The sequence below is a fragment of the Ixodes scapularis genome, unplaced genomic scaffold (assembly GCF_016920785.2).
Source record: "Ixodes scapularis isolate PalLabHiFi unplaced genomic scaffold, ASM1692078v2 PGA_scaffold4__175_contigs__length_147842914, whole genome shotgun sequence".
NCBI classification, from domain to species: Eukaryota; Metazoa; Arthropoda; class Arachnida; order Ixodida; family Ixodidae; genus Ixodes; species Ixodes scapularis.
In genome coordinates, this window is record NW_024609879.1 from 139,698,783 (window position 1) to 139,841,534 (window position 142,752).

A 142,752-nucleotide genomic window follows, 5' to 3' on the forward strand; every position below is an offset into this window, starting at 1 on the left:
ACCAACAAACACATCCACACTGCAGGGTGATGTTAACGCACACCCCATACGCAGAAATTGGAAAACCTTTTTTCTTGTTTTTTGAACCTTCAACAGAAGTTCGATGGCCGGTAAACACATGGCCCAATAAACTTGAGATGAACGGTATTCAGATACCGTTCGCTCTATATCTTCTTCACTCTTGTGTAGACGAAGATAGGTGCAATTCGGCGCTTGTTCGGCATGTAGTTTCCAGGGATTCGTTTCAGCGTCGGTGACGTACACAGACACTCCGCAGTAGAAACACGTGCAATCAGTGGTTGCGTCTACCCGAATGCTTGAGGAGTTGAAAAATCCAGCTCTGGCATAGAGGATCCATTTGTCGTCGTCATCGTCGTCGTTGTTGTTGTTGTCGTTGGAGAAAGTTGAAAGTCTGTTGGCTTCCAATTCATATTGGGCGTAAAGGGGTTCTCCAAGTCTCGGCTGTGCAAATCCTTCAAAGATGCGAGGGTCCTTGTAGGTTTGGATGAACTTGCAGGTTGGCATAGCAGTAGCGTGAAGCTTGTGGGGGTGAATGCCTTCTCGATCTTTGAAGTAATAATCAGGTAGCACAAAATTGCAGTGTCGCTGGCTTCTCTCTCGTACGTCCATCCAAAGAGCATATTCGTAGGACTCAATTGTCATAGAGATCAGTGGTAGGTCCAGAGGGTAGGTCTACCCAGCCGACTCCGACCAAACTGCTGTCTCAGTCCTCCACGGCAGGCTCAACACCACAGCAACAAGACTCTGAGCTTCCCCCATACGATCCAAGGGAGGAACTCAGGTTAGCCCAGAAGACACGAAAACATCTTCTGGCAAGATCATGGACCCCAGAACAACATCCTCTCCCTAGGGAAGAATTCAAGAGAAAAGAATCGGTGATCCTCCGCCGCATACGCACAGGAGGAGCAGTCACACCCAGGTTCAGATACCAAATGGACCTGGCAAGACTTAAGAAACAACAACCCTACGCTGTCCCTCCCGACCCCAGATGCCAGCGGTGTCAAGCCGAGGAATCCATTCCCAGACTTAAACACATACTCTGGGAATGTGTGGCCCTCTCCACCCTCAGAACACTCATCTTCAGTAAGATGGCGAATGACGAAAGACCTTCAAAACTGCAGGACTGGACGCACCCAGCGGGCGACACCTCACGCAAGACCAGGATCCTCAGATCTCTCTTAGAATATATTTCTGAGGGAGACCTGGGAAACTCCATCTAACACCTTTAACCGAGGAGACGATGCCAAGCCTTGAGGCCACCGCGTCATGAAAACTTCGAGTCTCCAGAGATATATATTTTTTTTTTTTTTTCTCTTTAAATAAACGTATTCACCACCACCACCACGACCAAACTGTTATGCTCATATTCGCCGCTATGATTTTCAGCGCAGGCGACGTGTATATGACCTTCGCTACCGAAAGCGAAGCACTCTGGGCTCTTCCGACCAATCAGTAAGAGCGAAGGGAAACGACCGTTTTTGTCTTTTTTGTTTTGTTTGCGCTCGCTCGTCACTCCAAGCTTTCAAACCGTTCCGCGCGTGCTAAAATCGAAAGTGCGGATTTTACGGCAAGTACGGTGCGACGCTGCTGCGCGCTTATAATAATTAGAGATGTACGTCTCTAATTTGACGGAGATTCTGCCGAGTGTTTTGCGTGCCTCATGACGGCGTTTTACGGAGTCTACAGCGCGGCGAAGTAACCTCGGAGTGCTCATTCTTCTGCTTTCCAACAGATGACAGGTGAACCTCTATATCAATTTTTTTTTTTTTTTTTTTTTGTCAGCGTTCGAAACTCGATTTTTCCATCAGAGCATCGAAATGGATTGCGTATGCAAATCGCCGGGACTTTGGAAGCCTGCCCGGCTTGCCGACGAGCAAGCTGCGCCAGCGTTTGTGCAGCGAGCGCTTCGGCGCTACCGTGTTTGCAAGATTTGGTTGTAGGAAGATTCGTTTGTGGAAAAACGCGTGCCCCACCGTTCTTGTTACGAATCCGTTGCTGCAAGGACTTGCTCCTCTGGGTGAGTTGCTGTCAGAGCAATCTTCAGTTAATTTGACAGCTTCGTGTTTATATGTTAGGATAGAGTACCGATAAAGCACCTACAGTCAGATGTAGTCACTCCAAAACAGTAGTTGTTCTCTTTCTTTCTTAATTGCATTGCCTATTAGCGAGTTTGTTTATGATTTATTTATCGTTTATTCTTATGCAGCTCACCTGCAAGCCTTTTCCTTTATTTCGGGGTTGATTTGTTTGTTTGGGTATTCAGAAGTTTAGTTTGTGGGAGTTGTTTTAGAGCCATTTAGATATATAATTCGATGATAAGTGTTTTTCTCTTAGTTTGTACGTTGAAGTAATTAATTTCGTTTTACATATTTGACAACCTTACTGTGTTTAGTGCCTACTACAGTTCTTGATTCCCCTTTGAGGGCGGTGGACTGCCAACGGAGTTTGTAGATACGGGTTTGAAATACCGCAACTCATTTGAATGGGGTTCAATAAAAAAATGCATTTCAATGAACGTGCTGTTTCTGTTTGATTGCACTGGTATTATCACGTGAAGCGCAGTTGTTGTGAAGTGTATCGCGAGCGGCTCGTCTGCTAGACCGATGCCGTGCTGGCCGCCCACAGCGGCCGGCGCGGCACCAGGGCACCAGTCTAGCAAACAAACCAGAAAAAAAAAAAAAGAAAGAAACCGGGGGAGGGGGGGGGGGGGGGGGGGGGCAGGAGGAGGAGGGCGCACGGCGCACGCCAACGGCAGTGGTGGCGCCATCTGGCAGTCTTTCGAGTCCAATTTTAATCTCCGACCAGACGTATGTTCGCCTTCCTGCCACTAGCGCCTCGTGGCGCTAGTTTTTCCTTACCATGGTGGAGGCTACAGCTGCACTCGGCTGGCGTTAGTGCGTCTGCCGCGGCTATGACGTCACTCCTCTGGAATGTGCAGACCGGCAAGGCGCGCGTGGCGGCGGCTCCGGCGCGCCAGTTGTGTACCATGTGACGTCACTGCTCCACGCGCATGCGCATCACGGCTCTTCAGGAGCCACGCGAAACTGCTCAACCTCGGCCAGTGTAGCTCACGCTACGAAAAAAGCTGGGAAAAGGCTGGAAATATGAGCGAAATGATTCTTCGCAAAGTTTCTGGTAGAACAAGCCGCGAAGTTCCGAATTCGAATCCTCTTGGGAACTAAAAATGGGGGGCGGGGAGTTTCAATTTGCAGGGGGGTCGGAGGGGGTAGGCACAAGGAGTTAATTATCACGGTGGTAATTACTTTTTTCTCTCTGCAATTTACGCAAAACCCCGAGACGGAGGGGAAGGAAGGACGGCACAATACGAAGTCTCAAACACAGCTTCATGTTGTGTCGCCCTTCCTTCCCCCATCTCGGGGTTTTGTCTAAAATGTTAAACGTTCACCAACTTGTTTGCGTCGTAACTTTTTGTTCTTTTCTCTATTTACTTCACTCCTTTTCCACCATTCTTTTTTGTTCTGCGTGTGGACAGAGATGCATTTGTGGTGCCCGACAGAGGTTTAATGAAGAATGCGTAATTCCCTGAAGAAAGCACAGAGATAAAAGGAACGTCAGAAAATATCAGCCACGGTATGAGTACTATGATACCACAAGTAATATCAATACCTTCACGCCAATGGGAGGAAGAGGAAAGGAGCTAAGCAGCCTGGAGAGGCGACAAAACGGCTTGTGCTCTCATGCCACTGTGCCACGGTGGAAGAAACACATTTAGGTGATGACCGCAGTGGGGAGCGAGCGACCAGATCGTGTTCGGAGCTAGCCTCGAACCGGGAATGGTTAGTTCCGCACCGCCGCATAGGGCGCTGAGGTATGAGGTCCCTCCTCGGCGGCCACGGGGCCAGAGTGTTGGAGACGTAGCGTGCTTGCCCTTTCCGTGGCGTGGTGGTGGTGTGCGGCCAGTCGCTGGCCTCGTGTTTTGCTCTGGTGCTGCGTCGATCACAGGTGCCACCATCGTGCACGAAGGTGAGCCTTAACTCAAAGAAGGAGGAGGAGAACACAGATTTAGGGACTCTGGCCACTTGGTGGTGGTGGTGCGGTACAACAAGAGGCGGTGAGTGAGGGAATGTAGGACCACCGCTGGGAGAAGCAACCGGAGTGGTCGGTTTGGGAGGGATCCCATATATACTTGGAAACCTTCTATCCCCATGCGAGTGAAGCGCGCTCGGTGCGTCAAACATAATGTGGCCGCAGCGTCGGACAGAAAGTTATCACCTAATTGTGTTTCTTCCACTGGGTACAACAAGAAGTGGTGAGCAAGGGGATGCGGAACCACCGCTGGGAGAAACAATTGAAGTGGTCGGTTTGGGAAGTACCCCATACTCAGGCGCCATCTAATTCCGTGCGAGTGAAGTGCTCGGTGCACTGAACATAATGTGGTCGCCGCGTCGGACAGAGAGTCGTCACCTAAATGTGTTCCTTCCACTGTGCTTTTAAGCCGGTGCGCTCGAGAAAACAACGGTTTCACGCAAAATTTTGCGTTTTTTTTATGCGAGAGCATCAATTGTTTTATGGAGCGCAACTGGCGTTAGCTGTGACTGCAAAAAACGGGCATCTAAATAAACAGCAGTTAAAATGGTTGCGACGCGTCATATCAAATGCCTCGTCATGGAAGTCAGTGGGGCGCTTGTTGTATCGGCAAGAGCAGGGGTCCTGGGTTCAATCCCCACCCCTGCCAGTTTCGATCTGGATGAGCATCGCATCGGCCTGCGGTTGTGTATCACTACTGCGTGATGCACATTAAAGACCCTAGGCTAGCGGTTGTACTGCACTGGCTAAATTGCTCGTCTACAGCTGGGGGACTCGTCGCCCGTTGAGGTGGACCAAGTTCTAGGCTGTATAAACATACACACGACCCAATTTTTGTTTTTAGCAGGGGTCCGTGTCACACGAGTGAATGACGTTTTAGCGAACAGCGACATTTGAACAAATCAACGTTTTAGCGACACCCCGCGCTGCGCGAAGTGGCGGCTCATTACAAAAATGTGAACCCACTTGGCTCACCCGTAAATGCCTCACGATGATGATTATGAATCTATCATTCGAATAGTGGCAACAAAACATTTTCCCCCCTTGTGAAAATATATAGTTCCTATTCACACAGCAATTAATACTCTAAGTACTCTTCTAAACTTCGTAGTCTCTAAACCAGGCAGGAGGCACTTTCTTACATCCACACCTCCGAGGTTTCACCAATGGTGTTTCTGGTGGTGGCATCGTCGAAACATCCTGTTCAGGAATGTCTTCAGTTTCAGTGGCCTGTTCTAACTCTGAAAGAGTCTCTTGCTCCTCACTGGGCTGCCACAGTATTTTGGGTAGAACATCATCCGGTATGCTGAAGCCAGTGCCACGTGGTGTAGTAGGCCCCCAAAATGCAGCAATTAACTCTTCGTTCAATATTTTCCCGTCGTCGAGCAAGTATGTGACCTTTCTTTATATTGCACCGCATCACCTGGTTGAAATTCCCGAGCCTTTGCACTTCGCCTAGCATCGGCATATTTCTTCACCTTCTCTTCGAGTTCCTGCTTGGTTTCTGAAGATGCTCCGGCCACTGGAAGATGAACCAAGCCCGCGAGATACAGCTTTGTCCTAAGATTTCGGCCATGCTGCAAGTAGGCTGGTGTTGAATTGGGTGAGGAGTTGCTCTGTAAACTCTAAGGTATTCAGTGGCCGCCCCTTGCAAAGGGTGGTATACACACAAATGAAGCTGGCGGATTCCTCCTTCTCAGAGGAAGTCCTTGAACGGTAATGAAATAAACTGACTGCCGTAGTCCGTCATCACTTCTGATGGGTAGCCTTCTCTGCTGCAAATTGAATGCAGGAATCTGATCACTGTAGTTGTTGTCGCATTGTTTGTGAATGCCACCTCTGGACAGCAACTGTAGTAAGTTCACAACGGTAATCATGAATCAGCAGTGTTGTGGGCATGTTTGAATGGTCCGACCACATCTATTTCCGATTACTCCCATGGTCTTGAAGGTAGGGGAACGGGCTGAAGTAGTGGCAGAGATGCTGGTTTCCACGCACCATTCCTGGATGAGCACCATGAGCCAAGACAATGACTGTTGCTGTCAGAGTAGACGGCAGATTGATCCTATCTCCTTGGAGACCTTCCATCTTGGACAGCTCTGAACAGATCTTGAAGTATGGCCGCAGTTGGTCGTCCTGAGTGCTCTTTGATGGCCAGCGACTTTGAATTGCACTCGGAAAACTTCTGTATGTAGAAATCTTTGGATGTCTCCTGTTGTAGTTCATGTGTATAGACGAACAGTTGGTCACCTGACATACCTCTTCTTCCTCTTCAAGCTGTTTGAAAATCCGGGCGACATTACATTGTAGATCCTTCAATTCGAAGCAATAATGCCGACAGTGCATCAAGTCCTAGAAGAGTGGTTCCTTTCAATACGACGTACAGAAAGGTTGGTGTGCTCCATTCCCTATAAACCAACACGCGTCCCTGACGTCACGCAGCTGCGGTGGCGCTGTCGACGGCACTGAGCATGCACAGACACTTCACTTCACGTCTATAGGATAATGTAGCAGTAATGCAACCTTACAATGGAATTGGTTTCCTGGAATAGTCAGGTACTAGCTTTCACTTCTGCAGCTCGCAGAGGCTTGCTCGTCGGTAAGATTGTCTTGTATACATCTCATGACATGATGAAAACCGATGTCCACCAAGCATGTAACATCCTTTCCTTCAACATTCACGGTGACATACACCGCAGGAGACTCGATTGGTGTTTTTACTTGTAGTAGATGAACATCTTGCTCAACACCTGCGTGGTTAATCGCCACCTTGCACGTGCTGCTTGGCGCACTTCTTTCTCCTCAACAGACTGATCCGAAGTGTCCGTGTTTACGACATTCGTGACGCTCACTCTTTCTTGCGATGCATTTTGATTAATTGGACCAATGCAGCATTGAGCTGCCCCCCCCCCCCCTCCCCCCCCATCTGTAGCACGTTGCATTCTTCGGTGGAGCTTGGTTGGAAACGCTTGGGCCAGCCCGACTGGCTCTTCCGGCCAACTTTGGCTCTTTATCGTGTACCACCTGAACTGGCGCAGAACTTGCCGAGATGTTATTCACTTGCTGGTTTTCCCTTCTGCTTTGCTCCACCTGACGAGCCAGTAGGATGGCCCTGTCTAAAGTGAGCGCAGCGCCCTCGAGCAGAAGACATTCTTGTACCTTTTCAACCAGTTGGTCGCGTAGAGCCTCATCCAGACTCTTGGAACAGTCTTGGTGGGCACGTAGAAAACAAAATCTTTGTTTCACCACAACATGTCTTCTCCAATGTAGACACTGCAGAGATGTAAGCATTTGTAGTATTCGATGCCGTGCCTTGATTTCCATCTCTGTCCCATGTCCCTGTAGTAGTACCCGATGGCAATGTGTAGAAGATGCGCTGCCACACCGTGCCCGTGTGGATCAACATACCGTAAAATACCGGGCAAGCGCCCACCCAAACTTTGGAGATAATCACAAAAAAATAGGCATTAGTTTTACACATCAATTTACTGTGCACATTTTCTCAGATCTTACAAATCTGGTAATTGGCGTTTAATGTGGAATGGGCAGATGCGCGGTATTCTAAAGTAGCTTTTTTGTTTGGGGCTGAAATCACCGGCGTCCACGACTATCGGGCAATTTCCGAACCTGCACAGGTGCAGGTATATCTACTGGCACGAGCGCTTGTCTTTCTTCATGGTTTTGTTTGTGCAAGAACACATGCAGATGATCCGAGATCAAACCCCATGTTTCACCAGCAGCCTTGACAGCGCTGTACCCAAAGTATGAAGCAGAGTACACAGCCAATCACACAAACAGGCAAGCCCCAAAACAAGACATAGCAGATGCCTTGATTCTGTACTGCCAAGTGACCATTCGACACGACACCCAACCAATGCCGAGAAATGTTTATTAAGGTGCAGTGAAGCATGCCAAGGAGGTCTACGCATTGCAGGCTCAATGCATAGAGCCTACAAAACTGAACCACAGTTAGGACCTCCATCAATGCAGACCCAAAGAGCTGGACCATGTCTTCAGACCTCAAGAGGCACTCCCACCTGCACAAAGAAACAAAACCCTTCAGGACCCAGCTCCAGATATCCACTCTTCAGCACCACCAGCAACATGCAAATCAGAAGTACATATAGTGATTCGGTGTGTAGGGTTTATCCCCAGTGGAATGCGTAAGAGTGGTACATGATTCATCACAATGCCACTAAGCACGTGCAACTTAAAGCAAAAAAAAAAAAAAAAAAAAAAAAAAAAACTCACCAAAAACAGGCAGGGCTTTCTCAGCACTTGAACAGCCTCCCACATCTGTACAGCACACTGCAACATCAAGATGCAAACAAGAATAGCTCAGTTCAAAGAAAAGTGCCTGTGCACCATAGCTTTGTCTGTCTGCAACGTGCAAATCAGAAGTACATATAGTGATTCGGTGTGTAGGGTTTATCCCCAGTGGAATGCATAAGAGTGGTACATGATTCATCACAATGCAAGCACATCCAACATAAAGCAAAAAAAAGAAAACTCACCAAAAACAGGAAGGCACCCCTCTCAGCATTTGAACAGCCTCCCATATCTGTACAGCACACTGCAACATCAAGATGCAAACCAACATAGCTCAGTTAAGAGAAAAGCGCGCATGCACCCATAGGTTTGTCTGTCTTCTACCTGTGTAGCTACAAGACACTCAAAGGGGTACCAAACTGGATTTCGAGATACTGTCTGACAATGCTAACTCAACCTACATGCCCCAAGCATCCTAGAAAACCAAAGATTACCATCATGCACAACTCTTCCCTCTCAAAAATGCAACCCATAGCAGATTAATCTTAGATCAATTGCATAAAAAAGGGTCGTGTTCAAATGTTTTGTTTCATTCTGAAAAGGGAAAAAAGCCACACAATCATAAATTGTTACTGGCATATTTAGGGCAGTTGGGTCAAGATTAATACTATCTTAAAATCAACCTCAGTGCCCCCTCAAAACTGCCATGGGAACAAAATAGAAAGATGCACCTTACCCAAGCAGTCTTGTCACTAGATGCCACTGTATAAAACAATGGGCAACAGTTAAATAACTGCAACAATGCAGTTATTTAAAAAAGGCCTGTCATCGGCCCAAGGCACGACGCAGAGACAACGGGACATTGTTTTCTCCCCGGTTTATTTTGACCAGCGGACGCGCCATCACTTCTCGTCGGGCTTGTTGTACACGTAGGTGAGGCAGCACTTTCCGCAGTACTGCCGGTCGAAGTGGGCGGCCATGAACACACCGGCTCCGCAGTCGTCGCTGGGGCACTCCCGCCTTAGGCGAGTGATCTTGCCATTTTCGTCCACCTGAACAAAGGTGTAAACATCCACGTTTTAAAATGCCATAAAGGCCCTGAAAGTGTGCTCGTTTCATTTGGAGCAGGAAACCGCATTTATGAGTAAGCGGACGACTCCAAACAAAGGTACTGCTGTATAGACATTTTTCGTTTCGTTCCCAGACATGTGGGTTCCATATCTGGTATGCGGGATGAAAAAATAAAACATTTCAACTTGGAGTATGCGAGAGAATATAGATGAGAAAAGACAAAAATGTGACAATTGCACATTTATTGTGAACACCTTCCAGCGATGTAGAGATCAAAATTATGTTCCAACGCATACAAGTGATGACTTTCAAGATGGCTGTGTCCTTCTGAAAAAGGTGTATAGCTGAGCTAGAGTGAACCAAGCAGACCTAGTTTGATAGAAAATGCTAGCACATTTCATGAAGAAGAAATTGACTACCATCTTTTCATGACAAGTCCCAAACTAGAAGACCCAGAGAAGCCCACCTTCATCTGCCAACTCACAATGTGGCAACAATTGCACATCTTGTTACATCAAATCTGCTGCTGAATCTGGAGCAAGAAACACCACTACATAAGATGGATGTTGCTATCGAGACAAATTTTCTTCAGAAAAGCGAGCACTATTTGTCAACTTTCAAAACTTGATGCAATTACGCGGCTAAACTTGGACACACGACTGGGCCAAAAGCGTGGAGCTTCCGTTGCACTTGTCAGCGTAGTGGTGAACCAAGTAGTGCCTGCAAATGAATGATGGGACACGAGTGGCCCAGCTCAGAACTGCTGTTGTGGCACTTCTTGGAGTTCACAGATCGCCCTCCGGACTTTGCAGCGGAACCCGGCCCACCCAAACCTTGTTGCACGGCCACCCCCTCACCTTGTAGAACTTGAGCACGGCCAGCTTGACCTTCTTCTTCTTGTGCTTGTTCTTCTTGGGAGTGGTGTAGTTCTTCTTCTTGCGCTTCTTTGCGCCGCCACGCAAGCGCAGCACCAGGTGTAGGGTCGACTCCTTCTGGATGTTGTAGTCCGACAGGGTGCGCCCATCCTCCAGCTGCTTGCCCGCAAAGATCAGACGCTGCTGGTCAGGGGGGATGCCTGCAAAGACGCGCAACACGGGCATGGGAAAAGCGGCAAAGTCGCGTACAGTTTGTTTGAAGGGGCGGTGCAATGATTTTCAGACTATGAACTGCGGACATTAATCTGTAGCACCCAAAGAACGAAGTACAGAAAACCGTATTTTCTTGAGAGCGCTAGTTTTAATGTAAAAAAATGAAACAAATCGAAGGTCAAAGTGCTTTTCAACACTCCATGTCGCCTTTCGAGTGAGTACTCTGGGGGATCACGTGGTTTCCCCTTGGGTTTTTCCCTTCAGAAACCCCAGCCGCTTCTTCCACGATTATTGACTTCTAAAAAGATTAGCATTGTCGAAGGTTGCAGTGAGCGATCGACACAAAGGATTGTTCGCCACGGGGGTGACAGCGAGGAGCAGCGGAAGGGTGGACAGGTTTTGTTCACTTCGGCGTATCCCACAGGGTATGTCGCACATCAGTTTCGTTAACCACAAGCGGCAGCAGATCGGCAAATATATCGCTTTCTTTGCGATTATGCACAGGAATAGCAGTTTTTCGAAGCTGATGAAAAAATACAAACTGCTAATTCTTTCAACACTAAAATCGTTACACTAGCCCTTTAACTTCATGCGCGAGCGAAGCTACTAGTGTGCTGCCAAGAACAATGCTTGCACTGCACGAGCGCTCAAAGCTTAGCAGGATTGCGGGAACTTGCTCTTGAAGCTTATAGTGAGCCTGCAATCGAGGTGAAATCAAGGATGGCCTTAGTCACATAAGCTGCTTTGGCACTGCAGAGCCAATCGAGGACAAACAAACTGCTATATGACACACTATGTGTCGTAGCACATATATATATATAAAAAAAGGGAAAATGACAATTTGATAGCTTGTTTGTCAAAGGAAAGTCAAAACAAGAGCTACAATATTTATGGCAATACCTCGTAGTATTTTAGGTGGTCATCTCGAAAAGGTTTTGAGTCAACACCAAAAAAAAAAAGGATATAACAGCCTACTTTAAAGGCAGGAGTCACTAATTGTAGAACTTTACAGACTCGGGGAAGCCACAATAACCTCCCATTACATCCATGACACCAGTACTGGAGGTAAATCTCCCAGCATAAACTACAAGCCCCAACATCATTAACAAAGTCAAGCGGCCAACTCACCCTCCTTGTCTTGGATCTTAGCCTTGACATTTTCGATGGTATCACTGGGCTCGACCTGCAAAGCACCAAGTCGAACTTGAAGATTCTGCTCTGCAGGTAGCACTAGAGACGTCCTTTAGAAGGACAGCCATCAGAAGTACATTTAGTGATTCGGTGTATGCAGTCTATCACCAGTGAGATTCGTAAGAGTGGTACATGATTCATCCCAGCAAAAGACTACCTTCAGGGAGCACGACAGGCAAACACTCACCTCAAGAGTGATGGTCTTGCCCGTGAGAGTTTTCACAAAGATCTGCATGACCCACTGCAAGACAAGGTACACTGTGAGAACAGAAAGCTTCTCACAAACGGCGAGCAGACTGCTTCCTTCACAACTGGACGGCTGTCCAGTCAACCAAGCAGGATCAACAAGTAGGTTCATGGCAAAGATTCAAGCACATGAAAGAATTAAAAACGGGGCAGATACTGACAAATCTTTGATCTAGTTTTTTCAGCTGCTGAAAGATTAGCCTTCTGCAAGATAACGAGGACACAGTGGTCCAACTGCCACAGACCGGCCCACCCCATCCAGAAGGAATGCAGCCACACACCACATCCAATCGCAACTCTCTTTATTCCGCTCAGACGAGGAGGACGGCGTTGATGCAGCCGTCGTTCTCCGGATTGTTGGTCACCTGCGCATACTTTCCCCAGACCACCTTGCCGCCCTGCGTCACCAGTCCCAGCTCGCTCACGTTCACCTCGAGCACCGTGCCCCGAGTCACTACCCCCAGCTGCGAGTAGAGCGGCGAGCTCGGGTTCTTCTTCACCCCATTGATCGGCAGGTAGAAGGTGGCCTTCAGTTCGGGGTGGGTCACGTGCGCCTTCTTGAAGCGCAGCGCCATCGGGCGGATGAAGCGCTCGAACTTGGGTGGCTTCCGCGTGAAGCCTTCGCCGACAAACGTCACTTTCGTCACCATGCGCTTCCAGGCTTTCTTCTTCCGCTTGCCAGTCTTGAGGACCCGGAAGGCCTCCGCATCCCCGACGCCGCGGACCTTCGGCACCGGCACGTCCCACTTGCCCGCCTTCTCTTTCCGCTTCTGCTTGATCATGTTCGAGAGGACCTTGGCACGCGACTGGTTCTCCCTGTCCAGCAGGTAGACGGGCACGGCTCCCTGGGCGGCGGCTTCGGGCCCCCGCTGCTTCGTCTGCTTCTCCTCATGCATCTTGAGGGTCTTCTTCATCTGCACCTTCTCCGAGTAGCGCTTCTTGGTCAGCATCTTGGCCTTGAGGCCACGGACAGTCTTGGCTTTCTGCGCATCTTCGTGGACCTGGCGGCCCTTGCGCTTCCGCAGTCGCTCGTGGTGATCCAACCGGTAGCCATAGCGGCGCCGGTGGAGCTCGATGTGCTCGTTCTGCGGCATGCTGTCGGGTCGGTCGCCGCTAAGCAGACGACTCTGAGCACCTCGTGGAGAGGGCTGTCGGTGACACTACGGTGGCCGACTCTGCTATGCCCTCCTTTTCGTTGCAAAGTGCTGTCAAGTTTCGAGGCGATCGCCCTGCAAAGATGCAGTGAGGCACTTTTTCAAGAGCTTGCTCTCTCTACACGAACTACTGTTCCAAAGGCAAAACTAGATCCTAACACGAGTTTCAAAAACTGTCAGGTCTGGTTTAGTAAAGGGTGCCACAATTAAATACACCTGAAGAAAAAAAAAAGAAAAAAATCTTATAAACGGAAAATTAAGCCTTTACAATAGGCACGCCAATCCGTGCAGATACGACTGTGCCAACCTCCACCACGATCTCCTTGTGGGCCATATGCGCTGGCTAACTTTACAAGCACAAAAAAAATAAATAATAAACGCAAGCCAAGAAATAGTTCGAAACTTGACAGCACTACGCACCAGCTATTTTTACTGCTACAGTCTAGCCGACTTATAACAAAGTGTTGAGTAGGGACATCCAAACGAGATGGGGAACTCACCGTCGAATTCTTGTACAGAAAAGAACGCCGAAGTGTCGAAGGAAATAGTCTGCCCTTCAGCTCCGTTATAAGAGGGCTTGACCGTAGCTTGAAAGAGGCGGTCGCCAACCAAAAAAGGCCCGCTAAATGATTAACAAAGACCCAACTCGAAAGAAATCTCTGGCAGCAGATTCCGGTGATTGGTACCCGGCGATTCACCACGTTGTAGCGATGCCGTGAGGCATCTGCGCTTCGACACCGGTAACAATTATTTCCGACTTAAAATCACGTAGAGATTTAAGACATAACCTTCCGAGTAAGCCAATTAAATCGGAAGCTACCGAGATAAACATTTTGCGACAAGCAGGAGGCATGACGTTATGCTAGGACAAAACAGGATGCACGAGGCGGTTAGCCCTAGCGCCGATGTTCGATTTGATCGCAAATAATTTAATAAAAAAAACCCAGTGATTGTTACGTGAAACGAAGGTCATTCGATGTCGTAGTTACTATATGCTTTATAACCACCCGAAATTTAAGGAATGTCCAGCTAAAGCGCACGAAAATCGCAAATAAAGAGAGATACTCACAAATTTTGAACCGACGTCACACCGCCATTGAATAGAAAAGGACTGATTCGGTGGACGGGGATCACCCCTGTGAAAGCAGGGGAGGAAGTCGATCAAAAACGGACATGACGTAACTTAACGCCAAGTTCCTCATAATCATTTATAAATACAAATGCACTTCACTTAAGATATAAAACAAATATTATAAATTGTGTCCAGATCAAGCTAGTATCAAAGATCAAAATCCACAGTCTAGGACTAGAAACTTGTTGGGTTTGAGGGTATGTGCGGCGGTGGTGCTCAAAAATGGCCGGAAAAGTTGCCAAAGGAACGAATCGAATCGAAAATGATATCTTCAAATGCCGCGATGAGGCCAACTGGCGGAAAATACAGGATCTCGCCGAACAACTTCAGCAGCGCGGTGGGGGGCCAGCTTCAGGTTGGTTGCTTTCCTCTCCGATCACCTACAGACTCGAACCGTATTCGAGCTCGGTATTCAGTTTCGCTTTCGCACATAGTGTTTATTCAGTTGTCGGCGCTTGTTTATCTCGCTGTATGCATGGTATGTAGGGTCCATAGTTTCTCGGATGACGGAGGTGAAGAAAGACAAACCTCCTGTCTGTGCATTCCAAGGGACACCGCCGAACAGTGACATAACCACGTAACTCCTTTCAGTCGCTCTAAAACCACTTGCGCCATCTACTGCTCTCGTGCTCAGTTACAGGCTCCTCGCATTAACCCTTCACTCTTTCCACTTTAGCAAAGCTGGGGAGGAAGTGGGTGGAGTGAGTGAAACCACCAGCCATGGCAAGCAGAGAGCGTTGAGGGAGGAGTTTGGGTAGCTTATCTTAACCTGCAACATATGGCTGTACCTTTTTTCATTGCTGATATCCAACACTTGGCACAATAATAACTTGTTCCAAAATAAGATCAATTCGGTTAGCACGCAAAGGTTTCATTTTATTTATTAGCAGAGCCTAATCTCCGTTCCAGCCCAACTTATTAAAGACCAAAGGAGCTGCGACCCACACACGTGTGATCAATTGAAGCAATGGAGCGAATCATTTGACAGCTCTCCGCGAAAAATGTGCCGTCCGACGGTAGGTTGTTACGTGCCTCACTGCAACGCTATAATTGGCTTGCCGGGGACATGGTTTTTGCCCGTGGCCAAATTGTGTGAAACAGGGTATCCCTGTGCCAAGACAAGTCTTCACGCATGTCACAAGATTTTAGTGCAGAACGAAAAACCATGTAACAATCTGTTCAAAATACAAGCGTGCTATTATCATTCCAGATTATCATTGATTGTTTACCTTAAAGGGATGGTGAACCGAAATTTGGATTTCAGAAAACAATGCAGGAGCTGTAGACGGGACACCTACAACCCCTACAACACTACTCGTACGGCGATGTCTCGAATCGACGGCCGTATTTTTGGAAAAAGAGGTCGAGATTGAACAAGGCTGACGAGGCGCGTGACGTCAAAATATCTCGTTTCTCCTCTGTTTGCTTCACCCCCGCAAGGCGGTGAGGCGGAGAAGACGCGAGGCTGTTCCCTCTCCTTCTCGGAGAAACAAGACGTAAACGTATCTGTCAAATGTGCCCCCTTTTTTTTTTTTTAAATACGGTCATCCGTTTGAGATATCGCTGTATGAGTGATGTTTTGGTGTTTGTAGCATCCCGTTGCATGCTTTTGCCGCCTTGTTTTGTGGAATCCAGATTTCGGTTCTGCATCCCTTTAAAAGGGCCCTGCAACAATCTTTTGACTGGTTTTTAATTTGCACCGAACCTGAGCGCACCAAACGTAGTAACTTAATATAACTTTTTGTTTCTCGAATTTCGCTTTATTTTAGAAGTTATTCGCAACTCCAGCGCGCCGCTCGCCCTCCCGCGGACGAACGGAGAACCAGAGGACCGGGGACGGCAGCGGCGGCGGTGGCGCGGAAACGGTGGCGGGGACTGTCGGCCTTGATGCGCGAAGCCGTTTTAGCGAACAAAAGTGAGCGCGTTAAAGAAGGAATTCTTGTGCTCCGCCTTGCAACAGTCTTGCACGAAGGACCGGGATGTCTAATTTCATTAGGGACTTTTCGTGTATCGCATACGCTGCGGATTTTCGTTCTTGTGCATGGCCGCCAGCTCAACCTGTGCTCAACGTGACGGACGACGCTCCCGCTAATGATGAAGAACTCTATAGTACGGTCTACGAAAAGTCTATTCTTTGCCATAAGTAGGAGAAAACTCGTCGCGCAACGGTATGTCGAGCAACACAAATCGGGAATGGGTTCGTGTTTTAAGGCCGTTACAAGGAACATGACCATTTATTCTAAGCACTTTAAAAAGACAGAATCACCCGTACTTGCTTTCAGGTAATTACAAAGCAAATAAAGAAATGCTCGAAGCATTTTAAGTGCGTTTGTGTTAGCCAGCCGTTCGTGACGAGAGCTTAGAACGCGCAGTTTTGGCCAGAGGGATCGACCGCAATGTTGCAAATAACACGGTACAAAAAATGTAAGGTAAATTAAAATATTTATTTGTGATAGAGCAATAAATAAAACCCCTAAACACGCCGATTATGTTAATAGGCAGTTTTCGCATAGCGTACGACACCCCTAAACTTCAGTTGGACGCACAGCGCACTGACGTTCAACCGACGCTACCAACTTTCACGAGCGGCTTGATAGCCGAGTTGTGCAACTTATTAAAATAGCTTAAGTAAGTGTAAATGACCGCAAAGAAAAAAAGTAATCGTTTTTTTTTTTTTGCCCTACTGCAGAGCCTCGGTGTTTCTTTTTGTTGTTTTTTTTCGGTACTTTTTGATGCATACTTTAGCTGTTTAATATCTTATATTGCGCCGTCGTCAAGCCTCTCGTAAAAGTTGGGGCCGTCAGTTTGACGTCAGTAGGCTTCACGGCGACCTGAAGTTTTGAGGTGTCGAATATGTGACAAGGAGTGTAAAAACTACAACATCTTTTTTTTTTTTTTAAGAGTGATGAGCACGGTATACCGTGCGATGTACCATTTTGTTACCGCAGGCTATAGCCTGCGGTAACAAACTTTCTATCAATAACCATAGAGCAGTTTGATTACGTGTTGCAATACACTAAAACCGAGACGGTGAGCAGCGATTTGAGAGGCTGTGACGCGAAGACACCAATACAGTGAACGCCGTTCGCGGCTCTCCTTTTAGAGCACTAATGGCCAGGCAAAGCGCAAACATATCTTCATCACCCTCAAAAATATTCTGCCACAGACAGTAACGTGGCCGGTGCCTAAAACACGCTCGCTCACCACAAAGCTTCGCAATTTGACGTTTCTGCAACTTTTAAATAATAATATGCTAGTTTTCCCAACGTGCATCAGCATCTCCGTCACCTGTAATATGATCCCTCCCTAACCGCTTCGCATTTGTGGACAAATAAAGCATTTTAAGCGCGCTGAACAGCGTCAGCGCGAGCAGGCGCTCGGGATATCCTGGAGAATCTATCCCCGTCTCTTCCGCCATCTTGGAACTACCGCCCCGCCACCTATAGGGCGTTGGAGTTGCGAATAGGCAAATTAAAATTACAAAAACAAGCAAAAAATAACCTCCTTCATGACGCCCCTGGTCCTGGCTTGGGTGGCCGTGAACTAGAGGAGGGGTAGCGAGCTCAGCGAGCGCTCGTGGCTGCCGCACTCAGTGTCGACGGCTCGAGAGGGCTCCACTAAAGCATGTGCTGGATAGGCTAGATCAGGGGTGGCCAAACTGCGGCTCTTTGCTGGTCCAACTGCGGCTCGCGGATTCCTCGTAGGGGTCCCCCCCCCCTTCGCTCCTTTCCGCGTTGCCCTAGGAAAAAAAGAAAGGATTTCAGAATAAAGCACAGCTTGCGGTTTGACAGACTTGTACCCCCATACGTACAGTCGTACCGCCTTGTGCCCCCATACGTACAGTCAGGCACTATACAAAATTTAAGTTTGCCCCACCCCATCCCCCCCGCCACCCGCGGCTCTTAGAAGTTTCGTGGGTTTGTTTGCGGCTCTTCGGCCGAGTCAGCCTGGCCACCCCTGGGCTAGATGAAGCAGGCGGCCAGGGCGGCTCGCATTACATTAACTGCGCGACTAAACATTAATTCGGCATGACACTGCATTGGCCACAAACGACAGCAAACGCGGGGTAAAGATCAGGTCAGAATTGGAGCCACTTCGCGCTGCCATACCACGAAACGGCCAAACCAAACCTGTCGCCAAAGGCCTTCCTAAAGCTCCGAACCAGTCGGATCCTGCAGCCCGTACGACTGCAGCGCTGCCGCGTACATCAGGGACCTTTCTACACTCACTGCTCGTCGGCGCCCAATCCCACTACCCCTTTCTAGTATGCGCCGCCTTTTCCACCGCTTGGTGGTGGGTATGTCGACAAGTCATTTGTTGTTTCCATACTTTATAAACCGCATTTGTTTCTTTTCTGATCTAAAATACTGAACAAAAACTACTTTCATAAATAATTGAAACGGTTTGTGCCACTTATATTTTGTATTTCAACTAAAAAAAAGCTCTTAGCGGCTCTGACCACTTGTAAGGCAGGAGCTGGCCAGGGCCGATGTCACAATGTCATCACATGCCGCGTGCGTTTGGTACCACGAAGCGCCCCCGTAGGTGGAAGAAGCTTCCGCATCGTCCGGTTAAAATGTGACGCACTGATATTTAGTTGCTCTCTCTATGTTCGTTGGGTTGCCCGAACCACAAGAGATGTAGAAACTGCAAAAAAAATAGATGCTTAAATAGGATTGCAGGGCCCCTTTAAGTTTGAGCATGCTGTGTAGTATTTCACTCTCTGTCGGTATTCCTGTAAAGCTGAGCTGTATGCGGGTCGACACTGTTCGAAGCATTCAAATTTGCTGGTATGTGATGAATTCCAGATTTGCTGAACGTTTTCAGACCTTTTCAATTTCCTGCCGGCATTGAGAGTGCAAAGTTAACATGACCGGTTGTCAAGTGTTGCAACTCTGGGGTTTTACAGCGGAGCTGTTAAGCGCTAGTTTCCCCAGTATCGTGTCCGCCAGCAAACAAATGATGACACAAAACTCTGGACAGCTACCGCCATCTATAAGCGACGGCGGCAACCAGACAACTGGCTTACCGGTTGTCTGGTTGCCGCCATCGCTCATAGACGGCGGCAACCTTTCCAGCCTTTCCACCTTGGCTTGCCGACTTGCGGCCGGCCATTACTTCATTCTCACCATAGTACACCAGAGTGGAAAGGCTGAAAGTTTTTTTTTCTTCCCAGCTCTGGGGATACTTGCTTAAGAATGAGCGCTTTCTATTTTGATGCATGAAACAGAGGTTATGGCAAGCTTCTTCATCGGCGAGAGCAAGCTCGAACAGTTCCTCGAAGAGCATCCCCCCACAGAAGTCAACATCCCGAAGGCCAAGACGGGACTGACAGAAGCCAAGCGTTACCTTCAGCACTGCTTCACGGAGCATGGAGCAAAGGCATGCAGGCTATGCCCTTCATTCACTATATATCCAGATTACTTTGTGGTGCAAGTACTTAAAGTTCACTTTGTATTCAAATTAGTATTTAAGATATGTTTTTAATACCTGTAGTGTTTGCTCTCAATGCACTTCAAGAGCTTGTGGAGCGCATTTTTCTGCTACTTTCAAGTTATTGATCTACAAGTATATAGTTGACTTTCGGGAGAGTACATTACTCATATTGGGTCTGTGCTATAAGCTGAAATTGGTAGTGCAAGGTGCAACTCACACTCGGCAGTGTGGTATTGATTTCAAGATGCCTACTAACATGGAATTTGTATTCAATTTAAGCTAGCCTTTAAGCAAGGACTTTTCAGTGGCAAGGGAGGTACGTAAGCAATATTTCTTAGAATATTGCCTAACTGCAGGCTTTCCTCTGCGCACAATTGTTCAGAAAACGCAAACTCAAGCGTTTCGTCTGCTGGCAGCTCGACCAATAAACTAAGGTACCCGGAAAAACCAAAAAATGAGGAAACATAACTATGACGGGCACAGTTGGCAGCCTGTCTCTCGTTCCATAGAACGACCCACGAGACGGCTCATGGGCTGGCTAGCCTTACAGCTTGGAGGGGGTTACGGCCAAAACACCTCCTCCTTTGCAGGCTGGCATTACGACGGACGGGCATTTTCTGCTAGCCAAGCTGCTGTACGCCCAGGGGTTCTACGAGGAGGCCCTGACGCATCTGGACAGCGGTGGCATCGACCGCCTGGACGAGAAGTCCCTGTCAAACCGCATTCTTAAGATTCTCGCCGAGTCCTTCGCCATCAAGGGTAAACGGCACCCGTCTGATGTGTCCGACCACTCTGGATAGAATGTGTGTTTACTCTCGCCGGCTAACCAATCGCGCAGGAAAAAGTGTGGGATGCCGGCGCATTGGCTGTGCGCAATTGGTTAAGCCCCTGGTAACAAACATGCAAAGACGTAGAGTGCCCTGATTATACAGTTTTGGCGCTGTTTGATTGACTCCGTCTAATCCCAGCGTTTGCTGCAATCGGGCTTGATGTGAAACAAAGTATAGCAGGCACATCTTGCTTGGGCAGACTCAAAGTCAAATGTGCAAACCTGCCTTTGTGCTCTATACGTCTAGAGCAGATAATGACTCGAGAAACGGAGCATCATACTCTCGTCCTCGATTCTCGGTACGTTGTGGCTGTGCATGATGATGCAACTGATGCGAAAGTGCGAGCGAGCTGGACGAGAGATAACTATCGTTATGGCCACGTTGTTTGCGTGGGCTTATAGCAAAGTGAAGGTATGTCGGTGATTGACGAACAGTGTGCCGGGGGAAGGCGACCCACGAAGCTCTCAAACGCATGTGGTCTTGCAGGGCTGTGCTTGGAGAAGGTGCCCCTGAAGTCTACGAGCAGGACTCGGGCAGCCAACCGGGATGACCAGATCGCCGGATATTTTGTGCAGGCCAGTGACCTGGCACTCAAGTACCTTCAGGTGGGTGCAAGCTCGGAAAACGAAGAACGGCGACTCGACGGTTCGTGACTGCGGCATCATCGTAGTGTGGCGTTCCCTTTCTGTCGCCTTCTGACAGTACTTTGAGAGTACCGTATTTTCTGAACTATAGTTAACACCCGGTGTATTGTCTGTAGCCGGTGCATAGTTTTGCTCGTAAAAAAAATCTCATATGCAGCATACCTTAAAAAATGCCCACTTTATTTGCCCACACAAAAAAAAAAGAAAAAAGAAGCTTGTATTGTGCAGAAATTGTCTACATAATCCTGTCGTTTACAAAATCCGTTGGGTCTCGTCCCAATGAACGATCTGGATCTTGAACAAATAAATTATTGTGTAGTCTGCATGTGCAGATAGTGCTCACCACATTAAATTTCAGTTACTAAACACATACCTTAAAATACCGAGCAAGCTCCCACTCAAAATTTGAAGATAATTGCGTAAAATTAGGGGTGGGCGCATGTGAGGTGATCAATTTTACATATATATCTACTTTGCATATTTTTTCAGACGTTTCCAATTTCGTGGGTGGGTGTTTTGTGCGGAATGGACGGATGCACAGTATTCTACGGTAATCCACCGAGTATAGTCTGGACAATATGGCCGAATATAGGTACCATAAATGTTTTATGTGCAACAACCGCTTTAACTATAGGGGATTCTGACATACAGCCATTGTTTTCGTCTGAATTTCGTGCAATAAATCGGTGCCTTTTGTATACATCAAGTTTGCATTTACTGCTGCCTACTGGAAGTTTGCATTTACTGCTGCCTACTGAGTAACCCAACATGTAAAAATAACCACAAAAAAAAAAAAAAAGTTTTGCGAAGGAGTAAGTGTTGGAGAGCAAACCTAAAAATGCGTTGCTCAAAGCAGCAACATACATGCAGTTAACAAAAAAATAAAAAAATGTGATGTTTTTTTTTGTTTTGCTAATTTATTTTGCAAATAGAAGCATTATGAGTCTATTCTATTTTGTAGACTTTGTCGTCCAAATCCATTTACGACATTAGTTTTGTGGCACATTTTTGATTCGATGGCTCCCGAAACGTTGCCTCGTTCTCCCAGGAGGTCGAAAAAGCCCAGGGGACAATTGGCGGGGTCCTCCCAATGGCGACCACCGCGGGGGCGCAGGCTGCCGTGGCCTCCTCCTCCTCTCCCCTGCCCCCCAACACCGAGTACCGCATTGGCGCCGTGCTTGAGACGGTGCTTCAGAGGGCGCCCCTCCTCATGATCAAGAGCGGGTGAGCTCCGGCCCGCACTTTTCCGAGATGTCATATTCATGTTCTTTGGAGGCTCTTTCCGAGACATGCACTGACCACCGTTATGTGCTACAGAGGGTGCATCAAATTGTCCTGTTGCAAAGTGTTTACATTTTTTTTTTGTATTTAGAAAGTCTACCAGTTTGATTCTTCATTTCGGTACGGTAGTTACAGGGTTTATTCTTGTTACGTTGCGTGCATTCAGTTCACAGCTCAACGTCACGACGTCAAATAAAACATACAAAATCGCAATACATAAGAAAAGAAAAAGCATACGTCATGATCAAATTACAGAGTTCTGAAATTGCTATAGTATATGATGCATGTCAGGAGCAAGAAAAGGCACGCAAATCACATAAGGACTCTACGAATCTGTAATGAACAGCTGTTGTCGGGTAGATTATCTCTTGTGGAAAGAATGACCACGTGAAAAAGTTGTGGTAACACCAACATTCCGCACCGGTGATCGGTACTAAAGGCTTGCTTTGCTACAGGCGACTAGCAGCAAGGCGCAGTGGGTGTGGCCTTGTGGTGTGGCAACTGTTACGAGATGCACATTGCAGAACATTGTCCAACATAGACTTAAAGGTGCCAAGTTTGCTTGGCCGTGTCTCTAGTCGCCTCTGACCCAGGCTTCCTCGCAGGAAGCTGCGGCAAGCCATCGACCAGTACCGCAACGTCCTGCGTGCCGAAGAGACGAGCTCCACCCAGTCCCTGCGTCAGGTCAGAGCGTACCCTCTGTCACCACCGGTTGTGCGATAGGCGCCGACACGTTGCAGAAATAAAATGAACGAAAATTAAAGGAAGAAATAGGCAAAGATTACATGCATAGAATTATAAGGGGTCTTTGGTAAATGTGTTCTTTAGTTTTCTCACGCATGAATAAGAGTCGTGGTGTTTCCACACCTGTCATATCAATTTGAACACGTTTTTATGGAAATCTACTTTCCCGCAAATGTTTTGCACGGTTTTAGCTTCTCTCCCTCGGCAATTTACAGAGGGGGTAACTGTTTTGCACGGGCACGTGAAAGCTGCCTCAGTGGCCGCGGGGAGGCAAAGAGTTCCTACAGATTCCCGCAATCTCGCGAAGAAGGCGACGTGCAACCGATATTTTGGTTGCACGTCGGAAAAACTCCAATTGGTCGTAATTAATCCTCAGTCCTTTGCTGGGGTGCACCGAATGCCCTCCGTCGGTATGGCACCTAGTCCCCCCCGAATTTGCCTTCTTTTTTGTCGAACGTGCGACCGATCCACGTGGAGTTCGAACGAGGTCCCCGTTGCAGACGATGTCGCGGCAATTGGCCGAGGTGCTCCTGCGAGGTCTCTCGGAGAGCGTCTACAACGACTACGAGCCGCGCATTGAGACCAAGAAACAAGGGAAGCACTGGAGGCCTAACAAGTACACCGGGCAGTCGTAAGCACGGCTCAGAAATATATTTTTCTCTCCATCTGTTTTGTCGTTACTGTATGCATATTTATAGAACTCGGATTAGAGACATATTGCAAAAGCTCTGAACGGAAACCTGGACGACGCATATTTTTTTGCAGCCTGTTCATGCCCAAGACCGAGTACGAAGAAGTCCTGCTGCTGCTCTTCATCAGCGAGTCCATGGTGAGGCCTTCGTATAATTGATTACTCCCCAGCGCCATTAGCCATTGTAGTCGGACGGCTTTTGCGTTTTGCGTCTTCCACAGAGAACAGAGGACTCCAGTGGGAGCTTGCATGTTCTTAATATTGGAAGTAAACAATTTGTGGCAGTACTTAATTTGGTTCCACCTGACAGAATCGTTACGCATACAATGTTTCCGGGTTGGTAAATCTTGGTGCAATCGTGTACATGCCGAGACTCGTCCTGAAACTTCTGACAAGAATGCTGTTGGTTGACGAGAACGTTATTGGCTGACAAGAACGCCACTGGGATGATGGTGAGGTGCCACCCACGAGGGCGCTCTGCTGGGGTGGCAACGCTACATTATTTCTCGGTCCCGTCGCTTTTCCGTCTCGCTCTCGCATCATTTTCCTGTCTCGTGAAATTTTCACCGAGTTGTCCTCGCCATAAATGTGTGCGACGAGAACCTTTTCCACGGTCACCTCGTGTGTTTGCAGGCCGTGCGGAATGCGGTGCTTGACCGCTCTCCGGAGTTCCTGGACGCGCGTATCCACTCGTACAACAACGTGACGGCCGTCTACGACCTCCTGGCCATCATCCTGTCTCGGCTCGGCCAGTTCCAGATCCTGTGCGAGGTACTCCGTGCCGTTGACTCGCGTGTCGCAAACTTGTCTGTTGTAAGATCTATTTCTCGGGAAAATTGTCTTTGCTACGTCAATATGTTTGCTACATCGTTACCTCAAATGAATTCACCGGCGTTATGTGTATCTCTTGACTTCGCTTCGCTTTTTCTGTATCTCGGCTATATCAATCTTAGTTATGACGAGGTTCTGCTGTACCTCGAGTTGTTAAAAACAAGAAAGGTTGAGAATAGTTTTTGTCTACATTTTTGGGGCATTATGTGTTAACTATTAAAAGAGACCTGTCTAAATGCATGCTCTACTGGAAGTTTTTTTTTTTTTTTTTTTTTTTTATAATATTGATTTTAGAGTAGCATTAGTGATTCTGCCATACGTCTCATTTGAGAGTGTGTTTGGAAAAGTAGTACGGCTGAAGAAAAAGACACCTCAGTTTTCATGTGTTATCTTTTAATTATTCCATTCGGTATCCTCGAAGGGTTTGCATAGCCGGTTTAATCTTCCAAAAATGCTATGTTCGCACATGTCTATTACAAGTTAAGTTGTATATTTGATTCTACACATATTTTCACCAAATATGGCGACTCGTAACCGCAAGCTGAAAGTATCACTGGCATTGATTCGCAGCGTAGCTTATTCTTTGTCTTTGTCACCTTTTTGGATCTTGTGCCACACCAGTCGTTTGAGCGAGCCATGAAGTTTGCGTTCGAGGAGTACCACGTGTGGATGCAGTTCTCATTGGCACTCTTGTCTTCCGGCAAGGTGAGTTCATTGTCTCTCATAGACGTTAAGATTTGGACGAGCTGACAGCTTAATCACCACTGGATCAGGAGTGGTCTCGTGTGGGAGCAGTTTTGTACGCCAGCCTTCCAAGGAACTGTGAAACGAAAACTGGAAGTTGGCAATAGGCCCCTTTTCCTACACGACACTATCTTGTCAGAAAGACTGTGCAGGGTTTCAGGGTCCCAAAGCCTTGCAGCCTACTAGTACCCTTGTTTGTTGTGTTAAGAGAAGAGACTGTCTGGTTGGGAGAGAAATGTCTAGCTGAGGACGAGAAAAGAGTGCGAGGGATTTCTCCTAAGAGAAACACGAACTTCTATTTTTAATATACATTAATGATCTCTACCTCAACATATCCTCTTCAATACGTCTCTTCGCCGACGACTGTGTAATTTATAGACCTATTAATTCATACCACGATAATCAAATTTTGCAGAATGACCTCGCACTTATAACTCAGTGGTGCCACAAATGGCAAATGACTTTAAACTTTAATAAATGTAAATCTCTATCATTCACCCGCAGTTCACATGTTTCATCCTTTTCTTGTCACCTTTCCACTATCCCAGTAGCTATCTGTTCCTCATATAAATACCTAGGCGTTCACCTGACCTCTGATCTGTCATGGACTACTCACATAAATGCTGTCACTGCCGATGCTAACCGTGCTCTCGGATTTCTTCGCCGTAACCTCAGACTAGCTACACCTTCAGTAAAACTACTAGCTTATACGACCTTGGTCAGATCTAAACTTGAATTTGCTTCATCCATATGGTCACCATGGCAATCATATCTAACTAACAACCTTGAATCCGTTCAAAACAGAGGTCTTCGCTTTATTTACTCTGACTACTCCCCATACACTAGCATATCAGGATTACGCAAATCAGCTAACCTTGACTTACTTTCTTTACGTCGAAGGGTGTCACGTCTCACTCTTCTTCACAAAATCTTTTACCACAACAACCATCTAAAAGATTCTCTACTATCACCTCCCTACCGTATTTTTCCTCGTTTTGACCACTCATGTAAACTGCGCTCAATTACTTCGTCATCTGTCTCCTATAAAATGTCGACTTTACCATCTGCTATTGACGATTGGAACTCATTACCTGACCTCATTGTAAACATGACTGATACTAACAAGTTTGCTGCAGCCGTTAACCTCTTTCTTTCTGAAATACAAGTATAGATTACAGCGTGTTTTTTATTAACTATTTTTGTTGATGTTTTTAGTGTGTTCACTCCCTTGTATAATGCCCCCTGGGGCCCTCAAGGAAAATAAATGATGATAAATGATGATACTGTGTGCGCCACTTAGCCAGAGCAGAAAAGGTTGTTTTGTGGTCCTTTGAAGGTGGTGGAATACATCACCCCGCATTGAACCTGCACCTTCTCCTGTAGCTTGTTTTAGCAGATTGAATCGACTGGCTTGCTTTAGTCAAGAATGTGCGGTTGTGGTCACTGTGCTTTTGTCCTTGCAGTTCTCCAGGGCCTGCCTGATGCTGAAGGAGTGTGCACGTCTTCAGCCACACAACAGCTTCCCCTGCCTGCTGGCTGCCAAGGTGGGGGATCATTCCTCGCCCCTTTGCTCACTTCCACGGAACGCCCCGGATCTCTGGGCAGTGCGCATTCGGAAAAACGGGTTGGACGAACGTTCAAGGGACCTTGCTGCTGTCTACCGTAAAATCCAGAATAGATGCTCGCCTATAGTGAATAGATAAAGTGTGAAAAATATTGGGTGGGTGATCTTTGTGGGGATGCAACAGCAAAATTTTATAAAAAATGGGTGATAAAGACATAAGGGGTGGGGGGGAGGGGGGGCTCTCGCCATGAACTCGATGACACAGGAGCCGATACTGCAAATCAAAGGCATGGCAAGCTCGGGTTTTGTGGTGCGATAAGCACGCGGGAACTCACTACGAACTCCTGCGTTGCGGGAACTGACACTGCAGCCTGCAGACGCAGCAGATTCACGTTTCACACTGCGATAAATACGCAGAAACCTGCCACAAACTTGCCTATCGTGGGTTTGTACCGGTAACAGATGGCATGCTTGACGCAATACGTTGGCCATTGCGTGATGTCTAAAGACAATCGAGGTGCGGACAATGTTTTGGAATTTATGACCTACGAATATTTAGGGAGAAGAATTTCCCAGTTCCTTGCCGTGCTCCGCAAAAGCACCGCAGTGACGGCCAAGAGACGCTGCACACTGCTGTACACAGTTACACTGCCCGTGTTTAAATTTAGTGAACTTACGGTATCATCCCGAAAAATGCCCCACCCCCGATTTTTAGCACGATTTGCTATTCTTTCGAAAACGCAGAAAAATAGCCCACTTCTAGTATAATTGCAGGGCCCTGGCCAATGGTGACCTCCGCATAAATGGTGTTACTTAACCGCGACGGGAGATGAGCGAACATTGCTGACTAGAAAGGACAGTCGTCTCTGGTTCATCGCCCCTCCCTGCAATTGCAAGTTTCGCAGGTCACAAAATCTAAAACTCGCATTTGTTTCGACATTTTTTTTTGATCGCACACCGAAAGTTCGTTTACCCCTTATTTGCACTTGATTTGCTTTTGAATTTAGGTGGGCTATGTCTCGGGATATCACGGCAGTCCTGCGGAAGTTTGCGGAGAAATTTTCCCGCCAAATTTAGCAGGCCACGGCATACACGAAATGAACTCGGGATCCGCTGCAAAACCTCGCCAGCAATGGCCATCGCCGTACAATGGGATGGACGATCTTTCGGGGTAGGGAGTTTGTACGGGCTTTTACGGCAGGCATGCACGCTGTGCAGTTTGAGCGGGCGTCGTCCTCTGTGTGCAGGTGTGCCTGGAGCACTTGGGTAGCGTGGAGGAAGGGGTGGAGTTTGCGGAAGAGGCCCTGAGCAGGGAAAAGCAGCACTCCCAGAGCCTGCTGGCACAGTGCCACCTGGTGCTGGGCGTGGGACACGCCCTGATGGCCGACCAGCGCCGGCCGCAGAGCAGGCGGGCAGAGCACAAGGCCACCGCCTTCCAGTGCTTCCTCAGGTGGGCCCACACACAGGGAGGAGGCTTGGAGTGTACAGCGGCATTGCAAAGACACCGGTGTTGTTTTCACTTTCTGTCTTGATGGTGTCGCGTCGAAACACGTGTCTTGGTTGTTCTAGAGGCACTGAATGAGCTATGCTTTAGAGTGCCAACGCCTGGACCATAGATGGATGGATGGTAATTGACCCCGTAAGTGATGACGTCACAACATGGCGTCTGGGTCCAAACAAACCGTTGCTAGGGGCGTTGCTATGGACTAATGCATGGAGACTCCACATGAGGCTAGACTTTTGCTTACAAGTAAGTAAATAATTTTTTGTAAGCAACGAAACTTCTTGATATCTAATTACGAAGATGTTCTTGTCGTCTCAGTATCGTATTGCAACGATGAAAGCCATTTCTGAAGTATTACACTCCGTTTTGCTTTGGTAGCAGACAACACGATAGGTTCGCTGGCCTCTGTTGCAGCGGGTGTCTTCATTGAATTGCATCGGTAAACGGGCGACAAAAACAGTGCATCGCCATGGCCGTAGAGGCCTCCGCAATGTGCGTTTTTTTTTCCTACCCAGCTTAGTTCAGAGGGATGAAAATGCCGTCAAATCAAACCACGCCATGCAGATCAGTTATGACGCCGACCTGAAGTGCATTGCCGGCATGAGAAACAAATCGTACGCCGTCGAGGTAAATCGTTTGTTATTATTATAATTGAGGTTGTCAGGTTATTAAAGAATTGCATGTCTATCGCCATTTCGCAGTATTTTTTTTCCTTGGTGTACATCAAATTTTGTGGATGCGCTCTTTTGGTGAGGATCTCTATCGAACCCGCGATGCGAGTACAATCCGTAATAAAATCACCTTATGCTTTTTTTTTTATCCAGTTCTTTTGTGCTTTGGGGTCTTGCGGAAATCTTAAGAAACTGCAGGAATCTTTCTCCACGCGATGGTTACAACCAGGTACGAAGCACCCTCCCATAGCGCGAGTCCGCAAACAAAATTTGGGATCTCAACCGATCGCCTGAAGTGCTTTTCTCACGTGTGCAATGCAATTTTTTGGCAGACGATCATCTCGAATCACACCATCGCATCATCGCATCGCATCCCACTATGAATTCTTATAAGTGTCTGAAACTCATTATATTTCAAACAAATGCAATTTCAGAACATCGCCTTTATTCACATAATTCATACGCCGGCGCCGGCTTGGCCGGTGGGCATGTGGCAGACGGCATACTTCTTGCATTCGTCGTCTGCTGCAGGCATCTTAAGGACCGGAAGTTGCAGTCGTAAATATTTCAGAAACAAGCGATTAGCGGCACACTTCTGTCGAAACATATATGACATTCAAGCTTTCTATATCTGTGATTTTCAGAAGTTTGAATCCTACTCCTGATTTTTGAACGGTCGGGTTTTCATAGCGGAACCTAGCCACATGTATTTGTCCATAACAACGACCCTAGCAATGGTTTGTTTGGACCCATGAAGTCACACTTATGGAGTCAATGGCTATACCCTTCGTAACTAGGGATGTCGCGAACCACCCCAAGTTCGATTTCGAAAGGTTTCGAGTTTTGCGAAGCGAACTGAGGTTCGATTTCGAAAAATTTCGATATTTTCGTACCGACCAAGGTTCGAATTCGAAAAATTCGCAGCTTTCGATCCCAGTGCAGTTTCGAATTCGAAAAGTTCGAAGCTTTCACGGTTTCTAAAATTTCGGATTCGAATATTTCGAATATTTTTTTTTTCTTCAGGTTCGATAAATTCGAAGATTTCGAAATTCTTTGGGAACAAAATTTGACAACTTCGAACGCTTCGAATTTTTATAGACATGAAGTTCGAACAATTCGAGAATTTCGAATTTCTTTCTGCATAAAATTCGAAAAGTTCGAAGGTTTCGATTCTCTTTTAACGCTAAATTCGAAAAACAAAAAAACTTTGAAGATTTTGAATTTTTTTCTAGTCCAAGTTTTTAAAGTTCGAAGTCCGGTTTTCAAGTTCCTCCACAGTTTGTTTCAAATAACGTTTTTACGACTCACTGGTTTTCACAAAATTAAGTTTAGAAAAGTTAGAGTGTGATATCTAGATTCTGCGAAGTTGGTCAGGCAATTAAATGAGACAAAGAGTGTCCCGGATGTGCTGGAATATTTGCCAGTGCAGAGTGACGTGTGACCATAGATCAGTAATTGTGACCGCCAGCCTGGGGTGGGGTTGGGGGTGGGGGGCGTCTTTAACCTCCATCACGCAGTAGTGATCGCACGAACACACTGTTTTACGAGACTCATCCAGTTCGAAACGGCCAGGGGCGAGCAGGAGGTTGAGGCTCAGAAAAACCTTAAAGCGACCTGGTAAACTACCTCGCCACCCCTTCCACGCTGATAGTAATCCGATCGAACGCCGCCCGAGTGACGCTGGGATACAGTAAGTTAAGTTTGTAATTGTCCTGGAGGTTTATTTTCTGGGACGGGAGAATCGCCTCGCAAAAAGCCGACACAACTCGAGGTCGAGGAGCGTTCTACCATACAAGTGGCGTCGGAAGAGGAAAAAGGGGGGTAAGAGGGTAGCGGGGGGGAGGGGAGGGGGGGGGCACTACTCGTCACATGCTTAGTGGTTCGGAAGTTCAAAGCTATGTCTTTTCGACCTAAATACCTGTGCCAATAGTAAAAAAATAAATAAATAAATAAATGCAAGGATAAAAAGGTGGAGAAAAAAAAACTATCAAGAATTCGCCGGAAGTGTTGTATTCTTGCGTATTCAGAGGTTCAGAACTTCAAAACAAGTTTCTTTTAGCAAAATGTGTACAGGCTAAAAGAAACACGTCCCAGGATCGTGAAGCGAAAAAAAAAAAAAAAAGTTTTCTTTTAATGACGTGCTGAACTTGAACACTATTAGTAATCTTCTCCCATGAGTTAATTTATTCCTTAACGTGAAAAAACAATAAATACATTATTTTGTATTCTGCAGATGACAATGATATGTACTGTCTGTGGTGTTAATTTAAATGCGATACCTCAAACAACTGAGATGAAAATAAATATCAAGTTTAGGGCATAATTGCATGTAGATACATGTTTGGACATTTCTTCGAAACTCACGTTGAATAACAATAATCACATCTTAAGACGGCACTTACCTAGGCTATACATAGATCATTCTTAAAAAAGTATAACATCTTTACCACAAATAGCTTCGGCTACAGCGCGCTTCAAATCTGGCACAAACGATAATCGTCAAAAACCCGTCGTCCTTCCTCGCCCCTTTGGGAATTTATTTCTTTAAAACTAAGCATGCCAGAACATTGAAACAAACGCCATTGTCTTTCGTAAGGAACGCAGCACCGCATGCAAAAGTTCGAGAAAAAAAACTACGAATGTACCTCATACTTGAATTCAAATGAAACCGTCCGCTGGCCTTTCGAAGTTCGACGAGCGTCGAACTTGTACCCTAAAAGTTCAAAGTTCGTCGAAATTCTGACTTTTCAGGATTCGAAAGTTCGAAACTTTTCAAATTTTCTTGATAAATAAGTTCGAAATTCATCGAATTTTTTGGTCAGTCAAGTTCGGAAGTCCGACAAGCATCGAACTTTGCAGCGCAATAAGTTCGAAACTTCGAAAAAGATCGAATTTCTTAGCGTAATAAGTTCGACGGTTCGAAAAGCGTCAAACTTCTTAGCTCAACAAGTTCGAAAATTCGACTTCCGTCGAATTTTACGATGTAGAAAATTTGAAAAATCGAAATCTTTCGAACCTTTCGACCGCTTGATTCGATCATCGAAACTTCGATTCGAAAAAAGTTCGCGGCATCCCTATTCGTAACGGGTGGCAGCTTGTGCCACCTAGCCTAGCATTTCGTCATCCCTTCTTTTTTTTTTTTTAATTTGTATAAATTTTGTTATAACAGACCCCCCCCTTTTTTTTTCAAAGTGATTTTATTGCTTATTGTTATTTGTATTTCTTTTTTTTTATCCTTCCCTAGGTCTTTTTCACCAATCTTCTAATCTCCTCTTAGTTACCGCAATTCTTCCCCTATGCATCCGTCCATCTATGTCCGGAAAACCCAGTGCCCCCTTCAAATCCGTAATCATCCTCCCCAAGAGGGTGGGACGAAGCCCTGTGCACCTTAAAATTACATGTTCTATAGTTTCCCTTTCGCGGTTGCATACGTCGCACAGAGTGTCTATTTTCTAGAATTTAGCCCTATACGTTTTCGTTCTTAGCACCCCCGTTTTAGCTTCAAACAGCAAAGAGCTCCGCACTGAATTATCATACAGCTGTTCCTTCTTTATTTCTTGTTTTTTGTGCCCTGCATATTGTTAAAGCTGATTTCCCCTGCATTCTCTCTTCTCACAATTTCCTCTCAGTTTCCTTTACTCTCTTTTCTACTGATATGCTCTGATCGGCTCCATCTCTTTGAACATATTTAAATCTCAACTTGCGGGTTAGTTTTGTCCACTTAGTATTTACACTTTTCATATATAGATACTTGGTGCACTAAGTCGTGGTTGCCAGTCATCTGAATCCTTACCTGCAATTGCAGGAAGTATTTTTCCGTCCTCCAGCTGCAACACAGCAGAAGTGTCCTTACTTTAAGGCAGTGGTTCTCAACCACTGATGTTTTGCGGACCTTTTGTGGATCGGCGGAGGTGATGGAGAATCCCATTCGTAATGAGGGGAAGGCAAATGTATAGGTCAATTATGATAATTATTTAATAAATGGATATAAGTAAGGGCTAGTGTGAAGTAGACTTCTCTAGTTCACGTACACACGACAAAGCTCACCCGAAAATTGGAACGTTTCTTCTCAGTAACTTTCATTGCTGGGCTTGACTGATGAGGCAAGGGTTCGCGGCCTCCTAGAATGCCTTCGCGGACCCCTATTTGAGAACCACTGCTTTAAGGCATGGCTTGCTTAGTGGCATGGTTTCGTTAAAAGCCTCCACACATTGTGTTGTCATCAACGAGAGGGATGTGTGATTGCATTTCGTGCAGGGCACAGAGCGCAGACCCCTACTACCACCTGCCCGAGTTCCACCTAGCTCTGCATTATGCCGAGGTCCGACAGGTAAGGAATTACCTACCGAGACTCAGTGACCCGTTGGCAGCAGCGAAATTTAGCTCGTTTACTGTTGCATCCTATATCGGCTTCTCAAGAAAAGCACCAAGGTGTCAACAGTGATCCTACTACACGAGCTCGTATGCAAAGGCAGCAGAATCATATCTCACAATGGTTCATTATTGTTGTTATCAACTATCATCATCATCACGGTTAATGGATGGAATGTTTGCCTTGAAAAGGCAATTAAAAAGGAGGTTCACAGGTTATTTGCCTGCAATGTTTTATTAAAAATCGTGGTTAGTATTGCGTCACATTGAGGCAACACTAACCAAGTGCATTAGGCTGTAAAGTTGCTGCTGTGCGCCGAATTGTAGACGCTTCGACGTAACGCGACTTGCGAATGTTTCGGAGCATGTTGCTCGAGACCAACAAGTGGAGTGTGTGCTATCAGTTCTTGCGTTTGCTTTCTGCTACATCACCACGCACAATTCATACCGAGTCCTGCACCGCCTTGCTTTGGGTGTCAGTCTTAAAAGGAGAGCCATTTTCATCTTATCCAGTACTTTATAAAGTGGAAGCAAGGGCTTCGTCAATTAACTGCCCTTACGTCGGTGACAGAGAGAAATAAAATTAATCGATTGATTGACTGACTATGTATCTTTCAAAGAGCTTAATGTGAACCCTGCTTGGCCATTTGTGTGCAATGCAGCTGAGCAACGCAGTGCTGCACGCCAAGCGTGCCCTGGAGCTGAACCCCGAGCACCTGCCGTCCCTGCACCTGCTGGTGCTGCTGTTGTCGGCGCAGAAGCAGCACTCCGAGGCGCTGCAGCTCGTCACGGCTACCCTGGAGGAATACCCAGACTGCCTCAAGTAAGGAATTCACATTGCAGCACCCCGGGGTTAGCGTAGACCCACCGAACGGGCCTGTGGGAAATTAGGAACGGGAGCTAGGAGACAGTTCTGAATTTTTAGTGCACGGGATTTTGTGGTAGTGCAGAGCGTGGGCAATTGGCAATCGTCGCGGTCTGCTCTAAAATTTCCGGGGGGCGGAAAAGCGTTTTTTGCGGTTTCAGATAAAGCTTCGGATAACCAGCGACAGTGATTGCAAGCACTGAGATGCCCAAAGCACTGTTACTCTGACGCATACGTTAGTGACTGTAGTGTGTAGCCCACTCCGTCCGTTGAAGGCGTGGGCGTAAAACATTTTGTGATGTGCGTTTCTTCCTCACATGGCTTGCAGCCTGATGTACACCAAAGCCCACCTCGAAGACTATTGCCTCGGGCCCGAGGAAGCGCTCTTGACCAGCAAGCAGATGCTACTCCAGTGGAAGGCCTACTACGAAGCTGAGCTGAAGAGGTAGGTTTGTGGGTTCTGTCGCCAGTTTTGTAACCTCTACAATGCTGTGTCGCAAAGAAGAGGGCATAGCGAGTGACTGCTCCCTCGCGTGTCGTGCCAAGGACTTTGCTCTTGTGTATCTGACCACCGGCCCTGGATAGCTCAGTCGGCAAAGCACTTTACTGACATCTTGAGGTGGTAAATTGAAACCCTGTGAAATCTTTATGTCCCCTATGGGTGTAATGCTTTTTAGTGTTTTTCTTTTTTTTTTTTCGCAACCGCCTGGTATAACTTTTTTTTTTTAAATCTAAGTTACAAACAACATAAATTGTAAGTACAGGGGGTTCCCATGAAACAAGAACCGTGTTTTTCGGCTCGCGTAAACTATAAGCATTGCAGAAAGCTCAAACTTCGTGAGAATGCGACGCTAGCGGTTGGGATAGAACGCAAAAGTTTGAGAACGTGACTTCACCTGGATCATAAAATAATTGAGAAAAACAAAATTTCTTTACGAGTCGACGTCCAGCTGAAGGCTTATTCACACGATGCATCTTTTCAACGCGCCACAGTTTAGCAAAACCAAGATTTCGCGAAATCGGCCTGTTCACACGTGGAGTTTGACGCGCGAAACCTGTGACGTATTGACTCACGAGAATTTTGCCAAACCTTGTCATCTGCACCGGGAATACCAAGCATTTCTCATCAAAATGATATGAAGTACGCACAGTGTGAAGAGGCAGTCTGTTTTATTAATACCGCTCAAAGAACTTCGTCAGATTCGGCTCACTGGGTTTACTAGTCCTGCCAAACCCGGGAAAGAATGCAAACGTCAAAGAACAGGCAGATGATCTCGAAGCATTTCGGACATTTTTGCACCGCTAATAAAGAAAGTTATTCCCAGTCACCAGGTTTATATCCGGTGCTTGCACTCGTCGCAACTATTGATGAATCTGTACCGCGCCACCAACCCGTCCTGTGGGCGCCGTTCACACACCTAACGCCGAGTAGGACGTCGCCCGTACGCACCGCTCCTCCGCTTGTCGCTCGCCATGTTTGTTTATTTTCTCTCGGCTTTGGCTCGGATACCGAATCGGCCGAAAATCGGACTCCTCCAAAAGCTCGCTCCTCCTCGAAGGTCAGACGTCATAGCAAAGTCGAGCGGCCATTGGCAGCGCCCGCGTTTCTTCTTCGGGTGATTGACAGTCCCCGGTGAGGTTTCAGCGAAAAATTGCTCCAGAAGCGAGGAAGACGCGCCACTTTTTTCGGAGGCGCGCCACTCTTTCGGTCGCGTTCAGACGGGGAATCTGTTTCCCGAAACCTAGTTTTGCGACACAAGATTCGCCAACAAGATGCATCGTGTGAATAGACCTTAAGCCTAATGTTGTCAAAACAAGAGATGACACTTTGAGCACCTGTATTGAGCCATGATTAAAAGCGCCTGCAGTATCTATTTCAGTGAAAAAAAACTTGATAGCGAGAAAGAAAACAATATCCTCTTTTTTGCAGAGAAATTTTTTTCACTGAAATAGATGCTACATGCTCCCACAGTGTCATTTCTTGTTTTAACGATATCAGGTTTGAATGGACATCGGTTCATATGTAATTTTTTTTTTTTCTCATTTATTTTTTGATCAAGGCAATGTCCTCTCCTCAAACTTTTGCATTCCATCCCAACCGCCAGCGTCACATCCTCACCGAGTTTGAACTTTCTGCGATGCACAGTCTATTTACCTGGGCCAAAAGCGCGGTTCTGATTTTTCGAAAGCTTCCTGTACTACACTCAGGATGTGGACACTTATATACAGGGTGATACAAGGAAACACCAGGCTCTTTAAATCGACCGGAAAATTCGGTTTCTTAACCTATCACGCTACGACTTTGTGCAGCGTTGCCCACAGATGGTGCATTTTTCTTTGTAAAATTTGCAAAGAGCAAACTTACCTGAGGATAAAGAAAGAAAAAGGCTTAGCTCCTATGGAAACGCAACGACGCCACCGGTCGTCAAACAACACGGCGCCGTTTCGCATGGGACACGAGATGGCGCAACAAACGCCGCCAACGAACGAGCATACGGCGCCGAGAGCCAACGTCTTTAGCGGACAATCTTTTCGACTCAAAAGCGGCGTGCGTTCCGCAGGCGGCGACAGTCGCAGAAACAAAAACAGGCGCGGTAACAACAAGGAACTGCAGTTTCTTGTCTGCTAAATACGCTGGTTCTCGGCATCGTCTGCGCGTTCGTTGGCGGTAGTTGGCGTCGTAACCGCTTGCGCCATATCTTGTCTCCCGTGCGAAACGGCGCCGTGTTGTTTGAAGACCGGTGGCGTCGCTGCGTTTCCATAGGAGCTAAGCCTTTTTCTTTCTTTATCCTCAGGTAAGTTTGCTCTTTGCAAATTTTACAAACAAAAATGCACCATCTGTGGGCAACGCTGCACAAAGTCGTGGCGCGATAGGTTAAGAAACCGAATTTTCCGGTCGATTTAAAGAGCCTGCCGTCTCCTTGAATCACCCTGCAGCTATATTGATTCAGAGTTTCATATCCAGGATGTTTAAAAGCACGTTGTGAAAAGATTTTTCCTTTTTTCTCATTATTAATTTGCACTTTCTAATTTAAAAATTTAGAAAGTGCAACAAAACTGCTATTTCTAAAAAATGTTACCTACAAAATTTTCTAATTGGCAAAGATTATAATGACTCATTTCTAATTATAACTAGAAAAGTTTTTAACTTGTGATTACTTTTTTGAGAGTGATGCTAAAACTATAACTTGTAACTATTGTTATATAAGGTTTTTGCTGTATTGTAAAAAAAAGCTGGGTAAAAACATTTGTGATAAAGTTTAGGTTTTTTTGAAGACTATAGTAACAGGAAAAATTGAGCTTATGTTTGTGCTGAGCACAAGAACTTATAATAGATGTGAAAATGTAATAAAAATTAGATCAGAAATGACAGAAAAACGTTCCAAGAACAGTGTCTTCCCCTAAAACACATTTTGTGTTCAAAAATGCAAGCTTTAAAGTGTATCTTAATTCAGGGTTTCTGCGCTCTGGCGTCTCCACGCACTCTCGTCTCCTCCTCCTCCATTAATTGCTACCTGTAAAGGCTCAGTTGCTTTTTTTAGAAATGTCTGCAACAAATAAAAATTAAATGGCATAGTCTTCTGCGGGCCTCTAACCTTTGCATTTTGGTGCAGCGATTTTGCTCACACAGGGCTGCAGAGGGTGACGAGCTGCAACCGCGGTTCCTTCCACGTTCGGTCGGCAGACTTCTCCGATCGGGAATCCGGTACGACCTCTTGTCCCTTACAGGACGGGTTGGTTTGATATGCCGTCGCTCTTGGACCCTTCCTGAAATTCACTGCCATCTAGTGGTTGAAACAGAAGTCACAACTTTTGCCGTACTAATGGCAATAATGAAAATGTAGCACTTCATTGGGTATCGTCACTTCCATACAATATGTGACAGATGAGAATGTATTCTTTTCCATACAGCTGTTTCTCGATTCATTTCAGTTTCGATGGTAAAAAAAACAAGCGGTCTGTACCGAGCTCTGACCAGAGTAATTCACTAGTCGGTGGACTGTAACTTGGTGTGTGCCAAAAGACTGATTGGACGCGAGTCCAAAAGGTTTTTTGCTGCAGCGCTTGTATCCATTTCATGCGTCGCATTGTGCTAATGTGGGCCAATGCAAATGCACAGGGTTTGTGTCATTCACTGAGGTGTATGTTTTGAACTTCATCAGCCACCAGAAGGCCGCCATTAGCACGACAGATTCCGTGCACCTAGTAGCAATCGAAGTTGCGATACTGAATTTCGAAAAGGGTGAATTGTTCACTCGAAGCAGTGCCTTTATCGTGTGTACTGTGATATTTATTCAGGTGTATAGTCGGGCGACGGTTGCATTTGTGAACATTTGACATTCTGTATAACTATGTCGAGCTAAAAATTAACAAGGAGGTATGTTCCATCCGTGAAGTTATATTTGTTTCTGGTACTACATATGTTTGTTCTTTTCCATCTATCCATGACATGGCATGCTTGCAAACGTTGTGTCACTATACTCCGTGTCACTAGTTTCGTGCAGTACAGGCGAAGGCAACGTCTGGCGAGGGGATAAAGGGCAAGTACTAGGAAAGCTGCGGAGGAAGAGAGAAACCTCCTCTCCTCTAATGTTCCTAGTGCTCTCCCTTTTTCCCCTCGCCCTCCATTGCCCCCCTCCTCTTCCATCCCGCCTTCCTGGTGCTCGCCCCTTTCTCTCTTTACCTGGCGTTGCCTTTGCCTGCACTGCACACTAGCGACACGCAGTATAGAAGTTCACCCAACCAGCCAAAGAAAAATGATTTAATTTTCTTATGCAATTCTTGGTGATTTTTGTACTTCTGGGTGATTTGTACCAATTCTTGTGATTCTTGGTGAATTCGGCAGATTCCTACCAGTTCTTGTTTCTTGCTAATTGTTTGATTCTTGGTGATTCTTACTCATTCTTGGGGATTTTTGTGCGATTCTGGGCGAAATTCCTACCAATTCTTGTGCTATTCTTTGTAAGTTTTGTGTAATTCTTGATGAATCTAGCAGATGTTTGGTGATTATTGTGAGATTCTCGATTCTTGTGCTCCGCCGCACCTGTAGGGCGATTCCCGTGCGATGCTTGACGATCCTCGTGCCCCACCGCGCTCGCAGGCCACTCGATAGCGGCGGCAGCCCGCGTGGAACAGGCGCTGTCCGAGGCCCTGTCCCCGGGGGGCACGGGGGCCGTCGTGGGGGCGGGCCACCATGGCGGGGGAGGCACGGAGGCCGGGCGGAACAGGCGGGGCCCCCAGGCCCTGTGGCTGCTTCAGCTGCAGGTGTGGCTTCTCATAGCTGAGCTGTACCTCAAGATGGAGCAGCTTTCCGAAGCCGAGGCCTGCATCCTGGAGGCCTCCAACATCTACCCGCTCTCGCACCAGCTCATGGTCCTGGTAAGTCAACTCAAACTCTTTATTTCTCTCCGTTTGGAGAGGGGAGACAGAGAAGTCACAAATAAAGTTTCCTGTTTTTCGAGGGGTTTTTTTTTCTTATTTTTTTTTTTTTTTCATGGATTTGAGTGTTTTTTGGTGTCAATTCTTGGCTTCGGGCAAAAGATTGGTGCTTGTCGGGGCTCGTGTTAAGAAGAACAGGAGACTGGCATGGGTTTCCAAACCTCCTGGATCAGATGAGTGACCCGAATACTTGGAAAACGAACCCCGTACTAATAAGCAAAAGAAACAAGGTGTGTGGTTTTAAAGAAATTCGAGCAGCCTCTCACAGTCTGCTGGGAGCTGCATTTCAAATCAGCACAAAATTAAGCTGTAGATAAAAACTTTCTTCTAGCGAAGCTTGGGTATTTCTTTTCCGAAAACATCTCTAAACTTGCGGTTCCTCGATTTTTCCCAATTTTAGCAAAACCAGCATATTTCTGACAATATGGGTTACCTTTCAGGATCTATCGAGATTTACCGAAAATGCAGAACCCTAGTCAAAAGTTCCTCAGGGAGAAGGCATCGTGCCATAGTTGTAATTGCAAATCTTTGCAATTTTGGCTATGGCAAGGGAGAGCTAGCTGCCTCTGTCGGAGCAATAAAAATGTGTTTGCCGAATAGAAGTGTCTACTGCTCCGACACTGATTTCGACGAGACGGGTAGATTTATTGGGCGAGTGGCAACTTCTCTTGGCTTTATCAAAATTTCTACTTTTGGTATAGCTGCTACTTGTATCGGGATATACCAGCATGAGATATACGCAGACTAATAGTAGAGGAGGATAAAGTGATATTCCACTGCTCGCCATGATGGTCTTGCGTTGTCCATGATACACGGTGTCAGAAGTGGGTCTTCCTTCGTCTGGCCGTGGAAGGACTTTGTCCACCTGATGATTTGCTGCTCTCTGGAAACATAGCCGACAACTGGCACAAGTTTAAGTAACGCCTGGAGCTCTACCTGGCCGCTAGCAAACCGGCCAAGGCACACAATGATAAACAGAAGGCAGCGATTTTCCTCCACGTCGCAGGTGCTGAAGCCATCGAACTCTTCAACACCTTTAGGCTGACGGAAGAAGAAAGGGCAAGCTATGTCGTCCTTGTGACAAAGTTCGAGGAATATTGCACTCCTAGATGCAGCGAGATCTACGAGCGCTATAAATTCAGGTGGTGAGCCATTTGAAACGTTTCATTGAGACGTAAAGCTAAAGGCCCAATCATGCAACTGTGAGCAGCTGATTCCATGATTCGAGACCAGATTGTGCACGGCGTCACCGAGAAGCGATTACGAGAAAAGAGAAGACAATCTAAATAAAAAAAAGGCAGTCACATTCTGCAAAGTGTCAGAAGTAGCCAAAGAAAAGCAGAAGACCTGGGACAAATCAGAAAAGAGCGTGGTTCCTGTTTGAAACGCAAGCTCGCTCCAATACCAAAAGATGTCGAAAATGCAGCATGCATCACGGAAATGTCCAGCATACGACAAAACATGCCACGTATGTAATAAAAAGAATCACTTTTCAGCTTGTTGCAATTCAAGAAGACAGTTGACGGAGTGTATACCGTATCTACTCGAGTAATAGCCGCACTGTTTATGAAGAAACCTGAGGGCTTGCTTTTCCACGGAGCACACGGATTGCCAATCACCGCGATGGACAGCATGATTCCAGCTGTTTACTGGACAAAGATAGCGTGTTCGTGTGAAGATACCATCTGCGAAGATTGCATTTGTATGGAGAATCGTGTTCTCGATCTGGTTATTCGCTATGTTATTTATGCGCAACGCATTGATTGGCTGTATGTGTGTTCTGTGAGCAAGTAGATGCAAGGGCCTTGCTCGTAAATAGTGCGGCCATTACTCGAGTAAACACAGTAATGAAGACAATTTCTCAGTTCTGGAGATCGGAAATGGCAGTGCTGACTGGATTATGCATTTGACCGTTTTTGGCAGACAAGTCAAATGTTTAACCACCACCAGCTCTTTTACGCCCTAACCTTTTGTTCGCAAGTTCACCTGAATTTCGACACGGGTTCCCAAGCCAACCTGCTACCGTTATCGACTTTCAAGAGACTAAGGGTAACAAGTCCGGCAAAACCGTTGAAGACTGTACTGAGGAACTACAGCGGAGGAGTCATCGGACAGATTGGAATCGTGTGGGTTAACCTCATAGGAAACACTTCTCGGCCTCGGAGCATGCCAGTCATCTGGTGTTATCAACAATGTCAACGCTGTGACAGGCGGGAATGACTACGGAAAGAAGATTGCAGAAACCTTACCAAGACTGTTCGAGGGACTTGGATGTACCTCCAAAGATTACAAATTTGTTCTAAAAGACTGAGCTAAACTAGTCGTCCAAGCAGCCTCAAGAGCACTGACCGACACTCGGACAAGGTACTCACAGATTGAGAAACAACCGCTTGGAAACATCTACGGCTGCGAAAAATGCCATCATTTCATCTGTTGAAGAAAAAGTAGGGGTGTGTGAATATTGCTACGAGGAAGAAGACGACGGGCTGTCTCGGTGCCACGGGCACGAGCCATCGGCTTCGCGCCGGTCACTTTCGAATTAAAAGCCGAACCGCAAAAGGACGTCTCCTTGCTTAGTCCCAGAACAACGTAAAAATATTAATATTTTTGGATATGGATTGAATATGAATAGTTTGCTTGGAATATTGAGTAGCAGAAGGCAGTTGCGTTTATTCACACCATTTTTATCTGCACATGTCGGAATGCCTCACTGGTGTTAACGAGAACAAAAACACAAAAACAAAAATCCTAGTTGTAGGGAAAAAGATTACAAGTTGTCATGCAGAAAAATCAAGTGCTGCTCATGGTCAGGTAAGGGGCGCTTTCTTCGGGTGAAAACTAATCCTCCAGCCACAAACAAAAAACTCTCACTCGGCACTGAAGTGGCAGGTACTATTGCCAGGCATTTAATGCAAAGCTTTGCCAGACTGGAATATCTTAAGCACCCGACGGTTCGCCACCACTCACATCTATTTGCCATTTATGTACTGTATCAATTGAAATGCTCATATTAGGCTAATTAGGCACGCATGTTCTGAGCAGACCAAAAGAATTGCAGAGGGTCACTTCTCTCGTGTTCCTCTTTTAGAGGGAACGGAAATTTGTCCGTGAAGTGATACCATGTTTGGGTAGCACCTATACTCACCAATGGTGCAGTATGGCCTGTTCTCACAAAGCTTCTTTCCTGGCCAGCTGTACCCTAGCCACGCTGTTGTACAGTTCTCTCGGTATTGCTTGCGGCCGACAACGCTTTGCCCCGTCTCGCAGAAGGGGCTTCTTCACGAGAAGCGCAAGGAGTACCTGGACGCCAAGCAGTGCTTCCAGAACGCAGTCTCCATCAACCCGTTGCATGTAACGGCACTCCAGCACCTTGTGAGTTGCACTCGTACATTGTGAAGAGTTCCTCGGGACTCCGTTTCTATTGGTTATGACGCTACTAGCCGGCTCTGGTTGTTCAGTCATTATCAACTCGTTGAGTGCATTTGGCACAAACAAGCAATAAATTTTACTTTACAGCCAGAAAACTGATTGCAGCAAGTGGTGATATAAAATGCACCCACAGAAAATTTGATGTTCAACAACACACCTTTGCCTGCAAAGTGTGGAAAAATGCCGGTGTCACGTTTTTGCTAACTGCTTTAACGCGATAGCGTTAAGGAGCTCATGTCGCAGAAGAGCCTGCGTCAGTGGCGTTGCGACGGGAAAATACCGATTGGTCGATAGGGTCATGACGTCACAGCCAGATGACCTCGTGCAGAAATTTAAAACAACTCGCGTGACACACGAAAGAAACCCACAACGCTCACGGGAAACGCGACGTCTTACGTGGAATGAAAGTGATTAAAACATGACATGTAATAGAAATTAAAGGTCGCGGCATGTCTCAAATGATTTCCCCTTTATAAAATAATTAATTTGCCTTGAAGAAAAAATTTGAAATATTTTAGGCGGGATTCGAAGCCACGAGGCAAGCTTGCATGGCGAATGAGAAGGCAGTGCGAATGGGGCCCGATAACACTATCACGTTTCACTCTTAAGCATCGTTCACACACTTGCAACAGAGTATGACCGAGAGACAAGGCCGGTCATTAAGCCTCTTGTGACAGCAAAAGTCCGGATGCGCAACAGCACATCCGGTCCTAAGACCGGATGCGCTGTTGCGCATCCGGTCTTAGGAAAAAGGCTTAAAAACCAGCCTTCTATCTCTAGGTCGTACTCCATTGTAAGTGTGTGAACGGCGCTTTAAATGCGAAGCTTGTGTCCCCCAAGTTTTGCATGCTGTATGTACCTAACTGCAAGCGACTGCTGCCTTTGAACCTCATAACTTCAAAAATGAAGGTCACTTTAGGAAATGGGATAAAGAAAGCATAAAAAAATATTGGCTGTCTCTTTGGTATTTTGCGTAGCATTTAGAATGCCGCTGCTGACGCTTGCCCGAAACCACCGCCTGTGGCGCGCATTACGTACCGCACCAAACAGATTGTCCGTCCACTGGCGGCGAACAACCGATCGGCCGCTGCGTAATGGCATCCAAACTTGCCGTCGCAGCTGGGCTGGCACTCTCGTTTTGCAGTTCTCTCCCCTCCTTCTTCACCTTGCTGTGCCCGCCGCTTTAGTGGTGCCAGCAAGGGTTTTCGTAGTACTATGTGTAGTCTGCTTCACTGCCGCCAAGCGCGCACTAAGGAAAGTCCTCGTGCTACAAGAGCAGTCGGCGATTGCACAGCACGCTGTCGAGGCTACATTTGTTGCTCGGCAAAGTGCTCGGAGCTATTCCGTCAAATGTTGTGCGTTTTAAAAGGTTCTTATGCCGTAAAGCTACAGACATGGTTGTCTTGAGGAGAATACGAGGGGCCCATCTTTCGCAAAACAAGGTTGCTCGTCTTTCTGCCACAGGGCTTGGTGTACCACTACCTGGGCAGCAGCCAGCTGGCCGAGAAAACCCTGAGGGATGCCGTTGCCATCGATCCCATGTGTCACCAGTCCTGGTGAGGAGCCACGCGCGTCTTACAAACGTCTCAAAAAGCGCAATGCAAGAGGAAAAAAAAAAAAAGGTGGAGCACGAAGGCAGTTAACCAATTAACTGGAATTGGGCTTGAACCAAAAATTGGCAGAGGTAACGTCCTTTCGCACTATTGTAGCCCTTTGGTTGTTCAGGAACACTGACATCAAGAACTGCATAATCTGTTGCTAATCTAGAAACGCAGGACAGGCTGGAGTGGACGAAACCAGGAATTGTGGCGAGAAGATTGCTTTATGGGAGTTACCATCCCGTGTTTTTTGCTACTTGTGTTGAGGGTTGTGGCTCGTCGAGATAATTTTGAAATATGTAGTTAGCATCCTAGTGAGCAACGTCTTGGCACACCCCGCACACGTCGTCCTTCCCGCATCCAGGTTCAACATGGGCAAGGTGCTTCAGGAAACGGGCGACTTTGACTCCGCCACGGACTGTCTCAACACTGCCATCCAGCTGGAAATGACCACGCCTATACTACCTTTCTCCGTGGTCCCTCACTCCCTGGAGTAAACTTTCCTTTTCCTGTAGGCACTCCTGGGGAGCGACCAGTTGCTAACAGCGACTCGTTAGAATAAATACATATTTCTAGGGGGAAACTATTCCCCTGGGTAGCGTGGAGGAAACTCCCTTAGGGCGAGTGACTCTCTCAGCAGAGCAGAAATATTTCCGAGGGAAAATTACTCCCTTTGACAGCTGCAAGGATATTATAGGGAGAAACCTACTCCTTCATGAGGTATGGAGCAAATTAACTCCATTACGGAGTTGATTCCCTCAGCAGAGTGGGAATATATTCGGAGGCAAACTACTCCCTTTGACAGCCGTGAAGAGGCAGCAAGTGGACTACACATTGGGGAGTAGAACTCTGCCTCAGAGTATACTAGCTCCCACGGGGAGCAACTACTTCGGTCGGAATTTCTCGCCACACTGCTAGACTGGACAGCCATGCAAGAACTTCGAGGAGTTACTCCTGCCTTGGGTTAAGGTACTGCCAAAACAGTGCAATCCGTTAGATTACACTCCTACTCCCTTGGGGGAGTATTAGATTGTGCTGTTTCCCTCGGGGAAGTAATAGTTTGTGCTGATGTGGGAATGGCTTAGTTTGTGGAATCTGGGGAGCAGTTGGCTGAATTTCCTTGGGAAGAAACCACTTGATGAAGCACTCTACCTGGAGTGTAGTCTAGGTGCTGCCCCAGCAGACCACTCCTCATTGGAAATATTTCTTTCAACTTGTTACTGTTGCCGGGTGCAGTCACTCTTAGGGAAAGGGTCCTAGAACTGGAGGCAATGTCGGTTGCAACTCCCTGAATTTCATCGCCTTTTAGGAGTGCTCCACCCCCTGGGGCTAGTACCATGTACAGTATGTGCCTCTGTTAATTACAATACTGCAACAGAGCTTTGTGTATATGTGATATGCATGTGGCATTATCGTTAAGGTTATGAAGCTGTAAAAAAAAAAAAGATTGTAAAAGAACTATATATTGTAATAGAAAGGCCACTTGTTCCAACATCAAGAGCAGCGAACTAGTGCTAAACCGCTTTCGATGAAATGTAAGTCTCACACATCACGACACAGCGAAGGGTCTCTCGCAAAATAAAGAACTATATTTGTTTTCAATAAGCTGGAGTTTGGTTATTCACTAGTGCTCGAACACTCTGCCTCGTGTCTCCTGCAAATGGTCTATAAACTATGCATTTTTGCATTCAGGATAGGTTGTGCAGCATTATTGTTGGAAGACAGTATCCAATGATCGTTCGGACCGTTAACTTGGAAACCATGCTGGAAGATCTATTTTGGGCACTGTAGAGGAATAACACGATTCCTAACTTGCCTGCAATTGGACCTGCCAGACTAACCTTTGCAGTAGTCCATCCAGTGGCGTCGCTAGGGTCAGTGGCACCCAAGGCAGTGGTATGCTGCGACCCCTCCCTTTCACTGCCCAGCTGCACCCAAGGTGTGACAAAGCCAGTGGGAATTTAAGGCTGTTTTGCTGCTACAAACAACACCGGCTTCGCTCCATGAGACAGTTAGTGCTTTCACGTTAAAAACCTTTTCTCTTTCCAATCTTTTTACAAACTTTGAAGCCACCTATGTACACACTTGTGACACACCATGATCTTGCGTGTGTCAGGTGGCTGCAAAGTTTGTAGAAAAGCTAAGAAAAAGAAAAGGTTTTTTTGTTTTTGTTTGTTGTGTTGGTTGGTGCCGACCTTGGTTTCAAAGGTCTGTATATAACAAATTTATTGAATAAACTTATTAGGGGAGTTTGAGACGTCGTCTGGCTGACTTTTGTTCCCCGTCTCTTCTACATTTGGTTGTTTCAAGGTTTTTTCACACCCAGTCTCGGGTGTTTTAACATAATGGTAAACTTGCACCAGCTTGCCTGCACCCCATGTTTTAGTTAGCAATGGCGGGATATAAGCGAACGCTTCCGACTGGGGAGTACAGTCACCTTTGCTTCACTGTCCCTCGCCGCAATAACAAGTTTGGCAGGGACACAACCTAAAAATAGCATTTTTTAAAACTTTTTCTTGATTGAACACCGAAAGTTGGCCTCAATTTGCTCTCGAGTTTAGGTGGGCTATCTCTCTGGACACTACGGTAGGTTAAAACAGACGGTTAAAAATGGGCCGCCTCTGGCATTTCCCAGACATTAAAAAGTAATGCATAGCATTAATGGGGCTTCATTGCACTCATCCTTTTGCAGGCACGGTAAGGAGGCCACTGAAGAGCACACTGAGGGTTTAGTGAATACATGCAGCCGGCGGCATCGCACACGTCGCACGTCGCCTAACATCACGTGGCAAGTCACTGCCGCCAGACATTGCCACGCAACGTGACGGTGGGTCGCGTTGCACAATGTCGCGCAGGAACTATAGACGCGTGGTCACGCCCCTGGCCAGTAAAATTGGATATATTTAGATTGTTTTCTCACGGTGCGTTGCATCCTTTCAAACGCTGTTGGTGCCTGTGGACAGGCGTGGAGCGACGCTAGTTTACGCCCGAAGACTGTTCACGGTGGGAAGCTAAACACTGCTTCACGACAGCATTAAAGATGCAAGTCTCGGGACAATACAGCACCCCCCAGTCAAAAGAAACGGGCCCTTAAATGCTACGCAATTTGAGTGCCCTCGGAACGCGACAGTGCAACGTGGCACCATGACGCCATCGAGGCTACGTTCCAGTGTGAATACGAAAGCTCCGAGAGCCGACCCTATAAATGTTACGCATTATAAAACTGGCAATCGTTTGTTCAAGCCAACTACAGTGGGCAAAGGGTTAAAAACCAAACAAGTTCTCTGTCTCAAGCGCATGCTTTCTGCCAAGGCCCGACATAAAGGAACGAGTACTTGCTGGAGGCCCAGCTTCTAGCATTCTTTGGGTGTCCCTGACTATAGGAAGAGCTCTATACACTTCAGTAGTGTTGGATGTTTCGAACGATTGAAATTAAATATACTTTCTTCGCAACTCGATAGCTTGTTATTGGACGTCGTCTCGACGGACCCATGTTTCTCGTGGTTCGTCGAGACGATCGTGAATCGCTTACTCGTACAAATCGGAATGGCAGCAGACGCTATTAAGGTCTCGAAAACGAACCTCCTGGAAAAAAAGCCTCCGGATGGGAGCGGAAGTTTCGCCGAAATATTCGACAGAGCGTCGGTTGCCGCCCGGTAGGTTCCTTTTCAAACCTAGGCTGCAAGTCGACGAGGGAACAGTCCACGAAGCAAGACGTTGTCTAAAAGCAGTAAAATATATTTGCGAGAACAGGAGGCAACAGAAAAGACAAGATTTCCAAGACCTCGCCGAACACCGGTGCGCGGTCTGCCGCCGCCGCCGGGAGGATTCGCTTCAACCAAAATAGAGTTATTGTCTCCACACACATGTCCAGGCACATGGCAGTACTATTGCAAGTTTCGACAAGGGGCGCGGCAACAAGCTCGTCCCTTCACCTCGCCTCCCTTTCTGCCATTGTTGCAACCAAATGGCAAGCAAAAGCTCCGGCGCACACACCTTGCAACCGCCAGACCAAAAAAAAAAAAAGATCCTTTTGTTTGTTGCGAGCAAAATCCAACTTTTCTCGCGTTTCTGTCCAAAATGCGACCGCAAGACGCGAGTGCCGCTTCTGAAGGCGGTGAAAACTTAAGAAAACCAGCAATTTGAATGCGAGAACTTTCCAAACCGTTCTCACAGCTACAAGTTATCGGCGACAAGACGCTGCGAAGACTCGAATGTCGCACTCTATTTCGCGGCCGCTTGTCTACAATCCTTATGAAAATTTTGGCTGTGCACGCTGCGGAAACGTGACCGTGAAATTCGCGGCGTTTGTAGCAAGAATCTGCGGAAGCAGACTAGACGAAACTTGGGCAGTGCTCGTCAATGCCTCCTTACATCCAAGGTATAGAGAATTAGCAGGTGCACGGGTGGAAACTTTTGAGCAATGATAGCAGGCCCTCAAGACGCACACTTTTCACTGCCTTTTGGAGCGCCGTGTAATCACGCTTCGTTCGGACGTGTCAAAAGGAACAAAGGTTTCACGGCCTTCTGAACTCGACGTTCGAACGCAAAAATGTTGGATGTTGCTTGCAAAGTGCAGGGCAATGATGAGGCAATTGTGCTCAACAATGCGATTTCGAGGAACGGGGCAGCGCAAAAACAACTGGAAAGCGACGGCGGATAAGTACAATTTTGCCCTTATGGCAAAAACTGGTTCCAACTGACTTTGCCAGGTGGCCGATCGAGGAAGCATACCAAGCGGTAGTTGCAAAAAAATAAAAATAAAAGCAGTTTGCAACGACGCTTAGAACAGCAACAAACAGTTTTGTTTAAAACAGAAGAGAGCCCTTTCCCGTCCCTCAAAACGAAAGGTGCATCCAATGTATTTGGCAACGTTTCGAGTGGAAGCGTCTCCCAAAAAAAAAAAAAAAGAAGATAAAGCATAGCCTGGATTTTTTTTTTTTCGTCGTCACACAGAAATCTAGCACACATTACACATTTCGTAACTGGCATGTTTTCTAGAGATATCCTGCACACTCGCACACAATGCAGGAGAAAAGAAAGGGAAGTTTCAAAATAAACTTTGTTAACGCGCAGTTTCTACTACCATTAAAACGCTCGCACGGTTCACCACACACGTGAATCTATTTACAAAGGTTGTTGTCGAAAAAAAAAAAAAAAAGTCGCTGCATGCTTGTTTTGTTTTGCATTTTGCTTACGTTGAGCCGCCTCCCTCCCTCCGTCCCAAGGAGTTGTCGCGAGCACGTGCACATTTGCGACGCAGAAATGTTTGGTCATTTCCGGCGTTCCTCGCAATCCAACGTTCGAGACCTCGTGCCAACCACGCAAAGCCAAAAATGGTTCGACCAAACGGATACAACACTGTGAAATGGAACATCGACGGCGGAATCTCGTTGCCAAATAGTTGCCGACTTGTCTCCGGCGGTCAGTTACCGGCGCAATGCCAGTTTTCGTTTTTGCATATGTTCCAAGATACTAGCTCACTTCCAGCCTCGGAAGCATCTAAAGCGCCGACAGTTTTAACGCTCGTGCACAATACTGGATTCATATCCACACTGCAATGCTAGAACAGTGAACAGTTAATGGTACTGGGAAGAAGAGGGGTAACCATGATATCGGAACACCGTGGAGGCGTAATAATAAGCGAGTCACCTTGATGAGACAATGCCGAAGCATTAAAAGCCAACATTTGTGAAAAAAGGAAGTGCCCATGGACTATTTTCGGATTTTAGCGAAACAAACGAGGTTCCTTTTTTTTTTTTTTTTTTTGCAAAATATCAAGGTTTAACGCAGACTTTCTAGCTGCGAAACGGGAATAACTAGTGCAACCCAGCACACAAGAATGAAGGAATTTAATGCCTATACAAAGCGGTTTATTCGGCCGACGTCAATTAGTCACGCGTGCCCCAGCGTCGGTCATAAAGAAATTCGCCCTTCCAAATAATTACCGTAATAATAGCGATAATGATAATATAATCTGATCGCCTCGATGCAAACGCCTCGTTCGCTTCATTTTGCAAACAACAATGAGTTTCCTTTTTAGATCCGAATTCAAATCAACCCCACGCTCGAAACGCCGCATCGAGGGCGTCCGAACCAAAACGCAATTTTCCTCTCTTATCCGTTGCGTCCGAAACGGTCCAATTCGTCTGCCCAAACCGGGTTTCTCACGGTCCGGCGGATTGGGCTTACTCCGTCGCTTCCCGATCCCGGCTTTGTCCCGCGTGCCGAGACAACTCCAGAGACGAGCTCTCCACGACCTTGGCCACGACCCCCAAGGTCGTCGTCGCCAGCCTGCGCCTTGGCTTGCTGCAGCGCACGCTCGCTGTGCGTGTGTGTGTGTATGTATGCATATACATATATACACATACACGTATGTATAATGCATGTATATATATATATAAAAGTCTCCTAGAAAGGCAACTTGAAGACAAGGAGAAAAAAAGGGAGGGAGGAGGACTAGACGACCGAGTTTCCGTCGCCGTCGCACACCCCGTTGCTGCTGCCGTTCGAGTGGGGCGATGCGCCTGCCATGTCACCCACTGCAAGCAAGAGGAGAAAAAAGAAGACTCGTAAGCGTCTCGTAAGACGGCCAAAATGATTTTCGAGGTACGGAGAAAGCTTGCTACGCTCCGTTTCACATTAGGTCCAACCACAGCCAATGCCACGACAAAGAAAATCGAGCGGCGCCAAAAGTGCGTCGTCGTTGCACTCGTCGTCTTTGTGCATTTGCCATTGCCCACTGAACCAATCGCAAAAAGCGAAGGCAGCGTGATCCTGAGCTTTCTTTCCACGCACGATCGGTTAAGCTAGCGACGGCAAACACACAAAGACAACGGGTGCCGTGATGTCGAGCGGGTGATTACGGGTCTTCACGGCTAATAAAAGCTGGCTTAACCGATCGTGCGCAGAACGTTTCCACGTCTACCCGGTGCCAAACGCGGCGAACGAAATTCAAATTAACGAGCAGGTGACAAAGAAAAGGGGGTGTGGAGCCAAACACTTTACTAGGAGTATACATTCTACTAGATGCTCGTTTATGTCGGATGGCATGCCTGCAGCACCAAATCTTCCCCTACCAGCAGGGACACCCAGCATCCCAGAGAACGCACACACATGACGCTGCGACGAGGGAGAGGACCGGCACCGACGCATCGAGGTACCAGATCAGCCGAGACGGCGGAGGCGGTCGTCTCTGCCGTCTCGACGGGTTCCTATGACGATAGATGGCAGCAGCGAGCTCTCACCATAGGCTCTTTTCAAATACACGCCGAACACCCATGCAGCGCTCGTGCTTATTATATACTCGCTGTATGTGCCCAAGCGAACGGCTACTGGATGCCGTGCTCTTTTGCAAAAAGGGGTCTATTCAGCGGTAAAACCTTGCGGTTGCTTGCGCTTCCAGCCATTCCGATCACGCAAAAACCGTCGGCGCCGAAGCCGTCGGATGTTTGTGGAGCAAGTGAATTGATCGGGGTGAGGGGCCTCACCTGGGGAGGAGGAGGAAGGTGGGGAGGAGGAGGGAGCCTGGGCCGGCCCCCAGATGCGCACTGTGGCGTCGTCTGACACGCTGGCCATCATGGACGGGTGGGCGGGGTTCCAGGAGACGCAGTTCACCGACCGGGTGTGGCCCTGCAGCACCGCTATGGGCTTCTCCCACTTGACGTGCCACACGTACACCTTGTTGTCTGTTGGATGGAGGGGGAAAAGCATCTCGATTTCAGACGAGCACGAGCGACAGCACGGCTCGTAGGCACCGCGAGTTCGGTCGAGTCAATGTTTTGGAAAACTTGTGTGGAGGCCTACTGTGATCCTTTTCAAAGACGAGAAAGGCGGCGGCCGTCAGATCGAATCAAATTTGGGGTTTGTTTTTATGTGCCAAACCAACGAAGGTGGTCTGGCATGCCCTGGCGAAGAGCAGAGGGTCGATTGTGACCACCGGGGGGCTTTCTAACCCCTTAACCGTTTTGGACGAGCCTAGCTCGTCAACATGGAGGCATTGGCGAGTTTTCCCCACTTAACCTGACTGCTTTGGACGAAGCAGGCTTAGTTTGCAGCTGTGCCAACAGGAGACAGCACTGAATTATTTTTAAAATTCCCCTTCTATTTTGCTTGTGGCTAGAAATTTGATTTATTAGGCAAGAATTGTAATTTTGAAGACAACAATTAAGCTGTTGAGGGTGAGCAACTCCCAAAAACTAAAAATAGTTAAAGGTTAAGCACAACCAAATTCTCAGTTACACGGCACCTTCTCCACAACGAGCCACCATTGTACTGTGGTCGCCTAAACCACCAGTCGAACCCACCACCTGGGTATCTGTAGGCCGGGGACTTTGCCTCGGAGCCAGGGAGGTGGCCGGTGGCAGTCATTTCAATCTGACGACCAAGAAGTCCTACACACAATTGCAATCTAGTCACGTCTTGTTATTGAGAAAGCTTCCGAGTGTAAGCTTCAGTTCCAAGTGATCAATGCCTTTGCCATGCATGTTTTCTTTTTTTCCCTATTCAGAATGCTAGTCAAATATTCAGAATCTTCTGCAGTCTTGTTCTTTAACAATGTTGACCCGATATTTTTTTATTTTTTTTCCCCTCGTATTTTTGGGGGTTGTTCTTGAATGTCGCATCTAATAGTCCATCCATACTAACTAAGCCTCCACTCTTCACCCCTTTTAAAATAGAAAAAAAAAAAATACTTTGTACACAGTCAAGCTCATCTGCCATTCTTACTGGCTTTCAGCCCACGAGCAACCGCTGCCTCTCGCAACGCGAAACCGGGACTTCCGTCTTCGTAGCCCGCACGTACCTTCGCTGCCGCTGGCGACGAAGACCTGGTTGATGCCTCCGAAGCAGGAGCGGATCGTGTAGTAGCCCTGCGTCACTCCCTGGAACTTTCGGACCAGCACTTTGTCCTCCAGGTCCCACAAGTGCACTCCCTGCGACAATGATGGGCAGAAGTCGACAGACGTATTTCCATCTGTCAATCAAACTACCACATTCAGAACTGCAATGTCTGAGAAACAGCCAGTTTCAACGACGTTTCTTTATTTGGCACGCTACGATTAATCTTGTGACACTGCGAGTTGTTGTGTAGGTAACGTAGAACAATACACGAGGAACGGTGGGTTTTCCTGAAATTTCTTATTGGCAGATACGCTTTGATCAATCGTGTGACAGAGATTAAGACAAGGTAATTTGACGTGTTTTTATAGAGGTTCTTTGGCGTTTTATTCACTTGCCTGAAAATTTGTTAAACGCACTAACAGACATTGCTGAAATAGTAACCCAAATATTAAGCCCAAATTTTTTTGGCAAAGTTTTTTAATTTAGAATTTTGGTCCTCACCGTGTTTTAAGGTGAAAGTTTCTACTGGCAACAATGAGAAAGTGACGTCCGGGGAAGGCAGGGGTTCACTGCTTGGACGGTAGACTTTGCTCCCAACTGATTCCAAGCAGTTTCATGATATAAAAACGAATGCTTTAGAAGCTCGCTCCAGCACCGGGACAGCAGCACGAAACAAAAGAAATGCTTTCATAGTCCATTTCTATTTGTAGGCTGCCTGCTGGGCCTGCAAGCCTGCCTTCCCCTTGGACAGGACACTGAAAGGTGCAGGTGTTCGTGACTCCAACTAACTATAGATAATGCCACTCATTTTCCAAATGGTGGTTATAGTGAGGGTCAGAGATGCGTGCCACTGTTCAGCCTGTCTAGTGTGCTGGCTTCACTAAGCGACACAAATTATTTATGGGGTGTTATGAGCACAGGTCACCTCTTTACCCTGAAAACAACAACGGTGTTTAGCGTAATATTTACGCAAGGAGGTGCGTTTTAATTCTGGAGCAAAACCGAAACTAACCTCTATTTTGGATTTAATTTCTCGATATAGGTCTTAATTTCGGATTCTTTCATAACTCAAAGTGTATCTTACATCGTAATTATTTAGTTAGAGAAGTTGTTTGCGGAAACTTTATTTTGTGACATACATGCTCGATCCAGGCTGATTTTTGTAGTTGTTGTAGTTGTTGAAAAAATCAGTGCTAATATTTGTGCGTTCTCGCTGCCTTTTCTCGCTCGGACAATTGTGATGGGAAATAATGAACTGCGGGCTTTTCAATGGGTTTTTGGGTATTTAGATGATTAATTGATTTAACATTATTCCCAGCACAATAATAAGAGAATATTAATTAGACATGAGGAAGAACATAGAAAGGGGGGACGGACAACGAAGACGATGGAAGTCTTGGTTGTCCGTCCCCCCTTTCTATGTTCTTCCTCATGTCTAATTACCGTTACCAACACGCTCGTTTTGTACTTAATAAGAGAATAATTCCAATTTTTACAAGATGTCCACAAAACAAATAACTCAATAAACGCTGTTCTCAATGCAACAACCCAAAGACGGAATCCGAGTCAGACAGCTGAAGTGTGTGTGTGTGTGTTTTAGAGCAATGCGTGACGCATAGGACTTTATATTACATCCAGTGTTTGACTGTTTGTCTATCTTGATAACGATGTCAGAGTTTTTCATGTGCTAAAAAGTAAACAGAATTATACCTTTCTGGAAAGACTATTATGGTTAAATGGCGTATTTTTGTGATCTTGGCATTAATTGGGGGCATACATTGCCGCGATTTGCATTAATATTTTCATACATTATTTTTCAAGCTCTAATATAATTTGTTGCTTATGATCTAATTTCAAACACACAAACAAATATGACAATCAAAAGTGTGCTAATTATTATCACAGGTGCCAATTGCAGCATTTTGAATTACCAAGTAATAAAATAAAAATAGTCTAAAATCATGAAAAGATTCTAGCTAATGTGAGAAATCCACATAAAATCACATTAATTGTGGGTAAAGTATATTTTGCTATCAAAGTCGCGACTTTTGAAAATCGGCAAAACGTCCAAAGTCGCCGCCAATATCCTTCCAGACCAAATGCTCGAAACTAAAAAAAAAATATATATATACATAAAACTTTTTTTTAATTACCAATTTTTTTATAACATTTAGTTACTTTCACTTTTACGCTCCGTCGTTTTGCCAATCTCAGCCTTTCCACTTTGAAGGAACGCCTACCTGCTTGCACGTCTGCTCACTGCAGCACCTTTCGTTGGCGTTGGAAGCCGGTAAAACAGTAGTCAGTTTTAGTATTGCGTGTATGAGCAAACGCAAGTTCTGTGTTTTGCATTAGCTTTGAGTGTTCCACACTGCACATGCGACGAGCCTAAAATTGCGATCTTATATGGCGCATGGCAATGAGGCACACGCACAATGTGGGGCATGCAACTCTAACGCAAACACACGCCGCTTGCGTTTGCTTCTATGCACAACACTAAGGTACAATCCCATATCGGCTGCAGCACTACGTTGGGACAGTGAAGAGTGTTGTTTGCATTCGGAAATTACATTTCGCGAGCCAGGATCGCGAGCAGTTCCGCCGTGCCCGCTGAGCCGGAGGATCGGGGGACCCTCACTAGAGCGCTTCCCGTTTCCGCCGCGGGGGGGCGAGCGTCGTGCTGGAGACGCAAATAGTGTTTGAATGTTGGTTTTGGAATCATTTTCACTTGCTGATTTCACAGTAACTATTCTAAATTTCGCGATACAATATAGCATACCCGAAAGGGTAAAAGTCGGTGATTCCGAAAGTATAGAGAGTTGGGGTAGCTCAAAAAATCGGCGGAGTACCCCTTTCATGGAACTACACGGTGATCAGGTCTAAAACGCTCTGCCTCAATTAAAAAAAAATAAGAAAAAATCAAAGATATATATTTTTTTAATTGCACGCTGAATTTATTACTTAGGGACATGTTTGAGGCGCCGTAAATATTTTCCTTTATAAACTAGAGCAACAAATTATATACAAACGATAGACCCTTATGCAAACAATAATATAAAAAAAAATTCTAATGTTTTATTTTAAAAACACTGCTATGAAAATTCACAAATATAAAGTAAAAAAAGTAGGCACGTTTGTGCATCTTTGACGCTCGACATAGAATTCATTTAATTGTAGAAATTGTTGCAAACATTAGCACTATAGACTACTATTTTCATAGAATATTTGAGTTTTCCATGATTTGTACTCTGTCTATTGTGTGACACCAAACGTCAAGTGTGTGAACGTCGTTATCACCTCGAGTCACGTGACGTGACAAACACGTGTCAATGCCATACACACTTTAGGGGAAATAAAACTGGATTTATTAATACTAAAAAAGAATGGCATAGGCAGGCATGGTTTTTTCTACTGCAGCACGAGCGAGAGTGTCAGTAAATGTGAGAATTCCACCTCTTGGGGTTGTGCCGTGCATGCGCCCCCGCAGACTCCGGGTATATGATGCCATCTCGTGAGCCGGTGGTAAACCGTGGACCACACTCGGCCATCCTGCTTTATTGACCCTCCTGGTCGGAATCTTTTCGGACTCTTCCGAGTCGAGGGTTTCAGCTTGTCCATAATCGTGATGCAGCGGGGAGTTCCACAGGAAGGATCTCAGGAAGGTCTCCGTGGCGGTAGCAATCGTTGGGGAGCCTCTCCGTGATAATGCGCGGTCCCTTGTACCTTTCTTTCGGTTTTCTGAACTCTCTCCGCTGGCTGTAGGCTCTCGTTCTACAAGTATCTCCTGGCTCGTAAGTCGGCGCTGGAGATCTCGCCTTGTTGTAGCTTTTCCGTTGCCTTCTTTGGTTTCCGCGGAAGTTCTCGACCGCTGCAACTATCTTTGCTTCCACCTCGCAGTCGAATTCCTCTGGAAGGGCATTTTCCACATGGTCACCAGCGATGCTACGTGAACAGTAGTTGAACGGGAGTCCAAACAGTGTAGTCTTAGCCACCTGACGAAAGGTGTTTTTAATTCCTCACTGGACCCGAGACAATGTTGAGTCTCAATTCTGGCCGTCTTAAATCTTGGTCAAACTTGTTACCGCCAGAGTTATCATCCCGGTTTCTTTCCGGAAGGCATCTCACGGAAAAGATACTCTATGCAAGCGGCAATATATCTTGGCACGTACCGCCTCATACCTGCGAACCAATATGCCCATCCGAGTTTTGCCAGGGTCTTGTCCACGGCGGAGTGCCCTACGTCGTCGTGGCACAAATTCACCACCCGCCAACGTGCCTGGCTTGGAACCACCCGGGCAAATTTTTCCAAGGAGTCGCTGATGGAGTTGGAACTTTGTTGCTGGATTCGTGCTGGATTACACTAGCTGTCTGATCCCCTTTGTTCGTGTACCTACCATCTTTGCTGTTCGTGGCGGTTAAAGATGCAACGTTGCAAGTAGGGATGTCGCGAACCACCCTAGGTTCGATTTCGAAAGGTTTCGATATTTGCGAAGCGAACTGAGGTTCGATTTCGAAAAATTTTGATATTTTCGTACCGACCGAGGTTCGATTTAAAAAAATTCTCAACTTTTGACCACAGCAAAGTTTCGAATTCGAAAATTTCGAAGCTTTCACGGTTTCTAAAATTTCGAATTCGAATATTTCGAATATTTTTTTACTTCAGGTTCGATAAATTCGAAGATTTTGAAATTCTTTGTAAAAAAACTTCGAAAACTTCAAACGCTTCGAATTTTTATAGACATGAAGTTCGAACAATTCGAAGATTTCGAATTTCTTTTTGCATAAAGTTCAAAGGTTTCGATTCTCTTTTAACGCTAAATTAAAAAAACAAAACAAGAAAACTTTGAAGATTTTGAATTTCTTTCTAATCCAAGTTTTCAAAGTTCGAAGTCCGATTTTCAAGTTTTTCCACTGTTTCAGTTTCAAATAACGTTTTCACGACTCACTGGTTTTCACAAAATCAAGTTTAGAAAAGTTAGGGTGTGATATCTAGATTCTGCGAAGTTTTACGAGACGCATCCAGTTCGAAACGGCCAAGGGCGAGCAGGAGGTTGAGGCTCAGAAAAACCTTGAAGCGACCTGGCAAACTAGCTCGCCACCCCTTGCACGCTGGTAGCAATCCAATCAGGTGAATTTTATAATTGTCCTGGAGGTTTATTTTCTGGGACGGAGGAATCGCCTCGCAAAAAGCACAAAAGCCGACACAACTCGAGGTCAAGGAGCGTTCTACCATACAAGTGGCGTCGGAAGAGGAAAAACGGGGGGAAAGAGGGTAGTGGGGGGGGGGGGGGGGCTTCAGCCTCCTTCTTTCCCTTGCAGGTATTTCGGACTGTTAAGGAAAACAATACGGGGAAAGAGGGCGTGGTCGAGCTTACTTTAATCTGAAATTATTTATGCATATGTATAGCTACTGTCGCTCTTCACTGCATAAAAGGTTGCGTAGATGGTCATTGTTAGAAACTCGTTGTCAGAAGGCACTGGTCGTCACATGCTTAGTGGTTCGGAAGTTCAAAGCTGTCTTTTCGACCTGAACACCTGTGCCGTTAGTAACAAAAAAAATAAAAATAAAAAAAATTAAAAAAAATAAATGCGGGAATAAAAAGCAGGAGAAAAAAAAATATCAAGAATTCGTCGGAAGTGTTCTATTCTTGCATATTCAGAGGTTCAGAACTTCGAAACAAGTTTCTTCTACCAAAATGTGTACAGGCTAAAAGAAACACGTCCCACGAACGTGAAGCGAAAAAAAAAAAAAAGTTTTCTTTTAATGCTGAACTTGAACAATATTAGAAATCTTCTCCCACGAGTTAATTTATTCCTTAATGTGAAAAAACAACAAATATATTATTTTGTATTCTGCAGATGGCAATGATATGTACTGTATGTGGTGTTAATTTAAATGCGATACCTCAAACAACTTAGACGAAAATAAATATCAAGTTTAGGTCATAATTGCATGCAGATACATGTTTGGACATTTCTTCGAAACTCACGTTGAATAACAATAATCACATCTTAAGATGGCACTTACCTAGGCTATGCATAGATCATTCTTAAAAAAGTATAACATATCTACCATAAATAGCTCCGGCTGCAGCGTGCTTCAAATCTGGCACAAACAATAATCGTCAAAAACCCGTCGTCCTTCCTCGCCCCCTCGGGAATTTATTTCTTTAAAAATAAGCATGCCAGAACATTGAAATAAACGATATTGTGTTTCGTAAGGAACGCAGCACCGCGAGTAAAAGTTCGAGAAAAAAAATTACGAATATACCCCACTACTTGAAATCAAATGAAACCGTCCGCCGGTTTTTCGAAGTTCGACGAACGTCGAACTTTACCCTAAAAGTTTGAAGTTTGTCGACCTTCTGACTTTCAAGAATTTGAAAGTTCGAAACTTTGATTTCTCTTGATAAATAAGTTCGAAAGTTCAAAATTCATAGAATTTTTTGGTCAGTCAAGGTCGAAAGTTCGACAAGCATCGAACCTTGCAGCGCAATAAGTTCGAAAGTTCGAAAAAGATAGAATTTTTTAGCGTAATAAGTTCGACGGTTCGAAAAGCGTCGAACTTCTTAGCTTAACAAGTTCGAAAATTCGACCGCAGCCGAATTTTACGATATAGACAATTCGAAAAATCGAAATCTTTCGAACCTTTCGAACCGCTTGACTCGATCATCGAAACTTCGATTCGAAAAAAGTTCGCGGCATCCCTAGTTGCAAGTAGCAGGAACCATTGTTGGGGGGGGGGGATTGAACCATTGTTTTACGTTCGGGGAGTTCGCTGTTGATTCCACATCTGAGTTTTTAACGCCGTGCATTTTAGGCAAGATAAAACTGGGTTTATTAATACTTAAAAGAATAGCGTAGGCTGACATGGCTCCTGCTCTCGCGGCCTGAGTGTTCGCGAGTGAGAGCCCCCTTCTCCTTAGCGTCGCACTGCGCACACAGCCCTGGAGACTCTGGGTATGCGACGCCATCTAGTGTGCCAGTGGCAAACCGTGGGCCACACATGGATGAGCCCTAAATCTCAGTCACCTTTTGTCAGACTGCAATTCGGCATTAAAATGTCGGCTCCCACCTACTGTAGATGTCCACGTCGTTTCATTGCTAGATGGGCTCCATTTGTCGTGGACCAAGAAACGTTAGATTGGACCCTTTACGAGACTGGATCTGTAGCGCTACACAGCACAGGGCACAGCCCTCTAACTGCTACCAGAACAAGTTAGACTAGTCCAGTGACACTTACTGTAAAATTACGTATGGCCCTCTTCCAAGAGATAGCCCATCCTATGTCTTTGGTCAAATATCCCCAACATAAAAATTCAGAAACATCGCCCACCTTTTGATTTCTGTCGGATATTACGCGATGACCGACGGGAATTGCATCAACCTTGCGTTCTGAGGTACCGGTACATGCGACAAGCGAGTTCGCAGTAAGTTCCCGCGTATTTATTGCACCGTGATTTCCGAATCTGCTGTGTCTACAATCTGCGGTACAGTAGACTCTCATTAATTCAAACTCCATGAAGCCACAAATTTTGTTTGAATTATCAGAAATTCATCTAAATATCATACAAAATAAAATTAGGACTTGCCATATGAATGGCTATACATACAAAGCAAATATCTGATGATTTCCTCTGCATAGGCCTACTGATCATAAGCAGGTATGCCACACATTAAACATTTGTGAAATAGATGACCCAAGTTTATTTATCCTTCAAAAATGTTGTTTATAGTGGACTGTTTAGACAGCATACAACTCAGTACAAAATTAAGTTTGTTCATCAGGCCAAGAAATTGTCTAGTGTGAACTATTAAGCAGGAACACACGAGCAAAGAAAACGGGCACTGCGAGGCAGTTTTTGTAGCAACAAGCACAGCGTCCACGCAAGTTGCTGTGAAAATTTCTGCGTGATATTTGTTTTCGTAGCTCATGTGTGCCCACTTGAGTCCCGTTGAGTGTGCTCGCTTCTCAAAAAACACCGGTGCACTGCACAGAAGCAACACCCGTGGAAGCAAGCTCCGAGGGTGTTGCCTCTGCGGTGCATCGGTGCTCGGAAAGAAGCAAACTCAACAGGGCTGCGCAAATAAAAAGTATGAATTACACGAAAACGCTATCAGAATTAAGCGGCTTATGAATATGTTAAAAACATAGCGGGACAACTAAAACTTTGGATTTCGTTTGAATTAACTAGAAGTAGAAAATATCAGAGGCTGAATGATGGCGAGCCTAGTGTATCTGTTCCCATGACATGCGAGCTTCGATCGAGTTCCAGTATCTTTTTATGCGCGATATCCGTTCCGTGTGATTCGCAGGTTCGTCGCGGGTTCCCGCGGGTTTATCGTACCGTGACACGTGAATCTGCTGCGCCCACAACCTACAGTATGAGTTCCAGGTTCATGCAGGCGCCCCCAATGTTTATAGCTAATGTTTTTCTAAACATCTGTCATTGCATCCCCAAAGATCGCCCGGCCAATATTTTTCGTCTTTCGGTGCAGTTTCATTTTAATGCGTTTGCTTTCCTGCGTTAATTTTGAAAATCTGTTGTGTACCACACAAAAGGCAATGAGCTGTTCGTGGACACATAAAATAAAGATTAATATTATTATCTTTTCATTTTGGGTGGGCGTTCTTACGTGATTTTGCCTTACTTCACTAGTGATTCCTAAAAAGCCACGGGGGCATGAGGTCACAGCTCCCCGGCCTCCCTTTGCTCCTCACCTGTGTGGCGATGTTGAGGAGGCACAGCCTCCCCGTGTCGTCGCAGGTGAACGAGATGATGGAGTGATCCTCCTGAATGCTGTCAAAACAAAAAAAAATTCACTTGGCTTAGACACTTCGTCAAATGCAGTGAACGTGAAATGGCACTTGGTGGGGTTCGCAACAGACAGCACTTTGTCGGAATCCGGTAGATACACTTTCCCATTAAATTTGGCGTGTAAATCGACGTCGCTAGACCCGACGTCGTGCGATGCCAGGTCACGTGACACCGTCACTTGAAACTGAGACTTCAATTTCCTCGTTAATTTAGCGGGGAAATTGACGTCGCGCAACATCGAGCGGTCGGATGAAGGGCCCGTCGCGGGTTCTCGTGTAAAGCTGTCACTGTGTAACAAGAACTGCAGGATCATCACAGTGGGAAAGACACCTGTGCAAGGAGCAGGGGTCTCAAATTTACTCTTAAAAGCAATTTGTCCAACGCTCGCTTTTAATTCTGAACCCTGCATCACAACAGAGTTTGAGCCAATGGCAACACATGGCGTCGATCCCAAGACTGAAACCCAATCGACTTAGATTTCTTTATTTGCCGATGTCACTTCGGAAAAAAGAAAAACATAATTGAACCAAGCTTTGAGTCACACTTCAAGAAAGGTAACCGACAAGAGGCAGCAGTTCAGACGGGTTTTTGAGACAACCAGTTATCCGGTCATTTGAATTTGAAAACCGGATAACCAGACATGGAATAACCAGTAACGTTACTCGGTTACATAAGTATCTAGACACTCGAATATTCATTGAGATTGCTTGGCCGAAATAAATGTGTGTCTCTGCGGCCTATTGCCTGGTGGCTTAACCCTGTCGCCTGCAGGTTTCAAAAATTAAAGACGATCTCCAGGGGTCGTTCATCTATCCAACCATCGTGGCCCTAGCGGCTAAGTTCAAAACTACACCCATAAGGACAATAACATAAATTACCGTATTTACACAAATGTAGGTCGACCGATTTTTTTAGTTTTTTTTAAAATCTGACGAGAGGGGGTTGATTTGTAATCGAACCAAAGCATTCCACTGCCAACAAAAACGAAACAATCGCGATATCAAGGACATCTTGGCTCGTTACAACTTCAGCCGGCTATACCTGTAGCATTGCGCTATTTTGTGCGCTCGTTTTACAAATTCTTTTTTTTTTTATTTGCGCAGGCGAGTATTATTGATAGCGATTTGCAAATTAACCCAAATGTATGGCGGTGAACAGTGCACGCCGTGGCAGACTCCCGGGGGTGACAGCACTTCTTGTAAGAGCCACTCCAGAGGCCGCTGGAACAGCCTCACGGCCCACTTGGCTTGCTCCCCGCGGCTTCTTTTTCCCTGACTTACGGTCACACGTCGTTTGATCAGGTGTAGAGATCATGCTGGGACGCTAACTATGTTTTCTTATATTGACACGTGTGATGCGGGCAGTTTAGGTTTTCGGTACTCGTTTACGGCCATTCTTCACCCAGAAGCAACCAACAACTGCGCTCTTGGACACAAGTTTGACCCATTGGAGAGGGTGATGCTCCAGTGGAGTCTGCAATGGCGCGGGACCTTAAGCTGTGCGACGGCGAACAAACAGGCTTTGGCGGGCCAAAGTCTGGATAGGTGGGGATGCCTTCCGGAGTTGGAGGTCGGGCCTGCAACGTACACTGCAAAAGTGCGCAATCGGTCCCTACCCGTGACGTCCAATGCGATCGCCAAGCAAGCGCGGAAGATGCGGTTGATGCAGTCATTTGCGAAGTGCGAGATTTCGTTGGACGACGCCGACGACGTGTTTCGTAACAGTGATGACGACGGGACTGACATCGCAGTGCGGACAAGTCGTAGTCTAGTTGCGGACGAAGTGAGTACGACAGGCAGCAGCTTCAGTTGTCCCGCCTCCAGCGTGAAATTCCTAGTTTCGATAACGCCTGGGCATCTCATGCACCTTGTGCGTGCATGCGCAACCAAAACACGCTGGAAGGCATTGATCGCAAGTTGGAGGCTGGGCTTTCGAAACAGATACTTTGCCGTTCTCACGTGCAATGTAAGGTGTTCATTTACAATGGAGTCGTCTTACAATCGAGTAAATATGGTATTTGTTTGCGTTTCAAACGCAGCGCCGAATGCCGCATTTGCAGTTGGTTGGGGCCTGTGCAAAATAGGCGAATCCTCCATTGGGCAGGAGACCCAGACAAGCGCCCGACGCAACGCTCATCTCAAATCTTTGCCCCGTGCTCGATCGACGCAGACGACGAAACTATTCCAGTCCAGAGGCCTTGTTTTGGGTACAAACACCGTGCTCCGTGGAAAACAAGCGGGACAAAGCACTCCCAACAGTTCGCTTTCCTTGCCATATACTGCATTTGCACGAATATAACGCGAGTTTTTTTTCGAAATTAGGTGCTCCAAAACGCACCTCGCGTTATATTCGGAATCGAGTTCAGCCGCGAGGCGCGCGAGTCTGGAGAAAGCCATCCCTCCGGTTCAATGCAAAATATCCGGCGGGAAAAGAAGTGGGGGTGTGGAAGGGAATTTATTAGCTACTGGGCCACGTAAAGGGGCAAATAGAAAACATAAAAAAAAAAAAAAAACATTTTTATCGCTTTTGTGTTTGTACAACGCGCGCACGCCGCAGAAACTCAGCGCGCGCGCGCGCCATGTGGGAATGCGGGCACTGGCCAATTCGAGCCAAGCCAAGCCGAGCCAAGTCAAGTGAACACAAGCCAAGCTAAGACTGCCCAAGACCACCAACCGCGTTTGTGCAATCGTGCAACACGAGGCATTTGTTTATGGAGAGGGAACAGAACAAGAAGTGTGATCGTGTATCGGAATCAGAAGTCTTTTTTTCTGCCTGCGCATTGTTTAGTTTCTGCTCCAGTGTGATCTGGTGTTTGTGTGATGGTGCTTCTGCTTCGCACCTTGTTTGGATTGTGGGCTGCCGAGGAGCTCAAAGAAGCTCACACGAAAGAAAAAGGAACTACCAGACAAGCAGGTGCCGTGCTGCTGCTTATTGCGTAGTCGCCAAGTGGATTGTAAACGGAAGGACCTGAGCAGTGAGGATGAGCGCAGTCAAAACATAAACTGATATTTCTTCTATTTCCATTGACTTTTCACATCTGCTATGGCCCCGAGTGCGAGAAATTGACGCGGCCTCGGTTCGCGTTATATTAGTAATAATATTTTTTTTTCTTTTTGATGACATCAAAACCTGCCCTCGCGTTATATTCGTGCAAATACGGTACGCAGGAATTAGTAAATTTATTAAGGTGAAAGCCTTACATGTCTCATCGTTGAGCAAAAACATCTGGAGTGAAAACACATTGGCGACATTAAAGGTATTAAAACGTTTACGTGACCACTGGGGCGAATTAGAGGGAAAGGATGACAAAGCGAGTTAAGTGGAATCAAAGTGAATTAAGAGGAATTAAAGTGAATTAAGAGTAATTAAATAGACGTAAGAGTAATCGTTGGAAATAAAGGACTATAAAGTGAATTAAGAGGAATCAAACTGAATTAAAATTAAAGTGAATTAAAGAGAAGTGAGAGGACTACAAAGAATTGCAGTGCGTGAAATCTGGAAATAACATATGAAACAAATAGAGAGATTGTGAAACAACGCTTTACGGGCATATGATTGTACCCAACACCTCCACCAAAATGTCACGAATGACAAGTGATGAGGCGACGAAAGTAAATCGTGTGTCTCTTTAATGCATCGGCACTTGGGCTTTCGCCTTTAAGTCGTCTTAGGAACAACATAAGAGACTCGGTGAATTTTACTTTCTAATTGCCGGAGGAACACAATGCATTCTTTGTCGCCTTAGGACTAAGAAATAAAAACAAAACAGTCCTTGATTTAGTTATACGAGAGATGAAACCGAATAACCGGTTTGACAAACCGGTTATTCGTAAATTAAAATCCGGATAGCCAGATTTGCTTTCCTCCAGTGTAACCAAATATCCGGTTAAACAGATATTTGAATCCTCTACTAGCAGCATTTCAGTCCACTCACAGGCTGAAGTCGGTGAGGTCGTCGAAGACGTATCCGCGTATCCGGTGGTGCGAGTCCGCGGCCAGCACGGTGCGGCCGTCCTTTCGGCAGAACAGGCCCTGCACCCGCACCCCTTCCCACGAGTCCAACACGTTGCCGTCCAGGTCCTGTGCGGAACAAACACAGATGAGATCCAACTCAAATCCAACAATTTATACCATAATCACAGAAGTCAAAACATATACAGCCCAAGCTTGTTATAACAGACCTTGATTTTGGCCAAGATTTTGATCTGTTGTAAAAGGAGTATGTTGCATGCGGATATGAACTGGAGTCAATGGTACGTGGAGGAAAACCAACCGAACTTCACGAAGTGGTACGTTTTATCCAAATGTCTGTTGTAACCAGGTCTGTTGTAATGAGCTTAAACAGCTTGACATATTCCGAGTTTTTTTTGCCCCGTGATGCCCCCAGCGTGGCTTTGGGTACTCACACATTGGTAGAACTGGCCCCGGATGCCGCCCGTGACAAACTTCTTGCCGTCCTTGTGCCATGCACACGACGTCAGGCTGTCCTCGGGCGAGTGCGTCATCTTCACCCGCAGCTCTCCCATCTGAACAACACGAAAGAGCTTCAGGCAGGGTCTAACTTGCGTACAGTCAATCAATAGTGCAGGCCACTCTTGCACGTGACCACGTACTCCAACATTAGATGCCAGTGAACCCGAGACGAGGAAGGAAAAGGAATTGGGGACTGTGTTCCCTTTCCCTCTGTCTCAGGTTCAGTCGTAACAAGCATCCACCAGCTCGCCAGCCCGCCCGCTTAAATGGTGTACAAAAAAAACAAAAAACACACACACGAGTCTAAAATTGATAAACTATACTTGTTGACATGTTAAGAATCCAGCAGCGTGTGATGAAGTGTCACCCACTATAGGCACCACACACACTGGAAAGTGAGTTATGTCTGGATCAGCTCCTTCATTTTGTACACCCTTTGCAGGGCATGTTCCATATAAAATATGCCAAACAAAATTAGCCCTCACAAAAGCACTGGCAAAAAAAAATTAATGATCAAAATAAATTTCAAAAAATAAAAATAAATGCATTGCAAATTGTTGGGCAAATCTGTTGCACGTGAAACGTGTGGCATCTACGCTCTCAGCGCTCTCCCTCAGCTCGTTTAGCGACCGGCTTAACGCGTGGCACATACACTCAATAATTAGGGGTGTGCGAATATTCGAAACTTCGAATACTTCACGAATAATGTTTGCTATTCGATTCGATTCGCTTCGCCCTTTCGCTGTTCGAACTATTCGAGTTCTTCGAATACTTCGAAGACTATGAATAACGCGGAACTCATTGATTAGTGCCTGTTTTGTTTTTGGACTGCACAGTATGGTTTCAAGCTTGGCAAAACTACACAACCAACCTAAGTGTTGTTTTTTTTTTTTTTTTTTGTAGGAAGGATTGGAAAGTTATTTGCACGACGGTAGCGCGATCTGTCCTTTGCTTGCCGTGATGTCCGGATTGCAGAGTTGGCTAAGTGGTCGTGGCGCAAACGCTGCGATAGATAGGATGAAGGACTACGATTTGCAACGGCACATGCATCGTCGCGACGGACCGCACGACGTTTTGGGCGTCCGCCCGAGACGTCTTGTATACGTTCCTGTCCACATTCATTTTTAATGTAGCACAACCATATATTCGTGATTTCGTACCTAGAGTGACTACAGTAGCCAAGGTGCTATGGATTCGGATACGGATTTATGGCTCACCTCGGCTATCGGCATAGAGATCATACATACTAACTCTAGAGGAAAAGGTCCGCCATTTTCCCATACATTCTGGCTGCCGCAAGCGGCGGAGCATGCAGGCAGACCCTCGAGGTCCCAAACACGGTTACATCATCAGAGCAGTTTCGTGAACTTCAACAATCCACAAACTTACCGGTGGAAAGATATTCGCGTTCCTTTCGAAGCTTTCTTTTTGCATAGCGCGCAGATGTACGGCCTCGCGTTAACGCTAAGCTAAACCATATACCCGGCTTCGCCAGTGGGGCGCGGTTGAGGAATACGAAACTGCGCAACCACCAGATTTCCGAGATTTCGACAGAAGGGAAGTTAATGCAGCGTAATGACTTTATTGCTTTTTATAAGCGTTAGAATAGCTCAGAATTTAGTTTACAACGTTAAATTATCACTGTTCATATTGCTGGGAGTTTTCACTCTTCGCGTTTACCATGGCAACGTTGCTTTCTTTCTCTCGTGTTCTGTCGCTCTCTTTTGCGATTGTTCACTCGGGACCCCGGGTGTCGGCGCACGGGATTTGCCACTCCTCCTCACCCACCTTTACCCCCCTGGCTATCGGTGATATCTGGCTCAGGGGGGTAAAGGTGGGTGAGGAGGAGTGGCAAATCCCGTGCGCCGACACCCGGGGTCCCGAGTGAAAGATCGCAAAAGAGAGCGACAGAACACGAGAGAAAGAAAGCAACGTTGCCAGCTGAAGGACGGCAGTCGCAATGGTAAACGCGAAGAGTGAAAACTCTCAGCAATATAAACAGTGATAATTTAACGTTGTAAACTAAATTCTGAGCTATTCTAACGCTTATAAAAAGCAATAAAGTCATTACGCTGCATTAACTTCCCTTCTGTCAAAATCTCGGAAATCTGGTGGTTGCGCAGTTTCGTATTCCTCAACCGCGCCCACCCGCGCCCCATCGGCGAAGCCGGGTATATGGTTTAGCTTAGCGTTATTGCGAGGCTGTACATCTGCGCGCTATGCAAAAAGAAAGCTTTGAAAGGAACGCGAATATCTTTCCACCGGTAAGTTCGTGGATTGTTGAAGTTCACGAAACTGCTCTGATGATGTAACCGTGTTTGGGACCCCGAGGTTCTGCCTGCATGATCCGCCGCTTGCGGCAGCCAGAATGTATGGGAAAATGGCGGACCTTTTCCTCTAGAGTTAGTATGTATGATCTCTATGATCTGGCTTGTGTTATTTTTCGCTTGATTTTCTGGTTCATCAGTTTGCCAGTATTCCTTTTGTTATTTATTTCTACCCGTTTTCACTAGTAAAAGTGAGACTCCCCCCCCCCCTTGCCAAAAAAAAACAACAAAAAACATATTCTTAATTTATTGCATCTTTGTGGCGCCCTCTGTGGACAGAACTATTGCACACGGAAAGAGGTGGCGCATAGTCAGTGCGGTTGCGCAACGCGATCGTGCAATCTGAAACTCTGCTGTGGCCTGTCGACCCGCCTCCCCTTGTGTACTTCCGTTTATGTTCATGTGGTTGCGTTCACCAGCGTAAAAAGAGATCGCACAAAGTAGAGACGCAATCATCGACTTTGTATTGCGGCTTGCGGACCCGCCACCGCTTGTGTACTTGCGTTTACGCTCAAGTGCCTCCTTTTGTCCGCGATGCGGTCTCCGACTGCGTTGTGGCTTGTCGAACTGTCTTCACTTTTGCACTTTTATTTACATTCTCTAACCTCACTCAAGGAATGGTGTTTTAAAGACTGATATTTTTTCATTAGTTTTTTTTAACAGTAACATATGTGACATTTTTCTTATTGCAATAAAAGTAACCTTTTCATAAACGTTTGTTGAAAAAAAAAATCCAGTTGTGTTTTTTATTAAGTATTCTTGTTTAATTCACATCAAATAGAAAATATTTGTTTTCAAATATCTCCTTGTTTGAAACTACTATTCGTATTCGAAAATATTCGATTCGATTCGTAACCTTTATTATTCGATTCGCTTCGCTTCGAAAGATTTTGATATTCGCACACCTTTATCAATAATTCCTGGAATGGAGATCCCGGCGCTAACCTGGGTTTTAAAAATGTGACCAGTTGCCAAGTTGCCATCTCTCAGACGCAGAGCGGATGAACCCCAGGGGTTTCCCGCCAAATGGCACCTCAACTCTCTCTTAATAATCTACATGGTCTGGGTTTGATTCCTGCCCGGGGCAAATGTTTTTTTCACTGCAATTGCCTCTTCCCCACCCCTTCCTTCCTAAACTAGTCAGTGTCGAGCCTCACGGCCATGTTTTTGTCCAGGCTTCAGTTTTGGGCTTCACAAAATGCCAAACACGTAGCCAAACAATGTTTCACGTCAAAAGCTAGACGCATCTTTTTCAGTCTGGATCAGAGTGGCACCCTGCTGAATTTAGCGGGACGTTACCCTGCCAAATTTAGCCAATAAAAGCACAACACAGCTATAGCCGTGGCAACGCAATGGCTGGGCAAGCCGTTCAAATGCGTTCCGCATTAAATCTTCCACCCCCTTCATTCCCTAAACGTCATACGAATAAAACTGCCTTTTCGCATCTTTAGTGTATAAATCCTCACTCAATTCATTTCGAATTGCAACAACCAATTATTCTTGTCAATCCTCGGCTGCTCATGTCACTAGACTTATTTGTATCCTATAAGATTGGCTGCATGCTTACTCATCATGCCAAACACTTCTAAATGTGGTAGCTTTATAGGGTGGGTGGCACTCTTATTTCGGATGGTGCCTATGACAGGATGACCCTTTGTCTTTCACTGCTTCGGGGGGGGGGGGAGGGGGTGCTCTTGGTTCAGGTAGTGCCTAGGGCGGGGTTTTTATAGAAACAGATTATGTCACACCATTATCACTTTGTGAAGCTGCGCACGCTTCCCTTCAGCTCCACTTGAATAAAAAGCCCTTGCGCCAACCTTTTTGGGTCACCCAGGATGGGAAAGCGCACTTTCCTGCCCTTTCCACTACTTGTTTTGTGCCTTCTTTCTACACCACCCGTTTCTGCTCTTCTCTTTCTGGTCCTTCCCACCTCAATCCACTCTGTGCGGTTTCTCACACCACCTGCTTCTGCTCCCCCCGTTCCTGCATGCTGGGTCCGCAGCTTAGATAGCAGCGCACCCGGCTTCCACATCAGTGACCAGGGTTTGATCACCGACACCGGTTGCCATTTTTATTTCAAGGTCGTTTGTCAGTTACAGACTGACCGACCTACACATTTTGTGCCTACGCAGCTCCCAAGGTTGGTTGGCCCTGTAAAGCTATCACTTTAATATGTTTTGTTCATTTTGCCTCCCCTCTGTAATGCCTCTAAAACCCGGGGGTATTGAAATAAATAAAAAATTAGTACGTAAATGAATTAACAAACCTGCACGTTCCAGATCCAGAGATCCGAGCAGTCCTCCGGCCCGCAAACAATGAGGTGAGAGTCGTCTGGACTCCAGGCCACAAACGACGCTCCGTAGGAGTGGCCTTCGAGCGTCCGCTTGTGCGACAGCGTCAGGGTCACCTGGTCATTCAAAGGACGCCGCAACCGCAAGTCACCTTCCGTTTAAATCATATTGTATCTATCGAACCCTCCCCTATTCCCTGGAAGGACTCCCGAGCCTAAAACCAGAATGCCCGACAAGGTCGAGCATTAATCTCGGTCATTAAGAAGTCCTTTAACTTTTGCTTAAAAACCCGTTTCATTTAGACTGGCAGGATTGCAGGCATCACTGTAAATATGTTTTTTCAACATTCAGTGATATATGAAGTCGGTAGAACTCCGTGCAGAAAATTGTAGAGCTCTTCCACTTCGTGTAAAGATGGAGGACCAGCGAAGCTGTTATATTTATGACGTCTAGGACGATGCCTAGAGGATGACATCTAAGACGACCTTGAAGAACACATGCAAAGGAAAAAAACATTTTTTTTAAACGGCTTAGATGGAAAAAGGACGCTAAAAAACAATTTGACAACGAAGAAAAAAACTTTTTAGAGCTATATTTACGGCGCAAAACGAATTTGTAGTTGGCGCCCGCGGGCACCGCGGAAAAGTGGTCCGTATTCATCACGTGACTGGTCCTTATTTATCACGTGGTGCTTGCGCTCTTTCGCAAGATTCCTATGGCCTCTAAAAGTAACTTATTCATCTTTGTTTGAAGTATAACAAAAAACCAAGACAAATAAGTAACTTTTAGAGCCCAAAGGAAACTCCTGAAAAAGTGCAAGCAGACGTGATAGACCTGTGCGCCGGTCAGACGACAGCGGCGGCGCCCCGAAGCAGACGAAGCAGACGAACTTGTGCGGCGGCGGCGACGGCGGCGTGAAGAAACGCGTTGAAGCGGCGTTCGCACAACGCTCAGCATGCGTCGGCAACGCAGTGCGGCGGCGCGCGGGCCTACCACGTGACCAGCGGCGGCTCCTGCGAGTGCCAACTACAAATTCGTATAGCGCCGTAAATATAGCTCTAAAAATTTTGTTTCTTTGTTGTAAAATTGTCTTATGATATCCTTTTTCCATCTAAGCTGTTTAAAAAAAGGTTTTTTTTCCTTTGCATGTGTCCTTTAAGGACAACTTTTTGGACGACCTCAAGGACAACGACAAGAGGACGACATCTAGGACGAGTTCAAGGACGACACCTGGAGGACGATGTCTAGGACGACCTATAGGACGACGTCTAGGGCAACCTCAAGGACGACTTTAAGGACAACGTCTAGGATGACCTCAAGAACGACGTCTAGGACGACCTCAAGGACAACTCCTAAGAAGACCTTGAGGACGACGTCTACGACGACCTCAAGGACGACGTCGAAGACGACTCCTAGAGAAATTCAGCTTTTCCACTCTGGTGAAGAAGGAAGACCAGCGAAGCTGTACTGGCTCGAGTTTTGTGTTGACACGCCGCTTGTCCGCGAACACGATAGTGGGGGAGCTAGCCCTTAACAGTCACTGTAAAACAATTGCACAACAACAAGCAGCGCATCTGATGGGCGAGAAGGAAGTGAACCACTCACCGGGTTCACTTCCCAGATCTTGACGGTGGAGTCCTTGGAGCCGGTGGCGAGGAGGGCACCCGAGTGGGAGAAGCGGCAGTACCATACTTCGTCGCAGTGGTCGTTGAGCACCTGGCGCCACAAAGAGTGGGGGTCATGAAGGAAGCAAGCATTAGCCCTCTGTTCGTCGCCCAGGTTGGGTAACTCGGCCAATACGGCTACCCCATTTCGGTAAAACATGAAAATGTCCCAGGAATTGGTCAAAACTTCAGCTTGGGCAAGTTGGTGGTTCACGCTTATACTTCACAGCACACAACAACAGACAAACTTCAAAAGTTCACTCGCACAAAGAACACCCACACAGTGCTGAAGCACTTCACAGCACAGCGTGGGTGTTCTTTCTTTGTGCGAGTGACCTTTTGAAGTGTGTCTGTTCTTGTGCGCTGTGAAGTGTAAGCATCTCCCAGGAATTTCTAGTCGGATGCTGGCGTTTGGTAGCTCGTCGCTTATTACTTTCTTTTCCCCAAATATTTCCACGAATATACGTAAGCTGCGCACTATGTCGCACTTTACTACATCACACTGCTGATACGTGAATATGTCATACTGTTAATACGCAAGTTATGCACTACAGAAAGGTCAAGAACTCGGTAGACGTTTTTGACCTGTCTGTCCGCTTCAGCCAGGCGTAATGCGCATGCTGCATGTGCCTCCGCCGTCGAGAAGTAATGCATCGTTTGCTCTGCGGTGTGGCGACATTAGCAACACATTGACGTCACACAATCATGTCATGTGACATCAGGTCATGGGACATAACGACATTCTTTCACGTGTTGCAACTCATTAAATACGTGACTTCGTCGCGTGATTAGTCACAGTCCAGGTAGCACTGTTCTTTCAGCCAAAATTTGGTATTTGACTGGGAATTTAAGGCCTTAGAACGCCTGCAGAAGCCAAGGTAGAGCCGAACTTGACCTTCGTTGGCCAGAGTCTGGGTGCCTTGGCCCCAGTTCGCCAAACAAGTGCCAAAGTCAGCCTTCACTGCTGGTAGTTTGGCTATCGGCTGGCATGTTTTGGCCTAAATTGGCCAGAGTTAGGCTTCACTTTTAGTTGCCCAGTTTTCAGGTGGCAACTTTGGGCCTAAATTGCCAAACAAGTGCCAGATTTAAGCTTCAACAAGTGCCAGATTTAGGCTTCACTGCCGGTTTTTTCGGCTCACGCGTGGCATATTTGGCTTAAGTCTGGCACTCTGGCAGTTATGTAACAAGCCACAGAAGAGCCATACACACCAAATCAACTCTGTTACGTCACGCCGCGGTGATGGCGCATTGGGCGCACTTCTAGACTGGGGTTGCGGGCATTCCTGTGTTGTTTTTTGAACAAGCCAGACTAAAACTTGCCTTCTCGTCAAAACACCGCGACTAGGGTTGTACCAAAAGAGCCGGGAAAGATTTGAAGATCGGTTTTCATGTTTTCCGATTGCTCGATTAGTCCGAGAACGTAAATAGGTGCAATGAAAATGGAAACCAGGCACCATCGAACCGCGATTGCTTTGCAAAAGCACTTTTGGTTGAGTTCACAAATACTTGTGGTTGCAAATTTTTTTTTTTTTTTTTTGTTCCAACATGAACGCGGGAAAACCGCCAGGTTGTCCAAACCACCCGCGGACCAAGTTCAGTGCGTCTTCACATTCAAACGGCCGTCTGATAGTTCAAACTGTCGTCTGCTCATGAAACAACAGCAGCCAGTTAACGAAGGAGCGATAAGAAGTGCTGTCCCCAAAAGACGTAAGTTTGAAAGTTGTTTGGGATAAGCAGGCTTCAGTGTCAACAATAGTGTTGATCATCGTTACCAGTGGCCATCCCCAACTCGTTACGCCCGATTCACTTGGTCCATTTCTGATTACGATTTTCAGTATCGACAACGAGCATCACAGCTACCGTTCATGCTTTTGCCGCCCAAGTGACGCCACGACGGAAAATAGCGAGCAGAATCTCATCACGCGAATCGGGCTTTAGTGTCCACTTTGCGGCGTTTACGCCAAATGAATTGCTGCACGCCACATTATTTACGCGAAATTTTGCGGCGTAACGAGCCCTGTTAACTTCACTCGGACCACTAAAGTAGTCAGATGTTGCTACGAACAGGTATAATCAACAATTCCAACACGAAAAAAAGCCCGGAGACTTGCACGGATGCCAACAACATCATATTGCAATGGTTTGTTGATACGGACGTGGTGCTTCTTGCTTACGCCCCATCGTGCCCGCGCGGTGCCAGCGATGTGCCGCTAGGGGCGCTCCGGTTTGTTTGTAAACACAAATTGGTGTATAGCAATGGGAAAAAAAAAGTACTCGGGCACTAATTAACGCTTTGAAGCAAGACCATATAAAGCATAAACTGGGCCCCTAGGATTGCCATGCTCGTTTCTCCAGTGTGCTACCTAGACGTTTGCCAATAAAAAAAGATGTCACAACGTCCCGTCTCTTGCATGTCGCAATCGCGCACGCGGCGGTTCAGTCGACAAATTAAAATATGGCTACCAGTTTTTTTTGTAAATTTCTGTACGCAATTGAGCGAGCGTCCGAATGCCGTCGTGCAGAGTCCGGATCTCTCCGGCAGGTGCGTCGCCCACCTGCAGGGTGTGGCAGGGGAACTGTTCCCTGGAGCAGAGGTGATCCGTGAGGAGGCAGCAGTTGTCCTCCAGGCCGGCCTCCCCGCTCTGCGCCCCCCTCGGCGAGAACGGGGCATTGTGGTAGGGGCACCGGTCCCGCTGCAGCTCCACCGCCTGGGCCAGCAGGGCGCGCAGGCGCCGGGGGGGCAGCATCACGCTTGGCGGGAGGAACCCTGCCACCAGGACGCCTCGTTTGCGAGAGTCGAAGCTACGGCGCCACGGAACGCATCTGCGACCGGCGCGTCTTCCGTCCCTTTCTCCTAAAGCGCGAAACACATGTACAACGAAACCTTCCGGACGTGCGGACTGCCGGAATGACCTTGGGGAGCGAGGGTTTTCGTAGCATCGGACAGCGTTGAAAACCCTCGCCTCCGACCGTCGTATTGCGTGGTCGGACGTCGGATCGGACGGTTTCGTCGTACATGTGTTTCGCTCTTAAATGCAAAGCACTTCCAGTCTACAAGCTCAACTAAAAAATGCTATGAAATGCGTTAAGGCCCGTTCACACTCTTGCAACCGAGTACGACCGAGAGAGACGAGACTTGTTAAAACCTCTTAAAATTTCTTAGGACGAGAGAACACACTGGCATGCTGGCGCCATCTATGCGGTGACCCTGAAACTGCGTTTCACAAGAGCGAAGGTTTTGCGGGATTTCTGAGGTCAAATGTGCTTAATAGCTATAAGAAAGGCTCGTTTATAACGTTGACAAAAGTTTTTCGAGTCAAGAAAGAAAGGGTAATGCGCGAGAGAAATAGAAAATATGCCGGACCACCAAGTTTACACTGCTATCCAATAGATGGCATCAGTGTGTCCTCTCGTTGCAAGAGGTTTCAAGGAACCCAGTTTAAGAGGTTGCATGAGTGTGAACGGGCCTTTAGCTTTAAAGGAACATTGTTAGTGAAACAATTCGGAAAAGAAATATGCCGTGCACGCATCATTTTTAAAGAAGTTTTTCTCGACGCTGAGGACGACGTTTATGACAGGGTCCTAGAAGACAACGTCAAGAACGACGTCTAGGAAGACCTCAACAACAACGTCTAGGACGACGTCCTAGAGTCCTAGACGTCAAAGACGACGTCTAGGACGACCTCAAGGATGTCGGGTCAGATCAGTTTGTGGGCAACCTGGGGATTCAAAGCGTTTGGCTCAGGTTGCCCCTCCGACAATCATCAGTGATCATCTTTACAGCGAAAAGGCCAAGGGCAATTGGCCACGTGAGTAGCGCTCCGCCGCTGATAAAGGGCCGTCACAGCGTATGCGCGGGGGCTTTTGGAATCGCGGCGTGGGCGATAGTGGTCATTAAATGCTTTCGTGTTGTTGAACCGGTGCGCTGTGTCATTCCCCAAGACGGGTAGCAGCAAGGGAGATCCCAAACGCTTCAACTACCGGCGCTTAAGAGCTTACGTGATCGGCGCTTCGGCCGAGGGCACTTGAGCCACGGGCGCTTCAGTCACGGGCATTTCGTGACCTCAATTATGTGACCTTGAGTGTATTTCGGCCTCCGAAGCTTTAATAACAATCAAATCTATGAGGTGTTACCCCAAGAAATGTACAGGGTTTCTTTTATCAAGAAAATAAGCTATGCGTAGCCAAACGCTCATTTACCGGCCAAACGTAGCGCTGGCAAAGTTTCAGACCCAAGGGCACACACTTGCGACTCCTTAGGGCCAAGTGCCTTAAAACCTCTATAACATCTTTCGTGACCGAGGAGCTCTGTTTCACTAGAGCGAAGGTTTTGCGGTATCGGCAAGGACAAATGTATGTACTACCTACAAGAAATGGTTGTTTATAACATCGACAAAACGGTTTTCCGAGCCAGGAAACAAGGAATGATGCGCGAAAAACATAGGAAATATACGGGACCGCTTAGTGTTCCACGGCTTCAAGGCAGGTGGTACCAGTGGGTTCTCTCGTCCTAAGAGATTTTAAGAGTTTTCGAGGTACACGGTCCTAGGAAGTCGCAACTGTTTGAACGGGCCTCAACCGTTATCTTATTCAAAAGTTGACGCAATTTTCGGAAATTTTAAATGGGGAAGATGGCGGATGACGGAACTCTAGAATTTACCGTATTTACTCGAGCAATAGCCGCACTATTTATGAACAAGGCCCTGGCTTCTACTTTCCCGCAAAGCACATATACAGCCAATCATCGCGCTGCACATAAATAACATAGCGAATAACTAGATCGAGAACTCAATTCTCCATACAAATGCAATCTTCACAGATGGTATCTTTGCGCGAAGACGTTATCTCTGCCCTGTAAACCGCTAAAGTCATGTTGTCGATCGCAGTGATTGGCAATCTGCGTGCTCCGCGGAAAAGCGAACCCTCAGGTTTTCTTCATAAACAGAGCAGCTATTACTCGAGTAAATACGGTATTGAGCTGAATGGCACAAGCTACCGAAAACGGGCAAAAAACAGGCCCCATTTTTCCAACTGAATTTTTCAGCCAATCACTTATGATGTTTGAACGAGACGACGGTTAGTTACGAAGCTTCGGCAATCGGTTTGGACCGCCAGCACTATGTTTGGACGGAGATAAAAAGACAAACAAGAGGCTCACAAAATGCGGACACCGAGGTTTTAAGACGGCCTCGCCGTGGACTAGCGAGGTCGGAAGCACGCAAGGCACAAAGTCGGGAGGGGCAGATTGGCTCACCCTGAAGCTTCTCCATGAGCCTCTGCCGCGACGCAAGTCCCTTGCCTTCCCAGTGGGACATGAGGCGCAGCTCCTCCGGCGTCCCGCACATCATGTAACTGCGTCGAGACAAGAACGCAAACCGTGCGGCCTTCTTTTGGCGTCCCGACATGGCCCAAAACTCGAGAGACGACGTCGAAGTGAAACCAACCTCCGAGTCACACAAACCCGATTTTCTATGCATTCGTCCGATTCGGCTTGCACACGCCATTACGAGAGAATAAACTATCTCCCTGTACCAAAGCCCACTTCAGACGGGGTAACTTTCCCAGCAATTTTAGCGTTGCTGGCGAGTTGTTCCCTAGCTTTCCCTAGTGCGACACGAATTGCTCAGATCGCGTCCGGCTCGAAACGGACGAGTAACTCGGACAACTCAAAGACGTTTGAAGTGCCAGCAGCCAATCAGGGACGCAATATTTCCATGTGACACCAGAGCCGGTGACAATGACAACTAAAGTCTTGGTTCTGGTTTGAAATCGATTGTCTTTGGGAATAAACCGTTTCAGAAAGATCAGTCAGTATTCTCAACGCCACTTAAAGGTAAAAGAAGATCTTTATAGCGTGTAACTGCTTCTCTAAATAGCGCGAGAAAAATAAAATTTGATAACGAAAATGGCAAATCGCAGCAATCGGTTGCTGCGTGCAAATGCGGGCAGCCCGCATTGCTGGTGTTGCGACAACAAGTTGCAGGGAGAAATTGCCCCGTCTAAAGTGGGCCTAACAGTAAGTCACCCCAGCATACTTAAAGCTGAATCAGCATGCTTTCGTTTCATTTCCGTCTGCAAGTGGCGCTCTGTAGCAGGCGAACCGCATTCTTTGCTCACATTAGCAAACAAACCGTCTACGAATGCTATTTTTACTCGCTCCGTAAGCGGCAAATTAGGTCTGGCTCTCGCGGTGACCAAAATCGGACCCCTGGACCACTTTAGACGCGTGGGTGGTACGAGACACCAGACACACCAGTTGCTGGAGGCACCGTAGCGGCGGAGGGCGCCCTCACCTGGAGAGCTCGTGCACCCGCTGGGTGTTGTGCCGCAGCGGGGTGAGGCTGTGCCGCAGGCAATTGAGTGCCTCCAGGAGGTGGCCTTCCTCCAGGTGCTCCAGGTACTTTTGCTCGAGCATCAGGAACTGCATCTCCTGCAAGTAACGTGACAAGACGTTCCCATCTTCAGCGACGCGTATCGTGAACGCGGCACTTCAGTCTCGTGCCCGCAAGTTGCGAACCGCGGAAGTTCATCGAAGCGAGAAACTGTCGCGGAGTCGGTGCTCACCACAAGTGTCTGCGACGACGCCAGCAACGTCTTCAGTTCGTTGAGATCCGACTCTGCCTGTAACAAGAAAAAAAGAAAACCGTCGCTGATAAGGCTCATCTTTTTCTTCGTTTGCCGTACTGTCCATCTTGACGACACTACAGGCTCACAAAAAGCACTCTATACACCTTTCCAACGCCTGATGTGGCGTTCCTGATTCTGCGTCAGCAACATTCACTTCATCATCCTTATACCAGGTGGAGCAAACGACCGCCCTTTATCGAGGGTAGAGCCGTTCACATCCATCTATCCATCCATCAGCAAATTGTTTGTCACCACCAGTTTATTATTGTTTCTTTTTGTTCATAATTTGGAAGTCAAAAGGCAATCTGGTCTGACAGAAAAGAAATAACATGCTATAACAAGCTGATGGCGGCTGCTGATGATGACAATAAAGTGAATGCTTCCAACATACATGCAATCAAGAACACAACACTTATCACCCAGGCAAAGATTTGGGAGTCACTGGATTGTGGATTTTGGACGCGTGCATGGCATCACATTTTCTGTGGAAGAGAGCTACTGCACAGGCTCAGGTCAAGTTCCATGGCCCAAGACAAAAACAATACGGCAGCGCGCAGAAAGTGATTACTGAAATGGTCCACAATGGCCCCATCGGAGAGCCACTGGTCGTTTGCTCAACGTCAAGCTCACGCCAAGCTGAGAGAGGCATTCTGTAAACTGCCGACTCCTGAGGAAATGTGATATGCAATTGTTTACTTCGATATGTTTCAAGTCTTGATAGCTTTGCAGTTACGGACCACACTGATGATTAACCTCCGCTTCGTTGCACTGACTTATATCCAAGCCTTCTCAAGTGAGTGTGAGCCAAGACAAGCCGAAGAGGTAGAGATAGATGCAATGCTGTGCCAAGGAACTATTTAACATAGGCAACAACAAACTTTTACTGCGTCACAGACAGCATCAGCATCCAATAGGAGGGTTTCAAGGGCAGCAGAAACAGCATTTTTCTATACACTCAAACCTCGTTATAACAAAATGGGATATAACAAATTAATGGATATAACAAAGCAATCATAATTCCCCTTGCTTGCTAATAGTGGGAAGAAATGGACATTGGCTATAACAAACTAATGGTTATAACGAAATAATTACAACCGCTCCTTCAATGTTGTTATAACAAGGTTTTACCGTATTTTATTTTTTTGTACATAATAGACCCTTTTCAAATGTTGGGTCTAACCACTCTGCTCAAAGCCAAACCTGACGCTTCAATGGCAGCATCAAGCAGCTTCGCCATACCAGGCAAATTAGATGTCCTTGAAAGCACAGAATGGAAAGCGGGGAAGCGATTCCTGCAAGTTGGTCCTTCTACGTCGCCTTCGCTTTGCAAAGCCGAGTGAGCTCGATTTGGGCAATTCTGTCCTCTTATCACCACATTAGAGCGTAAATATTGGGAGCTTTCGAAACTGCCGCTAGGTGGACCTGACTTTTGAAAAGGGTTTGTTGTGCAGGAAGAGCTTCCTTTCGAAACGGGCACATTCAAATCTATTCGGCCATAATAAGGGGGCCATTAAAATCGGCAATCCGGAATGCAGGTGTACCAAGTGGCGACAGTCAATCAATGCAGCTCTCGCTTCAGTTTGTTTGCATGCTCAAGTTCAAGTGCAATAAAAGAGCTCTTCACCTTGGACCAGTCTCCATCCATTATGTGTGCCTGGAATTTGGCAGCGGCTGGGTGGTCCAAGCTGCAGCCAGACTCCTGGATGAGCTGCTCTGCTGTCCGGCTACGAGGCAGAGCACCGAGAGGCAAGTCAGGCCAGGCCAATCCACCCACAGTAGTTTCGTGCAAAAACTCCCGAGTGCTTAACGATTAAATGAATAAACGAGAGAGATAAAAGAAATGTATGGAAGCTGTCTTGTCTGTTTTGTATTTTGTGTGTGGTCATGTCCCATTACTATAAAGTCCAATAATATGGATACAGCACCATATAAACAAGTATTTTGGGGACAAACTGAGCAGACACCTACACTGATTTTTGCCTCCTCATTAAGGACTTGTGTCGTGGGCTTGTAACACCTGATGCAATCAGTGCTCTATAAGCAGGGCACTGTGTCTCCAATCATATTTAGTAAGTTTTGAACATGGTTCATACGTTGCACAGAGTGGTTCTCACGACGTTTCGTTGTTGTTAAAATGTGAGTGCTCCGATAAAATAAAAAAACAATTGGCCTCAAATTCACACACACAATTATGTCAATTTACCCCATAAACGGGTGCATTAGTAACACTCCGCGGTGAGTGAACCTTCTGTACTACAGTGCTTGAGGTGATCATGAGTATGGCGGCAGCCCCATTGACGGCGGTACGTACAAACCCCATCTCATAACTTTCCACTTTGTTTTGTCTTTTAAAAGGATGCACCACAAACTTCGATCAGCGTATCTTATTTCCATTTTCATTTCTAAGATCTCATAGTAAAGGTTTACGATTCACACTGACAATGCTCTACATATTTTCAGTTGTACAGGACTAGTGCAATACTGTTTAAGACTCTTAGCTGTTGGTATGACCAATAAATATAACATACAATTTATATTGCCCCGTGCACCATCATGAAGATACGCTTCGCTGTTCATCTCAAAGATTCGCATACACTCTTACCCTGAGCGTAAACTATAAAAAGGCCAGAATGACCTTGTCTAGTGAGTCTCGCCTTAACTCTTTCCAAAACATTCTAGGTCGAATATTCGAAAAAGAGCTAGGGCGGCAATATGCAACAACTATAGCTTGGCAATCTCGTTCCGCTAGACAGTTTCCGAGACATGCACTCACAGTCGAGCAATCTTTAAAATATGACTAACCACTTACATCCATCACGTTAAATGACAAAAAGCCAGAAATAACACAGTGACACCTAAACTAAGTGCCAATCATTGCTTTCATAAAAAAAAAGAGTAACTTATAATTGTGTAGGTTTAGAAAGGGTTATATACGTAAAGACAAGGGACGGGACAACACATCTAAAAGATGTGTTGTCCGGTCCTTTGTCTTTACGTATATAACTCTTTCTAAACCTACATCATTATCAACGCGCTTACTAACAACTTATAATTGTGGCTGCTCAGAGAATCTCTAGACTGTCTTGATTACACCAAAAGCTTATTGAAGCCAAATGTAGTCCTTGCAATGAGAAGCAACATACCGTAATATCCCAAGAAATAGCCCTTTTTCCCCACTCAGACTCAGAAAAAGTTGGGAAAAAATGCTTAACTCGATTACCTGTCCACTCGTGCATGCAGTTTTACAAGGCTCCGTAGATGAAGTCAGTCCTTTGTTTAAAAGCTTTTAAAGGAATACAAAGTCTAAATTGAACGTTTCGGAAGAACAACTGCGAGAACTAAGCTCAACACTTATGTCAATTAGGCCTTATTTTCGATAGACGGACGTATTCTGAGAAAGGAATGATGTGGCTTTGACAGCCTGTCCTGCTTGGCTGTGCAATTTATTTCACGAGGGAATGTTACGCCCACAAACAAATGATTGTTATGTTTCTAAATAAACGGTGTGAATTGGAAATGACGTGGCAGCCAACGCGGATGTCCCGCCAAGATGGCAAGATAGCATATCGACAGGGAGCCGCGCGAGGCTACACAGGTGAGGCGAGAAGTAAAACGGAGAGAGCGGGCGAATGTCGGCAAACAGATGAGTGCAGGCACAAACTTGACACTCTGCGTCCACTGGAGATAAAGCGCTTATCGCGCCCAACCTTGCTACTTTTTCTGTTGTCCCTAGAAGTTGCGTCCACGGGCAATTTCCATCCCACGCGCTTGTAACGTAGTCCCACTAGGTAAATTAATGAGGTTAAAAAAATTGACTGATCTGCCAGCAAATGCAGCAGCACAACAATATTTCGACGAGTTTCGTGTTTTGTATGCGCCGACGAAACGTCGTACAGAGATTGCAGTGTCGAAGGTTTGCCAGCTTACCCGCATCTTCAATGTCTCCTCAGATTGAAACTATGGCTACGAAGTTCCAATGTCACCTCAAATAGAAACTATGTAAGAATCACCTAGAGTACAACTTGTAGCACAGAACTTGCCTATCAGCCTGGCAAAATATGTATATAGCCAAGTCTGATTAACTTACTTAATATTAAACCTGGGTTGTCCATGCAGGTTTTGAGCTTATGGTAACTACAACTTGCAGAGATTTCAATTTGAGTGACTGGCGCAAGACAGGCTTCACATATTCGGCAACACATCTTCTACTGTTTCATCCCAAGACCTCTTCACCTTCAAAATCGGTACAAAGGCTTTCTTTGACGGGCTTTACGTGCGGGTGGGTTTCAGTTACATCTAGGGTGACCACATCCCTCCTCGCGAAATGTGGGACACCTTGACCGAAGAGGGGAGGGGGGGGGTGTGTAAGAGAAGAACAGTATTATATTTCGACTGTTCTAACTGCACAAAAGAACATAGTGCGCACTCGAGCTGGTTTGAAGTTTACCATGATACTTTTTAACCCGAAACTGGGGCAGAAGGAGGAAACATTTTTTTCCCCTCGTGCTCCAGTCTCAGGTTAAAAAGAATCATGGGAAAAATAACTAATCGAGGAAATTTTCTAACACACGCCACGAAATGTGGCTCTGCTAACAGATTTAGTATACTGTCTTGTCCGAAAGCATATTATAGAGCTGCAAATTGCAATGTGGCAATTAAGCTCAAATAATTTTCACTCCCAGTAATATATATTTAAATTTTTAGTGCCACACATACTAATAAATGTGTCTAAGCTGAAAAAATAAAATCGACTGCAGCAGAACTCAATGCATCAAAAGAAAAGAAGAATCAGTAAATCTTTTATGGCTTCCTGTCGGCTCTTATTTTTACTAACATGCTCCTACACAAATTTCGAACCCTATGTCGTTTTTTTTATCGATGTAAGTTGCAGTCTTTTTGCGTTGCGTCATCATTTTCACAAAAAAAAAAAAAAAAATTTACAGCTATTTTTTTTATTTTTGCATTGACACGGCGCGATTTGAAAATAATTACAATAATTTATTCTTCAACTTTTGGTGAGCAATTTTCTCTGCAATATTTTGCCACCTAGGAAAGAGACGCACAACGGCGCATTCGCGTCAGGGCTTCTGCAAGAACGACGGTCGCTTCCCGCAATTCTCGGATAAAAAATGGCGCACCATCACGATTGACACGTTTACCAGCGACCTCCGCACTTCCCAGTGCCCCGTTGTTCGGCAGCGCCACGACTTGAGTCGTGAATTTTACGACAGTGTAAAATGCGGGACATTTAGAATATTTTGATATTTCTTGCGGTACGCGGGACACGAGCCCTTATGCAGGACAGTCCCGCGATTCGCGGGACGGGCGGTCACCCTAGTTACATGACCCAAGTAAAATGTATAATATATTCTGCACGTGCAGACTAAAAAATATTTTTACAATATATTCCGTAGGTGCAGACCCAAGAAATGTAGGAAAAGGTTAATGGAGCACAGTGCACTGTATTCCGTACAGTCTACCGAGGGTAACATAATTTTTTCTTAAGAACAGCTTGTCCCTGAAAGAATTGGTCTAGGAATTTGATCCCTTACGACAGTGGTTCTCAGCCACTATTGTTTCTGGGACTCCTTCTGGATCACCAGAAGAAAAGGGGGACTCCATTATCCGGGAGGGAGGAGTGGGTAAAGGCATGATTATAATAGCAAAAGTGTAAATGAAGAAAACTAAATACATGCAAACCAAGAAAATATGGTAAGGATATGGTAAAAGCGAGTTAAATGAATATTACCCATGTTGAATTAACCTGAGACTGGGGTAGAGAAGCAACGTCAAAACATAGAAGAGACAGAAAAAAGACAGGACAAGGTGTCGAGACCTCGTGCTGTGTATTTTGTATAATATGTATAATGATATGTTAGAAATAATCTTCAAAATGAAGGTCAGGAAGGAAAGCAATCCTTCAATATGCCATTAAAAAGAAGAAGAAAAAATAAGAAAATCAGAGCCAGTTGTTTTGCAAGCCCCAAAACAACAAACCCAAGTAACCGCATGTCCAATGCAGCCGGATCGCCTTTCAAGGCCACGGCCCTCCCATGAAACACGCCTCCGCTTTCCAGAAAGGTGCGTGACCGTACTGTCCTACGGTCCGTCCCCCCCCCCCCCCCCCCCCCCCAAACAAAAAAAAAAGAAAAATGATGTCGAGCTTAACAAAGGCGCGTAACCGGAATGACTAAGCTGTTATGCGGCACACAAGTTCAGCTAAGCAAATATGAAAGCGACGCACGGACGTCGATCGTCTGCTAAGCTTGTTGCCAGCAAGCCGATCACTTATTCGTTTTTTCGGAACTGACACATATGTGCCGGGATTCTGGAGAAGATCTTTAATCATGGCCGCGAATCCGAGCAATCGTAGAATGAATAAATGAACCGAAACTGCGTAGCCGTAGACTATGCTGTCAGTCCTGCCAGCTGTCTACTTATTTTCCCCACAAACGGCGTCTGCTGTCTATGATCTCGCAACGCGTCAAAAATGTTTCCTGAAACCCGAGAGATTAAACCAAAGAGTCGAGTTATTATTATTATTATTATTTTTTCATCCCAGATTGCGAAAGAAACGCGCATTGTTTGCACCCGTGAACAGACACACTGAATTTCCCAGCAGTTCAAAGGACGGAATGTTTGGATCTTGAAACCTATGACTATGACCTAGACCCTAGTCATCCAACCTTACGCAGTTGATTGGATCTAATCCGAACCGATTTTAAAGTCAGAATAGTACATGAAAGCAATATTTTATGGATCTAAAGGCTCTGGATCTATCTTCACCGAGATCGTAAGACCATGTCTAAACGTCCATCCTCGTTCGGATTACACGAAGCTCGAAATGCAAACTGCTAACAAAAGCCTTGGCGTGAATTGCCTCACTAAAACAAGCGCCCGAGGCTTTTCGAAATAAAAGGATCTTCCACGATTTTTAACCTAGACTAGTGAAGATCTTAAAGAGTAAGAAGAACTTGGAAACAAAAAGACATACATAGCAGCACCACTTTTCGCACCCCGAACGTGCCAATAAACGAAAACGACGCTTAAAACAGTTGGTGTATCATGATGTTGGGATATTAGAAGGGTTTCCAAAAAATCAAAAATATTTAATAGATAAAAAAAAAATGCACGTACGTACATTACGACAGAGTCACAGAGTGTGTATTGAAAACGAGCAGATGAAAGCGTTGCTGGCTTCTCCCAAACAAACGGCCAAGAGTTCGTCGGGATCTTAGAACAAGCGGGACATCTTAAAAAACATCCGAGAGATTCGGGGATGAATCAAAACTCCGACAATGAAAGAAGAGAAACAAACAAAAAGAAATCGGAGAAGTGGGAGAGAGAGAGAGAGAGGTGGCACCAGCATAACGAGGGACAAGAACGATCGGTGTGGATCTTCGAACGAACTTACTTGAGCCCCAAACCCCTGAGGTGTTGACCGATGAGTCTGATAATGTCTTGTTCGGTGCGTGAGCCAACCTTGGTTTTCTCGCCTGGTGCGGCTCCGTTGGCGGCGGTGGTCGAATCGTCCCCATTTTGCACAGCAGCAGAACAGCCGTTGGTAGCCTGCATGGTGGCAACGCGCTGCTTTTTGCGCGGTGGCGACGATCCTCCGCCGTCCTCGGAGCTCGTACACGAGGCCAGCCTTGCAGCACGAGAGTCCTTTGTTTTGAATTCTTTTTGGCGTTGCGGTCTTTTGGAAAGGGACGGGGAGGGAGGGGGCAACACAAATTGCAGCCGCAAAGCCCTAGGACGTGCTTTCTTTTTTCCCCTTGCCCCCCCTTGCCCAACCGAACGTGCGTGTGAGCACACGCGCACCTAGGGAGCCCCGAGACGGTTTCCTCACTCACGACGGGGACCTCAACTCGGCCAGAAAAATAAACACGGGGTCGCTAGCACCCAGGACTCGAGGTAGCGGACATGGTCCAAGCAGCACAGGCCCCCTCGACAACAGCAGTCAGCTGGCTTGCACGGAAAGCTGACGTCACGGACCGCGCGCTGCATCTCGGGATAGACCCAGCCAGTGCGCTGGCGGTCATGGCCGCGCCGCCGTTCGTATCCGGGTAGGGTGCCCCCCAAAACAAAACGACTCTAACCTAATTTCCGGGTCTTTTCCACGTAAACGGGCGTGTTTAAATAGTTGGGCCGTTTCCGATCAACCGGACTGGATTCTTTGCCGACACGGAGAGATGAAAACCAAAGAACGCGAAGTTCAAAGGCAAAGCTTGTCAAGTCAAGTTACACATGGCGGACCACCACAGATAAACAGATCAGAAGCCAGTCCCCGATGCCTTGGCGTATTGTTGTTTCCGTAAGAGTAGCGGTTCTGAGTTTCCGGGAAACGGATCGGGAGAGTTCCTTGAAAGGGTTGCGCAAGACGATCTACGGTTGCGTACACTAGTGGGGTTGAGCGACACACACAAGTAAGACAACGACTCACTCGGCTACCCCAACCACAGTCCAAACAAAGCAGCAGACTAAACAGTTCATATTGCAGGACGCTTCGTACTTCGTTACGTTAAGTCTGATTTGACTCAAAGGAGCACATGAAAACGATTCAATAAATATTGTATTGTATTTAGACGCCTATGAAAAGCGTTGAAATGCTATTAGGAGTTACATTCACGCGTGAACCTGAACGCAAATTTCGATGCGAATGTGCGGCGAGTTAGAAACGGCTCGATCGACTTCATCGACACACGCTTTGCGATTTCGCTTCGCCTGAAGAAATTCGTCGTCCGAGAGATTCACTGGCATAGGTTGGCCGAAAATACGAAAAGTTGCTTGGCAAGAAAAACAAGACCAAATATTCTGCGAAGAGAGTGTGGTTTGAAGCGTGGTTTGACCGAGGTTAGAGCCCGCTAAGTTCGAGCGACAGGACTCATGGCGAAAGCAAAGTCAAAGTAAGCGGACCCTTCAAAAGTCCCCTTTTAGAACGGGATAGAACGGCCGAGAACTCTCCGTTTTCCCGCCCCCTGCGCGAGCTGAGTCCAGGCTCGATCTAAGCCGTGACGATTGATTTCAGATTCATCCTAGTGCTTCTCGAAAGCCTCGTCTCCAAGCACAAGGTCGTGCTGAAGCGGGCACGACTGGACGAAAAAACTGAAAAGTGGATGTTCGATCCATACAGTAAGTGAGATCGATACGAGCCTAAAAAAATGCCCAAAATGTTAACTAAACTTTACCGTCCCATCTCTTCCAGTTCAAAGCTTCAGTGTCTACAAGGAAATCAAGAAGCTCAAGAGTCTGAAGTGAGCTGTGTCGGTGAGGACGCAGCTCGCACTTGTACATACATTATCACGCATCGAACGAATAAGTTACTTAGGAATTAAATATTTTCTTTGTATGACTGAAGCTTCTCCAAGATTTTCTCCTTCGATTGTCTGTGTAGTGTTCTCCAAAGATAGAGTAGTACAAATCTATGCCTCACAAATCGAATCGGTGCTTCGACAATGAGGAAAACAGTTAAAAATGACAGCCTGCAATTTGCAATCGTAGGAAGCTTCTAACTCGGTAAAGTAGATAGTCATAAAGAGCGCAATCGAAAAAAATTTGCCCTTTTTCTGCACTTTAGTGACCCAGGCAGTGGTATTGCGGACTGTATGGTGTGTGGTGTGTGGCGATGTTGCACAAATGAACTTGGTACGTGTTTTGTTTCTCTACGGCGAGAAAGTCGTCCTGCGTAGCGTTTCTGAAAGAAAGCCCCGCCAAAGCCGTCCCGATCGTTTTATGGACAACTTTTTATGGGCACACGTTTTGTCTACAACTTTTCACGCACACACGTTTTGTTGACAACCTATTTTTTTAGAGCCCAGTTCTTAAATATCTTTCGGCTTGAGCGGCGTCGCCATGAGCGTAACTGCGCATTGCATTATGGGTTGTTTCCCACAATGACGTCACACGTGAAGTCACTACGGTCACAAGTGACGTCATGAGGGAGGGCGAGGAGGAGAAAGGAAAAGGAGGGGAGCACGGATGAGGGACACACCCTCTCCTCCTCCTCCTCCTCAAGAGCTGCGCTCGAATTCGGCATTACAGGGAATTGTAAACGTCTTTCATTTTTTCACTAAGTGGATTGAATAGAATTCCTGGATTCATTTCGTTCGCAAGAAGCAGAACCAGAGTGGGCAATGGCGGAGCAAAAACCAATCCATGAGCCCTAGTCCCAATCTTGCAAACGGTCCGCCCAGTGCGAGGACACCCCTCGCTCCGCTCGTGGAACAATTTTATTATAATCTCGGGCCCGAGCTTGCCCGAGGCCTCGTCGGGACAGCCCGGGGTTCAGCAAGATAAAACACCATCCGGAAGTCGGCGACCGAGGCAATGCGCGCGGAAGGACTATTTCGACGAAACGTCGCGAGGTGCGTCGATGAAACAAATGCAGGAACCTCGAACTGTCGACAAAATGATCATCAATAAAACGTCGATCAAAGAACTGATTTCCACCGCCGCCAACGCTAACGTTCTGGCGACAGCAGAACGCAAAGTTTGCGTCTTTTGATATCGCGCACTGCAGCTTTGACTGCTATTTTGCATCGTGGGGTTCGGCCATACACACCCATCCATCCATCCACAACAAGCTCCGCCTTATGCACGCTGTAACGGGTGACGATAAGTGAAGTCTCTACACCCGTCAACAGCCTTCCACACATGCTGCACGCGCGAGAAAAGAGTTCACTTGAGTCCGACTTCGTGCACAAGAGCTTCGAGCGAGAGGCGGCAGTTGTCGTCGACGTAGGCCTGGTAGCTCCACGCTGCCACGTAGAACGAGAGGGTCTTCGAGTCGGCCACTGTGGCCACTTCCTCGACGAGGCACTTCTTGACTCCCAGCTCTTTGGCGTACGTGGCCACCACTTGCCGTGCCACCACGTCTGCAAAAGGCACGGCGGAAGACAGAGTTGAAAAAACCATGTGCAACACTCTTTAAGCCCTTAGTGTACCAATAGGAGTCGCAGCCTCCGTCTTTAGTTGAGTTTCAAATGAGCCAATCATCTGCCCTTCAAACCGGTTGCGAAGTATCGAAGCAACTTGTAACTTTGAGACGCAAAAACCAAGTCACCCTCTTCCAATTCCCGGTTTGAGAGTCTTTCGGCATTAAGCTGCTTGGGCATGGCATGAAAAGTGCCAACATTCCTTTGAGTGACAATGTTAGATTCTATTGGATCTATTGAGCTAATATTACCTAGACTGAGCACCCAAAACATTGCTTTTGTGCCTATAGTGGCTTTTTTTTTGCCAGCAAGTGAGCACAAAGAAGCTTCCCTCCTCTTCCTACTGGCACCTTTTCCTTCTCATGTCGTATTACACCTGAGACTGCGGTGGAAGAAATCGGAAGAACTTTCAGTAGAAGGAACAGACACAGAGAACGTCTCTGTGTCTGTTCCTTCTACTGAAAGTTCTTCCGATTTCTTCCACCGCAGTCTCAGGTGTAATACGACATGATTAGCTACCACCAGCTCGCCTGCACTCTCACCATCTTTTCACCATTTCCTTCCTCAAGTTTCCAGCCGAGAGATAATCAAACCAATTCCCTGACAGGGGGCACCAGCTTTCAAAAATAGGCGGATTGGAGAGTTACGTTCACTCGACCGGCCATCTAATTGCCATTATCCCCCCCCCCTCGTGTTTGGACTAAAACTGGTTTAAGAACTGAATCAGACAAGTTATGCGCAGCACCATGGGAGTAAGAGTCTAGCCCTACAAAATATGTTATTTGCTCAAGCGTTGGACGAAAAGAAGGCCTTTCTAAGGCAGATGGAACTACTTGCTGCACACCCAACAAAGAGGACAGGCTGTGGATTCAGGGGTGCAGTGCAGTCAATTCTTACGAAGGCGGTTCAGTATGACGTTCCATTTTTTCCTCAACTCACAGAATCTGTCAACGGGCCACGTCAAAAAAAGGATGTCCTCGGTGTCTCCGCTGGCAGACGAGATTCTCCGACTGTGCAGCTCCGCCGTGGCTGCCAGGTTTTCGACGATGGCAGACGCCTTGGCAACCTGGCATTCCTGCAAATTATTTCGGCGATCGAAAGCCATAAAAACTCTGGCACCCTGCTATTCAGAAAGACAACAGCTCTCGCGTGCCGCACATCAACCGATATCAATGTCATGGCGCGTATTTAGCCACGGTTCCCGGAATGTGTCTTTGACTAATGTGTTTACCGTCCATCCATGCATCGAAAGCGGTCCCAAAGTGGGAAAAAGCTGGGTCACAAAGAGCCGGCACGTTATGCTGTGGGATGTCGTGATCTTTGCGGTTGGTCGTAGAAATGCTGGCGAAGAATGCGAGTGTCGCCGTTGTTGTGGCATCCTACCTCAAGTCTGGTTTCCGACCTACGGTGGAACAGGAGGTCTACTGCATCCAACTCCGGAGCTGTGCCAACTGTGGCAGACAACAGCGTGACACCACAATGTCACCAGGTCGCACAAGCTACCACCCGTGACAAAGGGTGCAGCCATCAGCATCCATCCATCCATCCAAACAGCCAGAAATCGGGGGCAATGCAAACGCATCGGTCGGATACAAGCTTCATCAGGGTTTTCTATATAAGCTTCGCTATGTCTGTCATTAGAGAGCACGTGCCATAGGAAGGGGCTGGGCAAATAGGGCTTCTGGTTTTCATGTGGTGGCGCTCGTGATGCAGCTATGCGGTGAAAACCGTGCTCCGTTTCGCAGGAAGCAGAGTAAAGTAAGTCTGAGCATTATAGAGCTTGAGGCACTAGCAGAAGAAGAGAAATTCATCCTCTCCAGATTATGCTCAAATTTTATTTGGTATTTGCATTTGCAGTAATATGAGAGAAAATACTACTAAATCCGCAGACTTTGTTTATGACGCCCATTAAAAATTTAAAGCTTTTATAAACATTTCCTTGTACCCTAGTTGCCTTTTTCTATAATAGTTGTGTTTTGATTTTTTTTTTCTCTGTGTATATATTCCAGTGATGTTTTGTGAACTTTTTATAAATTCCACTCTCTGCTAAAATAAAATAATAAGAAAGAGCTGCAGGTTGCAAAGATGCAGCGAATGAAAATTGAATCTTGCGAAACTGGGTTCACTGTGTTGTTGACGACGCCCGTTTATTGATACTAAACAGTTGAAACGATGGCGTCTACTTTGGCACGGAGTTGGCCTCTGTTATTCGCTTGAAGCCACCTTGTTCGCTCAAAAGGGTCAGATGGTATTTCATGGTGTGATACGGTGTTATTAAAAGTGGGCCCACATTTGCTTGCACCGCAAAATGGTGTGCACCAACTCGTGCCTAAAATAGAACCTCGGTATGACCTATAAATATTCACCCCTTCATGTCAAAATGTTACAGCTATAAAATGGATGCGTAATTATTTTTACATTCTGCACGCTAACCATTTTAATCTGGCAAACAAACTGAGGGTCACTGTTGGTCAATTTATGAGTCGTGCGACATGACAAAGATGTGACATCACAATGTCACGTGAGGCAAGAAAGTAGCGCAACGCTGACCTTCGCAGATTTACACCTGATTGCCCACCACCATTATTATGTAACAAATAGATACAGCACTTGTGCTAATATAGTGATAAGCAATATGCCAGGTGTATACGATTAATATATGTGCTACAAATATATAACAACATAAAAAAAGAACTAAAGTGTATTTAAGGTGATACAGTTAGCACGAAAAATGAAGACACTATTCTTCTGGAGGAATTAACAGCTAAAGGTTTAGCATCAGCAATTCTGTCATAGCATCCCGTTAACCTCTTCACAATATTGCCGGTGTTTTGAAGTATTTGGGACGGGGAACCCTGTTAAGTTCAGAAATGCCGAGACACCACTGGACAGGTCAAGCTCAGATGAGCAAGATCCAAACATTCTCGCGAGCTGTATCGTGCGCCAATCGTTTTGTAGCCACGACAGCCACGGGATGACGCTTCCGAAAGTTTTTTTTTACGCACCATTTCAGTCCAGACGTCCAGCAACATCGAGCAGAGCTCCGAGAGCTTGTCGGCTCTGATGTTGGCATCCTCGGCTTCTCCGCCACTTTCGCTGGTTTCAAGGCTGGTATTGCAAGAAAGGGGATATTTGCGCGTTGAAGTAAAAAGCATTAGAAATACCATGAATGTCTGATCACAATTCCCCAGAGATAACGCGCTATTTTATTTGAAAGAATATTACCAGCATCCATCGACACTACTCGTGGCTGCTACAGGGATGTCTCGTTAATTCATTAATGTGGACACTTCCATTCGCCGAAAATTGATGAATGTATATTTAACCAGTTCGTACCCGAAAATTAATGACAGGATCTACGTCGTGTGATGCTGTGCTCCACTGACTGGTTTGTTAAAAGATACGCTGTGGAGTACCTTACCAAGTAATGCAAAAATATTCCAAAAGCCGGGAATCATAATGATCAAAAAAAAAAAAAAAACTGCTCCGACTTTACTCAACAAGATTAACAATTTAATCAAACGTTTCGTCTCCCATGCAGGAAACATCGTCAGTGAAACCTACAAGCAGGAATGAGGGAAAAAACTTCAACAGTCCTATTTAAGCAAGTCCGCGTACACATCGGGGAGGGGGCCGGGGTTGGTACTGCCACGGCCGGTCTCGACGCGCGCGCTCGCTCTCCCCTACGGCCTGAGCAGGAGGGGCATTTGCTGCCTATCGCCGCAACTCTCCGGGGGCGCTGCGAGCCAACCCAGCTCCGCTCGACGGGAGCCGCTGAAATGTTCGCTCGACGTAGCCTCGGCGCGCGCTGTTTGACGCATCTTGCACGTGTCGCTGAACGGCTGCTCCCACTGCGTTGAGCAAGCACTTTACAACCGTGCTTTATGCAGTCACCGCTATAGGCATGCAATGCAGGGAACTAGTATATGGATCTGAAAACAATGAAGTTGGCATGCTGTCATGGCGCATAGTATCAATGGGCACGGCTGGATTATTTGCGAGTCACATGAGTAAAAGAGAAGCAAGATATTTCAACATGAAACCAGGGTTAGGAAACATTTATTTTCCTATTAAAGGCCTTCACAGTCAGTAGTCCAAAATGTATTATGACAATAACAGCGTTTGCCGCTCCAAAAGGTTCAAATGTACCTGTTCAACCTTCTCTCACTGAGCGAAAAACACCCCATCAGACAGATTCTTTACTTTTTAAAGCCCTGAAATCGTTTCACATACGTAAAAGGACTGAACTCAATAACAGGCATTGGTTGTATAACATATACAACGTTATCGTGCGACTCAGAGTTCCGAGGAATGTCAGTCACAGCCTGAAATGCTTTCGCGTTGGTTTGTGGGTGAATCCAGACGGCTTGTCATTCTGGTCTGTTAATTTCTTTGTGTAGTTGACGAGAAGAATTCGCAGGAATTTTTCAGAGATCAGATGTGCCAAGCGTTTGGCGTGACTCCGGTCAACACCTTCTGGGCAGCTTAGGAGGGGTGAATCTTCTAGATGTGGCTCAACTATTAGGTGCAAGGCTTCGAGAATCTTTGATCGTGGGAGAACTTTGACCGCCTTTTCAAAAAAAGTCGAAATCGTTTCCAGGAGAGCTAGAAACTCGGGCTTCGGATAGTGAAGTTCACAATTTTCTTGTGCGCTCAGAAGTTTGTACAGAGGACTGCTAGTCTTGTTTGTTGTCACAAGCATGACGCAAGCGTGACATCCAAGATCGCTGACAAGCTTGGCAAGGTATCCACCTACATACACCAAGCCTGAATAAGCAACAGACGCAGGCGGTGCTGAAAGATGTGCTTTCAGGGCTTTCAATTCTTGAACTACATCTTGAGGAACAGAGGCGGCCGCTTCTTCTGCGTCTTCATATTTTACAGCGACTCCTTTCGATGGCAGGGCTTTTTTCTTTACTATGTGGTCCAAAGCTGTTGTAACGGCTCTTGCGTCCAGCGCGTCGTTACCTCCGCACATAAAGCGCAGTCGTCCAAACAATGCCTCAATGGTATCACTGTTGAGTTTTCTAGTCAGAACGTAACTGACGCCTTCTCTCAGTAGACACCTGGTTACCTCCACTGTGGATTTCGTGCTGAAAAGTAGGGCACTGTATGTTTCCTCAGTGAAGTTCCCAACACCAGTGGCAATGGAACATTCTTGAATCGTCTTCACGTAGCTGGAAAACTCATTTTGCAGCCACAGTAGTCTGTCATCGTCTTCTCTGGAGATGGGCATTTTGCAGCCACTTCCATTGTAGGTGCTGTCGTGAATGTCGAACCATTTCTTCATGACTTTCATGAAGTTGATCGTCGATGTTGCATCCCTGAAAGTGAAGAGAAGGGAGCTGGCTCGCGAGTTCTGCTGGAGATGTTCCAGTGCGGCAGTGACTTGGGGCGAAAACACCTGCACGGCGCGTAGCACGTTCATTTTTTCTAGATTCGACGGATACACATGTTTTCTTGTAAGATTTCTGGCCAACTTTATAGACATGTCCTTTTGGTGCTCATAGAGTTTCTGGACAAATGTGCCACTGATGACGCCAGTGCCGTCTGTGAGCTCCCGTTCCAAAAACTGGCTGCGGACATTCTTGAAAACATGGCAAGGATCGAAGCTTAAAAAAATTTCTCGTTCTTCGTCGTGAGGATGCTTCACTATGGTTGACAAGGAACCATTCCCCATGAGCTTGAACATTGTTCTGTTCGCTGAGTAGTTATCGGTAACTATTCGAATCACCACAAAGCCGCATTCCTCAGCTGCAGAGATGACGTCCTTCGTCCACGCATACAAGTCTCTCCCGCTCAGCTGCTTGGTGAAGTAGTACGAACATGGGATCTTGTACGAGCTGGCCACTCCGTGGAGCACAAAACACAGGACTCGGTTTGCAAGTGTTTCGTTCTTTGTACGTGGTGCACCGCTTTCTGGCTGGTCTCTGATTCCAAATACTACATCGGACTTCCGGTCGTATATGCACTTTGGCTTTATTGCTGCTTCATCGATTATTAACGAAGCCATGTGCTGTTTGTGGCTGAGAAAGGAAGCCTCGTGAATGAGCCTTTCCTTCATGGCGCCGCTCATTCCAGAAGAAGTTGAGCTGGGACCTACGTAGCGCTGCAGTGTGCACTTGTGTGGCAGTGTCAGCAGGTTAGTCCGGGCATGATCGTAACCTTTTGGCGAAAGAAAGCGCCACATGACGCACTCTCTTATTACTTCTTCGGGATAAGACTGGAATTTCTTCTGGTATCCGTCAACTTGGTGAAGCAGGAAGACAGCCTTTTTCTCTCCCTTTTCAGCGTCTGAAGCGATATTTTTCAAAGCTGAGTAGCGCTTGTCGTCATGATATGAGGAGATTACCTTTCTCTCTGCTTCTAGTTGCTGCTGTGTTTTTGAGCAACTGGAGCGATAGTAAGCTACCTGCGAACGAAGTCTTGCTATCATTAAAAGATATCGACTTGCTCGCTGCGCATCGTTGTTTCTTGTTTGGGTACATATAGTAGCTTTCTGCTTGATTTCACCTCCCGGCGACTCAAGCACTGCATTCTCGCATTCTTCTGGCTCTGCCTTTCGTTTTGATGGCTTCCTAGAGGGAGCAGTGTCTCGGACTTTTAGGGTCCTACGTGCTTTCTTCGCACTGGGTGCTAGGTAAGAAGGATACCCTTCAAATACGGTTGGTACGGCACCAGGAACCAGTTTTCTTATCTTACGGTCACTGACGTAGTCACTCGCCAAGAAGTGCTTGCTGCATACTGCAGTCGAGGGTGATTTGTCATTAATGATGAGATTTTCTCGAGAAATGTTTTTTTGCCATTTGGCACACAGTTCCTGGTCAACTGGAAACTGGTGAAACGACACACCGGGAGTCTTTCCGGACCGCGACTGACAAAACGACACACAACAGTACACCATAGTCACAATATTGATATGCGCAGCTTGACTTCACAAGTTCATGAGAGAAGCATGAGTATCCATGAAAAAGTCGATGCAGAAACTTACTGAGAGACGTGACCTCGTCAGCAAGGCACGCGAAGCATGAGGCACTTTCGTTCACATACACAGCGGCAAAAACAACACGTGGAAAAACGAGCCCGCGCGCTCGCCGGCTTCCTCTCCAAAACCACCCGGCGCCGCCGCACTGGCCGCACCATGGATGGATGGATGGATGAATACGGCTGAGCCCTTTGGATCGGGCGGTAGCTTACGCCACCTAGCCATTTTGTTTTACCATTTAAGCTTAGAATATTTAAATGTGAAATCTATATTCACTCCGCAGTGCAAAGAAAGTGAAGCTATGAAACCCCCTTGCCATCAGTGATTAAGAAAATACCTAGTTTTCTCTCGATTTCTGCCACCATTCACTTAATCTTTGCTTGGTAATCTCTACAGTCTTGAAATCCACTCTCCCTTCGCTGTCTCAATCTGTCTTAAAACCCAATGACTTTATTAAATCTATGTTGTCTTCGGTAGGCATAGGGTGAAGCCCTTTACAGTAGAGTATCAAGTGCTCAGCCGTCTCGTCCTCCTCTCCACAAGCAGTGCACACTGTATCGATTTCCTGGTACTTCACTCTGTATGTTCTGGTTCGCAGAACACCCGTTCTTGCCTCAAACAGCAATGAGCTTCCCCTAGAATTGTCATAAATGCTTTCTTTGGCAATAACTCTTTTGTTTAATTTATAGCTTTCTAGAGCAGTCTTTGTCTGCATTCCCTCTAGCCACCGATCTCTTTCTGTGGCCTTAACTTTCTTCTTAACTGAGACTTGCTCTTCCGTATCTTCGCTATAGCCCAAAAACCTTCCTCTTAATTTCCTAGTGCGCTGTCTCCACTTTGTGTCTACACCAGGGTGTCGAACCGGAACCGAACCGAACCGAAAACCGGAACAGAACCGTTATTTTTAGCCGAACCGGAACTGAACCGAACCGAAATCTTCGCCGCCATCTTGGAACTGAACCGGAACTGAACCAAAAAAAAATATAACGGTAACCGGTTCAAAACGGTTCACGGTATTTTTTTTTAGTATTACAAAGTTATTTGGGTATAAAAAATTGGCACGTGTATTCCTCTACGTATTGATCAAATCGTTATATACAGAATTGCAATGTATAATAAATCCTGGTTTTTCGCGGCGCTTTCTTATTGGCACTATGATTAGCCATGTGTCACATTGTCACGTGACGTCATGATGTCAAGACATGCTGTCAAGTAATGTCACATCACGTGACCCCGTGATGTCACGTGACTCACCGCGTTAAGTCGATTCAAATTGAGAACGTCGCTAGATCTATTAACGTTTTTGATACCGTGACGTCACATGACATCAAAACTTCGCACTGAGAGTAACGTGACACCATGATGTACTCGATTGTCATGATCCCGAGTCGAATGCTCTGGTTCATGACAACCAGTATCGCCAAACATTCGGGTAACGGCTCGTGTTGAACTCAAAAATTATGATGGGCCCGAGTCCCACAAGAGCTAGAAACAGAAACAAACGAAAGCGACAAGCCTCAGACACATGCAGCATGTTCGCGATGGTACGTTTATACGGCATTGAGTTGTTCGGTGCTCGCGAAGTTTGAACGAGTGTTTACAAGCCTGCAAATGGTACCATCGTGCGCAGGATACTCGTGTTTGAGCATAGCCTTCTTTATTCTACAAAGCCTGTCAAATCGCAAAACTCTCTGGTTTAAGGCTATCCGCTGTCGTTTGTTTCTGTTTGTCGCTTTAGTGGGGCTCGGGCCCCACTATAGCCGAACTAAAACTATACTTGAAGATTAGCCCATGCTCTCTGCTTTGCCAACCCTGCGTATGACCATGATAAACATTGACGGTGCATATACTAGGATCAGATCACGTGGCTGATAGTTCTAATTGCGAGTTGAGGAGGGGAAAGCTGTTTCATTTCTTGCTTTCGACTGTCTGCCATTTCGCGGAGGGGCAAACTAATGGATGCTTTTGCAAGTTATCAACGTCAGGGATTACAACTTAGCGGTATTTACTGAACTTAAGGTAAAAAAAAATGCTGCACAACCCATTTTACATCTATGCACACCATTGAGGCTCCCAAACGTGTTTTCGTTATTGCTGAACTGCCTCAGAAAGTTGTACCGAGAATAGAAGTGTTAAAGGGTGTAAATGTGACGTATTAGTCCGACGTTACATGGAACTATTAGTGTGTACGGGAGGGATACCTGAGAAGAAAGATCCTAGTGGCCTCACGGGGATAGCCGAACGTTGGCAGCCGCTCTAAGTCTCACATGAGTGTCGTTCTCAAGTTCTCCAAGTTTCGACCGCCCTGTATTTTGTTTAACCTTCACAGTTTGTTGCAAAGTAAAAGCAAGGAAGAATTACTGTTAACAAGTGACACAAATATAATTGTCGAGTGAACACCACTCAATACGGAGCAGGCAATCCCTGAGGAATAAAAAGTATCTTGAGGAGCAACTAAAAAAAAAAAAAAAGGGAGTGGAGAGGGGGGTAGTTTTAAAGCATACTGTGCCGTAAAGATTCCTCTGCCCCGCATTTTCGGCGCAGACTAGAAAGCGTGGTTTGGAAACGATAGTGACAGATGGGTAGTTGGTACAACTTTTATTTGTAAAAACACTCTTGCCAGAAAGCACGTTTTCGCCGTGCCAGATACTCGCGCCGTGCCTAACGACGATGCACCTACAAGAAAAATGTGTGCCTCTCAACTACATAGCTTGAACTGAGCGCAAAACGTTTGCAGCGTGCATTTTGCCCCATCGGATTTGATTTTCTCAGCAAGAACAACTCGCAATGACCACCAGTATCTAGTGAGATTACGTCACGTGCAAACCATGTTAAATACTTCAGCTTTCTGGTGAAGTGCGAGTTCGCAACACTAGCAGTAGGCGTCCAAGGTGTAAAGTTGTGTAGTATTTATAGCAGTCTCGCGATGATATACGGCAGCCTAATGAAATGTTGCAGCACATGACTGATAAAGAACAGAGTCGTGAAGTAAGGTCCCAAAACAAGTGCACGTCAAAACTAAGATAACATTAGCCTCCCGAGGTAGTATCTCGCGACGTTTCGAGCTGAGGCAAGCTGATGCCCAAAAGTGATTTATATTAGGATTCTAAAAATCTTCGTTTGCCCTGCGCGGAATCTATGTTTAATTAGGAATATCATTTTATGCATTTCTATGCTTTTCTTTTTGCAGTAAAGCGTTCTGTAAGGGATTATTTAGAAAAAATTCCGTGTCATCTCCTTATTTCTGCACATTTCGTGTATTTGCCTTCTGATATATCATGTGACCACAGTGTTTTTTGGCATACCCTGCAACCCAGTATTTTACACTGCAAAACAGCTAACAAAAGCACGTTACCGAAGACTCAACAGCTGGTGTATTTTCGAGTATCGTCCTTCCGTGTCGGTCTCAGGCGGTTATGTGAACTTCACAAAGTCCAATTTATTGATGATAATAAAAATATACTTAATTCCTGTCTGAAGATTTGGCAGCATAAATAGAAGATCGTCACCTCAAAGATATATAAGTAAATGCACCTTTAAATTATCTGAAAGATGTTCTGCAAATCTTTTCCGGCGCTTTTATCCTCAATAGACACGTTATAGGTGATTTGGAAAAGCTTTAAATAATGTTTTTTTTTTATATTGAAGCTAATTTACATAACTATATGTGTTCCTCACGCATATATACTGGAACGAATGGTGGATCTATGATGATTGCACACTTAAACTCTCAGAAAAAGTCCAATTAAGTAGCTTCCGAATTGAGTAGAGCATAAAATCCCACTTTGTTCTATTTAACAAAAATCATCAATTAACGAGGGTGATGCTTATTTGCAAATTAAATTAACCGGCATTTTGTCAAGAGCAAACCTCAAGAACCAGACTATGCCAGTTTATCCAATATAATAAAATGTTCACATGGGTAAGCACTGTTTTAGGTCAGATTCGATCTCAGTACGAAGGTGCTCTTAGGTTAGAGTGAACAATTTCAGCCACTCCTTTTTGCATGATTCGTCGCCCGCATCATGCTGCTGAGAGCAAACAATGCTAGTTAGAAAAACAAGCATTGCGATTGTCGCTTAGTGTTTCTATAAAATATAGACTGGAAGGACTTGTCCCGTTACTTTCGTGACATCTTGAAAATTATATTGCCTTGAGTTCAGTCGTCTCGTCATCATATATATATTGTGAAACGTATTCCATAAAACACATTTTATGGTGTATATGGCGACGAACTGCCCATTTCATGATTTTATTCACTGTAATGAATTCCTTAGTTCAAGGGCAAAACCACGAATCAACATCTAATATTGCGATACAAAGTTGTACCAATCACGGGTATTTTAGGCAACCTACTTCACTTCGCGAAAACATTTCGATTCAGGTACAATGTATGTGACTCTGGCAAACGAAGGGATGTTGAGTCGTATAAACACGACGTTTTGTATGTCAATGTAGATTTTCCTTTCTTGTTGTGTAGGTATAAATAACAGAATTTTATAATTTTTGTACCTGAAAATGAAACTGGATTGAACAAACTATAAAAAAAAAAAGAAAACTATATACTGTAAACGACTTATTTTTCGTGGGCTCAATATTTCGCGATTTAGGTCAAAGCTGAAGTTTCGGAATAATTCGCGGGTTGTAATTTTCTCGACGCGGTGGAATCTCAATATAAATTTCAATCTGTTTATATTTTACAAGAATTCTTCGGGGACCCATTTTTCGCGGATTGTAGGCGATTCGCGAAATTCTCAAAAATAAGTCCTCGCAAAAATCAGATCGTTTACAGCAGTTAGTTTCACGGCCTAAATAGCGCATATTGACAGAACAACGCGGAAAATATATTATCAATTTAGCGGTTCAAACCGGTTCGAACCGGTTTGAACCGTTATTTTTTGCGCCCCGGAACTGAACCGGAACTGAACCGAAAGCCGTGAACCCGAACCCGAACCGAACCGATAAAAATATCGGTTCGACACTCTGGTCTACACTCCTCATGTATAAATAGCTGAAAACCTTTCGTGCCCATTGCTCCCCATCCATTAGCCTCAACCTATCCTCAAATTCTACCTTGCTCACCGCTTCCCTGCTCTCAAATGATGCCCATCCACGGGTTGGCTCGCAGCGCGCTCTCGCGGAGAACACCGGTGGCGCAGCGCAGAAAAAAATGCATTGCCTCCTCGGCGCCTGCTCAGGCCGTAAGCGAGCGCGCGCGTCGAGACCGGCCGTGGTACTGCAAGCTGATGAGTCACTTCGGATGAACCATGATTCCACGAACCTGCGTGGACCCCACCTTTGTTCGCGCGCCAGAGTGGACGCATTCTCAAAGTCGAAACAGTGACCCGTAGTCCAACAACGTTTGATTAAATTGTTAATCTTGTTGAGTAAAGTCGGAGCAGTTTTTTTTTATCCTTACCAAGTAATACCTTTTCAGTTTGGCTGTGGCGATTCTGTTGAGCAGCACCGTTCCGTCCACGTTCAGCTTGTCCCATTTCTGGACAATGTTGTAAATGTCCGCGCAGCTATCCCTGATCTTTCTCGGGATGCCCGTCAGGTTGGTCTTGGAAGGGGTCCTATCTGCAACTGATTCACAAATTCGACAAAGCATTTTTTTTTCCTTTTATAAGAATAGCAAAACGAGATTGTCGATAACAAACAATACGATGGAACATTACCTGAGATTGGCGAAAACGAAACATCTTTCGAAGGAGAACCGCTGACGGCCATCATGAGCACATGGCCTTGTTGTTTCTGGATGGAGAGACGATGGAAGTAAAACTGGTAAAACCTACCGCAATCCCAAATGCCTTTAAAAAAGTAGTTCTTCCTTCGTGCATTCGCCTGTAAAAAAAAAAAAAAAAAGACTCGTTTAATTTTTAGAGTAAGTTCCCCTTTTCGTATAATGAGGTATTTCTCTATATTAAGAGTACGATCTCTATGATATCAAGTAAGAGTGCTTAGAACGTCGCGTTTTCAAACCTTTCAAACAGACCATGACATGACGTTGAGGGGTTGTGGTAGGTTTTAAAAATAATCAGAAAACCCATGGTCAAGCTCTATTCGTTTGGTAGTTCTATTAATGACTGGTTGATTAGCTAGTTGGTTCACTCTAGGTTATATTATTATATTATTTAATCAGCGAAACAAAATAAATAGGCACGTATGTTGTGTTACAAAATTAGTTTATGTATAGACATTTATATTAAGCGTATATTTTAATTTGGCTGTTAGCTCGCGCCATCTTTGCGTTGTGGCGCGAGACTTTCGTAGGAAAGACTGAAACGGAAGCAAGTGTCGCGAGTCGCCTTCCACTCCAGAGCAGGTTGTGATAAAATTTTCACAATAATCGAGGAGGTTTATATTTGATGATAAGTCACAAAATACGAAAGGTCAACGAAGACGTGTCTTTTAGCTCATTTTTAACTCGGCGTCGGAGCAAGACTCAATAAAACCAGAAATAGTCGAGACGAAAGCCTGTATTGCCTGTTTGTCTTCAATTTTCCTCTTACGTTATCGCAAAGTAAGCTGTCCTGACGATGCAAGATAACGCAACACAACTCGCCCATTTCTTTCAGTGAATGTCGACACGCACAATGAACGACTCCCACAACGTTGAGTCCAAAGATGTCGAAGCTATTTTTCTTACCGGCGACTAGAGAAAACTTCGGCGCGCACTTTATTGGATGAAATTTGGTGACGTCACGACCAATAGGAGCACGGAAACAGACGCGGTCTCCTCAACGCCAGGAGAAACATCGGAAACATCGTGCCTGACGTACCGTCGTCGAACGAGAGGTGAGTGGTTTGAGTTTTCCTGTGATGTGATCTCTGTGTGTGTTCGTTCCACGCGTCCGAGCTGTTTCTTAGTTTCAGATCTATTTGGCGCCGCTGCCTACATTGTTTGAGCCTGCGTTCACGATTAAAACAACCATCGCAGAAAGCTGAAAGCCCGCCGAAGAACGGCTGACTTGCGAGCTAAACCTAATTCAACAAAACCATTTGATCCGACAGAATAATGTGCTTGATCTTACATTTCATGTCAACAAAGAACTGCGCTGTCTGTCTTCGTCCCTACATGTTTTATTCTTTCGTGTTTTTCAAATCTTTACCAACCCGCGTCCAATCGAATGCCCCGATCACAACAAATAGTTGGTCGTGCTCCGATGGCCCTTATCATCCGCCGGTAAGGCAGTTACGTCAAGTAACGTCATATTCTCAAACTGTGAAATACTATTACCACCTCTAGTTTCACATTCTGGTGCACCGTGCACTTGCAGCTTCCTGCACCCCTGCGAGGTTTCCTGCGATCGTACCCTGTATATGATGGATTTCTCGCCGCACGCGAGTGCTCTCGAAGGCGTGCTATACACTCTGTAACATACGTTGTGTGCAGAAAAGGCACAGGCCCGAGCACAAAAGCGCCCTTTTTGCACGAGCAGCCGTGCAAAAAGAACATTCTGCGGAGCTACGCCCTCGCACCCGTGCCTCTGCTGCACACAACTTATTAATAACCGAGCCGTTCTCGTTTTTGTTTTGCATATTACTGTGAAAGAAGTGTCATTGTTGTTTTCTTCTCAAACAAAACTCACACGCTAGACAAAAGCAAACAGATAGGAGTCTGCACATTCACATCCTTTTCTCCCTTGTGCGACAGGTTATAGCTGGTCGCGATTCAACACCCTTTCGTTTGAAGCTGATGGGCACCACAAGGCGTGAAAGAGGTGACTTGCAGCTTTGCCAAGGCAGCGGCAAGACACTACAAGCCTTCGCATTAACTGGCTAGCCAGTGCCGCTCTGTTCTGAACAGCACTGCGTACCATGCAGAGGGTTTGTGCAAGCTCGCTGGGTGGCGACGCTAGCCACGGTAAGTGCATCCTATGCAGCTTTCTTTTAGGGATATATGTGGCTTGCAGGCCATGTCGTGCATGTGCCATTCGAGGGACAGCAGTGCCAGTGGCAAGGCTGTGCTGATGGTAATCACCACTGCACTGTGCTTTCATTCAATAACTGCTGAAAAGGAACCAAGTACTTCCGAGAGATTCTCGGTTGTGTTTTGATGAACTCCAGCTCGCTTATGAACAGGTGGATGGCACAGCTGGCCTTTCCTAATGGACTTGATGTCTGTGTTAACAATGCAATGAGACTTCTTTTTAGTTTGGGGCGTTGTTTCTGCTGCGGATGACTAGCGTTGCAGTAGAGAAATATGCAAAATAGTGTAATGCTTGCATTAGTTACCTAAATTAATGGCGGGAATAACTGACCTACATTTCCACCGACTGCATTTCTCAGAGGAATAGCCTGAACTAGATAGCTCGCTGCACTATGTCCTTCCTCCTTAGCCTGTACAACTCGGCGTCTTTTCCTGATTGTCTTATGTGGCTGCTTCTGTGTTTGCCAAGGCACTCGGTTGAAATAGTGAAAGCTGTCTGCATCACACATAACTGCCATGAAAGCCAGTGTGGATGTAGCTGGGGTAGCCCCCAATATGGCTTCTCTAGCTCGACACAGGTAATGTTCCTACCACTGTCGTGTTGGCAGAAAAAAGACCTGCCTAAAAAATCCAGCGATTTTTTGGGCAACCCCACCTAACCACATTTTCGAAATCGCCATCTTTTACTCTTTCCGGTATGCTATTTACTATCACGAAACTCAAAATAGTTATTATGAAATCGGCAAATGAAAATGACGCCAATACCAAGATTCAAATACCGTAAAATACCGGGAAAGCGCCTACTCAAACTTTGGAGATAATCGCAAAAAAATGGGGGATGGGCACTTGTCCGGTCATCAATTTTACATATAAATGTACTGTACATATTTGCTCAGATCTCACAAATTTGGTAATGGGCGCTTAATGTGGAATGGGCGGATGCGCACGGTATTTTACGGTATACTTTCGCTTTTCATTGCCGTGACATCATGGCAGGCACGTAGCCAGGATTTTGTTTCGGGGGGGGGGGGGGGGGGGGGGGGGGGCTTGTTTATGACAAAGTGCTGTATGAGGGCAAGGGGGGAGAGGAGGCCCCAGCAAAATGGAAGATTTCGGGGTGGGGCCCAGGTCCCATGGCCCCCCCTGCCTACGTGCCTGCGTCACGGGATGGCAGGCTTACGGTTCGAGCGGGCTGTCTAGAAATGAATTATGCCGAGCATTTGTTTCGTGCTGCGCGGGAGCTGGAGCAACCTTCCAAAACATTCTTTTAACGCCATGAAACTGTTTGTGGTCAGTTGAAAACAAAGTCTACAGCCCAAAGAGTGAACCCCTGCCTTCCCATGATGTCACTATTTCAATGTTGCCAGTAGAGCTTTTCACTTTGAAGAACACGATGATGACCCTAATTGTAAATTCTGTAACTTCGCGAAAAAAAGTTATTTTGGCCAAATATTTGGGTTACTATTTTAGCGATGTTCGTTGGTGTGTTAAGCAAGGTTTTAGGCAAATCGGGGACAATGGAGAAAATGCCGGAGTACCCCTTTAAAGGAGAACTCCGACTTTTCGAGCTACCTAATCCAAGGGCATAATCTGAATGCGGATGGCTTCCTGATTCCGAAATGCTATCTCATTCTCCCAGATTCACTCTAGTTAACCGAAACATCATTCTCCCTAGTTTTTCCCCAGTTTTCCCCACCGCCCAAGCGTCACGTCACTTTGTGCAGCAAGGCGTGCGGCCGGCAATCGAGTACACTCGCGCCCGCCTTTCTCGCGTCTAACAGCAAAAAAATCTGGGCGTTCGTGCTGTTTAGAGTTGATAATTATATGTATTTGCACAAAGTATGGCCTTGGTCTATGTGCATAACTATAAGAAAGTAAAAGAAAAACTAGCAATTAGAATTTCATAAAACCATTTTTGCAACTCGCTACGCTCAAGCCGCGCCTCGCTAGTTTCGTGATATCGCTGGTAAATCCATTCTCTTTTTATTAGAAGATGGCTGGTGAAGAAAGGTCGAAGAGTGACGCAATAAAATTTTTGTGAATTGCCAAAGCACTGCGGAAAATGCTCGGAATGTGGGTACAGATGCCCACACGCTCATATGACCTGAAGGAATGTGCCATTTGTTTTAGATTTTCTTTTGAAAAGTTACTGTTGCAGGCGTCAGCACGTGTGACTATTCTTGTGGCATGAATATGCTCCTTGGTGCTTAAGTAATCTAGCAAAAGATCTGTAAACCATTTCTGAAAAGCGCTTCTGGTCGATGCCATTTTCAGCGTTTGTGCGTGTGGCACATACATTGCTTGCCTTCCAAAGCGATGAACATGTGCATGCTGGGCTGGGACCTAAGACATGTAGACTGTGATTATCGTAAACAATGAAAAGTATAGAATGGAATGAACTGCGTTCGTGTAGATCAGATGGCAGGTTACTGGTCATGACGATTGTGTTAAAATGACGATTAAAAGAACTTCGCAACCACCAAGCAAACATCAAGGTGCAGGGAAATGCGTATAAAATACACAAAGACACTGTTCATCTCCAAATAAAGAATATTTGCTTGAAGATACAATAGTGCGTGAAGTACAGAAAGACATTATAAATCTTTTAATTCAAAATAGGGAAGGGGTAATTCTATGTAAAGTTTTTTTAAGTTAAGTTCGTTTGGCACAGTTTTCATCAGCTGTAAATTTGCATGCCTCCCCTTAACAACATTAATATTTTCATAATAAAAAAAAAAAAAAAAAAACTTTTCAGCTCTATATAAAAGTTTTTCACAATATAATAAATTAAAGACATTTTCATCACTTCTTCTGCAGCGAATATTGCACGCCAACCATTTGACAAACCAGGCAAGGATCTATCGTATATTAAAGGGGTACAAAAATCGAAATATTCAAATTTCGTTCGGAAATGAGTCAAGCATGACAGATAATAACCGTAAATGATAATCACACGTTTGTATTTTAAACGACTGGCTATATTTTTTATTCCAAACAGTGCACTCAAGCAAGCGCTCAAAGAGAAGTGAACGGAGAGCGCGATGCGTCATGGGATATCCCGCGCAAACAAAAACAGAAGGAAAAGATTCCCCGCATTAGTGACGTAGCAAGGCTGGCGTGGTTATGAGCTTTGCCCTTGGTGGCGTTGTCAGCGTTGTGGTGGTGTCAATAGTGTCAGCGCGTAACAACCAAGCCGTTCGAAGTACCCGTTGAGTGACGAGCATGTTTCTGGCCCAAGAAGCACATAGCTTCCAGAACACTGTCAGCTTAGGGCTGAACGTTGTGGGGAAAGCAACTTTTGTTCGAGTTTTGAGCGACGGGCTAATCTTCTAGGGGGACAATGGATGTGTCCGGTTGCACGAACGAGGGTCCGAGAAAGAGGGGAGTCCTTCCTTACAGTCTTCTTGGATTGTTTGGTACAATGCGCGATTTGTGAGTTGAGCTAGGAGGGAAGCTAAGAAGGAAAATGTTGAAATGCCAAAGAGCGGCGCTGCTCCGAAAGAATCTGCTATGTCACGACTACGTAGCAAGTTTCCCAACGTTGCTAAATTACCTCCCAAATAGGCTCCGCATGCATCCACCAGGTGCACATTGAAAGATTGTTTATTTAGTTTGAAAATTAGTTTTCTTGTGCCTTTCAACGGAAGACTGGTGTTTTTGAGGTTAGGGTGCAAGCTAGAAAATGAGCGCTGGAATTTCGTTTTCCTACCCTTTAATGGAGCTCAACACCTGATCCATGAACCTCTGTAACAGCAGACAGGAATAGCAATATGTCAAAAGTCATGTCTAAATTCAGACTTGAACTTCGTTTATACGGTTCTCTTCTCGTTTTCAACATTTTGGCCGCGTGAGTGGAACTCCTAGAGTCGCCCGAGCTAGATTCGACGTCTCAAACATATATAGTGTTTTTTAAAAAATTAAGAAAACAAAAAAAATCTCTGAACTAATTGTGAATAACAAATGTGACTTTGCAAAATGTCGACTATAGTGCCAGATTCTGTACTATTTTTCTCGGTTCTTCGCGCTCTTCTTTGGACGGATGTCGTAATGGTCACAGCCGGCTTGAGTTTGCGCTTGCCACTCTTGAGCTGCTGAAGGATACTCAACTCGCAGCATGCGGCTATAAAGTATTTCGAGCAAAAGTGAAAATGTTTCATGTGACACTAGTTCTCTCGGCACACAGCTCGCGCAAAAGCACCTTGACATGGTTGGCCTCCATTGCTGCCGGGGAACGCTTTTTTTTTTTCTCCCACGAAAACAAGGGCAAAAAAGAAGCTTTTTCCCGGCACTGTTTCTATAATCTATACCGGAGCACAGATTGCAAAGGAACTTTCAACCTTGAAGCTGCGAAAAAATTACCTCGATCGCTGGCGTTCAGAAAGCCACCTGGCGGCTGCCCGAGTCGCTCGTCCGCCTGCACATCCGTGACGTACGCGGGTAGGGAGAAGTAGAGATTTTTCATTGATGCCAGTAGAGGGTCGCCTCCTGGAACCTTCCCGGCCGGGGTTACTTGAAAGTTCAGTAACTTCACGGAAATATATATATATTTTTTTTTAATATTTTGGTTATCAGTTAAAAAAAGGCTTATTGATGTGGTCTGCAAATTTCCAGCCAAATCGAAGTCTACCAAAAAATCGACGGAGTTCCCCTTTAATGCACATAGTACACAATGGAGAAATTGCTTGCCAATCATTCTCTTAGGAGTGTGAGTCGAGCCCCTTCGAGGCAGTTTGCTGGCGGGACGTTGAAATGTAATCCCCCCGAGAAGAGAAAACAAAATGAATGACCAGTAGGATTTCTTTGTTCCAAGGCTTCTTGAGGCAGGAAAGGCTAGGGAACCAGTATTGTTGCTTCTTACTACCCGGTACGAGACTCAAATCCGACATGCAGGGAAGTCAAAAGGCCTCTTGAAGTGCCCTCTTTCTGCTTCCTTGTGCCTTGAGTTTTAGCTGTGTCTACAATTTACGCTCGCCTGCATGTCTACTCTTTTGGTCTCTTGGTTTTAAAAGCGCACAAAAGACGAGGACAGAGTAAGAAACGCAAACGACGGACGAGCGCTTTCGTTTGTGTTTGTGTTCCTTACTCTGTCCTCGTCTTTTGTGCGCTTTTAAAACCAAGATGAATAACTACCAACTAGTCCACCTTCCCACCCTACTGCAGTCCTTTTGGTCTCTTTTTTGTTCACTGTGTTACTGACGTTTTTTGTCGTTGCTGTCCCAGAATTGCTTTGTGGATGCACAGAAATACAAGGTGCTCGACGCCTGCGGCTAATTGGTATTCCTTTTCCCGGTACCACGGCATGAAGGAGGTGGCCTCTCTCCCTTCCAAGCAGCTGCGATATACTACAAGCGCTGGGTTACAACTGCAGCTAGCCCATGGGTACCGTTCTGCATCCTGCACTACATGTAGTTCCGAGAGCCATGTGAAAAGGCAGGTGTGACCTTTTTAGGGCACTGTCACTTTGTTTTGTGCATTTTCTGCCGCTTTTTCGGGGCAACTTCTTTTTAAGATTCAAATATTAGAAAACGGGCTCAAGTGAGAGAGGGGGTTTTCTGAGAAGACTGGCTTCTTTACTAAACCATTGAGACTGGTATTATATCTATAGAGTTCATGTACACCTTACGTTATGTACTTTTTCTTTAGTTTTATTTTACTCGGTACTTATACTTCGATGTTACACAACAGCCACTAAAAATAAGGAAAAAACAAAAAAAAATGTTGACTTGTCGGTTTTTTTTTCTTTTGTTTTTTTGCAATATGTTTGAAGAGTCAATGATGTGGTCGGTCATTCATGTTATTTTTCCTGCACGCACGTCCAGCCTATGTTTACATAAAGCCCCAATTGCCCCTTAGCAACGGAAATAATCTGTGCGACAGACTAGGTGGCAGCATTGTGGACGGAAACTGGCCTGCTTATATCTGCCATGTTTAGAAACTACATTTGATGTCAGGTTATGAATTCAGTGGCAAATTCCCCCCTAAAGAATCTACATCACTCTGCCAACCAATCGCTGCCGTCAGTTGTCGTGACGTCACGTCCAGCAACGAAACTGCAAACTAGTATTTTTTTTTTTTTAATGGCAGGCCTCTGCTGTTGATGCGACATAGCACGTCAACACTCAAGCAATTCTTCCGCTCTTGACCTCTCCGGTTTCACCTTGCGAAGTCGTGACGGTGTCTGCTTTTGTTTGCGGTATTTCCCATGTGTCGACGTGAGAAGGCAGCGGTTGTATCACCAAGGAAGTAGCAATCAATCTGTGGATTTGCTCCAGCGGCACAGTGTTACAAACAGGACTCTTTCACCAAAGGCAAAGTCTAACAACTCACCCTACGGTTGCCAGCATCGTGCAGCCGTGAATGCGTAACTTGTCCGAACGCTTTTATGCTTTCGTCTGTGTACAGTGACAAAATGACTCGCTGAATGCGAAATGCCGTACAGCAAACTACAGTAGAGTCTCATTAATTCAAACTCCAGGAAGTCACAAATTTTAGTTTGAATTATCAGAAATTCATCTAAATATGATACTAGACAGCATTATGATTTGTTACATGGATAGCTACTCATACAAAGCAGATTTTTGCCAGTTTCCTCTACATAGGCCTAATAAGCAAGTACAGGCATAGCACATTAGTGAAAGAGCCGTGACATTGAGTTTATTCATCCGGCAAAAAATTTGTCGATTGTGGACTGTTTAGTCAGCACATACGATCTCAAAATAAAATTTTCAATACCAGCCAACGCAAGTAGCTCTTTACGGGAATCTTCCTTTGCAAACAGAAACTTCCGGAGCTGAGCGATGTGCTCAAAGCTATGGCTGTGACAGTTGGTAGCAAGTCATCCCTTTCTTCATTGTCATCTTCACTCTCACTGCTGCACTGTGCTGGCATTACTTCCTGTACTATGTCCTCTAATGAGTCATCACGACAAACACACACATCGTCGTCAAGACTAGCATATTCCGCCAACTCGGCGTTCACACTATGTGCTTCAAGGCCAGAAAGCATGATGCCAGTGAGCTGTTCCTCATCCTCTATGTCGTCTTGGTCATCGTTGCTAGTCTTGAAGCACATAATGTGAACGCTGTTTTCCGCTAATATGTGCCCGCTTGAGCCCCGTTGAGTGTGCTTCTTTATGAGCACCGGTGCACTGAAAGCACGCTCCGCAGGTATTGCTTCTCTGTGGTGCACCGGTGCTCGGAAAGAAGCGCACTCAACGGGGCCGCGAGAACAAAAAGAAACGCCATTCGGATTAAGCGGCTTATAAATACATTAAAAACATAGCGGGACAACCAAAGTTTTGAAACCTGTTTGAATTATCCGGAAGTACAAAATATCCAAGCTTCAATTATTGTGAGTCTATTGTATCAATCACTTTCTGTAGCAACTTTGCGCTTAAAATCGCAATAAAGTGATTTTTAGGCAGAATTCATTTTTTCGGACTGCTCGATTATTCTGAGTTTTGCGCCATCCCCATCGAGTCCGAAATATTGGTTGGTGACTATCAAACTTAAACACAATGGTTACACACCACAGGTCTTGAGGACCATGACATCAATGAGCTGGCTTTCACCTTGTTCAAGGCAGCAGCGGAACACTATGGGCGGGACCCTGGGTCGACGCACCGGCCGGCTCATGGCTGCCGTCCTGTACCCTGCACGGCACTGCGTGTGGCTTAACTGGCCAAGCAGAGGGTTATCGCGTGACTTTTATGAGGCGTCGCTAGCCATTGTAAGTATATTTTTTGACACAATGTGCTTTGGTGCTGTACAACGGAATAGATTTGGTGGCAGTTCAGTCTTGCCAATTAGGCCATTTTGAAACGGAACACATTTAGTGGTGGCTCGGATTAGGTTTCCTGGCTTGGCAATCTTGCAGCAGTGTCTAGACTCAACACAAACCTTTTTGTACTTCATTGTCAGGGCTAGTGTAATTTCTGCAATACTGTCGAAGCAACTTCTGCACGCGAACAAGATGCAAGACGAAGCCACATGCTTGTGCCCAGTGCTTGTGCCCAGTGTACTTCACGAGTTCATTTCGGCGTTGCCACTCCATGCGTCCATGCACTCGCTGCACCTTGAGAGTCAAGTGTGCACCACAATGCACTCCCGTCATGCAGCACTCAGGAGAGGAACGAGAGCAGACAACTGGGGTTTTTCCGCCATAAGAGACGAGAGAACCTAAAAAAAAAGAAAGCACGTCCCACGGGCAACAAAATCGGACGCGAGCTGTGCTATTCATTCTGTGAAGCAAGCAATCGACAACCTGTGCTTCATTTGCAAGTTTTTAGTCATTTTGTTGCCAGACAGACATTGAATTACATCAGCGGATAAAGATAGGTTCAGAACAAACGTCAGCTACCGCGAGATCTGTCGCAATCCGTGCGGGGGTGAAAAGTTGGGACGTTAGTTGACAAACCTCGCCCGCCCCCCTGTCCATCACCTGAGCCCATTCTGCGAATGTGGCTATAAGCGAGGGAGCGTGATCATGTGGCAAAAGATTCTCAAGCGCGACAGGCCCAAGGAGCACATAGTTTCCACAGCACTGTCAGTTTAGGGGTTCACGGAGGATATTTGTGCGTAGTACTGTAGAAGCCACAGGCCGGAGTGGGGGGGGATTGGCAAATTTCGTCCGAATGTTGAGCGAAGAGCATCAAGGGGCTAATTTTCCAAGGGAAGAATGGTGATGTGCGGGTACAAAAATAAGGGTCCAAGCACTGTGAGCAAGAGCGGAGTTCTTTCTTTTCCTCCTCTTGAACTGCTAGCCGTATACTACCTTTAGGTCTACCCACTAGTCATTCCAACCAGAGCTCTGTGCTCTGACGTCCACACACATTCTCGTCTCCCCCTCTCCCTCAGTGTTTTGGTGCATACTCAAATGCTCTGCATCATTAGCAGATTTTTTTTTTTTTTTAAAGGAGGGGGAGTTGTTTCTTTTTCAGGTTAACTTTTTCTTAATGAAAAATCAACATACCCCAGCTTTTCTTAGGAAGAAATTATTAGTTTTTGGTGACATAACAAATATTAGGTCAACAAAACATATCTGGGCTGCATTTTGCCCGTAAAATAAGTATCTCCTTGCAAACTCCCCCTTCTCCCCTCTCCACCCCACCCAGCCTGACCTATAAATTCGCCCCTGCTCTTCATTGCCCTGCATGTTTAGGTCAGATATTGTTCCTGTTGACCTGATGGACTCCTTTGTTCTCTTCGTTCATCATAGGTTTCAAACCGTCCTGAATCGTGGACCAAGCCTTGCAAGACTTCACTCTTATGCCCTGTCCTTTTTGGTGGATCGGGACTTGCCATCTTCCCCTCTCGTGGCTCCCTGTCGTAATTAAATAAATTGTATTTTTTTCTCATGACAGTGCACACCTACTGGTACACGTCACGAAAAGAGTGTGGTAAATCCATGCCACAGATTACTGTGAAACATGCGAGAAGGTAATTGTCGAGTTCCGAGGCGAGAGGAAGGTCAAAGCCCGGAGCCGCAAACCAATACCCGTGAGTCCTTTATCGAACCTTAAGCGTATCTGCCAGTCACGCGCATCTCGGACCCTCACACATGGCCCAGCCAGCTCACCGTCTCACATGCCGCCAGACTTCGTCTTCTTTATACGACGCCTCCCCCTTTCAGCCTCATCGTCCATAGCGTTCCGGTGGTCGTGAAATTCTCCCACTTCGTGTTATGGTTGCTTGAGGATCGTTCTCCCAGTAACCGGCCGGCTGGCTGTCGCTGTCGGGAATCCCGGGCGGGAGATGGTGCCGTGTGCGTCGTATCGTTCCTTGGTCGGTTTCTACAAGGTAAGACCAAGGTGGTCCGGCCGCTCCCGCGTGAATCCACACTGCTGCGTGTGGGTGTAGCTCCCTGCCATTTCTTGTACGGTGGCACCTATTATAGTTAGACGCCTCTCTTGTCTTCCGTTTCCTGTATCATTGCCGATACCTCCTGGAGTGTTGCCAGAGAGGTACTGGGCGCCGTTGGAAGAGTGGAGCGTAACTTGTGCCCCATCAAAAGTTCGGCAGGGGAAAACCCTTTGGGCCCAGGGATGGTTCGGTAGGCCAGAAGAGCTTGTGCTGAATTCGAGGTTTTCTTTGCAGTCTGCACCGCTCTCTCCGCTTCTCCCTTACTGTGGGGATAATACAGGCTTGAAGTAACCAGTTCGACTCCCCACTCTCTGGCGAATCACCGGAACTTGGTTGAGCCAAACTGGGGACCGTTGTCGGAGCGGATGACTTCTGGGCAACTGTGTCTAGCGAAGTTCTGGCTGAAAACCTTGATAATGTCCTCTGTGGTTGTTCGAGGTATTTCTTCAAGTTTGAAGAACTTCGAGTAGTAGTCGACGATGACAATATACTTCTTCCCCCTGAACTGGAAAAGGTCCGTTCCAATTTCCTGCCAGGGACGATCGGGTAGTGGAGTCTGAAGAAGGGGTTCTGTATGTGGTCGTCTATATTGCTGACACCTAGGACGGCGACTCACATAGTCATGTATTTTCGTGCTTAAGCCAGGTCACCAGACGGAGTGTCTGGCTCTTGCCCGGCATCGGACAACACCCTGATGGCCGCTGTGCAATCGCTCCAAGACTTCTCCTTGCAGACTAGGCGGGATCACCAGCCGGTCGTTACGCATTGGTAATCCCTGCACAACCGAAAGGTCTGCGGCGAGACTCGCGAATTTGCTTAAGTTCGGAGGAAGTTTGTTCCTTGCCAACCATTGTTTTTCGCAGTATTCCATAACCCTTGATGTGGTTGGGTCTTTTGAAAGCTCTACCTTCAGTCTGGACAAAAATGAGGTAGAGGCTGGAAGGAGCTCCAATGTTAGCATTTCATACTCGTAAACCAACGTTTCACTGATCTCCACGGTGTGCCTTGAGTCTGTAGACTGGCGTGTGGTCGGTAGGGGTTTCCTGAAGAAGACATCCGCGGTGAACATCTCTTTGCCCGGTACGTGGGATATTGCAAAGTCATACTCAAAGATGCGCATCCTCAGACGCTGTAGCCTTGGTGTCATTTCGTCAAGACGTTTCGTTGTGAACAGTGGCACCAGAGGCTTGTGGTCTGTTTCGATGTGGAATCCCTTTCCTACCAAGTAGGTCCGGAAATGTTCACAGGCCCATACGATGGCCAAAGCCTCCTTTTCAACTTTGGGCGTATCTCTGCTCCATTTCTGTCGTGGCTCTCGATGCGTATACCACTGGGCGTCTTTTGCCGTTTTCCTCTTGGAGCAGAACCGCCCCCGGTGCAAACGAAGACGCATCTGCCGACAATGTAAGTTGTGCATCCGGTTTATAGAGTGTGAGCACAGGAGTCTTGCATAGGAGATCTTTGATGTTAAGGAATGCTTCTTCCTGAGGCTCACTCCAGAGCCAGCTAGCATCCTCGTGTAGCAGATCTCGAAGCAGCTTAGTTTTCTCGGCTATGTCGGGAAGAAATTTCTCAAGGTGGTTGACCATCCCCAAGAATGATCGCAGGTCTGCCAAGCTTCCAGGTGCCGACATCTGGACGATCGCTTCCGTTTTCTTGGGGTCTGCCGCAATGCCCCTGCTGTCCAGAAGGTGGCCCAGAAACCTGATGCTCTTTCTGGAGAACTCACACTTTGAGGTGTTCAGGGTCACTCCGGAATCGTGGCGGCGGGGGAGTACCAACTCAAGATTTATGTTGTGTTCCCTTTTGTCACGACTGAAAACTAAGATGTCATCCATATGACATACTTGTCCTGGGATTCCCTCTAGGATCCTTAGCATCTCCCGCTGAAAGGCTTCGGGCGCTGTCGCAATGCCAAACAAGAGTCTTTTGAATTGAAACCGTCCCACTGGTGTGATAAAAGTCGTCAGTTCCTTTGACTTTGGGGCTAGTGGTGCTTGCCAGTAGTCGGCATTGGCATCTAGTTTGCTGAATACAGTCGCCCCGGCGAGTCTTGCCAAGCTCTCCTCTACGGTTGGCATGATAATCCGCTCCGGCACCAGTTGCGGGTTTAGCTGTGTATAGTCCACGCAGATACGAAGAGAACTGTCTTGCTTTTAAGCCACCACCATGGGTGCGCACCATGCTGTTGCATGGTCGACTCTTTCAATAACGTCCATGTCTTGCATCCGTTGCAATTCCTGTTGAGTGCTGGGTAGCAAAGGTAGAGGTACCCGTCTCGGGTATGTGATTGCGAATGATCTCGCATCAGGGTGAAGCGCGATCTTGTACTCCACATTCATTTTCCCCAGTCCTTGGAAAAGCAAGGGGTACTTTTTACGGAGGTGGTCATACTCCGGCTTGCTTTCGGCTTTGACTTCGTTCAAGCTAGGTAGCACCTGAAGGGCTTCAATTGCAGGCCGCCCCAGCAATGGGTGTTTTAGCTGGTCGGACACATAGATGATTTCTCTAGTAGTGCGCCCATTCCAGGTTACCGTCGCCGTGAACCTGCCTAGCGTGTTCAGCGGAGTGTGGCCTGCTCCATAAAGATCCGTCCCTGTTGTCTGCAAAGTTGCAAACGTTGTCGCGTCGCACATATTGGGAGGGATAGCTGTGACGTCCGCCCCCGTGTTCACCTTGAATGTGATGTCTTGGTTGTTTACTTTGGCTGTAATGTACCAGGCTTCCCCTGGCACATTGCCCATTGCTTGAGTGTACCAACTCGCCGAGGAAGACTTCATTCAGTCCTTGTCTGTGCTCTTGTATACTGAAGTTTTCTCGAGTGTGTTTGGAAAAACAGACACTCTCAAAGTGGCCTAGCTTTTTGCAGGCGTTGCGCTTCTTGTCTTTTGCGGCACATTGAGACTTGGCGTGTTTCCGTGAACTGCCACACCATCGGCACGTCCATGGCGAATTATATTAGACAGGGCTTGGAGACGCAACATGTTCGGACGTCGAAAGTCCTTGTTCTCGCTTTTTGTTTTCGGCTGTCTTCTGAGTTCTTCAAGAACGTCGCCGCTTGTCTTTGTGCTGCGTAGCTCAGTCTGTTGGCGCTTTACCGTCTGATGATCAAGCTGCCGTAGTCGCGCGCTGCAGTGTAAGCTTAGCATCGAGCTGGAGTTTCTCACTTAGTTTCCTGTCCAGGAGTCCGACGACAATGTGGTCCGATATGAGCTCGTCCCGTAAAGGGCCGTAGTCACAGGTATCCGCCAATCTGTGCAATGCCGTGATAAAGACCTCCACAGGCTCGTCCAGCTCTTGCTTTCTAGAATTGAACTTCACTCTCTCGAAGATGACGTTCACCCGCGGAATGAAGTGCGTGTCGAACTTAGCTTTGACTATGTCGTAGTCGTTCAGCTCCTCTTGTGTCATCACGAGCGAAGAAAGGACATCCTCTGCCCATCGCTTCGATGAAGGTTTTCACCTGAGTCGAAGCGTCACAGAGATGAAGCCCCGAGATGATCCGGTAGCGGCCCCACTGAATGATCCATCGCTTCCAGTCGCTCGGATTCCTGAAATCCAGCTTCTCCAGTAGCTTGACCGCAAAGGGGTTGAAGAAGGAAAGTCCTCCGCTGGCCTGGGAGATTGAAGCCCCCGAACCGTCTGCGTTGCTAGTCATGGCGTAGATCTAGCAGCGGCTCGAATCTTCTTTGCTGGCCGTTCGGTCGAACTGCAGAGTTTGGTGCGGCTTCTCAGGTCCCGAGCAACGATGGAGGATTGTTCAGTAGTATCCCACTGCTGCCACCATGTCGTGTTCCAAGGCGAGAGAAAGGTCAAAGCCCGGGGCCGCAAACCAATACCCGTGAGTCCTTTATCGAACCTTAAGCGTATCTGCCAGTCATGCGCATCTCGGACCCTCACGCGTGGCCCAGCCAGCTCACCGTCTCACATGCCGCCAGACTTTGTCTTCTTTATACGACAGTAATTATACAAAAGATGAAGCTCCGAAAAGTTTGATAAAAAGAAGATAGCTATCCCCGTTTAATTTTTCTTGCCACCTTAGCATGCTATGTCCGAAGTATTTCACCTTATCATGGCATTGACTTTTGACCATTCACACTTTCAAGGAAAGGCTATCAGCAAGAAGGGTTCCCAGGTCTGTTCTGTTTGCATTTAATTACTGAGAAAAAGTTTATGCGGAGTGCAGGTTCTTCTGCTTTTTTTTGCAGGGGTTGTAGTGACGTCGAAATGCCAAGCTCTGATTGAAGGATGGTGGGTACACAATGCTAGCTGCCTTCAGGTCTACCCACTATCCTTCAATCAGAGCTCTGCATTCTGACATCACCACAACCCATAGAGATCATCCACAACCCCTGCAAAAGAAACGGACGAACTTGCACTCCACATAGATATTGCCAAGTGTATTTCAACACGTCTAAATGCCTAAACTTTAGACTATTTTGTCACCATGATTTTAATGAAGTTTTGCTAGGTGAAGTATGTTTTCCAGAGCGTTTGCAGGTGCCATACATAAATTTAAAGAAAAAACATTGACTACCTTTGTCCTCGGAGTTTTTACAAAACACACATCGCTATCACCATCACTATTTTTATTTTTCCAAGATGGCCGTTTTGTTTCGTGAACTTTCTGTGACTTCGGCGATTTACTTGACTTACGAACTGCACTGCCCAATCGGTACGTTAATTTTGGTGGCTATTTATCTCGTAATATCGTGGGTATCTTGTATTTGTACAGAAAGTAGTATTTAAGGTTGAGATTGTTCGTACAGAGCATTAGCTCGGTGGGTCGTTTCATCGTCTGTTCAGCATTAGCACGGTGGGTCGTCTCGTCTGTTCTAAATTGCTTGTGTTTGCCTTTTGTCCACGTTTCTTTCCCTTCCAAACCCATCACACACTCTTGTTCATTTTCCTGTTTTCATTACCTAAAAGTTTGCTAACGACAATCGTATTTTGTATGAATCCGGACAAGTAGAAAGTGCCCATGGAACTCTACCTGCACTGTTCTGTTTATGTTGCGCAATTGCAAGATAGGCTTTTACTATTCTGAAAATATTCTTTAACTTATGGCGTTCTAAAATATCGCTAGGAAGCCGAGTTATGTTCGTAAAGAACATGTGGTTAAGCAGGGGTGGATAGCGCTTGTGTTGAGATGTTTCCGCATGTCCGGAAAGCATCCTTCCGGGGCAGCTGTCAACAATCTATACTTCGTTTCAGCTTCGGTCCAGACGCAGCCGATGCTACAAGCGCGAGCATGTAACCCAGAACAGTGCTTGCACTGCACGAGCGCGCGTGCTTGGCAGGGATGCTGAAAGCCCGGAGCTCGCGCTTGTAGCTTTGGCTGTGTCTGGACCGAAGCTGAAACGAGGTATAGTGACGAGCCGAAGCGGGACGGTAATGTTGGAGATATGAAACAGAATAGTACCCCGTGTTAAATATTTATTTGTTTGGTGGTCTGCTAGGCATCACTGAGGTGCTTTGTTTGGCCGTGGGCTTTTATTTTATGCTTACAGAATGTGCTGTACCTACAGCTACTGCTCAGTTTCACTCGTGCAGAGGTCTACGACAGTTGACCGAACACAATTCCATAGAAGCATGTTTTCGAGAACGGGACCATTTTATCGAAGCTCAGTTTACAGCAACATCAGTTATTGAGAAAGGATGGCCATTTAGTGAATCTATTCAATTGGCATAAGCAAATCTGGAAGCCCCTAAATGCTAGCGCGATTCACTGAGGCGTGTTTGCCTATGCTTAGAGCACTCGCTCTTTTCTCTTAGGCTGTAAACCAGGCAGAATGTAATTGCAAAAACGGCAGGGTTGTGACATGCACAAAACATGTCTATCATACTCTGAATGTGCTGGCCGCCCAAGCGAGCGATTCGCTGACTGGCTCGGCTTTACCGTCGGCCAAGGCAGAGCAAGCAGTCGAGTTCGGTGAATTGCGTTTTCCTGAATTTGCGAAAAGCAAGTTTGTTGCCATTTTCTCTAAACTGTGTGTCTTTTTGAAAGGATTCAATAAAATGGGGGTTTCGAAACTGGTGCTTGAGAAAATAAGTGCCTCCACTCAGGCCCTACTTGCCAACATTCTTAGATCTATCAGTTGACGAGCTCCACAGAAAAGCAGCGTTCAAAAACAGTTCTCTGTTGCTGCCACGCAGGCAGGTAAAGGTAGATAACATTCCTAGCGCCACAGCGTCAATGCCTCCATGGTCAACAGAGAACATTTTTTGAACGACGCTCTTTTTGCATTAAGTATTGTGAAGACCTTATGTTTATTGTAAGGTATTGTGTTATTGTAATAGTCACTTTCCGTCGCAGGTAATGTGCATCCAACGTTTCACCGGATCTGTCCATATGACGGGCCGATTGTGTAGCAGGTGCCATTAAGCGGGTGCGCCGCAAAAAGGCGTCTGGCGTTTTCCGAAGCTTGTCAACTGACCTAGATCTAAGAACATATGTACACACATTGCTACCATTGCCAAGTGGGTCCAGATATTGTTGGAGATCTGCTGTTTGCTAAAAATGTTTTTACAGCGTTCACACGTTGGTCAATAAAAGCACTTTTTTTTTTTTTCAGTAATATTGACTAACATTTCAGCAATCGAGGAAGTTGACACCGAAATGTTGAAAGCAATAAAGAAATTAAAGCTAGGCTGTTTTTGGGTCCAGATTTATCTTCTTTTATTGTTAAGAACAGCACTGATTTTGTTTGCCCCATCATTGAAGCATGCATATCCCCAGATTTAGAAATTAGTTTCTGCACACTTGAATACACGGCGCCATTTCTTTCTTGGAAGCAAGTCGATATTTATTTCGATTTATAGCAAGCTTTTGATAAGATCAACCAGAAATTGCTTTTGTAAAAACCGTTATTGTATGGTGTAGCATTGCCACATTTAAAATGGTTTAATAACTAGCGACTCGCAAGATGAGGACGGTAGGGAGAAGCTTCCTACTTTTGGCAATGCTTCAAGCCCGGGCATTTGTAAGACACGCCCAGACATTCTCATTCGGTTAGGGACTATAATATCTAACATATCGCCCAAATCGTGTTCGGGTGTTGAATAGACTTGTATGTTTTTGTACTGACTTGGAGGACTAAATGTAGGACAACAAGAATTGCAGGGAGGAGCCTCCTACATTCGGCAATGCTTTGGCATCTTGCGAGCCTCCAGAACGCACACGCAGACAGAGAATGAGAAAAGGCGACAAGTGCTTGCTGGAGGCTGAGCGCCAAGAGATGCCCTGCGTTTCTCATCTTGTCGGCGACTATTAGCACAGAGATGTTCTGGTGGCATCTTTTTTTCATTCACAACATCAGAGGCAGTTTGATACTTCAGCACCATGTTCCAGGTAAGAAAAGAAAAATGTTTTTCATGCAAGGCTTGTCAAAATATTAGGTGCTGGAAAATATCAGCCATCCACATTGTCCTTATTGAGAACTCTACTCTATGTTCATGTCCTGCGGCCTTATTGAAAAGCACTGCAAGAGCGCAAGTATGCACCTGATCTCGCCACACCAGTCTCCTCCTGGACAATAAATTCTGCTTGCTATGGTCACCAAATGTCAACAGATGCACATGCCAACACAGCGATTGAAGCCAGCTACCGCCACTCCATCTTCCAAATGTAGTCTCCTACCAATGCAACAGTAGCTTGGGCTCCCAAGCTATTCAATCCCCCTAGCAAGTGGTTTTATGGCATCCCTCCAATTTATTTCTAAAAGTTTATATTTTTTTTCACACTGTCACATGGGTGCTGCCATCTTGAAATCATGTCACATAGCCGCCATAAGGTGGCTTCAAATCGTAGCTCCTCTCTCACCTTCGCAAACACGTTGCATTTGTTTTTTCGTTGAGTTTTACCGCATCTGACTCGTTGGTAAGTTTTCTTTTGTGTCTGTCAACAGAACAGTAGTGGACAGAAAAGCATTGTGCGCTCCTTGTTTTCTATCGTGTAGTTTTGACACTTGTAGTTTTCAATAAGAAAACCACAAGTGTAGGAACCACATGATAAATTAGGCGTGCACAATGCGAAACACATAGTGCTCCCCGCATGCGTCTCTCGGTAAAAATTGTGGTTTCATAAGTTGCCGTGGTAACGGCACCATACAGTCTTTCACATAGGCCCTTTCGCTGTTTACGAACATGAATTGCTGCTTGCGTCCCAAGCGACTTCTGATCGCACAGTCTTTGCAAGTCTGTCGAGCTTGCTTATGTCACCCGTGCTAGAAAGGATAAATGCCACATGGACAAGGTTGGAGATTTAATGAGGGCATTCGGCTGTACAATTTAATGTCTTGGAGGAGGAAAGTTTGTTTACAAAATATTCGAAACTTATTAACAGACTTAAATTTTGCAAACCGCCTACATTTCGTAAAAAATAGGTCACGCGAACGATTCTGGTAAAACGTAAATACATTGGAATCTATATTGAGATTCCACCGCATCGCGAAAATTAGAACCCGCGAATTATTCCAAAACTTTAGCTTTAACGTGAATTACGAAATATTGAGCCCGCAAAAAATAAGTTGTTTACAGCATCTCCCATTTCTTTTTTTTTTTTTTTTTTGGTGTTCACCTGAAGAATTGGTGGTTAAACATTTCATTGACATTTCAGGCAGCTGTGTCAAGGTGGGTTTTGTTCATTCTTTCTGTGAATCGGAAGTTCGCTGGGACGTCAAACTGGAGCACCGCCTGGTGGCATTTGCAAAGAAAAGGGTCTTTACAAAAAACGTTTTGGTATAGTGCAGTGGGCAATCGTTGCAGGTGATACCACAGCTTCGCTGGCCAACTAACTGTCTTTACAGTGTGAATAGGAGCCCCAACTTTTTAATTTGTCTTGCTTTGTGAAGTGTTGTCTGATACTCACATCTGATACTGTCTGATACTATTTACTACCTAACTGCATGCCATCATTATGCGTGCATCTTCTGCACATTATTTTATATATGCACCGTCGGGGAAAGGAATCAGCGTTAGCACTGGCGCACATAGAGTATGGGGAGGTCCCCAAGTCAGACAAGGGTTGAGAGGCCAATTATTTACGACACTGGAAATTTGCTTAAGTGTTAGTTGTGCAATAAGAAGCACAAGGTATATTTACACATTTACGATCTTAAAGAAGACTGCAAATATAGACAATGCAAGTAGTCACTGTTTCTTGAAAGCATCGTGCTCTGCCTTCATAACGAATCCAAAAGTTACTTTTGATTATATGGGGGAATCATGATTGTAGTAGAAACATTTGTTTGATCTATTTATGAATTTAAATAAACTACAAATAATTTATTTAGACACACAGGGTTGCCTCTTGGGGTGAAAAACGTGTCGAAGAAAACTTGAGTGCCTGGCAAAAGTGCCCGAGGCACATAATGCACGACGCTGAAAAGAGACCATCATCATGGAAATCGCTCGGGTGCAGCGATGTCGGCGCCGGATTTACCCTCGATGCCGCTTAAATAGCGAACCTGTTAGTGATGCAAAACTATCAATAGTAGCGAAAGTAGCCAGAAATCTGACACGATAGCAAAACAACTATTGATAGTCGACTATCGAAAAACTAGACACTACTATCAATAGTCTACTGTCGAAAAGCTATGGATAGTACTATCGATAGTCGACTATCGTCAACCTATCGATAGTACTGTCAATGGTTTACTATCGATAGTCTTGCGACACTAGTAGTTTGCGTCGCTCTCTTCTTTTTCTCACTTTATTTTTTCAAATGGGACACCAACTAGCCCAAGCACTTACCATCCCAACTTTGGTTCAGCTTTCAGTGATGATGAAGACGGGTGTTTGGGCGGAGAGGAGGAAGGGAGGTGAGCGGCGGTGCAGCATCTGTGTTCGCTCTAGTGGTGCAAAACTATCAATAGTATTGATAGTCAATTTATTGATAGTTTTGAATCACTAGTACATGTTCAAACAAATAACATCTGTCTACACAAATCCATGAAGGGGTACCTGGCATTTGACTGAGCCAAGCTTGCTGGAGGCCAATTCTCTTGCACAATTTAATTTTATTTCACAAATTATACACTAGAAGACAAGACTTCGATTGGCGGGTTTGTCTCTTATCACACATAACACAGCCGCGAGCCCGCTGAAACCAAAAACCAACCAAACTAAAGCCATTCTATGGCACCATGTGTGTCAATGCCCCGTGTCCACCAGTCAGGTAACTGCCGAGATGAAAAGGTCTATAGGAATACCGAGTTCGTGTAAAAGATAGCACACCACGTCCAGTTGAGTTTAGCTCTTCCTCACTCGCCGGCCAAGCTTGTGCAAAGGTAGCACAAGTGATACACACTAGCGTACATAACTTCAAACACAAAGAAAACTTCGTAGCCCTTATTGCCGGTAGCATTTCTTTCCAAGTGTAAATGGGCGGAGACCGATGCCATGATCTTCTGAAAAACTTCAGACATAGCGTGCCTAGCAGTTAAAGTGGCGAAAAAAATTAAAAACTGAGGAGATTCATTTCCTTTCTACCAAAATTTTTGTATCTTAACCTTTCAGTAATCACCCGACATATTTCAGAGTAATCTGAACCTTGGATTAACCACACTCTTTGTACAGTGGAATCTCATTAGTTCAAGCCCTCTTAATTCAAACTCGCAAATAATTCAAGCTAACATGCAGGTCCCATCCTATATGTTTCTAGAAAGGAAACTTCCGGTAATTTAAACTCATACAATGTTTTGGTCCCCCTCGGGTTCAAACTAACAAGATTTGACTGTAAGATGTGGTCGGCAGGTGATGCGCACCGTCTTAAGAAATACCAAATAATTTATATGACAGAAAGACCTGAGGGGATGGGGGACACTACTTGATCCAGGCACTGGGCCTAAAGAGAAGTTCCATCTTGCAAGGCTTGATCTATGGTTCAGGGCACTTTCAACCTACGGTGTATGTAGACAATGAAAGTGCCTACCAGGTGAACAGAAACAGTACGTTATCCGAACATGTAGGGCAATGCAGAGCCGTATATGTAGAGAGTTTGGTCAATGGGAGGCGCTGGTAGAGTCAGGGCGTGCGGCAGAGTCGGAAAGACGGCTTGGCATGCTCTCTTGACCAACCAGAAGCCGAAAAGAATCCCCTAGCGGTGGTAGCGGCAAACAGTTTTGATCAAAAGTCTATTTCGTATACGGTTTTAATAAGCGCGTAAGAGTGAAGTGGTAGTAACTCTTCGTGGTTGAAAATAGGGTGCACGTGTTGTTTTGATCATAATCATGCAGAAAGATGTAAGAAACGAATGCGCCGCGCAACTCTGTTTTGCGCGGACAGAGTGTGACCGTTCGGACGGCAGATTCCCGGCCCTGGGTGCTTGGCGTAAGGATTATGTCGATCGTTCCGCTAGTCGCACTCTTCCACCATCTTTTTGGATTAACGTGATTCAGACATCACGTGTACCATATTTTCAGCCATTGAGAGTTACTCCAATGCAGTTATCAGGTTTGTTTCTCGCGACCACCGCCAGGGTATTATTTCCGGCTTCTGGTTGGTCACATTAAAATTTCTGAAGACGCCCTGGAACACGCCCAGTCCGCTTTCGGCCAATGGCGCCTCCTCATTTGTCTCATATACTTCCCAACGAATGGCCAAACTCTCTACATTTACGGCTCTGGGGCAACGCACAGTAGTCGAGTATACAGTAAACTCTCACTTGAGCGAACGTCAGTTTAAAAAATATTTCGCCACACGGGAAATACCGCACACGTCGACACACGGGAAATACCGCAAAAAAATAAAGCAGACACTGTCACGACTTTGCAAGGTAAAACCGGAGAGGCCAAGAGCGGAAGAATAGACCCCTTGCAAAACGTACAGCGCCACGACGGCAGGGAATTTCGGGAACCCTCGGTACAGATCACGCGCTTTCTCGTTGCACCTTTGCGACTGCCCACGTGTCCCGGCAGCTACCGCCAGCAGCCGTTGCAGCCATCCCGCCCATCCGCCAAGTCGTTTGTCATTGGCGGCGTACTGTATCTGTAACAGCGTAAAGGCATCGCGACAGGTGAGCTTATTTGAATACGTTATTCGTCGTAACTGAAGTGTCACCGAATCCACTTACTTTGCACTGCAAGCAAGCAAGCAAAACTTTACTTTGTGTAAGGGCCTACGTCCTGGTCCGGACGGTCCGTCCGGCGCACGTCTCGCGGATGGATTCCGCAAGGGGACTGGATTGATTAATTAGTGCCTCTAGTGCGGTGGGTATGTCGGTGCCCATGGGTAGAGCCAGCCATTCCTCCCAAGAAATGATGTGTGAGAGGGTTGGGGGAAGGGTAGGTGGGTTACAAGACCAGTAGGTATGAGGGATGGAAGGGTATTCTCCGCATTTTGGGCAGGTGGGGGAGCCGGGTCGTTTGTAGATGTGGTGGAAGATGGAGTGCGATGAAAGAGAGTTGGTCTGGGCTTGCCTGACGAGGGAGGATTGTTGCCTAGACATGGTCTTTGGAGGGTGAGGGTAAATGGTCCGCTCTTCACGTTGTTCTTTTAACCTCGACTTCCGCAGGGCTCTGCGAGCGTTCCTTGTTGCGCCTACCAAGTAGATAGCTGGCCATGACGAGACGGGACCCGGGGAGTTTTCGAGGGTGAGACGATGGGCTGTCTCATTACCCTCCACGCCTTGGTGGCCAGGCGTCCATACGAGGCGGAACTTTTTGTCCGGGTAGCGGACATGTATTTCACAGACTAGGTTATTCGTTTTAAGTGTAAGGTGTTGTCGGTGTAGTTTCTTATTCTTCCCAATCGTCGATTGTTGGGGGTTCTGTGAAGGTTTCGGAGTACTGTGTATTAGTGCGTGTGTTAAAGGGCAACTCCGCTTCATTTTCGATATTTAGAAAACTATGTAGCCCCCTTCAGTATCATATAGGAAGACCCCATGTCAAATATTACAATCTAATTCCGTCTATATATTTATTAAACTGGCCAGCAAACCTACAAGTGAGCCAAGTGGCCGAAATCTGCAAACCCTAGCATGCGGCGGGAGGCGCAATCATCAGCGCAGTCAATGCCACGGAGTTCGAGTAGCCGACAATGAGCCACTATGTCAGAGGCATGACTACATCATTCTCACGTTTCGTTTGTTTTTACTTCTCAGAGCGAAATTGAACGATGACGTCATGAGTTTCTCCTCCCGGTGTTGGCTGAACGGCGTCCACGTGATTATTGTGACGTGGATGCGCTAGTTTGCGTTGCCCTGCGTGCTCATCGGTCTGTTTCTCCGCTCCCCTTCTCTTTCGTCTTCTCCCCTTCCCCCTCTCCCCCGGGCCATCACCGTCCACGCCATGCGAAGCAACCTGCCCGCGTCGCGTGTCCTGTCCCTCGCCCCCTCAAACGTCACAAGACCACGTGATTCGACGTGACGTGGCCATGACTCTGACGACATGAGACCAATGATGCCCGGCGCAACCGAAGTTTCGGTATCAGCTGTTGTTTAAATTAGGATTACACAAATAATATTCCACATTTCGCGAATCCGAAGACGTAGAGCTGTTTAGTAGTGCTTTGTGAAATGGAATCACATGTAAGCCTAAATTTTTCAAAATTGAGCGGAGTTGCCCTTTAACGAAAGCTATTTTGCCATGCGTGACCTGGTGACTGGCATCAGCAAAATACATATCGTGATCCGTCTCATGTAGGTAGCGTATTCGCTTTTCGTGGGCTTTGGTGCGGAGTTTTCGTGTCTCAGGGTTGTGGGGGTTCATGTTTTTCGGTACTGGTTCCACTGTAACATTTGGGTTGGCGCTTTTCCACGGAGGGTAATGTATGGGGACTGGGGGAAGTGAGTCTGTGCTGATATCTAGTGTCTACAAAATTGTTTGCCCTTGGTTTGAGGTAGAGTCGTAATATCTACCAGTCTTTGTGCATTTGTATGTGCTCTGTAATGGTGTTGAAAGTTCCCGTGTTGAGAAGGCGTTCGCCGGACGTGTAGTGCGGCACTCCCAAGGCGAGTCGATACAGTTTACGGAGACTGGCTTCGAGCTTTCTGATTTGGGTACATGTTGTCGTGAGGTACGGTAGTGTGTATAGGAGACGAGATATGACGAAGGCGTCGATGATATGGAGTAGATTATGCTCTTCGAGTCCGGTTCTGTGATTTGTGGTCCGTTGTAACAGGTGTGCGATCTGATTGATTTGGGCGTGAAGGTGGTTGAGTGATCCTTCTGGTTTACCGTTGAATTGGAATACTACACCTAGAATTTTGATTTGATCAACTTGTTGAATTCCCTTGTCCTGTAGCTTGATTTTGATGAGTTTTCGGTCGGGGTCAGGTCCTCTCTTGGAGGATGTGACCAGTAGTTGAGTTTTGGAGGGAGATAAGGTGAGTCCTATTGTGGAGGTGTAGACTTCGACCGCATCACAGCCCCGTTGAAGAGTTTCTTCGATTTGTCCGGGGTCTCCTTGGCTGTCGATAACGTAATATAGTCCGCAAAAATTTAGTGATGGAGCACCGCAACTGTGGCAGGTTTCGACGAAGCGTTGGTACAAAGGAGAGAAATGAGAAAGGGGCAGCCGTTGGCTAGTCGCTCGCCCGACTCGGCTGTTCAAAAGTTGTTGCCGTGGTAACCTGCACCTGCTCGCGTATGCCATGTAATCACGGGGTAGCGGGAGGAGCGTACCGAGGGCTCCCATTATTCATCGCGCGGTGCGCGCAGCTTTTTGGGAGTTTTGCAAAGGGTTTATTGCTTCAACTGCTCCGTGCATCAACAGCCAAGACCTGCCATTTATAACAAAAAAAAAATATATACTACGCAAATATCAACGCATGGAGTGTTGGCCAAAACGAACTCGCTCCACATTGCGAGTAGGTACGCATGGGCACAAGTGCCCATGTATACATGTAGTCGTACACTGGGCACGAGCATGTGGCTTCGTCTTGCATCTTGTTCGCGTGCAGAAGTTGCTTTGACAGCATTGCAGAGATTACACTAGCGCTGACAGTGAAGTAAAAAAAGGTTTGTGCCGAGTCTAGACACTGCTGCAAGATTGCCGAGCCAGGAAACCTAACCCAGCCACCACTAAATGTGTTCCGTTTCAAAATGGCCTAATTGGCAAGACCGAACTGCCACCAAATGTGTTCTGTTGTACAGCACCAAAGTACATCACCAGACATGAGTGTCAAAAAATATACTTACAATGGCTAGCGACGCCTCATAAAAGTCATGCGATGACCTTCTGCTTGGCCAGTTAAGCCACACGCAGTGCCGTGCAGGGTACAGGACGGCATCCATGAGCCGGCCGGTGTGTCGACCCAGGGTCCCACCCATAGTGTTCTGTGCTGCCTTGGACAAAGTGAAAGCCAGCTCATTGATGTCATGGTCCTCGGGACCTGTGGTGTGTAACCATTGTGTTTAAGTTTTACAGTCACTGACCAATATTTCGGAACATGAAGGGGTCGCGCAAAGCTCAGAATAATCGAGCAGTCTAGAAAAATGAATTTAGCCTAAAAATAACTTTATTGCAATTTTAAGCGCAAAGTTGCTGCAGAAAGTAATTGATACAATAGGTTTGTGATAATTCAAACTGATATTTCGTGCTTCCGGTTAATTCAAACAGACTTGAAAATTTTGGTTGTCCCGTTATGTTTTTAATGTATTTATAAGCCACTTAATTCAAACGGCGTTTTTGCATAAAGGGCCTATGAAACACATTTTGGCTGGAATAAATCAATTTATATTGGGATTTTACTAATAACATTGTTCAGTGGGCCAAAAGAAAAAAGGTAGAAAGCCAAAGCCTGACTTTCGGTACGAAAATTCGAAAACACAAGGAACTATTTCGTAACTCCTTCCCTTCGTAAGCTCTCTGCCTTGTCACTGTGATACATCCGCGGTCCCCGTAGCGCGTTGCAAAGCCCCCCCAGCGCGTCACCAGGTCCAAACGCACGTCACACAGCACCGGACCTCACTTAATCCCTTCACCCCTAAGCTGACATTGTGGTGGAAGCTACGTGCTTGCCGCACAATCAGCCGCCTCCCTTTCATCACCTGACCTCATTCTCTGCGCGTGGGTATGCGTGAGAGAGCGTGATCACGTGGCAAAAATGTGGCTGGCCCAACGAGCACGTAGCTTCCGCAGCACTGTAAGCTTCGGGGTGATTGAGGTGGGGAAAGCAACTTTTGTCTGAATTTTGAGCGACGGGCTAATCTTCTAGGGGGACAATGGCTGTGTCCCGGTACTCAAACGAGAGTCCGAGCAAGAGGGGACTGCCCCGTTTCCATCTTCTTGAACTGTTTGGTAGAATGCGCGACTTATGAGTTGAAGAGGAAAGCTAAACAGGAAAAAGTTGGAAAAGCGTTTCATGACTCCTTTAATTCATACTTTTGTACTCGCGGCCCTGTTGAGTATGCTTCTCTCCGAGCACCGGTGCACCGCAGAGAAGCAAACCTGCAGAGCGTGCTTTCATGAGTGTTGTTTCTCCGCAGTGCACCGGTGCTCATAAAGAAGCACACTCAAGGCCCAAGCGGGAACACATTAGCGGAAAACAGCGTTCACATTATGTGCTTCAAGACTAGCAACGATGACCAAGAGGATATCGAGGATGAGGACCAGCTCACTGGCATCATGCTTTCTGGCCTTGAAGCACATAGGCGGAATATGCTAGTCTTGACGATGATGTGTGTGTTTGTCGTGATGACTCATTAGAGGACATAGTACAGGAAGTAATGCCAGCACAGTGCAGCAGTGAGAGTGAAGATGACAATGAAGAAAGGGATGACTTGCTACCAACTGTCACAGCCATAGCTTTGAGCACATCGCTCAGCTCCGGAAGTTTCTGTTTGCAAAGGAAGATTCCCGTAAGGAGCTACTTGCGTTGGCTGGTATTGAAAATTTTATTTTGAGATCGTATGTGCTGACTAAACAGTCCACAATCGACAAATTTTTTGCCGGATGAATAAACTCAATGTCACAGCTCTTTCACTAATGTGTTATGCCTGTACTTGCTTATAATTAGGAGGAAACTGGCAAAAATCTGCTTTGTATGAGTAGCTATCCATGTAACAAATCATAATGCTGTCTAGTATCATATTTAGATGAATTTCTGATAATTCAAACTAAAATCTGTGACTTCCTGGAGTTTGAATTAATGAGACTCTACTGTAGTTTGCTGTACGGCATTTCGCATTCAGCGAGTCATTTTGTCACTGTACACAGAAGAAAGCATAAAAGCGTTCGGACAAGTTACGCATTCACGGCTGCACGATGCTGGCAACTGTAGGGCGAGTCGTTAGACTTTGCCTTTGGTGAAAGAGTCCTGTTTGTAACACTGTGCCGCTGGAGCAAATCCACAGATTGATTGCTACTTCCTTGGCGATACAACCGCTGCCTTCTCACGTCGACACATGGGAAATACCGCAAACAAAAGCAGACACCGTCACGACTTCGCAAGGTGAAACCGGAGAGGTCAAAAGCGGAAGAATTGCTTGAGTGTTGACGTGCTATGTCGCATCAACAACAAAGGCCTGCCACTAAAAAAAAAAAAAAAAATACTAGTTTGTAGTTTTTTTGCTGGACGTGACGTCACGACAAGTGACGGCAGCGATTGGCTGGCAGAGTGATGTAGATTCTTTTAGGGGGAATTTGCCACTGAATTCATAACCTGACATCAAATGTAGTTTCTAAACATGGCGGATATAATCAGGCCAGTTTCCGTCCACAATGCTGCCGCCTAGTCTGTCGCACAGATTATTTCCGTTGCTAAGGGGCAATTGGGGCTTTATGTAAACATAGGCTGGACGTGCGTGTAGGAAAAATAACATGAATGACCGACCACATCTTTGACTCTTCCAACATATTGCAAAAAAACAAAACAAAAAACCGACAGGTCAACATTTTTTTTGTTTTTTCTTCATTTTTAGTGGCTGTCGTGTAACATCGAAGTATAAGTACCAAGTAAAATAAAACTAAAGAAAAAGTACATAACGTAAGGTGTACATGAACTCTATAGATATAATACCAGTCCCAATGGTTTAGCAAAGAAGCCAGTCTTCTCAGAAAACCCCCTCTCTCACTTGAGTCCGTTTTCTAATATTTGAATCTTAAAAAGAAATTGCCCCGAAAAAGCGGCAGAAAATGCACAAAACAAAGTGACAGTGCCTAAAAAGGTCACACCTGCCTTTTCACATGGCTCTCGGAACTACATGCAGTGCAGGATGCAGAACGGTACCCATGGGCTAGCTGCAGTTGTAACCCAGTGCTAGTAGTATATCGCAGCTGCTTGAAAGGGAGAGAGGCCACCTCCTTCATGCCGTGGTACGGGGAAAAGCAATACCAATGAGCCGCAGGCGTCGAGCACCTTGTACTTCTGTGCATCCACAAAGCATTTCTGGGACAGCAACGACAGAAAACTTCAGTAACACAGTGAACAAAAAAGAGACCAAAAGAGTAGGCATGCAGGCAAGCGTGAATTGTAGACACAGCTAAAACTCAAGGCACAAGGAAGCAGAAAGAGGGCACATGAAGAGGCCTTTCGACTTCCTTGCATGTCGGGTTTGAGTCTCGTACCGGGTAGTAAGAAGCAACAATACTGGTTCCCTAGCCTTTCCTGTCTCAAGAAGCCTTGGAACAAAGATATCCTACTCGTCATTTATCTCGTTTTCTCTTCTCGGGCAGATTAAAGTGCACGCTGCGGCAGTAAACTGCCTCCAAAGGGCTCAACTCGCACTTCTTAGAGAATGATTGGCGAGCAACTTCTTCATTGTGTACTACGTCCACTTTATGTTTTAAAGGGGTACTCCGGCATTTTCTTCATTGTCCCCGATTCGCCTAAAAACTTGCTAAACACATCAACAAACATCGCTGAAATAGTAACCGAAATATCTGGCCGAAATAGCTTTTTTTCGCAGTCACAGAATTTACAATTTTGGTCATCATTGTGTTTTTCAAAGTGAAAAGCTCTACTGGCAACATTGAAATTGAGACGTCATGGGAAGGCAAAGGTTCACTCTTAGGGCTGTAGACTTTGTTCACAACTGATCACAAACAGTTTCATGGTGTCAAAAGAATGCTTTGGAAGGTCGCCCCAAATCCCACCCAGCAGCACGAAACAAATGCTCGGCATAGTTCATTTCTACACAGCCGCTCGAACCGTGAGCCTGTCCCATCCTGTGACACAAGCACGTAACTAGAGGGGGTTCATGGAGCCCGGCCCGGCCCGGCCCGCCGCTGCCGCCCCCCGCCCCCAAAACAAAATCCTGGCTATGTGCCTGCGTGACGTCACGGCAATGAAAAGCACAAGTATATTTCAATCTTGGATTGGCATCATACACGACAGTGGTAGGAACATTACTTGTGTCGAGCTAGAGAAGCCATATTGGGGGCTACCCCAGCTACGTCCACACTGGCTATCATGGCAGTTATGTGCGATGCAGACTAAAAAGAAGTCTTGTTGCATTGTTAACACAGACATCAAGTCCATTAGGAAAGGCCAGCTGTGCCATCCAACTGTTCATAAGCGAGCTGGAGTTCATCAAAGCACAACCGAGAATCTCTCGGAAGTACTTGGTTCCTTTTTAGCAGTTATTGAATGAAAGCACAGTGCAGTGGTGATTACCATCAGCACAGCCTTGCCACTGGCACTGCTGTCCCTCGAATGGCACATGCACGACATGGCCTGCAAGCCACATATATCCCTAAAAGAAAGCTGCATAGGATGCACTTACCGTGGCTAGCGTCGCCACCCAGCGAGCTTGCACAAACCCTCTGCATGGCACGCAGTGCTGTTCAGAACAGAGCGGCACTGGCTAGCCAGTTAATGCGAAGGCTTGTAGTGTCTTGCCGCTGCCTTGGCAAAGCTGCAAGTCACCTCTTTCACGCCTTGTGGTGCTCATCAGCTTCAAAAGAAACGGTGTTGAATCGCGACCGGCTATAACCTGTCGCACAAGGGAGAAAAGGGTGTGAATGTGCAGACTCCTATCTGTTTGCTTTTGTCTAGCGTGTGAGTTTTGTTTGAGAAGAAAACAACAATGACACTTCTTTCACAGTAATATGCAAAACAAAAACGAGAACGGCTCGGTTATTAATAAGTTGTGTGCAGCAGAGGCACGGGTGCGAGGGCATAGCTCCGCAGAATGTTCTTTTTGCACGGCTGCTCGTGCAAAAAGGGCGCTTTTGTGCTCGGGCCTGTGCCTTTTCTGCACACAACGTATGTTACAGAGTGTATAGCACGCCTTCGAGAGCACTCGCGTGCGGCGAGAAATCCATCATATACAGGGTACGATCGCAGGAAACCTCGCAGGGGTGCAGGAAGCTGCAAGTGCACGGTGCACCAGAATGTGAAACTAGAGGTGGTAATAGTATTTCACAGTTTGAGAATATGACGTTACTTGACGTAACTGCCTTACCGGCGGATGATAAGGGCCATCGGAGCACGACCAACTATTTGTTGTGATCGGGGCATTCGATTGGACGCGGGTTGGTAAAGATTTGAAAAACACGAAAGAATAAAACATGTAGGGACGAAGACAGACAGCGCAGTTCTTTGTTGACATGAAATGTAAGATCAAGCACATTATTCTGTCGGATCAAATGGTTTTGTTGAATTAGGTTTAGCTCGCAAGTCAGCCGTTCTTCGGCGGGCTTTCAGCTTTCTGCGATGGTTGTTTTAATCGTGAACGCAGGCTCAAACAATGTAGGCAGCGGCGCCAAATAGATCTGAAACTAAGAAACAGCTCGGACGCGTGGAACGAACACACACAGAGATCACATCACAGGAAAACTCAAACCACTCACCTCTCGTTCGACGACGGTACGTCAGGCACGATGTTTCCGATGTTTCTCCAGGCGTTGAGGAGACCGCGTCTGTTTCCGTGCTCCTATTGGTCGTGACGTCACCAAATTTCATCCAATAAAGTGCGCGCCGAAGTTTTCTCTAGTCGCCGGTTTTTTCTTGGTGCCTGTGTAGTTGACTTAATCAGGTACGCGCTTCGGTGAATCGTTTCTTCATTCTTTCCAACAAAATCGAGCACAACATTGACTAACATCAGTCAATCCCGGCGGCCTTCTATTCCAGTTATGCCGACCGTTTTCCGTCCCCCGGAGAAACGCTAATCGGAAACAATTTCAGCATGGGCCATGGTGGCAAGGGTGCAAACTCCTGCGTCATGGCTGTTCGAATGGGTCTACGATGTGGCATGATTGCGAAAGTAATTACCTCGCCTTCTGGTTGATTGGATGTCTACCTTTATTTAGCAGGGTAATGTGCATGAGCCAATGAGGTAGAGTTGGCATGAGCGCTCAGACGTCCACCTGGTCCACCTAGCGGACAATGACCACACCTTCTTTGGTGGATCTACATCTTGTAATCGCAGTACACTAATTTAATTTCATTTTAAACAGCTTGTGATTCATGCACCCGTCTAAACTGTGGGCCGTGTTTTGTGAGTATGTCTAAAACTGTAGTGTGGAAACTTGAATGTAAGGTACAGCTTATTCACCTTTTGCCAAATATGTGCTGCCACCTAGACGCGCAACTGTGCTCGAGGCTAAATGGCTAGAAAACAATGTACATGCAAGGCTCCTCCCACCTGTTTGACCATTGAGCCGCTGTGATGTAGATATGGCTCCCCCAAATTTCGCCTTTATCCACATCGTGGATTATCTTCTGCCCCGAAGTTCATACAAAGAAACCAACCCTCTCTATTCGTCCAGAAGGAAGAGAGAGAGAACGGATATCGGATCCATTTACTGTCGAATCAATATTTCTGCAAAAGGTCCAATGAGATGTGCTCCCTTCCTTCTAATGTTCAGCTGGTTTCACCTGAAGTGTGCTAAACCAGTGAAAGCAGAGATTTAGTTGTGTAAATACCTCTTTGGTCTTTTTGTACCTGAATAAGTTCTCGCTTTGCATTATGTGATTAAAATCAAACTGAGTTGTATATATTCGGTTTACTAAGGCTGATCGAACGTCATTCCATTGAAACACGTTTTAGAGGACAAGCACATTTTATCGAAGCTCGGTTTAGAGAAAGTGCAGGCTCAGTTTAGAGAAATGCCTTATAACGAAAAGGAATGTGGTTTAAAAAAAGGCCCCCCTGCTTTGGGCTTGTATCACTGTGGCGTGTGTTAATCCGCCTGCCACCCTGCGTTTATGCCGCTTTGCGGCAACAGACTGCGGCAGCTGATTACAAAAATATTAATCAAGCTTACCCCTCTGCTGCGAAGCGACTGATAAATAAGGTTGGTTTAACGAATTAGCGGCAGCCGAATTTGCAAAAAGGAGGCTCATTGCCATTTTCTTTAAACTGGATTTCTTTATAAAGGGATTCAATAAACTGGGGTGTGTAAAACGGCATTCGCTAGAACAAGCGTCTCTAAACCGCATACCTCTGGTATATAGTATTACTGTTGCCTTTTTATGTTTGCAGGTTGGGAGTGATAGAATCGGCAAGGACTACCTGCTTTACCTCCGCGACATTGGTCTTAACACTGGTCTGTATTGCTAGCTGCCAAGGCAGGCTGTCATTGCAATCTGCACCTCATTTCAGCTTACTTCTGTGATTGACCGTTTGTTCCAGATCATGTTGAAGCCGTAAAAGGAAATGCAAGCACCGCTACAGCTAATATTGTTGTCACCAAGGACGGTAACTTAATTATCTTTATTTTATATCAGATTGAGTGGGCTCCGTTTTTCAGTTTATAAAATGGACATGTTGAGTGATAGCTGGTTCATCTCTTGCCGTCATTCTCACTGTTGTGCAAAAAAAAAAAAAATAACTTAACGTAAACAGCGGTTGAAAAAAAATTTTTTTTCTCTATGTTTTGAAAAGCGAGAGCACCTAACTTCAGCTACTTAACATAATGCAAATAAAGCTGGCATTGGTGTTGGTTGATCGCAATCTTTTCCACCAGGACAAAATAGCATAGTCTATGTGCATGGTGCTGCGGCCCTTCTCACCCCAGACGATGTCAGGAGGGCTGAAGACCTGTTTAAGAGTGCCAAGATTCTTGTGGCAGTCTTTGAATGTCCGAAGGCAACGCTTTTGGAGGCACTCAAGTTGGCTCGCAAGTACAAAGGTGAAAAAATTTGTGCTCACTCCACCACCTGGATGGTGACTATAGACCATGCAGAAAAGATAGCACCATCTTTGATAACTGGAGACACAGTTAGGCTCGTGCAAACAAATAATGCGCATAGGCGCACATTATTTAAGGTGTCCCTTATTAAAGGGATGCTGAAATAGAAATTGAAATATACCACTCATATCCAAAAACAAGATGACACAGTCAACAATATCTGATAATAACAATTGCATGTTTGTATTTTAAACGGATGGCTACAATTTTCGTTCCAAATGGCTGATTCTAGCGAGCTCTTGAAGAGCAGCCGTTGGAGAGCGCAATTGTGATGTCTATTTTCCCAGCACGAGCAAGGCTACGGGGAGGCTGGCGTGATCTCTGGTCGCTAATAATATTGTCAAGACACTTTCAAGTTCCCGATGGATGACACATAAAATGTACACAGATCGGAGGTGTTCCGGGGTTGCCTGACAGGTGGCGCGAGTGTGTTTTCTCGTCGTGGGCAGTCAGAAGTGGTTACGTGGTCGATATCACACTCAAACACAAAAGTGTGAAAGGGCCTCTAGCCACCCGCCGTAAATTAGATTGAACACCATCCTCCCTCACTGGTTTTCAGCGGGAGATTTGGTTTCGGCGCTTGCAACTGGATTTAATATTTTGGAAAAGAAAGAACAGTATACCTCTAAAGCAACTTTGATAAGAAAAAAAAAACTTGGAATTGTATTTGGGTCCTAAATCGAGACCATTTTTCTTATTTTGTCAAGTCGCGACGTACGTCAACGCTGCTCCCTACGACGGCGGCATGGTGGATAATGTCTACGAGTTGACCGACATCCTCTGCGTCAACGAAACTGAGGTAACGACCCTGACATCTGCACTGTCTGTCCCTCGGACCACGGTTCCCTCTTGCGCCGTAAAGTTTTTCATCTTCGATTGCTGCGGCGACCGTAGCCTCAATTTCCCCAGAAGCCATTCTCTGGGAAATGACATGCACCACATATAAAGCACAGGCTTTAGTCGAGCTAGTCACTGACAAAATAAGAACGGCAGTGCGTCTTTCGAACTCCTTCATGCTTGTTAACGCGGGGCCTTCACCCATTTTCTTTACCCTTGCGTTTTGTCAGAAGTACTCGGCTGTCCACATGAATGGCCATATAGACCGTAGGGGACGTTTGCTTCTCTTTGCAGACCACATGAACGTAGCCGGATGTTAGCCCCCCTCGAGTTTAGCCGATGATGGCGACGCAATGTTTTCCGTCTGTCAATTCTCGGCAAATTCTTACTAGACCCCTCAACTGCAGGCGGGCCAAATGGTGGGCTTCAAGGTCCACTCAAAGGAAACATTTCAGCAAGCGGCCGAAGCACTCTTGCTCAAGGGCTGCAACACGGTGATCATCACCTTGGGTGAACAAGGAGCTTGCTACTGCACCCGCCAGCTTCGCACGCTCACCTATGTGAGCATCGACAAGGTCCGGGTGGAGGATACCACGGTGAGTCAGCGTATTCCCTATACTTATTCCTGTGATAAGCTGACTGAAGTTGATCACGCATTCCTTAAGTTATTTGAAGGTGCTATTCTAATATACATGAATACCACACATTACTACTCGATTTGTATTCAAATTATAGAATATCTATGCGCTCCTCAAATCAGTAAAGTGATATTCAAATAGAATTGAACACCCCAAGCTACTACTCAATTTGCATTCGAAATTTAGAATATTTGCACGCTCCGCTCAAACGAATGTGTGAATATTTGAAATTTCAAATGCATATCAAAGGGTAATGCAGGGTAACTAAAATAATACTTAAAAAACAAGCGAGCTGGTGATGATTCATGGTAATAAAACCATGTGTTGTGTTGTGTTCTGTTCGTCCCCTTCTGTGTTCCTGAGTCTCGGGTTTTATTACCATGAATGCAGGGTATTCAGTTCTGTTTGAATACACCTTTGAATGACTGCCCCATAAACGACGGCAATGATTGCAGCCGGTTTCTAGACGAGCGAAATGGTCCAAAATGTTCTCTTCGATTCGTCTCATTGGTGCCAACCAATCTTTCATGTTCGGGAAAAGTTTCTCTCGAAGGACGTCGAGCAAGTGATTTTTCCCCGACGGTCTTTCAGGGCGACTAGAGCCACGAAATAAGCTATGCTCATCAGCACCCTATTCTCTGACTTTCGTGCGGGTGCCGCCATTTTGGTGTTTGGTGCTGAGCAGCCACAATTGGCGATCATTACAAGTCTGAAACGGAACATCGCACTTTACATACTGCGTTGGAGTACAGACGACATCGCTTTGCGTTGTCGCGGACCTTTCTAACATTTCTGGGGGACAGAAAAGCGTTTCCCGCGATTTGACATCAAGCTGTAGATAACTGGCAACACTGAAGCGCAGCTCATCCAGTGGTTCTACTCCAGACCGGAATGTCTGGGAGCTCCCGTCCTTGTTCGCGAGAGCATTGGTGGATCAATGCAGCGACTCGTCTTTAACGCGATCCTTGTTGACATGAGGATTTCCGCTTTTGTCCAAAACGACAGGGTGCAGGCGACGCGTTCAACGGCGCGTTTGCATACCACTACGCGAGGCACACTTCGGCGCCCCTGAGCGAGACAATCAAGAAAGCGTGCGACATTGCCAGCCTCACCGTCCAGTCGCCGGGGACGCAGGCCAGCTACCCAGAGCTTGCCGACATCCCGGCAAGACTTCTTTGACTCGCACACCAGATGTGGCACCCAGGTTCTTCCAGGCTGTTCCAGTTGTTAGGGGGTTTGGCAGACATTTAGGGAGATCAGAGTGTAGAGCTTTCGAGTGAACATCCGTCCTACCACCCCAAACTGGCACATTGTTTTTCTACGGTTAATAAATTATATTTCGATTACCCACATTGTCCGGGCGAGTGGTGGCAGAGTTTACCAGCAGGACCGTTGTTGGAAAAGAGCATGTTGTCCATCGTCTTTAGGTTAGGCCTTGCGATACCCCATTCACATGGCCAGCATATGGGTACCTTTAACGTGGGTCCCTTTTGCTATCGGCGATCGGCCAGCACTCTTGGGTCATGGACGTTTTCCCGTACAGGGTATCGTGAACCGATTCGGCGCTGTTCTTTAAAAGTCCCCTAGCTAGAGGTACCTTTATGAGCGAGTGAATGAAATATGAGACAGAGACTGAACGTGAAAGTGGCTGCATTCCTCGTAAAACGATATGAACCCTTTTTGTAGTTTTGAAATGATGCGTAGATTATGTGCGGCCGCCATTAGTTGGTCGTCCACTGTGAGCACGCGTCGGACACAAACGCGTCGTCGGCATTCGGACTGTACTCGGATCGAAACGCATTTCACGCGAGTGGTGCGTCGGTGCTTGACACAAACTTGGAACCAATCCCGGGCTTCATGCCGGAAGCGATGAGGCCAACAAATGGTAGCTTCGCATAAACTATGCATCATTTCACGATTTCGGAAAAGGTCTATTCTGCTTGGACAATATTAAAATACAGCTATATTTTCTGCAGCGGTGAAAACAGCATAAATAAAAAAAAAAGAAGGTTGGTAGTTGGTACCCGTGAAAAAAAAAAAGCATACGTGCGCATTATTAGGAGACTGGTAAACAAAACTTCCTGACAAACGTTCCCAAACGCTTGGCACGTAGTCGGATGCATGTTGCTGCTCCGTTTCCAACCAGTTCAAAATCAAAGTCCCTAAATCCGCGACTTTCGAGTAAGTCAGCCGAGCAACGAGTTTCGCAACTTACCCCAGAGAACTTTTATTTCAGTTTGTTGCACGTCGGCGCTTTGGAAAAAACATTTACATGGTGTTTGTGAATGACCCACCAGAGGCATATATCGTTTGCAAGCCACCGAGGCTTATCTACACAAGCAAAAAAAAAAACAAGGAACTAATAGAAAAAATGTTATCAAAGAGTGCGGCACATTGCTTTCAGAGAGCAACCGAATTTCTCTGGGTCAAACCTACAATGCGTAAATGTATACGAAGGGGGGAAAAAAACGACCAAGAACTTGCACGTCCCTCGTGGCTGCGAGGGCATGGTACAACATCGGTAAATAGATAAAGAGTGGCTACAAAAAAAAACAGAGCAGGCAGGGATTGTAAGCGGGTATG

The 142,752-nt window shown here is 46.2% G+C and overlaps 6 protein-coding genes across 7 annotated transcripts in view; 2 read left to right on the forward strand and 4 right to left on the reverse strand.

Annotated features, from left to right (window-relative positions):
- Window positions 1–9,199: 9,199 nt before the first annotated feature.
- Window positions 9,200–14,249, reverse strand: LOC120849754 (ribosome biogenesis protein NSA2 homolog). Its single transcript, XM_042293459.1, is given in 6 exon segments — window positions 9,200–9,389; window positions 10,266–10,483; window positions 11,625–11,679; window positions 11,875–12,006; window positions 12,245–13,162; window positions 14,157–14,249. Coding segments are annotated over 5 exon segments (1,338 nt in total). The 5' UTR covers window positions 13,028–13,162; window positions 14,157–14,249; the 3' UTR covers window positions 9,200–9,239.
- Window positions 14,250–14,393: 144 nt separating this feature from the next.
- On the forward strand, window positions 14,394–46,463 carry LOC120849753 (tetratricopeptide repeat protein 7B). Its single transcript, XM_040221972.3, has 20 exons — window positions 14,394–14,574; window positions 19,450–19,601; window positions 20,246–20,414; window positions 20,972–21,090; window positions 22,178–22,353; window positions 23,016–23,094; window positions 23,655–23,785; window positions 23,920–23,983; window positions 24,479–24,616; window positions 25,298–25,381; window positions 26,884–26,964; window positions 28,232–28,434; window positions 33,417–33,489; window positions 34,193–34,353; window positions 34,724–34,840; window positions 38,010–38,101; window positions 39,497–39,774; window positions 43,102–43,206; window positions 44,728–44,819; window positions 45,226–46,463. The coding sequence occupies exons 1-20, from the start codon at window positions 14,442–14,444 to the stop codon at window positions 45,356–45,358; spliced, it is 2,580 nt and encodes an 859-aa protein (XP_040077906.2). The 5' UTR covers window positions 14,394–14,441; the 3' UTR covers window positions 45,359–46,463.
- A 2,115-nt stretch (window positions 46,464–48,578) lies between these two features.
- LOC120849755 (WD repeat-containing protein 26) lies at window positions 48,579–88,568 on the reverse strand. Of its 2 annotated transcripts, none has more exons than XM_040221975.3 (14): window positions 87,318–88,568; window positions 81,528–81,627; window positions 79,841–79,897; window positions 79,570–79,706; window positions 78,531–78,628; window positions 75,832–76,043; window positions 73,218–73,328; window positions 71,588–71,728; window positions 66,928–67,047; window positions 66,456–66,601; window positions 62,425–62,503; window positions 53,665–53,794; window positions 52,352–52,549; window positions 48,579–51,403 (listed from the first exon to the last, which is right to left on the reverse strand). In XM_040221975.3, the coding sequence occupies exons 1-14, from the start codon at window positions 87,476–87,478 to the stop codon at window positions 51,321–51,323; spliced, it is 1,773 nt and encodes a 590-aa protein (XP_040077909.1). In that variant the 5' UTR covers window positions 87,479–88,568; the 3' UTR covers window positions 48,579–51,320. The 2 variants fall into 2 exon arrangements, with proteins under 2 accessions (XP_040077909.1, XP_040077908.1); XM_040221974.3 differs by lacking the exon at window positions 87,318–88,568 and adding an exon at window positions 83,124–83,241.
- A 1,431-nt stretch (window positions 88,569–89,999) lies between these two features.
- LOC120849756 (cyclin-dependent kinase 2-interacting protein) lies at window positions 90,000–103,823 on the reverse strand. The gene is made up of 6 exons (XM_042293462.1): window positions 103,818–103,823; window positions 103,501–103,576; window positions 103,252–103,408; window positions 93,843–93,945; window positions 91,777–91,912; window positions 90,000–90,777 (listed from the first exon to the last, which is right to left on the reverse strand). Exons 1-6 carry the CDS (start codon window positions 103,818–103,820, stop codon window positions 90,581–90,583), a joined length of 672 nt encoding a protein of 223 aa, XP_042149396.1. The 5' UTR covers window positions 103,821–103,823; the 3' UTR covers window positions 90,000–90,580.
- Window positions 103,824–136,614: 32,791 nt separating this feature from the next.
- On the forward strand, window positions 136,615–141,521 carry LOC8023189 (ribokinase). Its single transcript, XM_042293463.1, has 7 exons — window positions 136,615–136,764; window positions 137,986–138,049; window positions 138,136–138,201; window positions 138,470–138,634; window positions 139,402–139,493; window positions 139,939–140,127; window positions 141,175–141,521. Exons 1-7 carry the CDS (start codon window positions 136,687–136,689, stop codon window positions 141,346–141,348), a joined length of 828 nt encoding a protein of 275 aa, XP_042149397.1. The 5' UTR covers window positions 136,615–136,686; the 3' UTR covers window positions 141,349–141,521.
- An 850-nt stretch (window positions 141,522–142,371) lies between these two features.
- Window positions 142,372–142,752, reverse strand: part of LOC8023191 — a 22,801-nt gene continuing 22,420 nt past the window's right edge. The window contains exon 10 of the mRNA XM_029969672.4: window positions 142,372–142,752. This exon is cut by the window's right edge and continues 1,440 nt beyond it. The gene's annotated coding sequence lies outside the window, so the exon portion shown is untranslated.

Excerpts from the sequence above, each read along its gene's own strand:
- LOC120849753 (XM_040221972.3), top strand. The coding sequence starts at position 14,442 with ATGGCCGGAAAAGTTGCCAAAGGAACGAATCGAATCGAAAATGATATC. Across the intron at positions 14,575-19,449 it reads CGGTGGGGGGCCAGCTTCAG|AGGTTATGGCAAGCTTCTTC; the intron begins GTTGGTTGCTTT and ends TGCATGAAACAG. Across the intron at positions 24,617-25,297 it reads AGTTCCAGATCCTGTGCGAG|TCGTTTGAGCGAGCCATGAA; the intron begins GTACTCCGTGCC and ends GTGCCACACCAG.
- LOC120849755 (XM_040221975.3), bottom strand. The coding sequence starts at position 87,478 with ATGCAGGCTACCAACGGCTGTTCTGCTGCTGTGCAAAATGGGGACGAT. Across the intron at positions 76,044-78,530 it reads GCTCATGGAGAAGCTTCAGG|GGTTCCTCCCGCCAAGCGTG; the intron begins GTGAGCCAATCT and ends TCCTGGTGGCAG. Across the intron at positions 71,729-73,217 it reads AGATCTGGGAAGTGAACCCG|GTGACCCTGACGCTGTCGCA; the intron begins GTGAGTGGTTCA and ends TTGAATGACCAG.
- LOC120849756 (XM_042293462.1), bottom strand. Across the intron at positions 103,409-103,500 it reads TTCGTTTTCGCCAATCTCAG|TTGCAGATAGGACCCCTTCC; the intron begins GTAATGTTCCAT and ends TTTGTGAATCAG. Across the intron at positions 93,946-103,251 it reads GCCACAGCCAAACTGAAAAG|CCTTGAAACCAGCGAAAGTG; the intron begins GTATTACTTGGT and ends TTGCAATACCAG.
- LOC8023189 (XM_042293463.1), top strand. The coding sequence starts at position 136,687 with ATGGGCCATGGTGGCAAGGGTGCAAACTCCTGCGTCATGGCTGTTCGA. Across the intron at positions 138,050-138,135 it reads CGACATTGGTCTTAACACTG|ATCATGTTGAAGCCGTAAAA; the intron begins GTCTGTATTGCT and ends CGTTTGTTCCAG. Across the intron at positions 138,635-139,401 it reads GTTGGCTCGCAAGTACAAAG|TCGCGACGTACGTCAACGCT; the intron begins GTGAAAAAATTT and ends TATTTTGTCAAG.